Consider the following 144,179-nt stretch of genomic DNA (forward strand, 5'->3'; position numbering starts at 1 on the left):
CAGCGACTACACAAGTCAAATCATGAGCAATAGGACCAGAACCTTAGAGAATCCACATACGTAGATATAAGAGTCACCCAGGTTGCTGGTGGAGAGGAAAAGTATCAGTTGTCAACATCTGGGGGAATGTCCAGTAGCAACCAGAACAGGAAAAAGTAGCCCAAGCAGGTGGCCCATGCTTTGGGAGCATTGTCCTGGAAGACAGTGCATCAGAGTGGCAGAAGAGAAATAGAGATCCATATCCTGGTTCAAAGATTCAAGAGAAAACGAGCAGTATTTGCTTAAGGGTTGTTTGAAGTGGTGTCTTCAAGGGAAAATCAGGTTTCAGCTTAAAGAAACCCGGGAGTTTGGGGCATGATTCCAAGAGTTACCAAGAAGGGCAGACAGAAGAGGGGAGGAGTAGGATTGGGAGAGGGAGGATAGGCTCAGCACTGTGTTGGCAGGACCCGAAGTCATGAGGAAAAGACTTTGAGGGCTGGAGGCTCCCCTGGGGTAAAAGCACATGGAGTTACAACTGCAACACCAGAAGCATGGCAAGGAAAAGTGTCAGGCATTACCTGACTGACCATAGGCAAAGCTTCAACTTAACCCCTCCGCTTTAACCTCTCCTCCCTTTATCTAGGGTGAATGGTTAGCAGTGGGCAAAGCTACAGACTGTTTTGAAAACAGTAATAGGAGCTATTACTTACCAAACACCAATTGTATGCCAGGTTAACTCTGCAGTAGCAATTCACTTAATCATGACTGCAGGGCTACAACCTACCCCCTTTTTACAGATGATCAAACTGAAGCCTAGAGAGTTGAGGTTACTTGGCCAAAATCATGGCCACGGCCAGGATTTCGAACCAGGTGTATCTGGCATCAAAGTTCTAATCTTCCTTTACTCTGTTCATTGATGGCAAAAATTTTATACATAAGCTTCACAATCGTGAAGTGTTCATTTTTAAAAGTGGATTGACCTAAGGTGAACAAACTCTTCTTGCAGACTTACTAGACTGAGCAGAAGACGTTCTAGTTCAGAGGTACATTAAAAATAAAATGGAAGCCACGCATCTTTGGATAAGCAACAGGGCAGATTCTGAAGGTAACAAGAATTCGTAGCTCACAGGAATAAGTTCTTTGCATGAAGTCAGACAGTGGGGAAGAAAATGGCAAATAATTGAACCTAAAATTTCCTCTCAGAAATTAAAATACAAGGGTGTCTGGCTGGCTAAGTTGGTAGAGTGTGCAGCTCTCAATCTTGGGGTTGTAGGTTCAAGCCCCAAGTTGGGTGTGAAGTTTACTCAAAAAGAAAATTAAAAAAAAAAAAAGAAAGAAAGAAAGAAATGAGAATACAAGCAACAATACCTTAGGAGGGGAGCTCCAATAATAGTCCAGACTTTGTCAGATCAAAGGTGACTCTTCTTTAGGGACTCATTCGCAAGGACGTAGATCTGTTCTAGCAGGAGATGTGACATCCCTTATGAAACTGACAGTTACAACTGCAAAAAAACATTCCTTCAAAACATACTGCCATGGAGAAAGGGAACAATGACACCTGTGTTGGGCCCTTCATATATATTTGATTTAATCTACAAACCCATTCCAAGATAGACAGTGTTAACTTCATTTACAGTTGGGGGAAACTAACGAACTTGTTTGAAGCCACAAAAGGCCAAATTTGAACCCATATCTATCTGCCCCTCCTACCTATCCACACTAAGTTGCCTCTTTTCACTGGAATGCATTACTGATTTATTTTAACTCCTTGCTTCTCTTTGATTCTCCCTTGCCTCTCAGCAATGCAATATCCTGTTCCCACCCCCATGGTTTCCCAAACTTTCCTTCATGAACACAGAAAATATCTACCACATCTCTCTTAAACAGAAAGACCCACAACTCATTATGAGATTTTGTTATAAAACATTTAATGTTAACCTACAATACAATGTAAACTTTTATGAAAAAAATTTAAAGTACACTAGATTTCTTCAGTAAATTATCACATAACTATTCAGGCGCAGTACAAGTTGGGGCACTGCATCCTTTATGGATGGATTTCCTGTTGCTGCGTTCCTCACAAGTCCTAAAAAAGCCAGTTGTAAAGTGGAGCTCCTTGTTCAAGCACCAGATAATACTCCCCTGATTTTGCATTCTGGGGTTATCACTCCTTCCCACAGTCATTTTCTGCAACTTTTTCCTTGGCCTTGGCACCATTAGCAATTTTCATAAAGACTGCTCAGTTGAAGATTATAGGTTCTTCTTCTTTTTTTTTTTTTTTAAGAGATAAATATTCTCCTCTGGCCATTTTTTATCCAACCATCATAGTGGAAGCAAGCAAGGACAAAGTATTTGCCGCAGGAAATTCTGTAGAAGTGGAAGAAAAGACCAGAGAGGCCCCACTGAGGCTGCAAAAATTCAACCGACTCCAATTGGAGGTCTTTGCTTGGTGATTTCCCATGGTTATTCAGCTGAATCTACTTCAGTTTGGGGCGTGCAGAACAAAACTTGAAACAGGTGTCTTCGTTAGGTTGACGACTTGCTGTCTGAACAGCTGAAATAACCAAAGGTGATTTGGAAATGAGCAACTGCTTGCAGATCATCAGCTTCTCAGTATTTTCTCCCTTGCAGGTCCCATTGAGTTCTCCGAGGTCCTTGGGAGTAACATACAGATTGTACTGACTTGAAGTGATAAAATGTGCATCCTTCATGGGGGAGGAAGGGAGATGGCACCAGGCAGCAGCCCTAGGGTCAGCAAGGAGACAGGAATGGGGTCTGAGCAAAGCAGGCCTGTTTCAACATGGACTAGGAAGGAACATGTGCTTCAGATAAAACTTCTTGAAACCTAAAGTAAATGAGTAGGCAATCCCAAGAGCTGTACCGACATAGACTTTTTCTTAATATTCTGGCATCTGACCTCCTTCACTGAACAAGTTTTGAAAGGGCAAGAGGCATAAAGTGCACACTGTAGAATAAGATGCAGACTGAATTAAGGAAAAAGATTTACAACTTTCCAAGGAAGCATAAGCAAGACAGTACACCCAACCTAGAGAAGGCCCATAATACCCTCCTCTCCTGTGTAAGGCTAGGGAAACAGCTATGAATTTGACAGGGAGTGAGGCTCTGAGTTAAGTGGAAAAATTCCTCTTTGCATGGTTGTCAGCAGGAAGCAGACGTCACATAAAGCTAAGTGGAGAATATGGTTTATCCTGGTATTCACTCCAGATACATTTTATACCAACAGACAGTGATCTTCTACTCATCTGGCCCTGGGGCAGCTAGGAGCAGAATTAAGTTTTCCTATAGATGGTGTTCTAGACACCTGTGCCAAGGCCACTGGGAAATTCCCAGGCTCCCCACCCTGTCCCATGGTGTTTATCCCAACCACTGAGGGTTGCAGAAAATAGAAGCCACATCACTGCTACCTATGAGAGTGGCCCTTAGATTTTAGGTAAGCAAGAGAGAAAGCCTTTGGAGACTGCAAATCTACCAAGTTATGCTTTATTTTGATATGAACCCCCAGCCTCACAGCATGCTAGGAACTACAGTTACTTTGGTAGCTTGCTGTGTTACAAGTCTGCACCAGTCTAGCTGTAGAACACTTTGGAATATTTGCCAGCTCATGCTGGCATCTATTAATACATGGCCTAACCCATGTACCCATTACTAGAAACTCAACCACAGAAGAGACATCCAGAGGTTAAAAAACCCTATTACTTAAACAGAGCAATAGAGGGAGAGGATTAAAAACTGCCTCCAGCAAGTGGCTACATTAGAAACTAAAATGTGCCTTCCAACAACTTGGAAGTTCAGGAGTTTGGTCTTGGCTCCCCTCAAAGTCTCTAGTTCTAACCTTAAACCACCATCATCATCATCACCACCACCACCACGACCACCACACTCCCACTGAGACAGGCAGGGCACTCTCATGGGGTTCTGCTGGTTCTACCATAGGCCCTGCTAGTCCTTTGGGAAGGCACCAAGCTTGGCAATTCAGGAAAGCTCAGGGATGGGCACGAAGAGCATGCATGTGTCAGAAGAGGAATGAAGAGCTGCTATCCTTTGGTTCAGATCCCATAATAACCACCTGGTACAGATTCCAAGGGAAAGCTGCAGTCATGTGTATAGGTGAGTATACACGGGAGTTCACACCACACGTATGGGTATATCTGTCTATACATAGCCTTTGCAGGGCAATGAATCCAGATTTCCTCCCCAATACTCCAAGTGGGGCGCACAGGTGGCAAGAAAGGACAGCAAGAGTTGGACCAAAAAGAACAACCTCTCTGGGAATGTGAGAGGGACAATGGCAGAAATAAGCACAAACCAGCCCAGGGCACCTTTATTATACTCTTGTGGGCTAAGGAGCCCAGGGCATGAACTCATAGGTTTAAGAATTGGCTCTTTATCAAATGAAGGAAAAAAAAAAAAAAAAAACCAACAAACACCTACGTCAGCCTCATTCCTTTGGTCATTACAAAGCAACAGAAAACATTTAAAAGTTATTCATAAATGGTGGGAAGTTCAAGGAACATCTCTGTTCTGTGCCTTCTCTTCCCTCTCTTCTCTGGTGGTGGGAGAAGCAAGTCCTCAAGAGATGCTGCAGTAGCTGGTTGATGGGGAGGTTTTTTCACTTTTATTTTCCATAAAAGCAAGAATGAATGACAACTAGTGAGAATGTCCCCTTCCCCAGCTGGGACAATGACTGGGTTGGAGGTGAAGAGTCTCCTTCTGTTGGAAGGTGCGTGGTGCAGAGGCAGTAGGGAAGGGTGGGCTTGCCGGCGGGAACATTCATTGCTGACCTCGCGCGCACACACAGGTGGTGACTCTTTTAGGCAGCATGGTTTCTGATCCTTCCTTAGGATGCAGCAGTCTTTTAAAAAAAAATATCGTATTATAATAATAATAATATGAATTTCTCTCTCTTGTTTTTTTGTTTTTGTTTTTCCATTTCTTTTAGGGATTAGGGTAGGAGGGGAGAGGGAAAAAAATGTCATTCATCTGTAAGGTCCTGAACAAAGAGAACCTCTGTGTGGCTGAGTCCGGCCTCCTGCAGCGTGGGGGGGTTGGGCCACTCCTCTGAAGGGATGCAGGGCAGCACCCGCCGGGGAAAGTTGGCTTCAATCTGAAACTTTTCTGGGCTTTCTTTCAAGGAGAATAAGAAGTCGTGGATTACCTGCAGATCATACAGGAAAAGGGTGGTGAGAAAGACAAAGACAGACAACACAACTATGAAATCAAATATCCCTAGCTCTCTCCAGGATGACTCTGAGATATGAAGTAATCACATTACAGTGGAATTCTATTGTGAGGTCCTTCCATTTCACACAGCAAATACGTAGGGCAGTTCTTTGAAGAGATTACACAGCCAATGCCAGTCCTACTTCTGAACTGATTCATGTGTTTTTTTTTGTTTTTTGACAACTTGTTTGCTATAAAGCTAAAAATTTTTTACTTAGAAATAATCAGAGGGGTGCCTGGGTGACTCAGTCAGTTAAGCGTATGACTCTTGATTTCAGCTCAGGTCACGAGATCAAGCCCTGCATTGGGCTTTGTGCTGACAGCGTGGAGCCTGCTTGGGGTTCTCTCTCTCCCTCTCTCTCTCTGTCCCTCCCCTGAGCACGCTTCTTGCTCTCAGAATAAATAAATAAGCTTAAAAAAACATAGGCGCCTAGGTGGCTCAGTCGGTTAAAAGTCCAACATTGGCTCAGGTCACAATCTCACAGTTCGCGGGTTCGAGCCCTGCATCCTGCTCTGCGCTAACAGCACAGAGCCTGCTTCAGATCCTCTGTCTCCCTCTCTGCCCCCTGCTGCTGTGCGCGCGCACTCTCACGTGCTCTCTCTCAAAAGTAAACATTAAGAAAAAAATCAGAGAGTTACAGAAACAGAAGTACAGAACTTTTTTCTTTGAACCAGTTGAGAGCGAACTGCCAACCTGACATCCCATCACTCCCAAAATACTTGTGCATGTCTTATACATAGGACAATCTCCTACATAACCATAATATAGCCCTCAAAAAAAAAAAAGCCAAGATATTAACTGGCACATTATTGTTGTAACATAATATATATTTATTATTAAAGTTTTCAAGTTTTGCTAGTTGTCTTTAATAGCAAAACGCATCAAGTTTAGGATTATGTGTTCCATTTCATCATCACATCTTCTAAGCCTCCTCCTCTAGTCTGGAACAAATCCTCAATCTTTCCTTGACTTTCATAACCTTTCACTTTTTAAAGATAACTGGTCACTTATTTTGCAGAATGTTTTCTCAATTTGTTTGCCTGATGTTTACTCATGATTAGATTCTAGATGTGTTCTTTGGAGGGCGTGTTACAGAGATGCTGCTGCGTTCTACTAAATGCATCCTACGCAGTTGGAGCACAATTCCAATCTGCCCCAGTGCCTATAATGTGCACTTTGATCACTTCATTAAGGTGGTGATTGCCTCTCCACTGTCCAAATTCTTCTTCTCTTTGTAATTAAAGAAATTCTGTGGGGAGGTACTTTGAAACTATAGACATAGTGTTCCTCAAACTTTCAACTTATTTATACTAACACAGAGTCATGATTTCCTACTTTAATAGGTTATAATATTCCTTTTAATGTTCAAATTGTTCTAGATGGAGTCAGAAGGAGTCCAATCAAGATGGCTTCTGTGTCTTTATGGCAAGTCTCATCATTTTTTGAATAATTCCTTGCCTTCTGGCACAGGGTATTCCAGGCTGATCTTGTGTTTTCCTGCCCCAGCTCTGGAATCAGACATTTCTCCAAGGAGCCCTGGTTCTTCTTAATGGACAATGGTACTTAAAAGCCACGATCCAGGTGTTAGGTATGTTCATTGCTATTGGGGTGTTTCTGCTCCCAAGCACTCTCTGTGTAAAAAACTAGAGAATATGTGAATATACATACATACATTGAAATCTATATTTCTCTCTATATATGTACACAGAAAACCAGGAGTTTGCTTCCCCCTCCTCATCCAGTTCTGGCTTTAACACCCCACCCCACCACAGGCTACTCAGGCTCTGACTTCTGTGCACTCCTGTCCCCACATGTGGACACTCTCTTAATTTGGTCAAGATCTGACACACTCCATGTGGACCTGTCCTCTGTGAGAATGCCCTCCTCACCCTGCTCTGACTCTGATAAAACAAAAGTAAATTCTTCATGAGAAGTAAGGTGACATCAAGAAAACTCAAATTACTAAAACCTAAAATGTGAGGTACCTATGGAATAAGCCACCTTTATCATCCCCAGTCTCTGGATGCCACACATTAAGAACAGGCACACTGGATCCACTCTGTGGCGCACTTTATCTAGCATGCTACTTCTACCAAAAATGTCTAAAGGATGTGTTGTGGAGGGCACTGCTAACCTCTTTCTTTCAGGTCAATCCCAAAGATCAGGAACACAACATTCAAGGTACCCTTACTATTTTGAGGGAAGTTACATCTCATAAGTTTGTTCCCTTCTGTGTGAAGCAGTCCTTTCTTCATGTGTTTTAAACTGACCTCTTTAGAGCTTTTAAGAGGCTGCATACTTCATACGTAACATACATACTCTAGAATTTAAGGAGTAAATCCATGCTCTTCTCTAAATCCACTCATGATTTTATAAACTCCTCATATTTTAATCTATCAATCTCGATCTTTACAGTTCTTGTCTCTCTGCAATTTCCATTAACCCTCACTCTCTTTTTATCTTGAGGTGCATCAGACATGTACCAAATATTACTGTTATGAACCCAACATGGGCTTGAGAAGGGTGAAACAATATTTTGTTTCCTTTTCAATCTGGTTTGACAATACTTAATCTGGTACAAAATGGGCATTTTCTGTTTACCACTAACAATGGACATCACCTCCAGAGGTCACTTTTAGTTCTAACAGATAGAAAAATGAATCCTGAGTATAATTTGGATTCTAATAAGTATTTAACAGAAAGTCAGCTGCCACTTTTCTGCCCACTCATGAGACCTGGAGATTTTTCTATAGTTTATCCTTTTTTATCTTAGCATTTTACTATTATCAATAGCTGAGCTTCGTGCAAATGAAGTGTTTCACTGAGCATTCACTCTTTGAGATTATTTACAAAGGGCAAAGCTCGCAGGAAGACCCAAGTCTGCAAGAGCACAAAAACACTATAAATCATTACTCGGTTATATGTTAAAAACTCCATGAATGTTAAAGGCCCATACCACCACCACACTTCTCCTTTACACTTCTTTCCCATCTCTGAGTCTTGTCCCCACCTGTGACCAAGTATTTCTCTCAGTCTGAGGTTTTTGTTGTTGTTTTTTTTTTTTTAAATAACTTTTACTGAGCACCTATTTAAGAGTCTTTAAGGATTCAATAGTTAACAAATGGGTTGGTTCCCCTTCTACCAGAAGCCTATTCTGTTCCACAATTCTAACAGATTTTCCTCCAAAACTCTCAAGAGAGTTAATTTTTGTTAGTTTTTCACATACATAATGCGAGTTTGAGGAGTAGAAGCTCCACAGGGTTCAGGTGTACTATGATGTGAAAGTGAGCATGGTGACAAGCCAAAATCCATATGCGAACCATTGTTAGGAAACACATCAGGGGAAGGGAATGAACATTTAGTGACCACCTACTACATGGTATGTAGTATGTGAGGCTCATTCATATTATCCCAATTTAAAAATCAAAAGTTAGCGATGTGAGCACCTTCCCTCAATATAAATAAATGCATGAATGAGAGATAACAGGAAAATGAGAGAGCTGCTCACTTTTCTTTCGCCAGGATTCCTCCCAACTTTTTATCCTGCATTAGCAGAGTCTTACATTCCCTACTAGTCATAAGCTCCGTGAATTCCAGAACCATGTCTCACTCATCTGTATAATCCTTAGAGTGTCTAGAACAGTGACTGAGGTATCTTTAGTTTAAAGTTATCGGAGGGCAGACTATACTTCATTTAACCGAGGAGGTATCTGAGGCCCTGTAAAATATTCTGCAACTTGTCCAACGTTCTTTACTTAAACAGGAGAAATAATAAATATGCTACCCAGGCTCACTTGACTACAATGCATCCTCATTACTATTACATAGTTTATTCTTGACTACTTCGAGTGATCAAGGAAATGGCAGAATCTACTGTAGTTGGTAAATCTGGAAAGGCAACATACCAACTCTCAATATAAACAGAAACTTCCTTTTGGTTATAAATACCAAAACCAACAGTTAGCATTTGAGTGCTTACTAAGAGCCAGGCACAATGTTGAGCCCTTTACGTATGAACTTAATCCTAACAACAATCCTATTAGAGAGTACCTAGTATTATACCCATTTCATAGATGAAGAAATTCAATCAAGGAAGTACACTGACCAAGAAAACACATCTCTAATCTTAGAAGCATGAAAATGTGATCCTCATTCTGTGAGACTCTAAGAGTCTCTGCTCTTAACGATTTCCCTACAGAATGACAAACACTATTTACCTTTAGATACCAAATATACAAGGCAGCCCCACAATGTGAGGTTCCTGTGGACTAAATGGACAGGAATGGAAAGTGACAACTGCATGCAAACTGTACATGCATTTATATTCAGATGTGTAAGGTCAGTGGAGATAGAGTGAGGGGTTCTAGTGGGATTCTGAAGCCAATGTGAGCCAAGCAGCGTGGAAGAGCCTCCCACCTCAAATATACAAGTCTTTTGTGGAGCTTCTTGGTAAGGTACACTTTTTTCTTGGCAGAGATCAAACACGATGAAAGAAAACCATAATAGCTGCTTTGAGCTGGCAGCTAGAACTGAAGGAACCCAATGGTTCATTGCACTCTTCTCTCTGTACACCCCTTCCTTCCCTGTTCATCAGCCCAGCAGATATGCCAACAACACTCTCAAGACTCCTTAAAAGCTTCCAAATCTATAGCCCAGATCCTACACACACTTTACACAACTTAGGCTGTCCTTACTGTTAGAGACTGTGAGAAGTGGAATCGTCTCTCTACTCGAGAATCATTGGGTAATTTGAAAATGATCTTGACACTCTCAGGGTCATCAGGGGAAGGCTCCGGGGGCAGGCACTCCAACTTCCTTTCCTTTTCCTCTTGTAAATTCTGTATAGACACAAAGCAAAATTGAGGCTATGGCTCCAATAGGGAAAACAGAAAACAGCAATACCATCACCACGTAGGTTTACTGTGAGGCCAGAAGAAAAATTAATGACTAATCTCTAAAACAAACTTCTTGGGAAAAGTCAGAAACACCCAAATTCAAAGTAGGATTGTATCACATGTATTATTTATTAACTATGTTAGGGCATCTATCTATCCAAAAAAAGGCTTAAAAAATGGCTAAAAGGGGTGGCTGGGTGGCTCAGTCGGTTAAGCGTCCGACTTCGGCTCAGGTCATGATCTCACGGTTCGTGAGTTCGAGCCCCGCGTCAGGCTCTGTGCTGACAGCTCAGAGCTTGGAGCCTGCTTCACATTCTGTGTCTCCCTCTCTCTCTGCCCCTTCCGTGTTCATGCTCTGTCTCTCTCTGTCTCAAAAATAAATAAACATTAAAAAAAAATTAAAAAAAAAAATGGCTAAAAGACACTGGCTATAATCAAGTGGCAATACATGATGAAAGAAGATCACGAATGAAATGCCAAATTAGCTAACACTGGTGCTAAAAAAATAAAAACTGCTGTGAATTAACAGCATTTTGACTGCTTGTTATCCATTTATGCTTACTTTTCATGGAAGAGAGTTGTTTTGCCTTTTACTCACTATTGTTTCTGTTTTAATAAACAAAAAAATTTTTTAAAACTACTTTTTGTGAAAATGCAGTAAATATAAAAATGACAACGAGTGGGTAGCTGGCTAGCTCAATCAGTAGAGCATGCAACTCTTGATCATGAGTTCAAGCCCCACAATGCATGTAGAACTTAACTTACTTTAATAAAATGGCAAGGAGAATTAAAACACCCACAAATCCCATCATCTTCTAGTTTTTTTCCTTTCACACTTAAGGCCACTTTGGGAATCACAAGGAGTAAAGACAGGTTCATTACCCGCCGACGTCTCTCCTCTGCCAACTTTTGTTGTTGTACTTCCTCTTCCTTCCTCCGTTTCCGTTCCCGCTCCTCCCGTTTCTTTCTTTCTTTCTCCTGGTCAGCCCTCAGAGAGGCCAGGTAGGCCTCATCCTGCTGTTGTCTCAGCACCTGGGTCTGGTTTCGTTCTTCCCTGTGGCCAAATCATAAGCACAGAAGGAAAAGAGCAATCTGTTTTTTTCTTATATTTTCTTATATTTCTTATATTGAAATTTTTGGGGGGTAAAAAGGTGACAATCTTGGTAGATGAGTATTTCATACTACCATAAAGGATTCCAAAGCACAGCATGGCAGAATCTGAACAAGCCATCTTTTCCCCAGTTTAATTTGGCAAAAAAAGAACTGGCAAGCTTTTCAACTTCACAATTAAAACTATTCTGTTCCTCAATTCTAACGAATCAAACAGTATTATTGTTGAAAAGCAATCATCAAGATCATGTTTTACAAGTAATACCCTTTTGAGTTACTGCATTTTTGTATATACTGCTTTCATAAAACCAAAAACCACATCCGTGGATCTCGTAAGACTCAGAAAATGGAGAAATATCTTTGTTCAGAATTCTACTAAGAGAAAATATTGTAACGTTCTGGTGTATTTTCTATTTTCTCTCCCCAAAATTGTATATGTACGTATACATAGGAGTGAAAGAGAGAGAGAGAGAGAGAGAGAGAGAGAGAGAGAGAGAGAGAGTCTATAAAATTATAAGAAAATATACCAGAATATTAAAAGTTGTGGTAGGATTATGGGTGATTTTAAATTTCTTTTTTGTGCTTTTCTGTATTTTCAAAATTTTCTACAATTAACGTATAATACTTCTGTAATGGAGGGAAGGGTTTTAACAATTCCATGTATTTTATGTTTAAGTTCCTTATATCATGGTTCAGCTATTTTAAATGACATGACATATATATTCCTGAGCCCAGACTCTTGTCTTTATTTGGATTCACATCTCCAGGAACAGATGATCTGATGGGAGAATTATTTAGGTCAAAGTACATAAGTATTTTAACACTAAATAGACAAGGTTTTCAAAGTTGCTTAAGACAGAGAAGTCAGGATCTATGGAGCCCTGGGTCAGCCACCCAAATTTACAGCTGGTTTCTGCTTGTTTCAGAGAGGAACTCCTCTGTACCTTTCAAGGCGTTCTGACACCAGGTAAGTCTGGTTTGCATCCATGATAAACGTTAACTGGTTAATAAGGTCATCGGGCTGAATGAGGCCTTCTAGCCGTCCCACCACAGTCATCCTCCGATCCTTCAGCATAATCATGGCCAGGAATGGATAGGTGTTCTCTCGTAAAGCCTGTGACACTGACACAAAGAAAAGCCAACAGATTAAGGGCAGCCCTCGGGAAGAACCAGATCAGCTCTTAGACTTTCCACCATGAGCAAGAGAGAACTGTTTTAATTCCACCTGGGAAAGAAAGGAGGTGTCATTTATTCTCTGCATACCTTTTTTTCCTCCTAGTTTCTTAACCTTTGTTGTTGGTATATTTTCGTGTCCCTATTTCCAGGTAATTTGATTAGAATAGGACAGACTTTTGTGGTGGGGTGGTTGTCATGATGATGCTAGGGAAGACTGCAGAGGTCAAGGACAGTGTCTTTTCGATAGGTAGGAAGGGATCTATAAAGAATCTGGCTACTGCTGAGCATAATTTTTCTCTATGTTGGGTATCAAGCCTAAAGCAAATAAGACTGCAAATCTCAGTTTTATACTACTGGTGATCAACTCCTATCATCGTCTCTGCCTTTTCTTCCTCTTATTCAATCCCTTCCTTACTCCTTTTTTCATGTCTCCCTACCTTGCCCTCCATTAAAAGAGCTAGTTTTTCTGTTCCAAAGGAGTTTAGAAAGTTGGTCTTCCAAATAACCAATATTTTACCATAACAGAGTTTTACTTATGTTTTTCTTATGGTTTGAAAGAGATTTTATAAGCATCTGTAAAAAAATATCCTTAGACTCTTTCTATTCACTACCCCCACCCCAGAGCCATATTAGAACGGCAAAACGCACCCTGTAGGAATTTATCAGAGGTATAAATACCAGTTAGGGGTAAAGAGTCAGATTCTAAAATGTAGGCAAAACATCTTTGATTCACTGTGCTAGGATCTACTAGCACAGTGCCTGGTCCACTAGCATATACTCAAAAGCTGCCAAACAGAAGCAACAGTAAAGTAACTGTATGTTTCTTCACTGGATACCTTTATATGCTATACTGACTTCTAAAAATACTTATCTCCATCTCCAGGTAAGAGTTACTGTCAACAAAGATCTGAACTTTCTGAATCCCTATCAGTACTCAAGATACTCAAACAACTAATTCATTGTATAAGAAGCTCTGTTAAAACTGCTGCTGCTGAGAGTAAACTCCTCACTAAAAAGCCATTTAGATTAAAAGCAAGTTTCTGCACAGGACTGGGTGTTTTTAAAACTAAAACAGGCCCTGGAGCACCTGGGTGGCTCAATTAAGCAGTTAAGTGTTCAACTTCAGCTCAGGTCATGATCTCAAGGTTTGTGAGTTCAACTCCCGCGTCAGGATCTCTGCTGTCAGTGCAGAGTCTGCTTAGGATCCTCTGTCTCCTTCTCTCTCTGGCCCGCCCCTGCTCACGCACGTGCTCGCTCTCTCTCAAAACTAAACAAGAAGACATTTTAAATAAATAAATAAATAAATAAACAAACAAACAAACAAACAAACAAACAAACAGGCCCTGGCAATGGTTACTTGTAAATAAAAGGCTAAGAGTCTGAGAGACGGAGCTTGCTAACTGTATGATCTTTGGTCAGTGGCTTAAACTCTCTGTTTCCTAAACCATAGATAATACAACCCCCATATCTCAGGATTACTGAGAGGATTAAATAAGATAATGTATACTAGCATTATGTCTACCACAGAATAATCATGCAATAAATGGCATGTTTTTCCAGATTATTCTAAAGATAGCTCAACAATCTCAATGAGGAAAAAGAAAGACAACTTACCCCTGTATCCCTCAGGTTTATTTGTGGAGCATGCCCAGAAGAGCATCCTAGTGTTTATTAGGGAAATAACTTCAGGTGCACAGAGTGTGTTGCTGAGGAGAGGGATGAAAAGGACATGAGAAGAACCTGCTTACTACAAAATATCAGCAAAAAACCACAAAAAAACCCACAAAAAAACAAAACAAAAAAACCAATCAATCCACTTACCGACAGAACTCATCAGAGTCCTGGTGATCATCTCCATGAAGATAAACCAAAAGAAAGCGAAGTTCTCGCTTGGCATCATTAAGTGCCTATAGGAGACAGAAGACCACCAATTATTATGATGACTGTGTCTTGAGCTTTTAATTAGGCTAAGGGAACAAAAGGAGAATGAGGAAAAATGGTGAACAAGAAATCAGATTCCTGGGCTCCTACCTTCACACCCCTGGCAATTTTCCCCCTACAGAAAGTCCACGCTAACAAGCTTTAATGAAAAGGTTTTAGTGTTGTTAGGATTTAAACTGTATTAGGCACATGACAGTAGACAGGCTGACAAAGAAAAGTCCCAACAAATCACAGAAGTCAGCTGTTCCCACAGTCTAAAGGAAGATAAAAACAGAAGAATCTGACCACGTGAAAAGGGAGGTGAGAATTTTGCCACTTTACAGCTACAACATCTCTGTACATAAAAAATACTGCAAAGGTGAGACTGATCCCAGGCCACATACCAAGCAGGCACGAGAGATTGGGGGACCCAAATGCATTCTAAAGAGCACAGGATTTAAAAGATCTTCAAAGACAAGGCTAATGTCCAAGATTCCTGTGTATGCTTTTTCATTTGCTTAATCCTGAGCACATGACAATTCAGTAAAGATTTCCTGAATGACCAATGGTGATCTATCCTCAGGATCATAGCAAAGAGGGTGCAGGAGAGGTACCCATCTCATTCACATCTGCATTTCCAGCATTGAGCACACTGCCTGGGCATATAGTAGGTGCTTAATGCTTGTTGAGTAGGGTAGTAGTAGAGCCCCTGAGGAGACTATAGAGAAAAAGCCGATATGGGAGACTCAAAGCAGGAAGTACGAGAAAAGTATTTTTCTCTTTCACCAGATAGATTCAGGAATTCTGGAGGCTGCAGAATAGAACCACTGTTTGGGCTATGTTCACAGTGTTAGTTCTACATTTTTCTCTGGTAAACTAGAGATATGCCTAACACCCATAGAAGTCTTAATTTTCACCCCCTGAGAGATAACAGTCAAAGGTCTGTGTGGCTTGGGTTGAAAGAGATGTGCTGCCTTGAGGCTATGCTCTATGCCCTTGTTCAATTCTGTGAGGGATCAAAGATAACTTGGGCTTTGCCTTCAAGGGGATTATTGTCTGCTATAGGAGATAAAACACAAATATAAGCAACCATAATATAAGGAAAAATGTGAAAATGCTATAAGTTCCAAAAAAACTATGATAGCACCATAAGAAAGATTACTATTTTAGACTGCAAGGTAGGCCAGGGTAGGGCACATCAATCAGAAAGGATATAAGAAAGGAGTGATATGATCTAGCTGAAGGATGGGCAAGCTTCCATTTACCAAAAATGTGAGGAAGGCATTCCAGGTGGAGGGAAAAACAAAAGCAAAGGCACAGAGGTAAAAAGTACAGAGTATGTACAGGAAATGGTTTAGCTGGAACCTAGGGTATGCGGAAACAAGTTATATAGGAAAGACCTCCAAAGGAGGTTTGAATTAGATCAAGTAGGGTTGGCTTTTTTTTTTTCTATAAGCAGTGAAGAGGTATTTAAGGTTCTTGAGTAAAAGAATGACATGATCAGTGCTGGGCTATGCTTTCCTTTGTGGATATAACCATATCAATAAATTGGCATCTATATGGTTCGTGGCACTGACCTGGCTGTACGTTCCCTGGTAGAAGACAGGGTGTGCCCTCCCATATTTCTCTTCAAAAGAGTGCATAAATGAAACAATGTCCCCAACGGGGTCAGTGACCCGGCTGCGAGGGTCAGGCCGTATAAAACGAAGAGCAAACCTGGGGAGGAAGGAATAAATATCACATGAATCGGCTTACTGTAGTGCATATGGAGTGGGCCAGTTTGTAAAGATTCCTACAACAGAGCCAGAGGCATGGCAGCAAAAGGAGGTGAAGGGTTTGTGAGTGGACCATCAAACCCGAGAGTATAGTCTGGCTCAAAAGGTGCAAAGCAGCAAGTGTTGTTCCATTGCCTGTTCAAGACGAATGCAAACTGCTAGGATTATAAATTCCAACACTGGTCTAAATAAATCCTGCATGCTTTTTGCAGAAAAATTCAGGACTAGAAAAATTGGGAAAGGAAGACACAGTCCAAAAAGATCACAGGTCAGGCTGTGCCCCCAGATTTTCTAGAATGGCACTGTCTAATAAGGTAGCCACATGTAGCTATCTAAATTTAAAGTTAACTAAATGAAATACAATTTAAAATTCAGCTCTTCGGTCTCGCCACATTAAGTACTCAGTAGTCATACGTGGTTAGGTGGCTTCCACACTGGACAGTACAGATACAGAACGTTTCCATTATCACAGAAAGTTCCATTATCACAGAAAGCAGCAGTTCTACTGCTCTAGAAAAGAGCGCTGTCTCTTTCTTGTTGTCCTACTTGCCTCTTCCTTTCCTTTCTGTCATCCTGGGATTTTGAATTTTTAGTGCATACTCCCAAGCCATTCAAATTATGGTCAGGCTTCAAACCCGAACTTGTGCTCATGATTTACTTGCTTTTCAAGGGGTCAAGTAAAATCCTGCTTAATGATTTATGGTTGATGGCATCCATGAAGGAAGTTTATAAAACTGATCTAGAGTACACTGATAGATTTGGCACCTGGCAGCGATTGTCAAGTTAAAGGTGATACCACACATCTGTTTCTAAAGAGCCTATCTTATCATAATTATATAGCACCATTTATTTAGCCTTTGGGTTTCCACAGAAGGCAATGGACACAGTTCTGATAAGTCAATGTGCTACATAACATTAAACAAGTTGCTTGGATGATACAGTTGCATTAAAATTAGTCACACATGCCATGCATATTTTTTCCCAAGAAAAGCAAACAATATTCACAGATTTTCAGCACAGAAAAGGCGACTAAACTATGACACTTTCCTTACCCAATCTTGAGCCAATTCCTTAGCCCCTCAAATTCCCCATGTGTATACAATTTCACTTGGAATTTCTCCTGAGTAATCAAATCAAATTCACTTACACAAACATTCCAGAGCAAATTAAAAACAAATGTAAGAAGTTGTATATATGTAAGGGAGTGGTTAAAAATCTTTTAAAAGATTGATGTTTTGATAACTTTCTCTGAAATTAAGTATTTAGGACTATCTTATTAAGTTTTCAAATTTTGATGAATGAATGGATAAAGGCTGTAACTTTTTTAACTGTAATATATTCTCATGGCCTACATAATTCAGGACGATCAGCTTTTTTTAAAAAAGATCTCAATTCAGTCTGTTATGATTTTAACGGTTTATATGTGTCCATTCTCAAATAAAACAGGATGCAAAGAGTACCAACTGATTAACTGATAACCAATAAGAACTTTGCTAAAGCAAAAGGAAGCCATTAAGCAGGCAGACTCCTAAAGCACCAAGTAGTCTTATCTGATCCTTGCACTTCTACACCTGCTGGGTCCTCATCTCCAGCCTCTGCTCCCTAGATCAAGGCAAAGCTATTCCATGCATCAGGGGAAGCACAGGTTGCCCTGTATGCAAGGCCCAGATCACATATTCCAGCTCCATTGGTTGGCCTAAATGCCCATAAAACATTTTAGTAGTTCCCCATAAAGCCTAGGTGTGGGTTCATTTACTACTTAGTTATAGACCAGATGCCCCACGACTAATGCCAGAAACTTGGGCTCCTTTGACATTTTGTAGGCCTGGCCCCTCTCTGTCTTCCAGTACTGAGCTCTCTGAATGGCACATGAAGGAAGTGAGAAGAAAAGTGAAAGTGTAAAGCAAGGGGGTATATATATGGAAGGGTGCCAGTGCCGGCAACCAATGAGCTGTCAGGACAGAGGGGAATGTACAGGAGTGTCCAGAGAGGTAAAAGTGTTGTGGGAGATGTAGAGAAAAATGGGTAATCTAAGAGCAAGAACATTTTTTGGGATTATGAATAGTCAGATATAGTTAGATGGTTTAGGGTAAAAGTTACAAGGGGTGTGAAGCTGGTAGATAATGGTGGTTAGAAAGAAAAGGGTGTGAAGATTCACTAGGGAATGTAAAGGTGACAAACATGGTGGGAAGAGGGAGGATAATGATAAACATAGGTAGACTGATCTTGAGAAAGATAGGCAAGACTACTTTACAGGGTTACTTTAAAACAGTTCCATTTCACAACATCTGTTATGTCTGAACAATTTAAAATATTGTCATACTACAGTATTAGAGTGTTCTGAAAGAGTATTCAATCTGATGATCAATTGGCAAGTCAAAACTGACAAAGCATAAACCTTACTATTCTGGTCTATGTTTCAGCTCCAAAGTCTACCCTATTTCTACTAACATATAAATACAAATGTACATACCTAAATATATCAAGTATTGTGTAATAGGTAAACCGGAATGGAAGCATTATCAAGTAATAACCCCATCCAAGCAGCCCCTGAAATTCCAAAAACAAAGTTAGACACCATTCTCTCAATCTCTAATACTCCGCAGATGGCTAGTTCAAATTTTCACTCTTTTTTTGTTCTTTTGCATGATTCCTCCACTGCAATACAGTTCCCTCTTCCTGGTCACATCATCCTTCTTAAAGACTTATTGCCTTTCATCTCATTTCATCTAATACTATCATATTTTTATTTTATCACATAGTTTTTGTATTAAATCTGCTTCAGTGCTTCAATTCTGCAACTATTTATATTGTCAAATTTAATTACAAGTTTGCCTCCCTAAATCATAAGTATTCATTCTTTCCTTTTTAAATTTTTTTTAACGTTTTTATTTATTTTTGAGACAGAGAGAGACAGAGCATGAACGGGGGAGGGGCAGAGAGAGAGGGAGACACAGAATCGGAAGCAGGCCAGGCTCTGAGCCATCAGCCCAGAGCCCAACGCAGGGCTCGAACTCACGGACCGTGAGATCGTGACCTGAGCTGAAGTCAGATGCTTAACCGACTGAGCCACCCAGGTGCCCCAATTCTTTCCTTTTCAAATTTATACATTAAAATATGGTATACAGAAATAACAATAACCACAATTACTACTTTGGACATTTGTATATAAATGAGAAATAATTACATAAACCACAATTATAAATCTTCATATGACCGTTAATCTTAGTAATAATATTAATTATAATTTTAGCAATGTTGATTATTGCTGTTATTATTAACTATGTAGGGGCTCTATCATTTACAAAACATTTCTTATATGTCACATTGTGTTAACCTGAGACTTTCCCTGTGTCTATGGCCAGGGAGCTCTGGAGCCCCATGGCTGACATAAGAGTCCCAAAATAATGGCAGAAACATTAGACATATACAGAATTTCTTGAGTCATGTAACTGCTCTAGGAACTTATTTTCTTCCACTTCAGAATACCCCAAAGCAACTACTTAGAAACTCCATTTTTGAAATGTTGTCAAGTATTCCACAAAATAAGTATGATGGGGCGCCTGGTTGGCTCAGTCGGTAGAGCGTGTGACTCTTGATCTCAGGGTTCTGGGTTTGAGCCCAATGGTCAGTGTGGAGACTGCTTAAAAACAAAGTCTTACAGGGGTGCCTGGGTGGCGCAGTCGGTTAAGCGTCCGACTTCAGCCAGGTCACGATCTTGCGGTCTGTGAGTTCGAGCCCCGTGTCAGGCTCTGGGCTGATGGCTCAGAGCCTGGAGCCTGTTTCTGATTCTTTGTCTCCCTCTCTCTCTGCCCTTCCCCCGTTCATGCTCTGTCTCTCTCTGTCCCAAAAATAAATAAACGTTGAAAAAAAAAAAACAAAAAAAAAAACCAAAGTCTTACAGTGTGATAACGGAGTAAATTCTAACTGCTGCAAAGTTAAAGTGAGTGCTTTCTTGGAATTCTAAATCCAAGTGTAAGAGTTTGAGTGTAATTCCAAGAGTAAGAAAGAGAAACTCTAAAAAGTTCTCTAGAGTTCATCATCACTATACATATCTGACTTTCCTAATTAGACTAAGAACAATTTGAAGGGGGAGGACTGGCTCTTATTCATATCTGGATCCCCAACAGCAAAATACCTGGTACACCGGAGCATTCTTAAATGAACCACTTATCACCTCCCTGCTACTAGCCCTTCAAGATGAATTTTAAAGATATGGCTAAGGCTCCCACAAAGATTCCAAGTAACTTCCCTAGAAGTAGCTTACAATTAAGTAAAATGAAGCAACAAAGAATCCAGTAAACATTTTAACTTAAAATGGAAAGATTTAAGGGTGCCTGGCTCAGGTGCTAGAGCATACAACTCTTGATCTCATGGTTGTGAGTTCGAGCCCCACGCAAGGTGTAGAGATTACTTAAAAAATAAAATATTTTTTTTTAAAAGTGATAAATCTATTGAACATGCAGCCAACATTTTCAGACATGTAAATAAAATTGTGTACTCAAATAAGGTGCACAAACTTCAAATAACTAACAAAGAGCCAAAAATAAAATTAAAAAAAAAAAAAAAGATAGTTACTGTATCAATTCATTGAAGAATCAAGTGAAGATGATAAACCCAACATATCTACCAAGAAGCCAGATCTACCTAATAGGTTTACATTCTGAATATTTCCTTTGCTCCTATCATACAGAGATCAACATAACCTAGTGAATGGACTTATGAAACAAACAAGGGGGAAATTCCAGCTATAAAATAACTTGCCCTTGGTTGTGGTCTTGAGACAACATAGCTGTAGATCCTGTGGTCAGCTGTATTAACTTGCAAGGGTCGGGATGGAGGTGGGTTGAAAACACTTGGTACACCCTCTTGTTCATTCAATCGGTCCTGTACAGCAGCCTGAGAAGAAAAAAAGAGCAGCAAGAGTTTCAGTGTTGCTCAAATCAACCTAAAAGTAACACCATTGCTTGGTACTTCAAAACAGGTTATATGATGAGTATATCTTCATAGACCTTTAACTTGTTTTGCTGGGAGGCAATGTGTGGTGATGGCTCCAGAATTCACAGTAGAGGAGTCCAAGAAATTTATCTGAAAGCTCCATTTGTGCAGTAAACACAACTGCTTTTATTCAGATGGTATGTATTATTTAGAGTGGCTGGGATCCAAGGTGCTTCACTGTGTGAAGGAAAGCCATCCACAGAGAATACAATGTAGGAAGTGCCCCTAGAGCGGTCTGATGGAGCAACTCTGATGAGCAGTGTTTGGCGGAGGGCTTGGCTTTGGAACAGAAACTTAGGTCTGAATCTTAGCTCCACCACTCACAATAGTCACTTGGCTTATGAGCCTCAGTTTCCTCATATGCAAAAAGGAGGAACAGTATTTCTCAGGGTGAATTTGAAAATTTAGTAAGATGTACATACATAAAGATCCTAATATAATCCTGACAGAGGATATTCAGTAAAACGCCTTATTCTCTTATTAACTCTGCCCCAGAAAATGGATACTTGTCCCAGTGTAGTAAAAAATTTCACTGTGTCCAAAAAAAGATCTGGTATTTGGCTCTGGATTCTGGGAGATAATCTATACCTGATAGGGTAGACTGCCACCCCAGAAAGGTCAACCATGGGGTTTAGGGTGGGGACTGTGGGTAATGCAGTATCAGTTGACCTGGAGACTGAGTTCAATCATAGGTAATCAATCAAAAACAATTAGACTGTGTAAATAAGACCCAATGAAAACTCTGGACACTGAGGCTGAGGTAAGCTTCCCTGACTGGCAATACTTCATGCATAATGTCACAAATCTTTGCCAGAAGGATAATGCATTCTGACTGCATGAAAGAGGAATACTGAAGCTTTGTGCTTAGAACTCAACATTCTGCCTTATAGATCTCTTCCTTTAGCTGATTTTAATCTATACCCTTTCCCTACAATAAATCGTAACCATGAGTATAATAGCTTTTAGTTAACTCTTCTAGTGAATTATCAAACCTGAGAGTGGTTTTGGGAAACTACAGTTGCTGTAAGAAGTGAGGACTTGAGGGGCGCCTGGGTGGCGCAGTCGGTTAAGCGTCCGACTTCAGCCAGGTCACAATCTCGTGGTCCGTGAGTTCGAGCCCCGCATCAGGCTCTGGGCTGATGGTTCAGAGCCTGGAGCCTGTTTCCGATTCTGTGTCTCCCTCTCTCTCTGCCCCTCCCCCATTCATGCTCTGTCTCTCTCTGTCCCAAAAATAAATAAACGTTGAAAAAAAAAAAAAAAAGAAATGAGGACTTGAGTGTTCTCTCACCGTGATAGTTGGCTTTAAATTTTGCAGTGTGGCTAACGCCAGGCAGTTCTCTAAGTTTTCATATTTTCAAGTATAAAGGCACAATTCGATGTGGAAAGAACAGTCTATCAACAAATGATGCTGGGACAACTGGACGCTAACATGCAAAAGAATGAACTTGAACCCTTAAATCATATTATATACACAAATTAACTCAAAACACATCAAAGACGTAAATGTAAGAGCTGAAATTATAAAATTCTTAAAAGAAGACATAGGTGAAAATCTTCATGACCGTGGATTAGGCAATTGTTCCTTAGATATGATGGTAAAAGCACAAACAACAAAAGAAAAACATTAGATAAACTGGGACTTCCATCAAAACTGAAAACGTTTGGGGCACCTGGTTGGCTCAGTTGGAAAAGCATGTTGACTCTTCAACTCAGGGCTGGGAGTTCAAGCTCCACATTGGGCATGGAGCTTACTTTAAAAACAAAACAACAAAAAAACTGAAAACTTTTGTGCATCAAAGGACACTACCAAAAGAGTCAAAAGGCAACCCACAGAATAGGAGAAAAGATTTACAAATCATATATCTGATAAGAGTGTAGCATCTAGAATATATTAAGAACCCTTACAACTCATCATCAAAAAGACAATAACCCAATTTAAAAATGGGCAAAAGACTTGAATAGATGCTCTCCAAAGATGATTTACAAACAACCAACAAACGCGTGAAAAGATACTCTATCATCATTAGCCATTAGAAAAATGCAAACCAAAACCACAAGATACTACTTCACACCCACTAAAAGGCTATCATGTGAAAGACAGATATTGGGGTGCCTGGATGGCTCAGTCAGTTAAGCGTCCGACTTCGGCTCAGGTCGTGATCTCACAGTTCGTGAGTTCAAGCCCCGCAATGGGCTCTGTGCTGACAGCTCAGAGCCTGGAGACTGCTTCGAATTCTGTGTCTCCCTCTCTCTGTTCCTCCCCCACTCATGCTCTGTCTCTCTCTCCCTCCTTCAAAAATAAATAAAAACATTAAAAAAATAAAATTTTAAAAGACAGATATTAACAAATGTTGGTGACATGTGGAGAAATTGGACCCCTTATACACTACTACTGGAATGTAAAATAGTGTAGCCTCTTTGGAAAGAGTCTGGCAGTTCTTCAAAAGGTTAAACATAGAGTTGTCATAGGAGCCAGCAATTCTACTCCTAGCTATACACCCAAGAGACATGAAAACATACATCTCCACAAAAACTTGCACACTAACGTTCCCTGCAACATTACTGATAATAGATTAAAGTGGGAACAGTCCAAGCGTTTATCAACTAATGAATGAAGATACTGTGGTATATTCATACAAAGGAATATGATTTGACAATAAAAAGGAATGAAGTACTGATACACACCATGACGTGGATAAATCTTGAAAACATAATGCTAAGTGAAATAAGCCAGATACAAAAGGACAAATACTGTCTGATGCCTCTTACATCAGGTATCTAAAATAGTCAAATTTTATAAAGATAAAATGTGGAATTGTGGTTACCAGAGGCAGGGAAAGGAGATAATGGGAAATAATCGTTTAATGGGTACAGAGTTTCAATTTGGGAAGATGAAAAAATTCTGAAAACAGATAGTGGTAATGGCTGCACAATAATGTACTTAATGCAACAAAATTGTAATCTTAAAATGATTAAAATGGTAAACTTTTGCAATCCCTATCAATATAACACCAGCATTCTTCAAAGAACTAAAACAATTCTAAAATTTGTATGGATCCAGAAAAACCCTGAATAGGCAAAGCAATCTTGAAAATGAAAACCGAAGCTGGATGCGTCACAATGTCTCACTTCAAGATGTATTACAAAGCTGTGATCATCAAGACAGTATGGTACTGGCACAAAAACAGACACTCAGATCAACGGAACACAATACAGAACACAGAAATAGATCCACAAACGTATGGCCAACGAATCTTTGACAAACCAGGAAGGAATATCCAATGGAAGAAAGACAGACTCTTCAGCAAGTGGTGCTGGGAAAACTGGACAGCAACATGCAGAAAAATGAACCTAGACTACTTTCTTACAACATACACAAAAATAAACTCAAAATGGATAAAAGCTCTAAATGTAAGATAGGAAGCCATGAAAACCCTAGAGGAGAAAGCAGGCAAAAACTTCTTTGACCTCGGCTGCAGCAACTTCATACTCAACACCTCTCCAGAGGCAAGGGAAACAAACGCAAAAATGAACTATTGGGACCTTATCAAAATAAAAAGTGTCTGCACAGCAAAGAAAACAATCAGCAAAACTAAAAAGCAATCGACAGAATGGGAAAAGATATTTGCAAATGACCTGTCAGATAAAGGGTTAGTATCCAAAATCTATAAAGAACTTCTCAAACTCAACACCCAAAAAACCAAATAATCCAGTGAAGAAACTGGCCAAAGAAATGAAGAGACACTTCTCCAAAGAAGACATCCAGATGGCCAACTGACACATGAAATGATGCTCAACATCACTCATCATCAGGGAAATACAAATCAAAACCACAATGAGATACCACCTCACACCTGTCAAAATGGCTAACATTAATAACTCAGGCAACAAACAGATGTTGGCGAGGGTGCGGAGAAAGAGGATCTCTTTGCAACTGCTGGTAGGAATGCAAAATGGTGCAGCCACTCTGGAAAACAGTATGGGGGTTCCTCAAAAAATTAAAAATAGAACTACCCTATGACCCAGCAACTGCACTACTGGGTATTTACCCAAGAGATACAGATGCACTGTTTTGAAGGGGCACATACACCCCAATGTTTATAGCAGTGCTATCGGCAATAGCCAAAGTATGGAAAGAGCCCAAATGTCCATCAAAAGATGAATGGATAAAGATGTGGTGTGTGTGTGTATGGAGTATACACGGCAATCAATGGAGTATTACACGGCAATCAAAAAGAATGAAATCTTGCCATTTGCAACTACGTGGATGGAAATGGAGGGTATTATGCTAAGGGAAATTAGTCAGAAAAGACAAATATCATATGACTTCACTCATATGAGGACTTTTAGATACAAAACAGATGAACATAAGGGAAGCAAAAAGAATATAAAAACAGGGAGGGGGACAAAACATAAGAGACTCTTAAATATAGAAAACAAGCAGAGGGTTGCTGGAGGGATTGTGGGAGGAGGGGATGGGTAAGGGGCATTAAGGAATCTACTCCTGAAATCACTGTTGCACTATATGCTAACCAACTTGGATATAAATTAAACAATAAACTTAAAAAAAAAGGTAAACTTTTATGTTATATACATTTTACCACAATACAAAAAAAGGCATGCAGTACGGATACATGCTACAACATGAATGAATCTTGACAATATTATCTTAAGTAAAAGAAGCCAGTCACAAAAGACCACATACTATGATTCCATTCATATGGAAGTACAGAAAAGGGAAATCTATAAATGGAAAAGTAGATGAGTAGTTGCTTAGGAGCAGGGAGGGATAGAAGCAGCAGGGTAATAGCTAAAGGGCATGGGTTATTTTACGGGGGCGGGGAGGGGTTCTCAATATTTTAAAACATTTTTGGGAAAATATTTTAAAACTGATGGGGGTAATGGATGCGCAAAAATGTGAATATACTAAAAGCTACTGAATTTCACATTTGAAATGCGTGAACTGTTTGGTATGTGAATTACATATCAATAATAAAGCTGTTAATTTAAAACCCACAACTAACAGCAATTATTGTCAATTATAAATTAGAATTTGCGAACTTATATCTGCCACTGTAAACCTGCCAATTTCCTAATACCTCTTAAAAGCTTTTCTGATGAGTTTGGTGGTGCTTTTAACACATGAAATTATGTATATGGTAAAATGCAACAACATTTGGAAGATCTGTATTAATTCAGTGAACAATATTTTCCAAATAATGAATGTTTGAAGTAATGAAATCAAGCTACAGTCAAAAATCCTCACAAAGTGCAAGACACATCAACCACTTTTCAGCAGGACCTTGGGAGGGGAGTGACAAAGAAAGCACGAGGCCCAGGACAGCAAAGGAGAGACCAGATGTAGTCTTAACACTGATATGAGTCAAGTTAACTGCGAAGTCAACTGCCATGGTGGGAGGATACTCAAGCAGTCCTATGGAGCATTTCACATGCCAAGGAACTGAGAGCCTCGTGTCAACCACCAGCACTACCTTGCTAGATGCGTAAACTGGTGCTCGTGGTTTGGCTTTCTAGAGAAGACAACAATACTTAGAGAAGTAATGGGAGGAGAAAGCAGGTGGCCGACACGAGATAGCTCATCTGATAGCTGCTGCCGCCAGTTCCATTTCTGACTCATGATGGCCTTTAAGGAACATTTTATTTTTGGGAAACAGATATGGGGGAAGTTCAACATGTGAAAGGACTAAACATATAACTTAAGAAAAAGATGACTGGGGCGCCTGGGTGGCTCAGTCGGTTAAGCGTCCGACTTCAGCTCAGGTCATGATCTCAGAGTCTGTGAGTTCAAGCCCCGCATCGGGCTATGTGCTGACAGCTCAGAGCCTGGAGCCTGCTTCAGATTCTGTGTCTCCCTCACTCTCTGCCCCTCCCCTGCTCATGCTCTGTCTCAAAAATAAATAACATTAAAAAAAAAAGAAAGAAAGAAAAAGATGACTGGATCCAGCATCCTGAAGCCCACCTATCCCCAAATATTCTCTCCAAGTCAGGCTCAAGGCACAAAGCCAAAGAGGGGCTAGAGGAGTAGCCAGGGGGCTTCAAGGATGCCGGGGGAGGTAATGAACTGACTAGATCTTAAAAGTTTTCATCACAAGAATAAAGTCTGTAACTATGTATGTTGACAGATAGTAACCAGACTTACTGTGGTGATTATTTTGCAATATATAAAAATAATCATTATGTTGTGCAACTGAAACTAATAACATTACATGTCAATTATACTTCAATAAAAAACATTTTTTTAAGTTTATTGCGAGAGAGAGAGGATGAGAGAAGCAGAGAGAGAGAGGGAGACAGAGAATCCCAAGCAGCCATCCAGGTGCACCAAGAAAAAACTTTTTTAATTAAAACAAATAAAAATTAAGACTAGACCTCAAAAAAAGAACTGAAGAAAAGTGATGCCTCTCAGAAAATTGTGTGTGAAAGCGTCTACTAACTACATTAAAAAGACCATTCGTAGCGTGGCCTGGATGGCTCAGCCAGTTAAGCGTCTGACTCTTGACTTCAGCTCAGGTCATAATCTCACATTTGGTGAGCCACATTTCTTGATAAACACCTAGCTGTCAACAGTGGTTACTTCTCAGAAAGAAGGAATAGAAAGGAGGTGGGGGGTTGGATAGGGATGAAATGTAAGCAACATCGAGCCCCACATATTGGGCTCTGCACTGACAGTGTGGAGCCTGCTTGGGATACTCTTACTCCCTCTCTCTCTGCCCCTTCCCTGCTTGCACAGGTGTGCGTGCATGTGTGTTCTCTCTAAAAATAAACTTAAAAAAAAAAAAAAAAGACCATAAGAAACTAAAAAAAAAAAAAGTGCAAGACAGATCAATAGATTTCAACGTAAAAGAATGAAAAGTTCCTTGGTATGGTTTCAAATTCCATATTACAACTAACCTTTAAGAAACTTATCACACTATCAAAGAACATCCATGGTTATCTGAAAAGGCTGTTGAAATACTCTTCCCATTTCCAACTATATCTTATGTGAAACTGGATGTTCCTCATATACTTCAAAACTACACATCATGGAGTGCCTTGGGTGGCTCAATCGGTTAAGCGGTCCACTCTTGATTTTAGTTCAGATCATGATGGTTCATGAGTTTGAGCCTGTAACAGGCTCCCCTTGACAGCACGGAGCCTGCTTAGAATTTTCTCTCCCTCTCTCTCAAAATAAATAAGCTTAAAAAAAATTTTTTTAATTTAAAAATAAAATTATGTATCACAAGAGATCAGAGGCAGAAGCAGGTAAGAAAATCTAGTTTTTTTTCTTTATTTTTTACTTATTTTTAATGTTTGTTTATTTTTGAGACAGAGTGCAAGTGGGGGAGGGGCAGAGAGAGAGGGACACACAGAATCTGAAGCAGGCTCCAGGATCTGAGCTGTCAGCACAGAGCTCAAACCCACAGACCATGAGATCATGACCTGAGCCAAAGTTGGATGCTCGACTGACTGGGCCACCCAAGCGTCACAGTTTTTTTCTCTATTAAGCCAAACATTAAAGAGATTTGCAAAAATTTATGTTAACATGTAATGAGTTTGTTATTTTTAAGATGAACTAAAAAATTTTTGTTTTAATTTGTAATATGTTAATATATCAACTGATATAACCCATATATAAAAAGAAGCTCTATGGAGGTTCCCAATAATTTTTTTTTTAAGTTTACTTATTTTGAAAGAGAGAGTCACAGAGAGAGCACGTGCACAAGTGGGGGTGGGGCACAGAGGGAGAACAGAGGATGGAGACGGGCTCTGTGCTGACAGCAGAGAGCCTGATGTGGGGCTCAAACTCACTAACTATGAGATCATGACCTGAGCCCAAGTCAGACACTTGACTGACTGAGCCACCTAGGTGTCCTGATTCCCAATAATTCTTTTTTTTTTTCATGTTTATTTATTTTTGGAAGTCATTTATTTATTTTTGAAAGTCAGAGAGACCATGAGCGGGGGAGGGGCAGAGATAGAGGAAGACACAGAATCTAAAGAAGGCTCCAGCCTCTGAGCTGTCAGCACAGAGCCCAATGCAGGGCTCGAACCCATGAACCGCGAGATCCTGACCTGAGCCGAAGTTGGATGTTTAACCAACTGAGCCACCCAGGCACCCCCAGGTTCCCAATAATTCTTAAGTATAAAGAGTGACACCACAAAGTCTGAGAACCTCTGGTTTATTTCAGGGAAAATATACATAGAGTTTTAGGCATAAAAGTATGTGGAAACAAATAAAAAATTGTTAATATCACTATGTTGGAGATTTAGGACTAAAAGATTGCAGTAGGAAAGTGATCTGAATGGGATTTTTTTTTTTCATATTTCATCTTAGGCTTTAAACTTTTTAAAACTAGATTTTAATATAGTTCATGTATTATTTTTATGAGTTACCAAAACAGATTTAAGTGAAAAAAGCTGTAAAGGTGGCATAATCCCACCTGTGTAACAAGAAAATTATACTTCAATTTATGTAGTCATCTAAATGCATATAAAAAGTCTGAAAGGTGGGTGGGGCATTTGGTGGTTCAGTCAGTTAAGTGTATGACTTTGGCTTAGGTCATGATCTCACAGTTTGTCGGTTCAAGCCCCACATCAGAATCTGTGCTGACAGCTCAGAGCCTGGAGCCTGCTTCAGATCCTGTCTCTCCCTATCTCTCTCTGCCCTTCCCCAACTTGCGTGCACACGTGTGCATGCACGCTCTCTCTCCAGTATATAAAAACATTAAAAAAAACTTAGAAAGTCTGAAAGGCTATACACTAAAACTTAACACCAGCTATCTAAGAAGTGGTGGAATTAAGGGAGAACACTTACTTCCTTTTTTATTGATTTTTTTTTTTTTTACAGCTTTAATTCTTTACGTTTTTTGGAATTCTTTGTGTGGGTATGCACATGTGCAGTTATTTTTGCAAAAAGCTTCTAATATTTTGATAAGTTGTTTCCTATTAAAAGATAGTTGACATTATACCAGGTAACTGAAAATCAATAAAGAAAAGCAGTGGGGTGGCTGGGTGGCTCAGATGGTTGAGCATCCAACTCTTGGTTTTGGCTCAGGTCATAATCTCATGGTTCGTGGGTTCAAGCCCCAGGTCAGGCTCTTCACTGTCAGTGCAGACTGCTTAAGATCCTCTGTCTCCCTCTCTCTCTGCTTCCCCTATTCCCCAAAATAAATAAATATTAAAAAAAAATAAAGAAAAGCAGGGGCGGGGCGCCTGGGTGGCGCAGTCGGTTAAGCGTCCGACTTCAGCCAGGTCACGATCTCACGGTCCGGGAGTTCGAGCCCTGCGTCAGGCTCTGGGCTGATGGCTCAGAGCCTGGAGCCTGTTTCCGATTCTGTGTCTCCCTCTCTCTCTGCCCCTCCCCCGTTCATGCTCTGTCTCTCTCTGTCGCAAAAATAAACGTTGAAAAAAAAAATTAAAAAAAAAAAAAAGCAGGGGCAACAGTATTAATACATCAAAGTAGAATTTAAAACAAAAAGCATCATCTGATATTAAAAGATATTATAAAAAAGCTCTAACAGCCACTTGTCTTTCTGTGTCAAATAAAGTAGTCAAACTATACAAGAGTAAGGAAGTATTTCCCCGAAAATAGACATAAAATGTATTAATGCTTTTTATCTGCACCATGGACTGCCCTTTCACAGCATGTACAAAAAATAAGCATTTCTTTGATATATTTGTTTTTAACACTGGAAAAGCATATACATATATTTCCAGCACATATAAGAAGGTCCGGAAGGACATACATTAAAACATCAAACGTGGTTATCTTAAGTGTGATTATCAAGAACTTTCATTTTCAATTTTATCAACTCTTGCGTTTCAAATTCTGGGAAGACATGTATTATTTTTATAATTAGAAAAAAAAATCATCAGTAAGAAATAAAGAAATCTATGAAACCACATTCAAGTTCATCATGTCCAGTAGTCTCATTAAGTAAACAGAAAAGAAATAGCAAATTTTAATTATACATGTAATCAGCTTGACTGAATACAGACACGAACCTTTATCCAATAAAAACCCACATTCCTTGATAAACATCTAGTTGCCAACAGTGGTTACTTCTCAGAAAGAAGGAATAGAAAGGTAGGGGGTTGGACAGGGATGACATGTAAGTAACTTACACGGGGTTTAAGTTTATCCATATTTGTTTCAAAGAAATTTTAAACAAGTAATGCAAAATGTCTGGCTTTCAGGAGCTGGATGGAAGGTACATGGTTGTTCCCCTTATCTCTGTATTTTCTCTAAGTTTAAAACATTTAATTAAAAAAATATATTTCATAATGTTAATGGAACATTATTAAGCTGTAAGGACCTCGGGGCGCCTGGGTGGCTCAGTCGGTTGAGCGTCCGACTTTGGCTCAGGTCATGATCTTGCGGCTCTGTGTTGGACTGTGTGCTGACAGCTCGGAGCCTGGAGCCTGCTTCGGATTCTGTGTCGCCCTCTCTCTCTGCCCCTTTCCCGCTCATGCTCTGTCTCTCTGTCTCTCTCAAAAAATAAACGTTAAAAAAAAACTTTAAAAAAAAAAAAAAAAAAAGCTGTAAGGACCTCAATAAATACCTACATGAAATAAAATGAAAGACTGATATGAAAAGGTAAACAAAAAACAAAAGAACAAGCTACTACAAACTCCAAATATGTTCCTAAATAACCCTTGGGTCAAAGAAGAAAATCAAAACTTTAACAATGTATTTTCTTCTGAAAATTCAGAGCCTTCAATGCAAGGAAGAATACAAATAAATTAACCAAGCTATAAAAATCAAATGCTAAGAAAAAGAATATGAATCTACAAAAGGGTGAACAGATTTTTCTTAAAAAAATAAAAAAGAAAGAAGAAAATAAGAACTGATAAACACAAGAGCTTTTTATAAACCGAACACATTAAAATAAACCAGTCTCCAGCAAGTCTCATTTTTAAAAAAGAAAATATAATAAAAACAATGAGAGGATAATAGAACAGATACAAAAGAGAGTAGAAAACATGCTACTTTGTATAGCCTATGCTAAAAACCTTGGAAATATCTAAGAAAAAAGCATCTCCTAGGAAAGCTCATCAAGAAACATGTAATGTAGCTAAGAGGTGCCTGGATGGCTCAGTTGGTTAAACATTCAACTCTTGATTTTGGCTCAGGTAATGATCTCACAGTTCATGGGATCAAGCCCCAAGTCAGGCTTCACACTGACAGCATCAAGATTCTCTCCCTCTCACTCTCCCCTTCCCCGCTCACTCTCTCAAAAATAAGGAAACTTAAAAAATAAATAAATAAATAAAAAGATGTAACAAAGAAATTGTGAATGATGGGAAAACATGAAAAAGTTAATAGAGAACTGGCAGAAACACAGTTTCAAGTGCTTTCTTTCAAATCTGCGCTATATATATACCCTTCTCAATTCATTTTATCAAGCCCGTGATCTAATAAAGCCACCTTATGCTTGAAATAAAAATCTAACAAGGAGATAGCACAAAATTATCATACAGATCATCATTTCCTCTGCCTAAAATGCAGAAAATCCCCCCAAGATTTTCACATTCATCATCCCTTTTCATTATTTGGGTGTCAGCTCAAATACAACCTCCTCAGAAATGCCTTTCTTTACCATCCTATTTATTTTTTAAAATTTTATTTATTTTTGAGAGAGAGAGAGCAAGCAGGGTAAGGGCAGAGAAAGGACAGAGGATCTAAAGCAGGCTCTGCACTGACAGCAGAAAGCCTAATGTGGAGCCTGAATTAATGAACCGTAAGATCATGACCTGAGCCAAAGTCGGGGGCTCAACCAACCGAGCTACCCAGCTGTCCCTTCACCACCTTATTTAAAATAACTTCCCAGATCTTGTTACATTTTGTACACTCATCTTATTCACAGCATTTATTACAAATTGAAATTATCTAGAATTTCATGGGAGTAGGCTATTAGTCTTGTTCTCTGGTATAATTCCAGGGCTTAAAAGTTTGTTGAATAACTAAATATAACTTAGGAATACATTTTCAGAAATCTAGCACCCAATTCAAATAACATACTATAATTAAAACACAGTAATCTCACCAGACATCATATGAATATACTAAGGTTGGAAGACAATCAGCAGATATTTATCGAGAGTCTATGATGTGCTGGGATCAGTTTTAGATGCTCTTAGGAAGACAGCAGTTAACAAAACCAAATATATATATTTCTACTTGCATGGAGCTTAAATTCTAGTGATTTGTCTCCAAACAACAACTAACATCACACTCAATAATAAAACATCAGAGGCATTATAGGGTGGACAAGATGTTTGCTATTACCATTATTAACTGACATTGTTAGGACGTTCTAGCAATTCAGTGATCAAGTAAAAGTAACAAAAGATCTATATACTGAAAAAAATCATTGAATTGCAGATGATACAACTACCTAGAAAATCCAAAAAAATAAACTACGAAATATGTAATAAGAAAGTTCACATTAAGGTATCTGGTTACAAACCAAATATATAAAAACCAACTTTTTCCAAAGAGCCACTGAGAAAAAAATAAGAGGGAGGGACACTACACAGAAGGATCTGGTCACCATCTTTTATAAAATTTTATAATAAAGCTTTGATCATAATTTTTATCTTCCCCACAAATCTTTTTAAGATTAAAGAATTGTAAATTAAAAAAAATTTTCTATAAAAAGAAAGGATTTCTGTTGTGGAAAAATACATGTCTTTGGTTCACTATCAAACCAGGGGGAAAAAATAGGCTCAGAATGAATCATACTATACCTCTATGTTCCAGTTATGCTGTTCCAAGGTATGGCGACATTGATCCATAGATTCTATGCCAGTCAGATCCTGAAAAGAAGGAAAAACCAAAAAGTTACTTAGGGAAAAATCATCAGTAAATATGTAGATATTTTTACCCCTAATACTTATGAATGTTGTGGGGAAACTACACTGAAAAGTACTGAAGGTAAATGCTCCAGTATGGTAAAAACTTCACTGTTCAGAATTTATCCAGTCTGTTATAGCAGGTATTACTGCCATAGAACAAAAACATGGAGTTTCTTACCCTTTAAAACCTCAAGGCTTTCAATTAAGATGATTATTGATTAAAATCAATTTCTCCTCTCAAACTGAAGTTTAAAAACTTAAAGATTCTGGGGCACCTGGGTAGTTCAGTAGGTTAGGCGCCCAACTTCAGCTCATGTCATGATTTCACGGTTCGTGGGTTCAAGTCTCACGTGGGGCTCTGTGCTGACAGCTCAGAGCCTGGAGTCTGCTTCAGATTCTCTATCTCCTCTCTCTGCCTTTCCCCTGCTCATTCTCACTCTCTCAAAAATACACGTTAAAAAAAATATATAAAGATTTCTTCAACCACTAGGTCTAGAAAAATATGTTGAATATTGTTAATGTTCAACAAAAATTCTGTTAATATATAATAATAAAAATAATACAAGTTTCCTGCAAAATACCATCCCCTTTTTTTTAGATTTTTTACTATTTTTGAGAGAGACAGAGACAGAGTGCAAGCAGGGGAGGGACAGAGAGAGAGGGAGACACAGAAACCAAAGTAGGCTCCAGGCTCTGAGCTGTCAGCACAGAGCCCCATGCGGGGCTTGAACTTATGAGCCGTGAGATCATGACCTGAGCGGAAGTTGGATGCTTAACTGAATGAGTCACCCAGGCACCCCAAATGTCATTTTACCTACTGTCATATAACCTACCTTATAATACAAACTGTGTGTAAACTATTTTCTTTTAATTAAAAAAAAATTGAGAGAGAGCACACATGAGTGGGGGTGGGGCACAAAGGGAGAGAGAGAATCCCAAGCAGGCTCCACATTGCCAGCACAGAGTCCGAGGCAGGGCTTGATCCCATGAACTGAGAGATCATGACCTGAGCCGAGGTCAAGAGTCAGACGCTTAACTGAGCCACCCAGGTGCCCCAAAACATTTTATTAAAAAAAGTCTGTTGGGGCACCTGGGTGGCTCAGTCAGTTGGGCGTCCAACTTTGGCTCAGGTCATGATCTCACAGTGCGTGAGTTTGAGCCCCGCACTGGGCTCTGTGCTGACAGCTTAGAGCCTGGAGCCTGCTTCAAATTCTGTGTCTCCCTTTCTCTCTGTTCCTCCCCCACTCATGCTCTCTCTCTCCATCAAAAATAAATAAAAAACATTAAAAAAAATTTTTTTTTAATAAAAAAAGTTTGTTACTCATGTTTCCCTATGAAAGGTATTTCCCCTACCCTCTTCTCCTTGGACTATTCTCAGGTTTCACTTTGTTTCTTCTCTGGCTCCTCTTCTACCCCTCTTAAATGGAATTTCCCTATGGATGTGTCCCTGGTTTTTGTCTCCTATACCTCCCTCCCTGGCAATCTCATATATATATATATATATATATATATATATATATATATATATACACATACATATATATATATGTATATATATATATTTAAGAGAGAGTGAGTGGGAGAGAGGGGCAGAAGGAAGGAGGGAGGGAGGGAGGAAGAGAGGGAGGGAGGTTGGGGGGGGGGGGGGAGAGAGAGAGAGAGAGAGAGAGAGAGAGAATATTTTAGGATCCATGCTCAGTGGGGAGTCCAACATGGGGCTCAATCTCAGGACCCGAGCTGAAATCAAGTCGGACACTTAACTGACTGAGCCACCCAGATGCCCTGGCAATGTCATTTAATCCTTAGACTTCAACCACCCTTTCTACTCAGATGACTCCTAAACAATTTCTGGGCCTGCCACCTCTTCTGAAGTTTAGCAGCACATTTCCAATAGCCTATTCAACATTTTCACCCACATGTGGCATCAGTACCTCAAATGCATCATTTAAAACCACTACATATGTTAATGACACTATCACCCTCCAAAATATATAGGCAAAGATGACATCTGGAACCTCAGCTTCATTTTTGAGTATTCTATTCCCTTGAATTCCACGCTTCATCAGCAATAAGGTTCTGGCCATTTTCTATACACATCTGTAACCACATTTCCCTTCTCACAGCCAGCATCTTTAATCAACACTTCAAGTGAACTGTCAAAATAATTTTTCTCTCTCCTTCTAACTATTCTTCCTATCATGTATATGTGTGTGCATGCATGTATGTGTATCACTCCTTGGCTCAAAACTTTTCAGTTGATTGGATAATACATTCCAAAATCTTTAGCTTAACATTCAAGTACTCCTATAATGTGGCCCCAGCCTCTCTTTCTAGATTATTTGCTAACTGTTTCCCTTTTGGTGTCCAATACTTAATAAATCTAACAGTTCATATGTACATCTAATGACCAGAATTTCCACAAAGCTAAATCCTAGACTTTTTTTTGAGGACTAATACAAAAGCCAAATCCATCCATCCATCCTTTCATGTAACAAATGTCTATTGTTACTGTCTATTCTGTGTGTTATTTACTACATCCAAGAGATACGGAGATGATACAGTCTCTATCCTCAAGAAATTTCTCCTAACAACCAGCAAGCAACAGAAGACAGACATTGATCTCAATCTCACAAAAATGTGGTAACATGCACTTCTGAATCAGGAGCCTAAGGTTCTTACATTGATTCTGACCCCATAACCATGGACCAGACACATTTTAACTCTTTAGGATTTAATTCTAAAAGATTTTAGCTCCCTTTATGTGCACCATGAAGGACTTAGTTTGGGCTGGTTGCCCTTTCCAGAGCTTAAAAACAAACAAACAAACAAACAAACAAACAAACACCTAGAAGTCTGGATTAGTTAGGTATGCAATTATTTATTTTTATTAAAAAAAATTTTTTTTAAGTTTCTTTAGTTGAGAGAGAAACAGATCAAGCAGGGGAGGGGCAGAGAGAGAGGTAAAGAGAATCCCAAGTAGATTCTGCACTGTTAGCACAGAGCCTGATGAGGGAGCCTGAACTCAAATTGTCAGTTCATGACCTGAGCCGAAATCAAGAGTCAGAAGCATGGGCTCCTGGGTGGCTCACTCAGTTAAGCGTCAGACTTTGGCTTAACTTAGGTCATGATGTCCTGGTTCCGGGGTTTGAGCCCTGCCCTGGGCTCTGTGCTGACAGCTCAGAGCCTGGAGCCTGCTTCAGATTCTGTTTCCATCTCTCTCTGCTCCTCCCCTGCACGTGCTCTCTCTCCCTCTCAAAAATAAACGTTAAAAAAAAAAAAAAGTCATGCTTAACTGACTGAGGCACCCCTGAAAATTTTCAATGTTTGTTTATTTTTGAGAGAGAGAGAGAGAGACAGAATGCAAGCCAGGGAGGGGCAGAGAGAGAGGGAGACAGAATCCGAAGTAGGCTCCAGGCTCTGAGCTGTCAGCACAGAGCCTAATGCAGGGCTTGAATCCACAAATTGCAAGGTCATGACTTGAGCCACAGTCTGATGCTCAACCAACTGAGCCACCCAGGCACCCCAAAATTGTTTACTTTTTAAAAGTCCCACAACAAATTTTGATTTTTTTTAATGTTTAAAGTACCATGGGGCACCTGGGTGGCACAGTTGGTTAAGCTTGGTCCAAGTCTTGATTTTGGCTCAGGTCATGAACTCACAATTTGAGTTCATGTGAGGTTGAGCATGGAGCCTATTTGGGATTCTCTCTTCCTCTCTGTCCCTTTCCCCCACTCACGTGCTCTCTCTCTCAAAAAAAATTTAAAAAATAACTTAAGACTAAGAAAATAATAAAATACTGTGCCAATTTCAAAACTGAAACTGAAAAGCTCTATTGAGTACCACTGGCTTTGACAGCTCTGACAGTAAGGACTTTAGTTCCTGACCATTCTAGGCCTCTGACCAATTTGGCTACTGCCTTCTGGCTTATAATAGGCACCTTCTTAACTTCCAATTTCCTCACAGCCTTCTGCAGAAGACTGCGATGTCCAGGGTTCCCTCCTCTTCTGTACATATTCTCTTTAAGAATTAGACTCTACTTCTGCCTTCTTCTCAGGGTGTAATGGCCACTCAATCTTTAAAAACTAAAATTGTTTTCTCTCTTATGTACCTATTATTTTCTACTTTCTACCATGATTATTTATACTCATTCTATTGCCTTATCAGAGGATACAGGCTCCTTGAGAGCACTGTCTGTGATTCATCTATATATAATGCTCCCCTGTACTTAGCACACAACACAGTAAGGACTTTATAAGTTATAGAAAAAGTTAGTATAAATTAAACCGACCCTTTTTGTATAAGCTTTAATAACTGTTGCTATAAATTGAAACCTTTAGACATTTTCACCAGATCTCAACTATTAAAACCCTGGGGCTTTAAAATCCCAAACGTTCTGACTACATGTTAAGCTGGCTGTTAAAAACACAAATTTGCAGAACCTTCCTGAAAATTAAGAAGTCAGAGATGGAAAAAAAAAATTTTTTTTTTAAAGCTCCTGAGCTGATTCTAATGCACAGCCAGACTGGGAAATTCACGGTATTGCACAATTCTACGTAGAACCAGAGACTATATTATGTCATTTATTAACTTAAAAAAATTTTTTTTAATGTTTATTTTTGAGAGACAGAGAGACAGAGAGCAAATGAGGGGAGGGGCAGAGAGAGAAAGAGAAACAGAATCTGAAGCACACGCTAGGCTTCGCACTGTCAGCACAGAGCCTGACATGGGGCTTGAACCCAGGAACTATGAGATGACATGAGCCAAAGTTGGCCCCTTAACAGACTGAGCCACCAAGGTGCACCACTTATTAACTTTTTAACAAAGGAGTTAGAAACATTGCAGGAGAGAACAGAGTAACTGCACATCTTCAATACTGAAACACTTAACCTAATTTACAAGCAAAACTCTTTTGTAAGTGGTGAATCAGGGTAAACTGGATGCCCAAGTGAACAAGCCTGCTTTCAATCACTACTGTTGAGTATTGGAAACATGCACTAGGACTAAGCAATGCTAGACACACCTAGGACAGGTGTAATTTATTCATCTAGCAACAGATGTTCACCAATCCAGTATTCTAGAAATCCAGATACAAATATAATACCTGGTCTCATTCAGTTTACATCCTACTGGAGGCAGACTTACCAAAGCAAACCACACACACAGAGCAAATAAATGAACAAAATTTTAGGGTAGGGTATTCCTTTGGAATAGGTGTTCAAGGAAGGCCTCTACAAGGAGCAAACATTTCAGCAGAAAGCTGATGAAAGATTAGGGCCCAGCCATGGAAAAATATGCGGGGAAAGTTATCCTAGGCAGCAGGACAACAAATGTAAAAACTCTGAGACAAATGGATATATGACATTATGCATTTGTCAAAACCCAGAGAACTTTATGGCAGAGTGAATCTTAATGCATATAAACTTAAAAAAATTGTTTAAAAGGTCAGAAGATCCTAGGATGGAATACAGTCTGTGACAAAAGAATTTAATTGTATTATAAATATATAAAACAACCTCTTTGAAGAGGGTGGAGGGGAGAGTTGCTGACCTAACTGTGGAAATGAGTGGGGTCTGAAAGGCTAAAGGCAAAAGAAACCGCACGTAAGTGCAATCTCTAGCTGATAAAGTTGTTTGCCATGGGGTATGAGTTCTGAAGCCACTAAATCTATATACATATACTGGAACTGAAAAATTAAGTAAACAGATGTGGGGTGGGGGGAAACAGTTTTCTCTGTGTTGAGGTGGTAAGTTACAGATAACCAAGGGGAGAAGGCTAGAATGATCCATGTGGTAATGGATTAGAGTTGGGAGACATCTGAATCAACTCATGTTTAGCTTAATATAGAATGGTTACAGAGAGAAGCAGATAACTGAGTATATACACATGTATGTCCTTGTTCCATCAGCTGAGAGGGCCTAGAGGCAACAACACACATTCCAGTAAGTAGCAAGCACACATAATGCTCAGAGTTTGGTTGCTAATACTATTCTCCAAAAAAAGGAACCAGGCTCCTTAGAGAAAGAGAGGATCTTAGGACTGGGGCAGGAAATATATAGGATGACCTCAGAGAATTTCATACTCCCAAGAAGTAAGGAAGTGCTCAAAAGAACCCCACGATGATGGGGGTATATAAAGAGATACAGGAATCAACCCAAATAGCTCCCAGTGGCCAAAGATGATACAATTTGAGTAACAAAATAAAGTAGTAGATTATAATCCTGAATACAAATTAAATATCCACGAGTCCATATAAATACATAATTGAATAAATAAATGGGGGAGAGTAGACAAACAACCTACGCAGAACAACTCCAAATAATTGTGTGGATACTATCCCTTCAAGGAGGTGGAACATAATTCTCTACTCAAGTGTGAGCTGTGTGCAATAACTTCTTTCCAAAGAGTATAGTATGGAAAAGAACGGGAAAACATTAACTTTATAGTGGAGAAACCCAACAGACACTACCTCAACCAGGCGATCAAGGTCAATGGTGATAATTCCTGTTGACAGTATGCATCCTTGATAAGATGTAATAAAAAAGCATTTTACCTTTGTGTTCTTCCTTCAAAAAATCCATAACCCTAGCCTAATCATGAAAAAAACATCAGGCAAATCCTAATCGAGGGACATTCTACAAAATACCTGACCAGTACTCCCGAAAACTCTCAAGGTCATCAAAAACAAGGAAAGTCTAAGAAGCTGTGGCAGCCAAGAGGAGCCCAAGCAATTTGGCTACTAAGTGTAATGTGGTATCCTAGATGGGATCCTGGAACAGAAACACATTAGGGGGCACCTGGGTGGCTCAGTCAGTTAAGCAATACACTCTTGGTTTTGGCTCAGGTCATGATCTTGCGACTCTGGTTTCAGGGGTTCGAGTCCTATATCAGGCCCTGCACTGGCAGCACAGAAGTCTGCTTGGGATATTTTCTCTCTCTCTCTCTCTCTCTCTCTCTCTCTCTCTCTCTCTCTCTCTCCCCCTCCCTCCCTCCCTCCCTCCCTCCCTCCCTCCCTGACTTGTGCTGTATCTGTCTCTCCCAAATTTAATAAATGAACTTAAAGAAAAAAAAAACTTTAAGAAAACATCAAAAACTAAGGAAATCAGACTGAAGTATGAACTTTAGTTGATAATAACATATCAGTGTTGGTTCAATAAGTGTAACAAAGGCATGAAATAATAATGTAAGAATGTTGATAAGGAACACCCAGTGCAGAAAATATGGGAAGTTGTGTACTATTTTTAAAACTTTTCTGTAAATCTAAGTAGAAAGTTTACTTGAAAATGTTTAAAAAACAAAAGTAGGGGACACTTCTGAGACAGAATGAACTTATCAAGTTAGCAGATAATGTCTGAGAAGTAGGCAAGGAAGAGAACATTCATCCAGGGCGGTGCTTCTCAGCCTAACTTGCATATCAGAAGTACCTGAAAGGAATCTACAGATGCCTAGACCTCTACCCCAAGCAATTTAATCACTCTCTGAAAATGTAACTTAGGCATAAATTTTTTCCTAGGGGAGTGAGAACTTTCAGGTGATTCTACTGTACAGGGTTGAGAATCACCAATGAAGAGCTTTAATTCTAAATTCAATGGGAGTGTCATTCTGTCTGTGAGAAGCATTAATTGCAGAGGGCATGAAAGAGAACAAGACACCAGCTAGGAGACTATACAGATGTCTGTGAGAAAGAGAATGGTAGTTTACGATGGTAGCAGTGAAGAGGGAAAGAAGAGGACAGATTTAGGGTATATTGTTAAAGCTAGAGCCAAAAGGACTGAATGATAAATATGTGGGGGTGGAAGAGAAATACTAAGATGAACCCAAGCTTCAGTGGAGGGATGATAGTGTTATTTACTAAGAATGAGGAAAACCGTTGATATAATTTTGTACATCTTTTTGAGAATCATTTACTTCTGGTAAAGCAAAGTGTTTAAAAAAAGATTAGGGGAAAAAGTAGAAACACACTGCCAAAGATGAATGCACTCTATGCTTAGATGTATCATATAGGAATGGACCGCCTGATCGCAATGCCAGCCAGCAAGATGGATAGTGATCTATCCAAAGGGTCAAACGCAAAACATGAGGAACTCACTTGCCACCCACTGTCTGAAAACAGTTGCACTCATAGCCTGGATAGGGTTGGCTACCTTTTCTCAGTTTCATATTTTTTTCTAAACCTAGGATAAATTAGGCAAAGAAAGTTTAAATACTAGAGAAAGATGGGAAAAAGGGAGGTTTCCCTGTGGTCCCAATCACTACCAATACAACTGGTTTACATTTTAGTATTTCCTTGTAATTCATTGCACTGCAAGAAAAGGATCTGGGATTTTGATTCAACCTCCATTCAAACATTTTAATTATAGATGGAACTGGTTAATGGGCGTTGCTTCTCTTTTCTAAACTGTAAGCATCTTGAGAAGAATCCATTTACTTTTGCTTTCTGATCTTCGTAGGACTCTTCTGGTGTTGTCTTTCCTGACTTGGGAACCAGTCCCTCCACTGCTCCCTTTCCACTAATCAGCCCTGCCTCCCACATCACTGCTAACAATCACCGGTTGAGGAGTTTTCTATATTTTCTCTTCTCTGTGAGACATCTCTCTCCTAGATACACAAAATTTTGAGCACTCCTACTTATTTTATCAAGTACTCTCTTATATATTACTCTTCATAACCATTTTAACGGTTATATAATATTGTAATTGGCCAAAACAATTTACATACAGATGTTACAATTGCTTCTGACTTCCCACTATTAAAACAGCACTTTGATGAATATTTCTGTTACAACGTTTCTCTGTATTCAGAATTTCCCCCTTTAGGATCCAATCAAAATTATGAGCCAAGGAGTATGCATAATTTTTCAAGTTCCTGATACATATTGCCAAAATCTACTTCGGAAGGACTATTTCAATTTAGGGCTGGTTTCAATGTGAGTCAAAAGCTAAGTATGTCTCGAGCCAGTATTCATTCTCATTTCAGTGCCAAAGTGAGTTGTGCAAAGCCAGCTTTGTTCGAACAAAGAATATGGAAGTTTTGGCTGGAGACACTGCATTAGCTTTGTTACCAATTCTTTCGCAGCAATAACATGTTTGGCTACCGGCACTTATGGAAGATAGGTGAAACAGAGAAGTTAAAGAAATGATGGATTTAATAACCTTAGTCACTGGTTTCCAGTTCCTTCTAAATTAATTTCTTTAGAATTCAACAGGTTCTAATTCTTTTCATTTTTAAACTTATTTATTATTTATTTATTTATTTATTTATTTAGTAGGCTTCACACCCAGTGTGGGGCTTGAACTCACAACCCTGAGATCAAGACTTGAGCTGAGATCAAGAGTCAGATGTCCAACCAACTGAGCTACCCAGGCGCCCCTATAATTCTCTTTTAAAAGGAACTTTTTCTTTATTTTTTTTTAAGGCACTCTCTATGCCCAATGTGGGGCTCAAACTCATGACCCTGGGATCAAGAGTCAGTCTCCACTGACTAAGCCAGCCAAGGGCCCCTCTTTTTTAACCCTGCACTCCAAGGAACTTTTTTCTAATGTTTATTTTTACGAGGAAGCACGTGTGTGTAAATGTGGGAAGGGCAGAGAGGGGGAGAGAGGACTGAAGAGGGCTCTGTGCTAACAACAGATAGCCCGTTGTGGGGCTCAAATTCATGAACCTCGACATCATGACCTGAGCTGAAGTCAGATGCTTTACGCAGGTGCCTCAGGAACTTCTTTTTAAACACTATATGTTAACTGTAACGGAATTTAAGATTTTCATTAAAAAAATTTTTTTTAAACATTTGCACATAGTGCAAGCTGGGGAGGGGCAGAGAAAGGGAGACACAGAATCCAAAGCAGGCTCCAGGCTCTGAGCTGTCAGCACAGAGCCTGACACAGGGCTCGAATTCATGAACTGTGAGATCATGACCTGAGCCAAAGTTGGCTGCTGAACGGACTGAACCACCCTGGTGCTCTGAATTTAAAATGTTTAAAAAGTAACTTTCTTTTTTAAAAAAATTTTTTAACGTTTATTCATTTTTTGAGAGACAGAGAGAGACAGAACATGAGCAGAGGAGGGGCAGAAAGAGAGAGGGAGTCACAGAATCTGAAGCAGGCCCCAAGCTCTAAGCTGTCAGCACAGAGCCCCATGCGGGCCTCAAACTCACAAGCTGTGAGATCATGATCTGAGCTGAAGTCAAACGCTCAACCGACTGAGCCACCCAGGTGCCCCAAAAGGAACTTTCTTTTGAGAAGAGAACTGCATCCCAAAGACACAGTGCAGTGCCTTAGCAAACAGTTAATAAACTGTGGAAACTGTCTGAACAAATAAATGAATGAATCCTGTTCTTACACCAATAATCAACTTTTATCTCTCTAGTTTTTTGTTTTGTTTTTTTTTTTTTTAAGATTTTATTTTCAAGCAACCTCTACACCCAATGCAGGGCTTGAACTCACAATGCCGAGATCAAGAGTCACATGCTCCCCCAACTGAGCCAGCCAGGCACCCCATCTCTCTCTAGCTTTTAAATACTGTTCCTCTCATTATCACTTACTCCTACTTTGTGTCAGGATGCTAGCCACCTTTACTTCATCTTCCTCAACAATCCTGAGATAGATATTGCCACCATACCCATCATGAGTTGAGAATACGAAGACTCTTTGAAAAAAATTATGTGGGGGCGCCTGGGTGGCTCACTTGGTTGGGCGTCTGACTTAGGCTCAGGTCTTGATCTCACAGTTCGTGAGTTCGAGCCCTGCATCAGGCTCTGTGCTGACAACTCAGAGTCTGGAGCCTGCTGCAGATTGTGTCTCCCTCTCTCTGCCCCTCCCCTGCTTGTGCTCTCTCTCTCTCTGCCTCCGAAAAATAAACATTAAAAATTTTTTTTCTTAATGTTTAAAAAAAAAATTATGTGGAAGCATTCCCACACTAAGGCAGGTATACCATAAGTACTCAAAGGTTAGCTAAATCTGCTAACCTTTATTTCCTAGTTGGCTTGCTTTCCAGTACTCCAGTTTACATTAAGATCTACTAACATCTGAGGTGACTTGAGATGGCATTGGACAAAATAGCTGCTGTGGCTATAAAGATTAATTTTAGTACCTGGATATTAACATTGGGACCTTCTCCCTCTAATCTCCCAGGGCCACTGTCTAATGTCAAAGCTGTTACAAATCCCCTCCTGGGTAGGTCCATCCGGGTCTGTCTTATTGAGATATCCCTTGCTCCAAGATGATCTTTCCCTCCTTCCTCCTCCCCTCAAAGCTAACTCCCCTTCTATTAATTGCTCTCCTAAGGATTTAGGATAATGCTACATTTAGTTACAGCTATTTACACAACAGTATAATTGACTTGTAGCATTAGTAAGAGAAAGGCAGTATGTATCTCTAGGGCAAAAAATATCCCGAACTCCAATCAATCTCTAACTAGTAAGATGCATAGAGGAAATTGGAGGAAAGTGTGCAAACTATTTCTATATCCTTCTCCTATTCCATCTTTGGTCTAACTTCCTCCTCTCCCAAGTCAGAAGACAACAAACAGGATGTCAACACCACCTGGCAACTCACTTCTGAAATACTGTGATCCTTGACTTAACTTTTAAGTATGATTCAAGGAAGGTATCACAAACAATAGATGATGTAGTGTTTTAACTAGATGTCTCATTCAACTATTTGGATAGGGATTAGGTAACACTCAAGATCACCCAAGTGTAATCACTGGAGTGCTTTCCTAAGAAGTGTTTCTCTTCCCACACCTCATCTGTTTATACTAACACTGTAGGAGGTTGATGTGAAATCTCAGCTGAAATTTAAGTGCTCTCTTTCCTCAACAAGATATTAGCCAACCAGCTCCAACAGTACATTAAAAAAAATTATTCACCACGACCAAGCGGGATTTATACCTGGGATGCAGGGCTGGTTCAATATCCACAAAACAATTAACGTGATTCATCACATCAATAAAAGAAAGGACAAGAACCATATGATCTTCTCAATAGATGCAGAGAAAGCATTTGACAAAATACAGCATCCTTTCTTGATAAAAACCCTCAAGAAAGTAGGGATAGAAGGAGCATACCTCAAGATCATAAAAACCATATATGAATGACCCAACGCTAATATCATCCTCAGTGGTGAAAACTGAGAGCTTTCTCCCTAAGGTCAGGAACAAGACAGGGATGTCCACTCTCACCACTGTTATTCAACATAGTATTGGAAGTCTTAGCCTCTGCAATCAGGCAACACAAAGAAATGAAAGGCATCCAAATCGGCCAGGAGGAGGTCAAACTTTCACTCTTTGCAGATGACATGACACTCTATATGGAAAACCCAAAAGATTCCACCTAAAAACTGCTAGAATTGATTCATGAATTCAGCAAAGTTGCAGGATACAAAATCAAGGCACAGAAATTGGTTGCATTCCTATACACCAACAATGAAGCAACAGAAAGAGAAATCAAGGTTTCAATCCCATTTACAGTTGCACAAAAAACCATAAAATACCTAGGAATAAATCTAACCAAAGAGGTGAAAAATCGATACACTGAAAATTGCAGAAAGCTTATGAAAGAAATTAAAGAAGACACAAAAAAATGGAAAAAGATTCCATGCTCCTGGATGGGAAGAACAAAAATTGTTACAATGTCCATACTACCCAAAGCAATCTACATATTCAATGCAATCCCTATCAAAATAACACCATCATTCTTCACAGAGCTAGAACAAAGAATCCTAAGATTTGTACAGAACCAGAAAAGACCCCAAATAGCCAAAGCGATCTTGAAAGAGAAAACCAAAGCAGGAGGCATCACAATCCCAGACTTCAAGCTATTCTACAAAGCTGTAATCATCAAGACAGTAATGGGACTGGCACAAGAACAGACACTCAGATCAACAGAACACAATACAGGACACAGAAATGGACCCACAAATGTATGGCCAACTAATCTTTGACAAAGCAGGAAAGAATATCCAATGGAATAAAGACAGTCTCTTCAGCAAGTGGTGCTGGGAAAACTGGACAGTGACAGGCAGAAGAATGAACCTGGACCACTTTATGACACCATACACAAAAATAAACTCAAAATGGATGAAAGACCTCAATGTAAGACAGAAACCCTTCAAAATCTTTGAGGAGAAAGCAGGCAAAACCTCTCTGATCTTGCCCGCAGCAACTTCTCACTCAACACGTCTCCGGGGGCAAGGGAAACAAAAGCAAAAATGAACTACTGGGACTTCATCAAAATAAAAAGTTTCTGCACAGCGAAGGAAACAATCAGCAAAACTAAAAGGCAACTGACAGAATGGGAGAAGATATTTGCAAATGACATATCAGCTAAAGGGTTAATATCCAAAATCTATAAAGAATTTCTCAAACTCAACACCCAAAAAACAAACAATCCAGTGAAGAAATGGGCAAAAGACATGAATAGACACTTCTCCAAAGAAGACATCCAGATGGCCAAGTGACACATGAAAAAATGCTCAACATCACTCATCATCAGGGAAATACAAATCAAAACCACAATGAGATACCACCTTACACCCGTCAGAATGGCTAACTAACAACTCAGGCAACAACAGATGTTGGCGAGGATGCGGAGAAAGAGGATCTCTCTTTTTTTTTTTTTTTAATTTTTAACATTTATTTATTTTTGAGAGACAGAGAGAGGCAGAGCAGGAGTGGAGGAGGGGCAGAGAGAGAGAGAGAGAGAGAGGGAGACACAGAATCCGAAGCAGACTCCAGTCTCTGAGCTGTCAGCACAGAGCCCGATGCGGGGCTCGAACTCACGGACCGTGAGATCATGACCTGGGCCGAAGTTGGACACTCAACCGACTGAGCCACCCAGGTGCCCCAATCTCTTTTGCATTGTTGGTGGCAATGCAAGCTGGTGCAGCCACTCTGGAAAACAGTATGGGGGTTCCTCAAAAAACTAAAAATAGAACTACCCTACAACCCAGCAGTTGTACTACTAGGCATTTATCCATGGGATACAGATGTGCTGTTTTGAAGGGACACATGCACCCCCATGTTTATAGCAGCGCTATCAACAATAGCCAAAGTATGGAAAGAGCCCAAATGTCCATCGATGGATGAATGGATAAAGAAGATGTGGTATATATATACAATGGAGTATTACTCTGCAATCAAAAAGAATGAAATCTTGCCATTTGCAACTACGTGGCTGGAACTGGAGGGTATTATGCTAAGTGAAATTAGGCAGAGAAAGACAAAAATCATATGACTTCACTCACATGAGGATTTTAAGAGACAAAACAGATGAACATAAGGGAAGGGAAACAAAAATAATATAAAAACAGGGTAGGGGGCAAAACAGATGGGACTCCTAAAAATGGAGAACTGAGGGTTACTGGAGGGGTTGTGGGAGGGAGGATGGGCTAAATGGGTAAGGGGCACTAAGGAATCTACTGCTGAAATCATTGTTGCACTATATACTAATTTGGATGTAAATTTTAAAAAAGAAAAAAAAATTAAAAAGAAAAAAAGAAATGTAAGTGCTCTCTAAATTCCAATTGGATTGTTAGCTCTAGCTTGTTTGGGATAGATTATTTATTTGTTTAAAAATTTTTTAATGTTTTATTTTATTTTTGAGAGAGAGCGAGAGAGCTTGAGTGGGGGAGGGGTAGAGAGAGAGGGAGACACAGAATCTGAAGCAGGGCTCAAACCCACAAAATGCGAGATTGTGACCTGAGCAGAAGTCGGATGCTCAACTGAGCCCCGAGGTGTTCCTTTTTTTTTTTTTTTTAATTTTATTTGTTTATTTTGAGACAGAGAGCACAAGTGGGGGAGGAACAAGAGAGAGACAGGGGAGCACAAGAGACAGAGAGAGAGGGAGGGAGGGAGGGAGGGGGAGAGAGAGAGAGAGAGAGGGAGGGAGGAGAGGGAGGGAGAGAGAGGGAGAGAGAGAGAATCCCAAGCAGGCTCTGCACTGTCTGCTCAGAGCCCGATGTGGGGCGCGAACTCAGAAACCATGAGATCAAGATCATGACCTGAGCCAAAATCAAGAGTCAGATGCTTAACCGACTAAGCCACCCAGGCACCCCTGAATATTTTAACTTGTTTTCAGTTATTCCCAGAGAGAAACTTGGCAAAAACCAGGGATCTTTGTTCCCTCCTTCCTACTACACAGATACCTTTGCTTTATGCAGTAATAATACGCCTTCTCTGGTAGCAGCAGGAGAAATGGAATTTGAAGTCCCTTCACACCCAGCAATCACTCTCACCCAGCCTCTGATCTATACCTGAAACTCTTATACTCAAATCTTTATTATTCACAATTATTAAGCTCCCAAATTAAATAACAGCAGCTTCCATTTACTAAGCACCTACTACTATGTAACAAGCACTGTAAGTAATAAAGCCTTCATTTTCCCCACTGAGAAAGCCAAGGATTCAAAAGGATAGGTAACCTAAGAATATCCTTGTCTAGGAATAACAACAAATGGAGGAGCTGAGACTGAAACCTAGAATAACTACATCCAAAGTCCAGGCTGCTTCCTATGCCACAATGCCTCCCATTTTTATTTGATTAATTCATACTATAAAACAAATTTTCAGGGGCACCTGGGTGGCTCACTCGGGTAAGTGTCCAACTCTTGATTCTGGGTCAGGTCATGATCTCTTGATCATGAGTTCAAGCCCCATGTTAGGTTCTGGGCAGACAGCACAGAGCCTACTTGCAATTCTCTCTTCCTCTCTCTGCCCCTACCCTGCTGGCGCTCTGTTTCTCTCAAGATAAACTTAAAATAAATAAATAAATAAACAAATAAACAAAAAAAAAACAAGCTTTCAATAAATCCTCAATTCAGAAAATTTCAGCAAAAGTTTTGAGAATGTCTGGAATGCTTTAAGTTTATTGATTGGGAGAGAGAACGCAAGCAGGAGAGGGGCAGAGAGACAGAGACAGAGACAGAGAGAGAGAGAGAGAGAGAAAGAGAGAACCCAAGCAGGCTCCAAACTGTCAGCATGGAGCCCAAGGTGGGGCTCCATCTCCCGAACTGCAAGATCATGACCTGAGCCAAAATCAAGAATTGGATGCTCAACCAACAGAGCCAACCAGGCACCCCTAAAACCTGTTTTGTTTTTGATTTTAGAGAGAGAGGCAGAGTCACACCAACTGAGCAAGCTAAGTGTCCCTGGTCACTTCTTTCTTAATTATACTTATTGGTAGCTAAATATCAGCCCATAGATGTATATAAAAGTGTTCTCATTTATGGGTAGTGTCAACAATTTATTGGTATAGTTTTGCTCTACAAACAAAGGGTTTGATGTCAAATAAGCCTGGAAACGTTACACACCAAAATCCCCTTTTTGGGTATTCCCAATATATCTTTTAAATTTCTTGCTTTTAGGTAAAAAGAAAATTTAACTTCACAACTCCACAAAGGGAAAGATCTATTTTAGAAGAACACTATTAATATCCAATGAAGAGCTTTCCTGTAGAACTGGCTTGGGAATCACAGATTAGAAGCCACCACTGGATGTCAAACTAAATGGTCCGTGTAAATCAAGAGATAATCCTACCCCCTAAACAGATTCTTAAATATTTGAGAACTGACTGGACACAATGACAGTACACAGGATGCTTTATGTGCAAATATTTGAATCTACATTAAAGTACCATTTGGATGAATGTTTCCAAAAAACAATCAATAGTCTTAATCCAAGCAATTAAGAGTAGGCAGAATAAGCAGTTGACCTTTGTTGGAAAGTTAGAGGATACCAACATCTTCAATAACCCTTCACTCTAATTCTACCACTAACTAGCTTGGTGACTTTAGGCATCTTTCTGAGATTCAGTTTCCTTATTTGTAAAACGTAAATAAAAAATGATTAACTCATTGGGTTGGAAAGATTAAGTATACAATACTCAATTCAGCTATTATAAGGAAACATGAAGAAAACATTAAAAATGCAAATGTCGTAAAACTTAGTTTCATGTGGACAAGTAAAAGACATTTGTACATCAAATGAGATTATTGTGTGGATTTTTTTTCCTTTCATTCTGTTAAGGTGGTATATTACACTTGAACCATTGTTGCATTCCAGGAACAAATCCCACTCAGTCATGGCATATAATCCTTTTAACATGCTGCTAAATTCAGGGGCACCTGGGTGGCTCAGTCAGTTGAGCATCTGACTCTTGATTTCAGCTCAGGTCATGATTTCACGATTCCTGGGATCAAGCCCCACAGCAATCTCTGTGCTGACAGTGCAGCCTGCTTGGGATTCTCTCTCTGCCTCTCTTCTGCTTGCGCTCTCTCACTCCCAAAATAAATAAATAAACTTAAAAAAAAATGCTTGCTAATTTCAGTTTGCTGGTATTTTGTTGAAGATTTTTGCATTAATGTTCATAAAGAATAATGGACTCTAGTCTTGTGTCTTTCTTTGCTGGCTTTGGTAACAAGTTAATTCTGGCCTCAGAATCAGTAAAATGTTCCCTCTTTTTCAATTTTTTGGAAAAATTTGAGAAAAATTGGAATTGGTTCTTTATACAGTTGATAGAATTCACCAGTGAAGCCATCAGGTCCAAGGCTTTTCTTTGTCAGGAGTTTTTTTTATTATAGATTCAATCTCCTTACTAGTTATAGATATATTCAGATTTTCTATTTCTTTGTGATTTAGTCCCCAGGAGATCTTATGTTTCTAGGAATTTGTCCACCTCATCTAGGTTACCCAATTTGTTGGCACACAACTGTTCATAATACTTTTATCAATTTTATTTCTGTAGGGTTGGTAATAATGTCTCCATTTTCATTTCTGATTTTAGTAACTTGGATCTTTTTTTTCTTAGTCCACTGAGCTAAAAGTTTGTAAATATTCTTGATCTTTTCAAAAGAACCAACTTTTGAGGGCGTCTGGGTGGCACAGTTGGTTAAGCATCTGACTTTGACTCAGGTCATGATCTCACAGTCTGTGAGTTCAAGCCTGGGATCAGGCTCTGTGCTGACAGTTCAGAGTCCGGAGCCTGCTTTGGATTCTCTCTCTCTCTCTCTCTCTCTCTCTCTCTCTCTCTCCCTCTCCCTCTCCCTCTCCCTCTCCTCCCCCACTCATGCTCTGGGTCTCTCTCTCAAAAATAAACAAACATGAAAAATTTTTTAAAAAAGGGGGTGCCTGGGTGGCTCAGTTGGTTGGGTGTCTGACTTCGGCTCAGGTCATGATCTCACCGACCATGGGTTCAAGCCCCACATTGGGCTCTGTGCTGACAGCTCGGAGACTGGAGCATGCTTCAGATTCTGTGTCTCCCTCTTTCTCTGCCGCTCCCCTGCTCAAGCTCTGTTTCTGTCTCTCTCAAAGATAAATAAACATTAAAAAAAAATTTTTTTTATTAAAAAAAAAAGAACCAACTTTTGATTTCACTGATTTTCTCTATTGTTTTTCTATTCTCTATTTCATTTATCCAGGCTCTAGTCCTTATCATTTCCTTTCTTCTGCTAGCTCTGGGTTTAGTTTGTTCCTTTTCAATTCTCTAAGTTATAAAGTTAGGTTGTTGATTTGAGAGCTTTCTTGTTTTTTTAGTGTATAGCTAAAAACTCTCCCCATCAGCACCTCTTGCTGTATCCCTAAGTTTTGGTATGTTGTGTGTTTATTTTCATTTGTCTCTATGTATTTTCTAATTCCCCTTGTGATCACTTCTTTGATCTACTGGTTAAGAGTGTGTTGTTTACACAAATTTGTGAACTTTCATTTTACTGGTTATTTTTCTAACTTCACCCAGTTGTGGTTGGAGAAGATACTCTGTACGATATATATAATTTTAAGTCTACTGGGACATAACTTACATATAGAAAACCCTAAAGATTCCCCTCCCACCCACACAAAAAAACCTGTTAGAACTATCAAATGAATTCAACAAAGTAGCAGGACATAAAATCAATACACAGATTTCAGTTGTATTTCTTTACACTACAATGAGCAATCTAAAAAGGAAATTAAGAAATAATTATATTTACAATAATATTAAAAAGAATAAAATATTAGAAATTTACTTAACCAAGGAGGTGAGAGACTTGTACAATGAAAACTATACAATGCTGGTGAAAGAAATTTAAAAAGATTTACATAAATGAACAGACATTAAGTTCATGGATTGGAAGACAATAGTGTTCAAATGTCAATACAGGGGTGCCTGGGTGGCTCAGTTGGTTAAGCATCCAACTCTTGATTTTGGCTCAAGTCATGATCTCACAGTCGTTGAGATCAAGCCCCAAGTTGGGCTCCACAATGACTGTGAAGCCTGCCTAAGATTCTCTCCTGCTCTCCTGACCTTCCCCTGTGCACTTTCCCTCTCTCTAAAAAAGTCAACACTACTAAAGTGATCTACAGATTTAAAGAAATACCTACTAAAATTCCAATGACTTTCTTTTTTGGTGGCAGAAATAGAAAAACCAATCCTAAAATTTACATGGAATCTCAAGGGACCCCAAAGAGCCAAAAGTCTTGGGGGAAAAAAAAAAAAGGAACAAAATTAGAGGATTCTCATCTCCTGATTTCAAAAGCTACAATAATCAAAACAGTGTGGTACTGGCACAGAGACAGACATATAGAGAGCCCAGAATTAAAACCTTACATGTGTGGCCAAATAATTTTTTAATAGTGATTTTATTTATTTATTCATTGTAAATGTTTATTTTTGAGAAGGGGAGAAAGAGAGAAGGAGAGCTTAAGTGGGGAGGGGTAGAAAGAGGAGGGGGACAGAGGATCCAAAGCAGGCTCAGCTCTGACAGCAGGGAGCCCAATGCAGGGCTCAATCTCATGAGCCGTGAAATCATGATCCAAGCCAAAGTTGGGATGCTCAACCAACTGAGCCACCCAGGCGTCCCAATAAAGATTTTATTTTTAAGTAATCTCTATACCCAATGTGGGGCTCAAATTCACAATCCCAAGATCAAGAGGATCAAGAGTTGCATCTTCTACCCATTGAGCCAGCCAGGCACTCTTGGTCAGATGATTTCTGACATGGGTGCCAAGACCATTCAGTGAGGAAAGAACAGTCTTTTCAACAAATGGTACTGGAATACTGGATATCTGCATGCAAAAGAATGAAGCTGTACCCTTAACTCCGAAGATGAAGATGTATTTATATCTGTCTCCAGTTCCTGACACACAGCTCCTAAAACTCTTGTAAGTTCCGAAATGATAAGAGTACTAGCAACATCTTCCATTCTAATGTTTGGTCTTTGACCCTGGTTCCTGGCAGAGATCCTAAATCCCATGGAATTTCCTGGATGACAGCAGCATCTTTTGTTCTAACGAGGTGATCTCAGTGGGCTCTTGGATTGGTGCTGCTCACCACACAGACCAAGCCATGATTAGAAGCTTGAAATTTTCAACCCCACTCCCCATTCTCCAAGATAAGAGAGTGAAGCTGGAAATGGAATGAACAATTCATCATGCCTACATGATGAGCCTCTATAAAAACCTCAACAGAATGAGGTTCAGAGAGCTTCTGAGTTGGTGAACACATTAACACATTGGGAAGGCAATATATCCCAACTCTACAGACACAGAGCTCCTCAACTTAGGACCCTTCCAGACCTTGCCCTATGTATCTCTTCATCTGGCTAATCTTCTGTATCCTTTATTATATCCTTTGTAAGAAACCAGTAAATGAAAGTGTTTCCCGGAGTTCTGAGTACCATTCTAACATATTATTAAACCCAAAGAGGAGATCATGGGAACCCCAATTATAGCTAGTCAGTATAGGTGACAGTCTGGGAGACTTGTGATTGGCATCTTAAAAGGGGCAGTCTTGTGGGACTGAGTCATTAACTTGTAGGATCTGATGCTAATTCCAGGTAGATAGTGTCAGAATTGAATTGAACTGAATCTAGAATTGCTTGATATCTGGAAACTCCATACATCTGATGTTAGAAGTGTGGTAAGTGTGGTAACAGTGTGAGAATTAAGAAGAAACACAGGAGTGTGTTTTCCTCTCTCATTTACCCAACACCAAATACAAAAATTAACTCAAAATAGATCCAAGACCTAAAATGAAATTCTTATAGAAAACAGGATGAAAGCTTCCCAACACTGGATTTGAAAATGATTTCTTGGATATGATACCAAAGACACAGATAGACAAACTGGACTTCATAAAAAAGTTAAAAATTTGTGCATCAAAAGATATTACTGATAGAGGCAACACACACAATGGGTAGAAATATTTGCAAATCATGTATTTAATAAGGGATGATATCCAGAATAAACAGAGAATTCTTAAAACTCAACAAAAAAACAACCTGATTCAAAAATGGGCAAAAAACTTGAACAGACATTTCTCAAAAAAGATATGCAAGTGACCAATAAACACACAAAAAAACATCAACATCAAAATGCAAATCAAAACTATGAGCTTCACACCTAACTTCACACCTAACAGGATGGGTGCTATTAAAAAACCAGAGGGGCACCTGGGTGGCTCAGCAGGTAAAGCATCCAACTTCAGCTCAGGTCATGATGTCACAGTTGAGTTTAAGTCCCACGTCAGGCACTGTGCTCATAGGCCAGAGCCTGCTTTGGACCCTCTGTTTGCCCCTCTCTCTCTTTCAAAAATAAATAAATATTAAAAAAAAAAACAAAAACAGAAAATAACAAGTGCTGGTGAGGATAGAAATTAGAACCCTTGTGCACTGTTAGTGGTAATGTAAAATGGTAAAAACCACTGTGGAAAACAGCATGTGTTCCTCAAAAAATTTAAATTATCATATGATACAGCAATTCCATTTCTGGGTATACACCAAAATAACAGAAAGCATAGTCTCGAAGAGATACTTGTACACTCATGTTCACAGCAACATTATTCAGAGTAACTAAAAGGTGGAAATAATCCAAGCGTCCATTGACAGATGAGTGGATAAGTAAAATGTGGCATATACATTCAATGTAATATTATTAAGCCTTCCAAAGGAAGGAAATCCTGCAATATCCTACATCATGGATGAACTCTGAATACACTACACTAAGGGAAACAGACAGTCACAAAAAGACAAATACTGTATGGTTCTACTTATATGAAGTATCTGGAGTAGTCAAACTCATACAGACAGAACCACGGTTGCCCGAAGCTACAGGAAGGGGAAAAAAAGGGGAGTTACTGTTTAATGGATACAGCAGTCCCCTCTTATTTGTGGTTTTCAGTTACCGGTAGTCAACTGCCATCTGGAAGCAAATGATCTTCCTTTTGATGTGTCTGTCATCAGAAGGTTAACAGTAGTCTAATGAAACATCACAATGCCTACATCATTCACCTCACTTCATCTCATCACATACACACTTTATCATCTCACATCATTGTAAGAGTACAGTATAGTAAGATATTTTGAAAGAGATCACATTCACAAAACTTTTATTATAACATAGTTATAACTGTTCTACTTTATTTTATTAATCTCTTATGTTCCTAATTTATAAATTAAATTTTACTACAGGTATGTACATACAGGAAAAAATAGTATATAAATTTGGTGCTACCTGCAGTTTCAGGTATCCCCTGGGGTCTTGGAATGTATTCCTCATGAATAAGAGGATATACAGTAGTTTATATAGTTACTGTATAGTTTCAGTTTTACAAGATAAAAAGATTTATGGAAAAGGATACTGGTGATGGATATGCAATACTATATTATATATTATAAATTTGCCATATATTATAAATTTATTTAAGATAGTAAATTTTATGTGTATTTTGCCACAATAAAAATGGGGGATAAAAAGACATTTGTAAAGTGTTGTGAGATGAGCTTGAATTTGTTTAAAAGGTTCTGAAGTACTGTCATCAGATTACTTTATTTTCTGGAAAAAAATAAATTACTTTTCAATAAATTCTTATTCTATGATGTATTCTTTAACACGATTCCACTTAAAAACAAACAAAAAACAATTTGGCCTTATTCAACCTTTCCGAAAGTGCATGCATTACTCAGAAGCAAGCAGAAAAGTTGGTTAGGGAGATGTGAGGGTATTATTTTTCTCTTCACAAGAAACATTACAAGGCATCAAACTTGACCAATCCTCCAAAAGTCATCTGAGAGTCTGGCCTTCCCTGTTTCCTCCCCATGCTCTGGTCGACAAAATCTGCCACTATGCAAATGTTTCAAAATAGCTTGAAATCACATTTCTAGAACTTGCCATGCATAAAATGTGTGTGTATGTACAAATAATCCAATGTCAAGTCACAAAATGTTAATTTATCACTTCAATTTCAAAACACAGAATGTTCTAAGATTTAGATACAACTCTTAAGCACCTATGAGCCAAGCACTATAATATGTGCTTTGTACTGATTCTTACAACCTTGTACAGTTAGAAATATTAGAGTCACGCTGCAGATAATGGAAACTAAGGCCCAGGATTAACTGTCATACAGATCTCAAATGGCCAACCTCCTAATATGGAGCTCTTTCCCCTATACCATGCTGCATAGATGAGAATGTGGATAACTGGATTTTTTGTTTTCCCATTTCTCCTAAAAACTGGGATGCTTAATGCTGTTGGGAAATACTTTAACAAAGAGAAAAAAAACAAACATCAAGAACTACAACAGGGGCAATTGTGTGACTCAGTCAGTTGAGCATCCAACTCAGTTTCAGCTCACATCATGATTCAGCTCATGGTTCATAGGTTCAAGCCCTGAAATGGGCTCTGCGCTGATAGCTTGGGGCCTGCTTGCGATTCTCTCTCCCTGTCTCTCTGCACCCCCTCCTCAAAATAAACTTAAAAAAAAAAAAAAGAGCTACAACAAAAACCCTCTGATTAAGAGAGATTTCTGGTGAATCACTCAATTCATTCAACAAATATTAATTCAACATCTATCATGCATCAAGTACATCAAAGAAATCACAGTCCCAATCCCCAATAACTTTGTGGAGTAAAAAGACACATACATAACTGTATAATTATGACAATGACCATACACCAGTGGTAAACAAATCCTGAAGTCTTTCAGGGGCCTCAGGGAAGATACAAAGTTCTGAGCTGAAAATTAGCAGAAGAAAGTATTTGAGGACAAGGGGGGATTATATATAGAGGCACAGAAGCATGAGAAAGAATGTTACATTAAGGGAACTAGAAAGTCCAGAAAGTATTAATGGAATAGAAAGGGAAGGGATATGGGGCACCTGGCTGGCTCAGTTCATACACATGCAACTAGAGCATACAACTCTTGATCTCGGGGTTGTAGGTTCAAGCCCCACTTCGGGTGTAGAGATTACTTAAAAATAAAATATTTAAAAAAAGAGGGAGTGAGGTAGAATTATGGGATTGGACACTGAAGTACGGTTCAGATCATGAGATGCAAAGATTTCATGCAGTTCTAATCAATGCAAAGCAAATAAATTTTAAGAGAGTGACATGAAATGTTTGTTAGAAAGATTATTCTGGGGAGCGCCTGGGTGGCTCAGTTGGTTAAGCGACCCACTTAGGCTCAGGTCATGATCTCATGGTTTGTGAGTTCAAGGCCCGTCCCCCCCCAAGGCCCATCCTCCCCGCCCCCGTCGGGCTCTGTGCTGACAGCTCAGAGCCTGGAGCCTGCTTTCGGGTACTATGTCTCCCTTTCTCTCTGACCCTCGCCTACTCGAGCTCTGTTTCTCTCTCTCTCAAAAATAAATAAAGATTAAAAAAAAGAAGGGGGGGACGCCTGGGTGGCTCAGTCGGTTGGGTGTCCGACTTTGGCTCAGGTCATGATCTCACGGTCCGGGAGTTCGAGCCCCGCGTCGGGCTCTGTGCTATCAGTTCGAAGCCTGGAGCCTGCTTCGGATTCTGTGTCTCCCTCTCTCTCTGCCCCTCCCCCACTCACGCTCTGTCTCTATCAAATAAATGAATAAACGTTAAAAAAATTTTTTAAAAAAAAAAAGAAAAGATAGATTATTCTGGAAAAACTAGGGAAGCTGAAATTGAAGAGGAGAGAGACTTGAAATTAAGGCCACCAGTATAACGTTACTGAAATAGTCCAAAAGAAAAATAAAGTGTTAAACTAGGGGAGAGGCAAGGCAGATAGAGTAGAGGGTTAAGAGGAGTGGATATTTTGTGGGACTTTTTTTTTAGTACTTCATTCCTTTTATTTATTTATTTTTTCTGAAGCATAGCGGACAATGTTACGTTAGTTTGTGTGTAACATAGTGATTCAGTAAGTCTATACATTATCCTATGCTCACAAGTGTAGCTACCATCCATCACCATACAACTATACAACATACACTATACAACACTGTTACAATTCTAATGACTATATTCCCTATGCTGTACCTTTCATCCTCATATTTCTTTAACTCCAAAAGGAACTTACAAACACTAAAATACTTAAAAAAATTCTCCAGATATTTAGCATAAAGAGATTTTTCTCTTCAAAATATATCCCAAGACAGAAAATTTTTGAAATTTCTTTGGTGGGAAAAACCAAAGCCAACAAGCACCTCAGTGATTACAATAATTCCTGCTATTGGGGCGCCTGGGTGGCGCAGTCGGTTGAGCGTCCGACTTCAGCCAGGTCACGATCTCGCGGTCCGTGAGTTCGAGCCCCGCGTCGGGCTCTGTGCTGATGGCTCAGAGCCTGGAGCCTGTTTCCGATTCTGTGTCTCCCTCTCTCTCTGCCCCTCCCCCGTTCATGCTCTGTCTCTCTCTGTCCCAAAAATAAATAAACGTTGAAAAAAAAAATAAAAAATAAAAATAAAAAAAAAATAATTTCTGCTATTTATCACTTCTCACACACACTGTGGTTTAAAAACACACATACACAACTGGAAGCAGTTAACAACACACCTTCAATTTTATTACTTTACTATATTTTGCTGTTCATTTTAAGCAAAAATATTGGAGAAATGACAAGAGCTCCTGAATGTGCGAAATGACTCTCAAATGGCCAAAAGAATACTGACAACATTAATCTTTATCAATATCCCCCTCAAAGATTTTCTTCCAAAAGAATATCTGCAGTATAGGTAATCCTCCATTCAGAGTAATATGATTTTATACTACTCTGCCAATAACACTAATATTCCTCAAATCACTTAGAGGAGTGCACAAACACTGATGCCCAGCCCATTCTGAAGAAATAACCCCAAACTTGAACACTTGAACCAACCTGTTCACAAATACCTGCACTTGTCACATAAAGATGTACTTAAAAAAAAAAAAAAAAAAGAGCCAGGAGGCACTAAAGCAGTTTGTCAAAAAGCTTCCAAGAAGATTTAACTGTGTTCTTGTACAGGAAGATTCAACATAAAGATGTCAATCACACCCCCCCATATTCATTTATGAACTTAATAAAATTTGAGTTTTGAAAAGTTGATTATAAGGTTCTTCAGGAAAAGCAAATAAGCAAGAAAATCTGGGAAAACCCTGAAAAAAAAACAATGAGGGACACTAGCCCTCCAGATTAAAATATATTATAAGCCTCTGTATTATGAGTAGTACTGGCACATGTAAGACCAATGGAAAAAAGAAAATCCAGAAACAACACACCCAACTACATATAAAAATTTAGTACCGATAAAGGCAGCATCTCAAACAGTAAGGAAAAATAGTTTAAAAAAAATTTTTTTAACATTTATTTATTTTTGAGAGACAGAGAGAGAAAGAACACAAGCAGGGCAGAGGCAGAGAGAGGGAGACACAGAATCCGAAGCAGGCTCCAGGCTCCAAGCTGTAAGCACAGAGCCTGATGTGGGGCTTGAACTCACAAACCATGAGATCATGACCTGAGCTGAAGTCGGACGCTTAACCGACTGAGCCACCCAGGCAATGCAGGAAAAATAGTTTTTAAAAAAAATAGACATTATTGGGGCACCTAGGTGGCTCAGCTGGTTGAGCGTCTGATGCTTGATTTCAGTTTAGGTCATGATCTCATGGTTCATGGGAATGAGCCCTGCACTGGGCTCCACGCTAAGTGTGGAGTCTGCCTACAAATCTCTCACCCTCTGCCCTTACCCCCCACCCCCCACTAAAATTAAACCAACAAATGAACAAAAATAAACATGTTTCAGGGGTGCCTGGGTGGCTCAGTTGGTTCAGCATCCCACTCTCGATTTTGGCTCAGGTCATGAACTCACAGTTCATGGGACTGAACCCTGTGGCAGGCTCCACACTGACAGCGTGGGGCCTGCTTGGGATTCTTTCTTTCCTCTCTCTGCCTCTTTTTTGCTCCACGTGCACACCCTCTCCTCAAAATAAATGAATAACTTAAAAAAAAAAAAAGACATTATTTCTTAGAACAGTTCCGGGTTTACAGAAATATTGAAAGTACAGCCCTTCCCCTCAAAAAACCTTCTGTATGGCAATAAAACACCATATGCAAAGGAAAGACCTAGGAATAATATTTACAAGTTATTTCATGGACAAAGGTTAACATTCCTAATATATAGTTTTTAAAAATAGAGAAGGGGCAGGGACACCTAAGTGGCTCAGTCAGTTAAGTGTCCGACTCTGGCTCAGGTCATGCTCTGGCTTGTGGGTTCGAGCCCGGTGACGGGTTCTGTGCTGACCACTTACTCAGAGCCTGGAGCCTGCTTCAAATTCTGTGTTTCCTTCTCTCTCTGCCTCTCCCCCACTTGCACTCTGTCTCACTCTGTCTCTCAAAAAAAAAAATAAATGTAAAATAAAAATTTTTTTTATAAAAAAAATAAGAGATGGGCGCCTGGGTGGCTTAGTCGGTTAAGCGGCTGACTTTGGCTCAGATTACGATCTCACAGTTTGTGAGTTTGAGCCCTACACTGGACTCTGTACTGACAGTTCAGAGCCTGGAGCCTGCTTCAGATTCTGTGTCTCCCTCTCTCTCTGCCCCTCCCCCGCTCACGTTCTGTCTCTCTCTCTCAAAAGTAAACACATCATAAATACATCAATAGAAATAAATAGAGAATAAAAAGAACAAACTAACAGAAAATTAAATTAAAACTATACTGAGTTTGCCTCATACACTGTTAGTAGGAGCACAAAATGGTCCAATCTTCATGGAGGAAAATTTGGCAATATCTAACAGTTACATATGCATATACATAAGCATTTAACCCTCTGACCCAGAAATCTTTCGAGGAATCTATCCCAGAGACACACTAGCAAAAAATAAAGTCATGAATAAGGCTAGTTACTGCCCTACTATTTGTAACAGTAAAAGATGAGAAATAACCCAGATGTCCATCAACAATGAGCTATCCATACAATAGAGCTAGCACACAGCTATGAATGAAAGAGAAAAAATTCCCTATAATGCTATGCAAGACTATCAGGAGGTATTAGATATAAAAATAAGATAGAAAAAAGTTTGTATATTACTGTTTATCTTTTTTAAAAGGGGGAGCAATATATATACATATATATATACACGTATATATATATACACACACACAGTACATTAAACAATGGAAAGATAAAGTTTTTAAAAGATTTTAAGTTTATCCTTCCTCTCTCTGCTCCTCTCCTGCTCATGTTCTCTTTCTTAAAAAAAAAAAAAAAAAATTAAAAAAAATTTTTAAGTTTATCTGTAGCAGAAAGGAACAAAGTATAAGAAAGGAACAGAAGTTCAATTTCTTTATAAAACATATTCATAAATATATCTATGTTTACATCATATATTTATAATATATATTCATAACTATTTCCAAGACAATTTTTTTTTTTTTTTTTTTAAGCAGCAGCAAGGGTGCCTGGGTGGCTCAGTCAGTTAAGTGTCTGACTCTTCAAAACAAAACAAAAAACATCCAACTTGATTTCAGCTCAGGTCACGATCTCAGTTTAAGTGCGAGCCCCACATCGGGCTCCACACGGTGTGGAGACTGCCTGGGATTCTCTCTCCCTCCCTCCCTCTCTCTCTGCCCCTCCCCTGGTCATGCTCACACTCTCTCAAAATAAATAAATAAACTTAAAAAAACTTTTTTTAATTAAAAAAAAAATGAAAAGCAGCAGCAATCCCTAAACATTAGAAGCTAAAATCAAATAAATGTACCTAGTTGGTGGCATAACAATATAAACTATCCCAAATGACTTTAAAATACTAAACTGACAATACATCCTGTAAAAACAGGGACTTAGGGGCGCCTGGGTGGCGCAGTCGGTTGAGCGTCCGACTTCAGCCAGGTCACGATCTCGGGGTCCGTGAGTTCGAGTCCCGCATCGGGCTCTGGGCTGATGGCTCAGAGCCTGGAGCCTGTTTCCGATTCTGTGTCTCCCTCTCTCTCTGCCCCTCCCCCGTTCATGCTCTGTCTCTCTCTGTCCCAAAAATACATAAACGTTGAAAAAAAAATTAAAAAAACAAAACAAAACAGGGACTTAAATTATTTTACATAATCATATTGTTGTTGCTAGTATGAGTATTGCTATTTTGAGAAAGTTAAGTGCTGATTATGTCATAAAGCAAAGGAATAATCATGTTGTCTCATTAAGATGTTTCTGGCATGAAGAAAGAAGAGAGGTAAGGTGTAGGGCTGAATTTGAATTGGTAGCCCTCAATCTGATCTAGAAATATCAAATTGTTTTATTATGAAATAAATAAATACAAATATATTTGTGTGTCTGTGTATATATGTATTCTTAGTTTTGTCAACTAAAAAGTTCTAGACCAACCCAATAGCAATAAGCAATCATAACTCTAAGACCTATAGCATCTAAATATTATTTCTTCCCCACCAAAAATGAGCTTTTTTAGAGAACTGGCTAATTCTAGATCTAGGCATAAATTCTAAAACCTACTCAAGATGAGTTTGAAACATCTTATGTCAGAAAGCCAAACAACTATCAAAAATTACTGGGACCATGGCAATAAGACAAAATTACTTAGGAACAAAAATACGAGGCTCTTACAAACTCAAAAGGAAAATCTCTTCTGTGTCTCTGAAAAAATAAATTGTGTAAATATTAGGATTTAGAAAAAGTCATCAGGGGATGTCTGAGTGGCTCAGTCAGTTGAGTGTCCAACTCTTGATTTGGGCTCGGGTCAAGATCCCAGGGCAGGTGGGATAGAGCCCAAGCCATGATCCCAGGATGGGGGGGCTCAAGTGGGGAAGCCTGCTTGGGTTATATTCTTTCTCTCTCTTTCTGCCCCTCTCCCCTGATTGAATTCCCTCTTAAAAAAAAAAAAAAAGTCATCAGGAATCAAACTAAAGAAACTCACAATTGTCAAAGATGGCACAATCTGAGCCTCAATAAGCACAATGGCAATAAGTTACAATACATTAAATATATTTAAACTCAAGAGTTCATACCAATACTCAATTTTTTAAAAACCTCACTGGTTACTTTTGGAGGATGCTAGGAAATCAACTCATTATTTAAAAACTACTAAATAACTGAAAGCATCAAATGCTTATCCTGACTTTACATATACTATATAACTCAGTGTAACTAAACAGATGAGGGAATATATCTTTATACAGGAATCCCTATTAATAAATAAAGAAGAAATGAGAGAATTAGAATGTCTTCATTTTGTATGTCAAAAGGCTAAGTAAAAGCTAATGAAATATATTAATATTAAGCTTGTGGAAAATGTGTTTAAGGATACTAACACTGGTCCCAACCTGTCTGTGGTTTGGGGTTGTTATCTGTCTTATAAAGCAAAGTAGAGGGTCTGTCTTCTGGGAATACAAAGTCATCTTCTCCTCTGAAAAAGCCTCCTACACAGTTGGCTTTGGCATCTTCTGGGAACAGGGAGGCAAACTAAGGCCTCATAAGTCTGGGTTTTCAGCCAAGGTAGAGAGAGAAGACAGTGCTCATAACCAGAAAGTCCAGGGCTGGATGGATGTAGTACCTCCAGGACTCATTACCATTAACCCAGCCTGGGCTTTATGATAGTCATAGAAGGGGATTCATTGACAATAAAATAATAAGTTCCAAGAAAAAGGATATTAACACTGTAAGCTAATTTTGAATTTTTTTAAGTTTATTCATTTATTCCGAGAGAAAAGAGAGAGAGAGAGCAGGTACATGTGAGGGCAGGACAGAGAGAGGGAGAGAAAGAATCCCAAGCAGGCTCCTCGCTAACATTAAGGACTCAAGGCTCGAATCCAAGAACAGCAAGATCATGACCTGAGCCAAAACCAAGATCTGGACGCTCAACCAACTGAGCCACCCAGGTGCCCCTAAATTTGAATTTTTAAGTGAAGAAATGCTACAAAGTTTTATTGTCAACACTTTTAATTCTCAAATCGCAGGTTTAATTCTGTACATTTGAATAATATAAGACAAGCCTTCTGTATGTAAAATCTTTTCTATATCCTCTTTGAAAGGACCTTTACTCCTTCAAGTATATTTTGGGTTACTTGGCAAGTGTTTCTTATCTACTAACTTCCAAGTTTTAAAAGGGACAACAGTTTTGCAAACTCTCAAGTCCACCCTTTATTAAATACTCCCCAGAAAAATAAACAGAAATAGAAGAGAACATGTGAAAAATTGAACATTCTCCAGGATTGGGTGGAAGCCTGCCCCTTTTATGTCCTGGGATAGGACAGAACATGATCAGAGCCCATTTGGGCTGGGAGAGGTTTGGGCAGTTAGAAAGGAGCTCTCCCTCCTCTGAGTGCTGAGGGTGTGCTGGCCACTGTAAGACTGAAGTCACTGGCTGGCATTGACCCTGAGCCTTGGGACTACTTTTCCAGCTTCTGGAGGTGATGTGTGGCACTGAGGGGCCTGGGTCCACACAGTACCTATGCATCAGGCATTTTACATGCATTGTCTCATTTAATCCTTTTAAGAACTCAAAATACCCTTTCACGATAAGAACTTAAACTAGGAACAGAAGGGAGCTTCCTCACACTAATAAAGTACATGTGAAAAAAACTCACAGCTAAAATGATAATGTGAAAGACAATGCTTTCCCCTTAAGATAAAGAACAAGAAGATAAGAATGTCTGCTCTAGGGGCGTCTGGGTGGCTCAGTCGGTTGGGTGTCTGACTCGTTTTCGGCTCAGGTCATGATCTCACAGTTGGTGGGTTTAAGCCCCACATCAGGCTCTGTGCTGATGGTGCAGAGCCTGCTTGGGATTCTTTCTCTCTGGCTCTCTCTGCCCCTCCCACACACTCTCTCTCTTAAAATAAACTAAAAATAATAATAATAATAATAATAATAATAATAATAATAATAAAGAATGTCTGCTCTTGTCACTTATATTCAACATTTTACAGGGAAATTAAGCAAGAAAAAAAAGGGGGGGGCATCCAGACTGTAAAGAAAGAAGTAAACCTTTTTTCACAGATAATATGATCTTGTATATAAGAAATCCCAAGAAATCTACAAAAAAAAAAAAAATAGAATAATGAGTTCAATAAGGTTGCAGGATACAAGATCAACATATAAAAATCAATTCTACTTCTATACACTAGCAATGAACAATCTAAAAATAAAACAGTTCCTTTCACAGAACCATCAAAAACAGTAAAATATTTAGGAATAAATTTAACAAAAAAAGTGCAAGACTTGTACACAAAAAACTATAAAACATCACTGAGAAAGACTAAAGAAAAAAAAAAAAGACTCCCCATGGTCATGGATTAGAAGACTTAAGGGGCACCTGGGTGGCTCAGTCGGTTAAGCCTCCGACTTCAAGTCAGGTCATGATCTCATGGCTGGTGAGTCTGAGCCCCATGTTGGGCTCTGTGTTGACAACTCAAGAGTCTGGAGCATGTTTCAGATTCTGCCTCCATCTCTCTCTGCCCCTCCCCCTGTCTCTCTCTCAAATACACGCTGTCTCTCTCTCAAATACAAACATTTTTTTAAAGCCTTAATTTTTTTTAAGATGGCAATAATCTCCATATTTATCTACAGACTAAACAGCAATCCCTATCAAAATTCAGCTGCCTTTTTTTTTTTTTTTTGCAGAAATTGACAAGGTGATTCTAACAATTTGGAAATTAAAGAGACCCAGAACAGCCAAAATAAATCTGAAAAAGAACAAAGTTGGAGGACTCACATTTCCTAATTTCGTACTTACAACTACAACAGTCAAGACAGTGTGGTACTAGCATAAGAATACAGATCAAAGGAGTAGAAATGAAAGTCCATAAATAAATCTGTAAGTATGGCTGACTGATTTTTCAACAGGGGTTCCAAGGTCATTCAACAGGAAAAGAATAGTCTTTTAAATAAATGGTGCCAGAAAAACTGAACACCCACATGCAACAGAATGAAATAGAACCCTTACCTCACATCTGTTAACTAAAAACAGATCAGACCTTATATATGTAAGACACCAAAAGATACAGATAGGACACCAAACAGACAAGCAACAAAAGGTAAAACAAATAAATCAGGTTCCATCAAAATTTAAAACTTCAATAAACACCATCAAGAAAGTGAAGACAACCCACAGAATGGAGAGTATTTTTGCCAATGATATATCTGATAAAAGACTTGTATCAGAATATGTAAAGAACTCTTACAACCCAAAAGCCATGTAACCCAATTTAAAAAACGGGCAAAGAATCTGAATAGATATTTCTCCAAGACGACTGACATATGACCAATACGCACATGAAAAATGCTCATCATGTTAGTCATTAGGGAAATGCAAATCAAAATAACGAGATACTACTTCACACTTAGCAAGATGGCTACAAAGATGGATGATTAACAAATGTTAGTGAGGGGGCGCCTGGGTGGCTCTTTCTGTTGAGCGTCCGACCTCGGCTCAGGCCATGATCTCACGGCTCATGAGTTCAAGCCCCACATTGGGCTCTGTGCTGACAGCTCAGCTCTGTGCTGACAGCTCGGAGCCTGGAGCCTGCTCCAGATTCTGTGTCTCCCTCTCTCTCTGCCCCTAACCCACTCGCGTTCTGTCTCTCTCTCAAAAATGAATATACACATTAAAAAAAAATTTTTTAATAAAAAAATAAAAAAGAAAAAACAAATGCTAGTGAGGATGTGGAGAAACTGGAACCCTCACACAATACTGGTGAGGAAAATGGTGTAGCTGCTTAGGAAAAACTGTTTGGCAATTTCTCAAAAAGTTAAACAGAGTTACCATGTGACCCAGATATTCTACTATTAGGAGAAATGAAAACATGTCCACACAAATATTTGTATATATTCATAGCAGCATTAGCAGTAATAGCTAAAATGTAGAAGCAAGCCAAATGCCCATTGAATGCATAAACAAATGTAGTTTATTCACACAATGGACTATTATTCAGCCATAAAAAGGAATGAAGTACCAATACAGGCCACAACACTGATGAACCTTGTGACTGCTAATGGGCACAGGTTTCTTTTGGGGATGATAAAAATGTTGTAAATAGTGGTAATGGTTGCACAACTCTGTAAATTTACTAATTGTGTATTTTAAAAGGGTTAATTTATGGTATGTGAATTATAGCTTAATAAAACTGTTATAAAACAAAAAGATCCCAAAAGACCAAACTAGAAAACTATTTTTAGTTTCTATAATCATTTTAGTAATGATCATAAAACATTAAGAAATTAGATAAAAGATCCAAAATCTTAAGATAAATGTACAGAATTCAATAGCATTTCTATTAGTAACCATTTAAAAATAAAGAAATGTTCTATTCATAAGGGACCAAAACTATAAAATACCTAGGAATAAATTTAATAAGGAACATATAAAATTTATTTTATTTTTTTAAATATGAAATTTATTGTCAAATTGGTTTCCATACAACACCCAGTGCTCATCCCAACAGGTGCCCTCCTCAATACCCATCACCACCCTCCCCTCCCTCCCACCCCCCATCAACCCTCAGTTTGTTCTCAGTTTTTAAGAGTCTCTTATGTTTTGGCTCCCTCCCTCTCTAACCTTGTTTTGTTTTTGTTTTTTTTTTTTTTTCCTTCCCGTCCCCCATGGTCTTCTGTTAAGTTTCTCAGGATCCACCTAAGAGTGAAAACATATGGTATCTGTCTTTCTTTGTATGACTTACTTCACTTAGGATAACACTCTCCAGTTCCATTCACGTTGCTACAAAAGGCCATATTTCATTCTTTCTCATTGCCACGTAGTATTCCATTGTGTATATAAACCACACTTTCTTTATCCATTCATCAGTTGATGGACATTTAGGCTCTTTCCATAATTTGGCTATTGTTGAGAGTGCTGCTATAAACATTGGGGTACAAGTGCCCCTATGCATCAGCACTCCTGTATCCCTTGGATAAATTCCTAGCAGTGCTATTGTTGGGTCATAGGGTAGGTCTATTTTTAATTTTTTGAGGAACCTCCACACTGTTTTCCAGAGTGGCTGCACCAGTTTGCATTCCCACCAACAGTGCAAGAGGGTTCCTGTTTCTCCATATCCTCTCCAGCATCTATAGTCTCCTGATTTGTTCATAAGGAACATATAAAATTTAGATAAAGAAAGTTACAAAAAATATTTTATTTTTAAGTTTACTTATTTATTTGGGGGGGAAGGGGGTAGAGAATCCCAAGCAGGTTCTGCACTATTAGCACAGAGCCCAATGCGTGGCTTGATCTCACAAACTGTGAGATCATGACCTGAGCCGAGATCAAGAGCCAGACCCTTAACCAACTGAGCCACCCAGGCACCCCACAAAAAATATTTTAAAGGATATGTGATACATCTGAATAAAGAGATGTACATGTTCCTGAATGTCAACCAGTCCCAAATTAATATACATATATTATGCATTTCCAATAATCCCACAACTGCACAAAACGATTTTTAATTATTTTTGTATATATCATCTATAATCATATACATTTTTGTATGTAAAATCATTTTTGTATACAAAAAAGCTTGCAAACACCACCAATAATTTTTTAAAAAATAGGGAAGGAGTCCTATCTTTCAGATATTAAAACTTAATATAAAGCCTATTGTTATTAATTCAGTAGTGGTACCAGCAGACAGGTTGGTGAAACAGAATACAGTATGATAAAAAGGACTGGGGGAAGGGATGGATTATTCAGCTAACCTATAATCTCTTCTAGAAGAAAGTGAGCAATTTAACAAATGAAAGTGAAAAGATAACAAAATCAGAGATAAAGGATAGATATCATGAAAAATATTTGCTATACATATACATGACCAATATCCCTTTTTATATAAAGAACTACAAATCAATAATAAAATGTGAAATAATCCAACAGCAAATGAACAAAGGATAGACAGGCAATTTACACATTAACTGTAAATAGCCATTAGAAGCTTAATCAGGAGTTTATGGAACAATGGAATTCAATAGTAAAATAAGCACTTTTATTCTGCAACCAACTTGGCCAGAAAGCAAACTCCCCATACCTGGAGACACCTGCTAGCTCTTAAAAAAATAGAGGCTCATAAGCCAGTTCTTGTCTCCAATGTTCCTTATTCTTCCTTATTAGAAATAGGTTAAAACAAGTGTTTGCATTAGCTATTCAAACTTGACTGAAAAACAAAACCAAAAATTACAAACACCACTACCACTACAAATGCAAATTAAAACGAGAAGCTTAAAAATTTTAACTGAATCCACAAAACTTCCAAAAGATACTATCCAGTGCTGGCAGTGGTGTGGGGAAACAGGTCCTCTCACATCCTCTTGGTCAGAGTGTGAACTGCCAAAACTCCCTAGAAAATAATCTACCGATAGCTATTAAAATGTACAAAGTACGTTTTGACCGAGTAACACATTTTTAGGATTCTGTTCTACAGAAATAAAAGCCCTACTATATCAGCAACATCCCTTACATCCATAACTACATCTCTGACCACTTCCTTCACCTTCATGTTCTCACTGAAACTTGGCTTTTCTCTGAAGATACTTCTTCCTCTGAAGCCTTCTCTCTCCCATTTTCTCTCTCATATCTGTAGGCATGGAAGTGAGATGCCTACATTTACTCATTCCCACTTTTGGAGATTCTTCTCTTTCTCCTTAAAAAGTCCACTTTTGGGGTGCCTGGGTGGCTCAGTTGGTTAAGTGACCAACTCTTTATTTCAGCTCAGGTCATGATCTCATGGTTTGGGAGTTCGAGCCTCATGTCAGGCTCTGTGCTGACAGCGTGGAACCTGCCTGGGATTCAGTCTCCCTTTCTCTCAGCCTCTGCCTCTTTCTCTCTCTCTCTCTCAATAAATAACTTTTAAAAAGTCCACTTTTATGTAGAAGAGGTTAAGAGAATTATCATGAGTGATGATGTCCTGAATTAGAATCATAGTTTTGACTTGCTTTGCTGTGTTTGCTTTCTTAAAACTACCACATAGCGGGGCACCTGGGTGGCTCAGTCGGTTAAGCGGCCGACTTTGGACCAGGTCATGATCTCGCGGTCCGTGAGTTCGAGCCCCGCGTCGGGCTCTGTGCTGACAGCTCAGAGCCTGGAGCCTGTTTCAGATTCTGTGTCTCCCTCTCTCTGACCCTCCCCCGTTCATGCTCTGTCTCTCTCTGTCTCAAAAATAAATAAACGCTAAAAAACAAAACAAAACAAAACAAAACTACCACATAGCAATTGTTATTGGCCCTATTCATTTACCTATAGTTGAAAACAAATCAACACTTAGGGCTGGAGAGGCAGTGCCAGGTGGTAGGAAAGAAGAGAAAGAATCCAGAATTCTAGATTCAAATCTAAGCTTGTCACTAACCTTAGGTAAATTACCTACAGATCTTAGTTTACTCACCAAAACCAGAACCTACACCATTTATTTTTTGAAAGGAATCAATGACACAATGAATCTAGAGCACTCTGGATAGAGTATGATAGACCCCAGAACAACATGGATGGTGGGGGACCAAGCTCTATGCAGTTGAAAATCGAGACCTTTGGACTCCCCTAAATTTAACTACTAATAGCCTACTGTTGAAAAGAAACCTTATTGATAGCACAGCTGATTAACACATATTTTGTAGGTTTATATGCATTATATACTATATTCTTACAATAAAGTAAGCTAGGGGAAAGCAAATGTTATTAAGAAAATGATAGAAAATACATTTACAATACTGTACTGTATTTATTACAAATAATCCACTTATAAGGTCAAATCCATGTTGTTCAAGAGTCAATTGTAAATGCTCAATAAATGTTTAAGTGACATTACTAACAAAAACACCTTCAAATCTCAAATTTTCTTATGTATTCTTGCTCTACAGATAATCTAAACAGTTTCAGGGCTTTAAATATTATCTACATGTAGATGATTTCCTAATTTGTATTGCTAGCCTAGATCATTCTCTTGCACTAAGTACTAATATATCCAGTTAGACATCTTCACTTAGATGTCTAATACAAACCTCAAACTTTACATAACCAAAACTGAGGTACTGAACTCGCCCCACACCCAAATGTGCTCCTCCCATAGCCTTCCTTATCCCAGTTAATGACTCTTCCATTTCTAGTTACTTAGGTCAAAAATCTGAGATATCCTTAATTTCTCCCTCTCTTACTTAATATACAATCCCTTAGAAAATCATCCATTTTACCTTCAAAATATATTCCGAATCCAATTACTCCTCATGACTTCCTACTTCATCCTGGTCCAAGCTGTTATGCATCACTGCAAAAATCTAACTGGTCTCCTTACTCCTCCCTTCTTTTTTAAAATTTTTTTTAATGTTTTTATTTATTTTTGAAGGAGAGAGAGACAGAGCATAAGTGGGGGAGAAACAGAGAGAGAGGGAGACACGGAATCCGAAGCAGGCTCCTGGCTCTGAACTGTCAGCACAGAGCCTGATGCAGGGCTCAAACCCATGAACTGTGAGGTCATGACCTGAGCCGAAGTCGGACGCCTAACCGACTGAGCCACCCAGGCACCCCATTACTCCTCCCTTCTCTTCCTTCAGGGTAACCTCAAGAAAACAGCTAGGGTAACCCTAATAAATCATAAATCCTGTCGTCACTACCTCTCATGCCTCACAAATCCTCTCATGTCTACCCAACTTGCTTCAGAGTTAAAGCCAAAATCCTTACAGTAGCCTCAAGGCCATCTGTGAACTAGCCCTGCCTTCAACTCTCTGACCCTAACTCCTATGATTTTCTTTCTTCTTTTTTATTTTTTTAGAGAGATAGCACACAAGTGGGGAGAGGGCTAGAGGGGAAGGGAGGGAAGGAAAGAGGGGAAGAGAGAGAGAGAATACCCTAAACAGACCCCATGCTCAGCACAGTGTCTGATGCCATGAGCCTGGGATCACGACCTGAGCTGAAATCGACAGCCAGACGTTCAACTGAGCCACCTAGGCACCCCTCTCCTACTACTTTCTTCTTCCTTCTCTCAGCCACACTAGCCTCCTGGCCATTCCTGGACAAGGTCTCTTGAGGCCATGCCTTAGGACTCTTGTATGCCCTATTCCCTCTATCTGGAATCCAAATCCACATTTGTTTAGTACTTCCTCCAGATTTTCACACAATTAACACACTCCCAGTGAGGTCATCCTTTGATAATTTTTTTTTTTAATTTGTTTTAATGTTTATTTATTATTGAGAGACAGAGAGGCACAGAGTGTGAGCAGGGGAGGGGACAAAGAGAGGGAGAGACACAGAATCCGAAGCAGGCTCCAGGCTCTGAGCTATAAGCACAGAACCTGACTCGGGGCTCGAACTCACAAACTGTGAGATCATGACCTGAGCCGAAGTCGGTCGCCTAACCAACTGAACCACCCAGGTGCCCCGATAATCCTATTTAAAATTAAAACCCGGGGCACCTGGGTGGTTCATTTGGTTAAGCATCAGACTCTTGATACAGGCTCAGGAGTGATCTAAAGGTTGAGATCGTGCTGTGCTGAGTGTGGAGCCTGCCTATTCTCTCCCTCTTCTTCTGCCCCCCCATCTCAAAATAAATAAACTTAAAAAAATTAAATTAAATGCCCTCCTCAAAATTCCCTATTTATTTCCCTCCACAGCATTTACAGCCACCTAACATATTATATATTTAATTTGCTTTAACTCTTCTGTCTCCTCAACTAGAATGTGAGCTCCACAAGGGTAGGAATTATATTTAATTGTTGTATCCTGTGCCTAGATATTTAATCTAATTATATTTAACTGTTGTATACGTGCCTAGAACTATACTAATAAAAGTTGATTGAGAATTTTATATACAAGGATATTCACTGTAGCATTAGTTGTATGAAACCAACCTGACTGTCCCCCAATGTTTTAAAACCCACAAAGTATAGGGGCACCTGGGTGGCTCAGTCGGTTGGGCATCCGAATTCAGCTCAGGTCATGATGTCACACTCTGTAAGTTCGAGCCCCGCATCAGGCTCTGTGCTGACAGCTCAGAGCCTGGAGCCTGCTTCAGATTCTGTGTCTCCCCCTCTCTCTGCCCCTCCCCTGCTCATGCTCTGTCTCAAAAATAAAGACATTAAAAAAAAATTTTTTTTAAACCCACAAAGTATTAACCTTAATAATGTTTAACATTCAAGTGCTTAATATTTGCTTTAGATATATTAACATTTAATTACTGAAATAACCCCTATGAGGTAATACAGTAAGGGCATAGAGAAGGAAACTAAGGCAGAAAGGTTAAGTAATTTGCCCAAGATCACAAAGCTACTACCTGGAGAAGCAGGATTCAAATTCAGATTGTCTTACTTCACAGCCAGTCTTCATGACAACCTACTATGCTGTGCTGACTTTCAAAATTATAATACGATCCTACCTCTATTAAGACAAAGACAGCAGACTCTCTTAACCAACGAGAATAGGTCACTTAAGGGTGGCTCAGTCGGTTAAGCGTCCAATTCGGTTAAGCGTCCAATTCGGCTCAGGTCATGATCTCACAGTTTGTGGATTCAAGCCCCACACCCAGCCCTGTGCTGACAGCTTGGAGCCTGGAACCTGCTTCAGATTCTGTGTCTCCCTCTCTCTCTGTCCCTCCCCTACTCATGCTGTTTCTATCTCTCTCAAAAAATAAACATTAAAAAAATTTTTAAGTCATTTAAAGTGGGGAATAAAAATATTCCACACATTATTTTATTTCATTTAAAACATAAAGCACACACATTCATGCAGCAATCTTTTGACGAAAGCCTACCCTTTTCTTTAGGAAATGGGTCCACTGGGGTGCCAGGATGGCTCAGTCGGTTATGCAGCCAGCTTCAGCTCAGGTCATGATCTCATGGTTCGTGGGTTTGAGCCCCACATCCGGCTCTGTGCTGACAGCTCAGAGCCTGGAACCTGCTTCAGATTCTGTGTCTCCCTCTCTCTCTGCCCCTCCTCTGCTCGTGTTCTGTCTCTATCTCTCAAAAATAAACGTTTGAAAACAAAAAAGGGAAATGGGTCCACTGGCATTCTTTGGAGTCTTTCTAGCATAAATCATATCCATAGACACGGATTTAATTTCTTGGAGTGCAAGAACTCCAAACACTTGCCAAGCAGAAAGGGCACAATACTGAATCTCAGTGATTTTTCCCAGTTATCTTTATACCTGTTTTGCCCTCACCTAACTGAACAGCTGTTTTTCAGCAACTTGACCCTATAGACCTTCCCCAAAGCATTTAATTGTCAGATAAAGTTTTCAGATAAAAACTCTTGCACTGATATTTTATTGGTTTCTATATCATATTTTTATGACAAATATAACCAGCACACAATGGTACGCAAGCAAACACAACTGTTAAGAGTACAACTCAACTGATGAAAGCAGAAATACTTGGGACATATTACAGAGAACATATTAGGAAATGGAAGCCATCTGTTCCAACTAAACAGTCAAGGGTAAGTTAGCGTATACATTAAGCATGTATATCAGTATATGGAGAAGAAAAAAGTATACAAAGACACACAACAAACTGGGAATGAGGAGGGGGAATGAGATGAGATTTAATTACCCTTTTAAACAATTTTACATTGCTGACTTGCAAAAAGTATGCACTATTTGGGAGATTTTTTTAAAGTAAAAAACAAAAATCCATGTGAATTGGGGAACAGTATCCCTATTTTATAGATGAGGAAAGATTTAAAAAAGTAGGAACATGCCCTACATCACAGAACTCATTAGAAGCTAAACTGAACAGCTAGTTCAGGTTTGCCCAAGTTTCCAAGCTCATGGCTTTCCTACAATACCAAATTCCCTGGCAAAAAGTTCAAACAGCTCACTCTATGATTTTTTATTATTTTTTTTATTTAAAAAAAATTTTTTTTCAACGTTTATTTATTTTTGGGACAGAGAGAGACAGAGCATGAACGGGCGAGGGGCAGAGAGAGAGGGAGACACAGAATCGGAAGCAGGCTCCAGGCTCCGAGCCATCAGCCCAGAGCCGGACACGGGGCTCGAACTCCCGGACCGCGAGATCGTGACCTGGCTGAAGTCGGACGCTTAACCGACTGCGCCACCCAGGCGCCCCACTCTATGATTTTTTAAAAATACATTAACAAAGAGTATCATATTACTCTTTTTCCTTTAGGTAATAAAGAGTCAGATGAAGCCAATGAGAGATTTTCAAAATGAATTATAAGCTTGATTCTACAGCCCAGAGTTCAGGCTTAACTTTCTATAATTTAAAAGAACAAAGATCAACTCTACTATTCATTTAAAAGGACAGAAACTTCTTATTCCTGTACAAAAGCAGAAAAGGATAATTTCTTCTTCCACTGGCCATGCATATAGCTCCTTTAATCCCTTCTCTCTGTCCAGGTCATCTTTCTCCAGGTGTTCAAACAGCAACCTAGAAGCAGTAAACCAAGGCACTAGAGGAGTCTGTTATATTTGGAATCTGTCCAGGTCATCTTTCTCCAGGTGTTCAAACAGGAACCTAGAAGCAGTAAACCAAGGCACTAGAGGAGTCTGTTATATTTGGAAATTTAGGGAAGTGGATTTCAATACCAGTAACCTTATCCATACCTGCATTAACTCTTAAAAAAAAAAAAAAAAATTTAATGTTTATTTTATTTTTGAGAGAGAGAGACACACACACACACAGAGCATGAGCAGAATCTGAAGCAGTCTCCAGGCTGTCAGCACAGAGCCCGACGCTGGGCTCGAACTCACGAACCATGAGATCATGACCTGAGCCGGAAGCGCTTAACCAAACAAGCCACGCAGGTGCCCCTGCATTAACTCTTCTTAAAACCTATTCTCTTCCATTTGGAACAGCTTGAAACAAATGTGTGCTTTATTCATAGTCAATTGGCTCCAAAATAAACAGGAGAAAAGGATAACTAGAAAAATCTAAGAAAACATCAAACAGACTCAGAAGCATGATAAATACACCCGAGGGAGTTCAGTCAAAACACATGCATGTCACAAAAAAAGTGAAATAGAGGAAACCTAAGATTTCTAAAATATTTTACTTTTGCTAATTTCAATATATCAAATGAAACAACATACTGAGAACTAGTTCCCAGCAGTACCACCCTTTTCTGTCCTAACACCTATGGATATTCCAAGCACACGCTCCATACTGTTAGTGAAGCAAACCTGAAACCTAGTATTAGCCCATTCTCTAGTTGAAAAAACCTGTGATGGCTCCCTATGTATACAGATTAAAATTTAATTCTGCACAGCTTTGAAAGGCCTCCAAAATCTGGCTCTAATTCACCTTTCCAATCTTATTTTTCACTTCCAGATTTCTAAATCCATCACAGCAACACTCCACACTATTCCATCTTCATGCATTGCTCAAGCCATTTCCTCAGCTTTGAGCATCTTTCTGCCTACCACCTGTTGAAATTCTATTCCTCCTTCAAAATTAGCAAAGTACAGTGGAAAGAGCCCAGCCTTGCAGTCCAGACCCAGACCAGTTAGATTTCTAATTCCATCTCCACTATTTAATAGCTTAATGAACTTAAGCAAATACTTCAATAGATGTGTTTCCTCACCGAGGAGCAGCCATATCACCTATGGCACTTTACAAGAAATAAGCACAATAGTTATAAACTATCTCGCACCATGCCTAAGGCATAATAAATACAAAAAATGCTTAACTACTAAGTCATCCTCCTCTCTTCTCTCCCTCCCACCTCCATCAATGTTCCTAACCTTCCCCTAATTCCCACAGCACTTTGTTTATGCCATATTGCACTATGAGCACTAATATACTGCAGGATACTCATTGTTCATGTATGTGTATATATACGTATATGTATATGTGAGTGTGTATATGTGTATATATACACACACACACAGCTCCTCCAATAGGTTATACAAAAGGTGGTAACGGGTATGGATTTCTAAATTCCCATTTACAAAACGAATGGGGGTTAATTCCTTACAGAGTTATTAAGAGATTTTAAAAAGTTAAGGTATGTTAAATACCTAGTATAATGCTTGGCACCTAGTTAAGTTTCAAAGAATGTTTAATGGCAATTGAATGATGAACCTGATCCAGGAACTGTTTAAGGAACACATAAATGCAAAATGCATTTGCCTTAGTAAATCCAATTTCATAAAGCAATCTTTTTTTTTTTTTTTTTTTTTTTTTTTAAGTAAGTTCTACACCCAACATGGGGCTTGAACTCATGACCCTGAGATCAGGAATTGCAGGTTCTACTGACTGGGCCAGTCAGGGACCCCTCATAAAGTAATTTTAATATAGCTTTAATCTACTACTCACCTCTTACTGATTTAAATGTCCAGTGAAGACAAAATGGAGGTACCTATGTACTTTACCTCAGAAATACTACCACATATTCATGTCTTGCCACTATGAGACTAAGTACATCATGACATATAACTCAAATCACCTCATAACACTTAATCCGGGAGCTTACCCCTAAAGCGTTGTAAGGGATAAGTTACATGGTTACCTTCCTACCCTCTACTAGGAAGAGGAAGCTGGTTGTCTGATGTTTATTCATTCTAATTTATATTGTCCTCAATTTCTTTACTCAAATCTCCAATCAAATGTCAACTATTTGGGTTTTTTTAATTTTTTTTTTTTAACGTTTATTTATCTTTGAGACAGAGAGAGACAGAGCATGAACAGGGGAGGGGCAGAGAGAGAGGGAGACACAGAATCTGAAACAGGCTCCAGGCTCTGAGCTGTCAGCACAGAGCCGGACGCGGGGCTAGAACTCACAGACCGTGAGATTATGACCTGAGCCGAAGTCGGACGCTTTACCGACCAAGCCACCCAGGCGCCCCAAATGTCAACTATTTCTACGATAGTAGTTTTCCATTATACACTTCCAACCCACTGCTCAATTTAAAGAAAACCCATCTCAAAATTAATTATAGTGAAATCTAATCAAAGAAATTACAAAAAAGTAGTAACTTTTTTTTTTTTTTAAAGACTTACTATCACAGCATTTGCATTCCACTCTCGGCTGTACACAGGTGGTACAGCACACAAGAGATCAGAAACGGTTTTGGAAAGAGGGATCTGGCTTTAAATCTGACACCACCACTTACTGGCTGTGTAACCGAAGTATGTTACTTCTTAAGCCCCATGGCTCATCTGCGATGCAGGGATTGTTAACAGCATGAATCTCACAAGGTTGTTGTCTTAAATGAGATCATGCATGCTATGCATGTGTTTAGCACAGTACTTACATCATGAGTACTCAATAAATGGTATTTGAACTAGCTGTGCATAAGCACTAAGGTTCTTGGTAAATATTGCTGAATTAATGAATGTTTAACCCATTTTCTATTCGAGAATAAGTGTACCACTAACTTTAATTCTATCCTAAGTTAAATAATGATTAATAGGAGCAATACCATTTAGCAACATTTCAGCTTACAAAGCCCTTCATATATCCATAAACTCATTTGATCTCCACAACATCCGTAGGGGGTAGACATTTTTAAGAGAAGTATTTTAGAAACAAGGAAACTGATATCCATTATAATGGTAATAAAGAGACAAGGTTACCCACCCAGATTCTCCAGGTCAGAGACAAGTGCTTAGTGCCAAAAGTTCTTAACACGACAACCACTAAAAGGAGGCAGATTTCTGCAAATTACCACCCACCTCAAGCACAGTCAATAACCGGAGTCCAGGAATAAGCCCAGGGTAATAAACCAAGTCAGAAGCCACTGATGACACTTACAATGTTGCATTGTTTCCTTACGTGGTGTCCTCCCACACCTTTAGGGCACGGGGGCCAGGTCTGCCCCCTCCCCCACCAGAGCGCCCAGTACAGGACCAGGCACCCAAGAGGCCATCAATAAATATTTGCAGAAATAGCATGGGATGCTGGTAGGTTTTCCAGAGACCCGAAACGAGGCCAACTCCTTGGTGGGGATTAAGCATCTCGGTAGGTCTAGAGTCGATGGGCGGAGAAGGTCCGACGGGTAGCCGGACTGGGAAAGATAGTTGAGGACAGGTGCCGCTAAGGGAAACCAGGGAAGCTGACCCGCTGAAGGGAGAGGAGAGGGCCGCAGCCCTGGCTGGAAGGCCGGGGACCGACAGAGGTTCGGGGCCGGGAGCAGCAGGGCAGTTGGCGTCTGGGGGGAGGGGGCCGCCGCTGGTCTGAGAAGAATCTCGGGCCCAATCTGAGGTTTCTGGGCTCCTCTAGGGGCCCATTCCCCAGCCCGTGGCGGCATGTGCTGCACCGAGTACTCGCTGCTACCTGAAACTGCAGCAGCTTCTCTGTCTGCTCCTGGGTTAGATCCCGCTCCTCAGGCGCCGCCATTTTGCCGCCGCCTCTACGCTTCTGACCCGTCCGCACCGTCACCCGCCGGAAGTGACCTCAGTAGCAACCACGTCCGCTCTGAACGGGCCGCCGGCGCGCAACTGCGCCTGCGCCTACTGGCGCAGCGTGAGAGTACCCGTGGTGACAGTTCCTGCCGTCAGAGGGCGCCACTCTCGGGCCAATACCGAACGCTTCCGGAAATTGCCGAGGGACTGTCGGTACCAGTCGCCCTTACGATTTAGGCGGCGAACAGACCTGTCAAACGGAGACCCAAAGACTTCTGAATAGATCGCAAAGAGCCGAGAGGTACCGAGTGCTCCTCGAGAAGCTGCGGAAATTCCCGAACGCCAGTTGGCTGATTTCGCCTGCTTCTTAACCATCTTCCCACAGTCTCCAATATTCCTGAATATTTTTTAGGAGATTGTGCCGTTCGGAAATATCGGCTGTTTGATGTCTGATTGCTTCCTTTACATTTCCAAAAGCTCCTGAACATCTCTCGGGAGATTCCAAAAGTCTCTGGAATAGAGTGGTTGGGTATTTTCTGAAGCCGACTTGAGCTGGAAGTTGGGAAAAACCTCAGCCACGTGAAAATCGTGGCTTCAAATTCGCTTCCTAGGATTGTTTGGATTTGACTACCTGGGTCTTTGTTAATGGCGCTATCGCCAACCAGATGGCGACTCTGCTACCTGTCTCAGGCCCACTGGCCTGTCTTCCCTGTGATGAACAGAGGGAAGATCCTGGACTGGGATCGGGATACTTGAGCTTGGGATCTAGGGCCCACCTGGCAAAGTGCTGGACGTCCTTGGGCAAACCACCTCCCTTCTGGGCTCCATTCTGCCATTGGTGGAATGAGGTTCTCCCAAAGCCACTGACACAGCGCCTCAGCTCATTCTCCTTGGAGGCCGTCCCTCACCCTTTCCACTGTCTTATTTCTACTCTCCAATATCTGACTTCTTCACTTGCCTTGCCCCTTCAAACTGCCACCTCTCTTTAGGCCTCTCTCTTTCATTTCCACCTTTTTCCTCCTGCCATCTGCCTCTGTTCACTCTCCAGAAGGCAGAGGGGTCTGGGTCTGGTGTATGCTTTTCCACAGACTACCTGTGTGCCTAGGAAGTCACTCTACCTCACTGTGGAATCCCACGCCTACACACTTCTCAGAGTTGATCAGGCAAAACAGGACAGGAGGTGCTTTCAAAGCTGAAGTTCTGTGAGGAGTACTTTAAGGGACAGAAGGGCTCTATGTACTTCTTTCAAACCTGTATCTTGTAGATCTTAACCAGGTCTACACAAACTGCCTAATAATACTTTGGAATTTTTCTTAGACCTTTAGGGTAAATTTGGAAACAGACAGATGTGACTTAACATCAACCCAAAGCTCAAAGGAGACCTGGTATTATTCAACATCTCCTATAATGTTGGATCCAGCCAGACCAGATGAGGGATTGCAAAATCATACGCTCTCCAGAGTTGTTGCGAAATTCTGACTTAAAATATAGTCCTTCAACAGACAAACTTTGTAGTTATATTAAACACCATTGAATGTTCTTCACTTCTTTTAAAAAAAACCCATATATATATATATGTATATATATATATATATATATATATATATATACACACACATATATACATACACTTCTTGATCTACCTTTCTGTTTTCTTTGAATTAAGACATGGTTACAAGAAATGTTTTACTTTTTTTTTTAACTCCACCAGTAAGAATTTGCCTCAGTGTAGGGAATACAATATGGCAAGCTGGAGAGTCCATTCCCTGTCCTAAGGTGGTTTCTGCTTTTTAGTTGTAGCTGATGGTTTCCATGTAAGGCCAGTATTGCTAGAACTTGCCATTTCTTTTTATAGGTAATACCTTTATTTTATTTTTTTTAGGTAAGCTCTACACCCAACTAGGTAGGGGCTTGAACTCATGACCATGAGAACTAGAGTCACATGCTCTGATTATTGAGCCTGTCTGTCCCCCAAGAGCTTACCATTTTTAAAAGAGCACCTACAAATTTGGAGCTGCATATGAAATCTCCCCATTTTAAAAAGGTAATAACTTACTCAGATTTTAAGAAAACTACCATGTCAACTATAATTGCAAGCCACATTCCAGCCTATGAACTGCCATTCTGCCCCTCTGACCTAGATAGAATCCTGATGGTCTCTGTTTGCCATGGGAGAACGTGGCCTTGGAAGAAACCTAAGATTTTTTTGATAAGTTCAAGGGGAAAAGTATGGAAAGTGTAATTAATTAATGGCTTGTCCTCTCCTTTAAGAACAGTTTTTTCCCCCTGAACTTTATTCTTTTAGAGCAGTGCTGTCCAATCAAAATATAATGTGAGCCACATGTGTAATTTGAAATACTTTATTAGCCATATTTAACACAAGTGAAATTATTTTTAGTAATGTATTTAAGCCAGTACATGCAAAATATTCCTTTTTTTTTGTATTAAGTCTGCAAAATCTGATGTGTATTTTACACTAACCCCACATCTCTATTTGCACTGGTCACATTTCAAGTATTCAGTTGCCACATGTGGATAGTGACTACTGTATTGGATAGTGAAGTTTTAGAACATTCTAAAGATCTTTTTAATAGATTTATTAATTATATTAGTCTACAGATTTTTAGGAATTCACCCAACAAATATTTATTGAGTGCTTATTCTGATCCAGACTCTGGACTGGATGCTACAATGATAAAGAGGGCGTGGCTACTGCCCTCTAAGAACACACAGTTTATTGGTAAAGTAAACAAATTTCATCACTCTTGGGAAGGATGTGTGTGTGTAGGCATGTGTGTGTGTGTGTATGGGTGTGATAGGTCTTTGAATCCCAGTTCTATGCCTATAACATACTAGGATTTGTGACTGAGAGCTATTTTAGAGAATTTAATGAATATATTTGTTTCTCTAATACTAATAATAGGGCTTTGTTTATGCCTTACCATTTTGTTCCTGATAAAGGACAACATCTGTCCTGCCAAGTCATGGAAATCCTAGAACAAGCCTTCAATTTCTGAGTGCCTGGAACATAACATATTTTCTATCACATATTTGGGGACACAGCATCTTGATTGCTGAGTAAAGCAGACCATTGATGTCAGCAACAGTTTTTTGTTTGTTTGGCCTCCTGCCCCACCAAATTAATGAGAAAGGTAAAACCTGCTCCCAGGCTTCTACTAGGAGTATTTGGACTGACAAAACAAATCAGGCTTGAAGGCAAAGTTTTGGCTTACATAAGTCACCAAGCACATCTCATGCTCTTCAGGGAGGCCTGAGTACAAACTGATGCCACCATTAACTGTGTGACTTTGGCAAGTTAACCTCCCTAAACCTCAGTTTGCTTATCACTCAGCTGTAAACAAATAGTCCTTACCTCATCAGGTCATGGCAAGGATTAATTCAAAGGGGACATGTAAAGTCTATGACCTAATCATATCTACCTTGCATACTTGACAAGAGGATGGGATGGAATAATGGATTAAGAAAAGGCTTTGCCAAGGCACCCAAGTGGCTTAGTCACTTAAGCATCTGTCTCTTGATATCACCTCTGGTCTTGATCTTGGGGTCATGAGTTCAACCTCCATGTTGGGCTCCACTTTGGGTGTAAAGCCTACAAAATAAATTAATAAAAAATTTAAAAAATAAGGAAAGGCTTTTGTCAACGCTGAAGTTCTTTGCAGAAGTTAGCACTGTAGATTGATTCAACATGTGTTTGTTACTGTCTTACAGTTGTTAGTTCTTGGGATGACCTAACATCAGTAATCTCCTAGTCTAGCAAGAAATTAACTGCAATATCAAGTAGAAAGTGACAGAGACCCAAAAGTATGTAGTTGGTGGTAGACTGCATCAATGACATAGGTCCCCATCTTATCTCTCACCTGGGTCACTGTAATTACCTAGTAACTGGTCTCCTTGATTTTACTCTTATCCCTCTCCAATTCAGTCTCATCACAGTTGCCAGAAAATCTTTTTTAAAAACTAAATCAGATCCTAACATTACCCAACTCAAAACCCGCTATTGGCTTCCCATTGTCCTTGGAATGGAATCCAAACTCCTTAATGTAGCCTACAAGGCCCTACCCAACTGGCCCCTACTGGTTCTCTGACCTCATTACTGGGAACTCATTACTTTCAAACCTCCACTTCATTATTCTCATTTATACCTCAGGGACTTTGCATTTGCAGTGCCCTCTGCCTGGAACACTCTCCTTGGGTCCTTATGTGGCTGGCCCCTTTTGACATTTAGATCTCAGTACATGTGTGCTATATCCTCAATGAAGACCTAAACATATTATGTTTTCTTCAAAGCACTTATCACTAGATGCTGTTATCTTGTTTACCTGTTTATTTTTGTATTTCCCTACTCTGCGTTCCATGAGGATAACAGAGGCCAAGTTGGCTTCAGCCACCAATCAGTCCTCAGTGATGAGAACTGTGCTGGGCACGAAGTACAGGGTCTGTAAATATTTGGCCCAGGCCACATCCTTAGAGCAGGGCCTAATGGACTGGGGTGGGGGTGGGAGGTTTGTGAGAGTAAAGCCATGGAAACGAAATGGGAAATTAAGCTACCGCCTGTAGGATATAGAGGGGTGATCTTTAATTAGAGCATCTCAAATCAAAAGATACAAGAAGGACCACATCAGTTTTGGGTGATGGGGGAAAAGAGTGCTGATGACAGGCGATCTTTAAAGCAGAGATATTTTATTGCTCATTTTAAAGCCCCATGCCCATAAAAAATTACATGATTTGTGAACTGCGAATGAGTTCAAACAACACCTCAGTTGGCAGAATGGGAAAGGGAGGAAAAGCAGGACACCTATTTACAGATGGTTCAAATAACCCAGATGCATTTAAATTGTCCCCACAATCTTAGGCTCTGATTCAGAAAGGAAGAGCATGTTTCTCAGAGGACAGAGTGTGGGTTCCACTGAACCGGGTGCTGCAGTTACCATCTGGACACCTTGGGGTCCTGATGGCTGTGAACTTAAGAGATGGTGGAGCTACCATACTGGCCAGGTAACGCCTCTGATTACAATGAGGGGCCAGTGTTGCTGTTACACACAATGGAGGCAGGAGGAGTATGTCCAGTGCCCAGGGGATTCACTAGAACATCTCATGGTAGGTACTTCCATACCCAGTGATACTAGAAAGTAAGCAATTGTAACAGCTACAATTTGACAAGGGAAAGGCACGTAAAGGCTCAGACCCTTCAGAAATGAAAGTCTGGGTTAGTCCACTGGAGAGCAATCCGGCCAGCTGAAGTATAAGCCAAGAGTGAGGGAATCTAGAATGAGTAATGGAGGAAAAAGATGCTATGATTATCACTTACAGGCTTGAGACCAGCTGCAGCTTCAGAGAACTGTAGCTTATCTCCCTAACGTACTTGCCTTCAGTCTTTACAGAGACTCTGGCTGTAAAAGAGGGACTTTTGTAAGTGATTGGATTTGCACCATCTTGGAAGGAGTGAAGGCATTTTGTCCCCACAATGGCAGAGAACCCATATTATAGTATGGGACTGGACATGATGAGGGGAAGGAGCAGCACTGACCAGTACAAGGAGGGTTACTGTGTCGAACTTCATAGGTTTTACCTCAGAACTTTGAACTCTCATCTATCTCCAAGGCTCTTGGCCTTTTGTTTCTCTTTAGCCACTTCTGTGGTGACCAACGCTATGTGGATTCTATCTAGCCAACACCCTGGTGACCATCTTACTCAGACACAATCCCACAGCACCTCACCTCACACATGCACCACAAGCGTCCTGCCTCCTATCCAAAGCCTAGTGAAGCATGAAACACCATAGGCCAGCACAATGCCCATACATGCATAACTCAGAAGTGCAAAGGAATGGAGCAAAACCCTGACAAATAAGACATGGGATCCACCAAATAAAAGTCCATTTCCGGGGACCCTGGGTGGCTCAGTTGGTTAAGCGTCCACATTCAGCTCAGGTCATGATCTTGCGGTTCATGAGTTCAAGCCCTGCGTCAGGCTCTGTTCTAACAGCTCAGAATCTGGATCCTGCTTTGGATTCTGTGTCTCCCTCTCTCTCTGTTCCTCCCCCACTTGCACTCTGTCTCGCTGTCTCTCTCTCTCTCTCTCTCTCAAAAATAAAGAATAAAAAAAAAAATTTTAAGGCCCATTTCCTGCCCTATATTGAGCTATTCTGAGACGCAATCGTTCATATGCTTTCTCTGAGGAGAAACCCCATGAATGGAACAACACACTTGCTACCAAGCAGCAGCCAGGCCCTTGTATTTGCCCTTCATCTTTCCCTGCCCCACTCCCCTGTTCTGTCATGCCGTGTTCCCTGGGATTGCACTGCCTGGTAAAGTACAAACAAGTAAGCTTTTGATTCAGGGAGGCCATGTTTTCTATGCAACCTGGGCTATGAGACTATGTATCAAGTTGGTGGCTCAACTACAGAGAAAAGAACAATTTCAAGTGAATTTATTTATTTTTTATTTTTTTATTTTTTAAATTTTTTTCTCAACGTTTATTTATTTTTGGGACAGAGAGTGACAGAGCATGAATGGGGGAGGGGCAGAGAGAGAGGGAGACACAGAATCGGAAACAGGCTCCAGGCTCTGAGCCATCAGCCCAGAGCCTGACGCGGGGCTCGAACTCCCGGACCGCGAGATCGTGACCTGGCTGAAGTCGGACGCTCAACCGACTGCGCCACCCAGGCGCCCCCTTTTTTTTTTTTTTTAATTTTTTTTTCAACGTTTATTTATTTTTGGGACAGAGAGAGACAGAGCATGAACGGGGGAGGGGCAGAGAGAGAGGGAGTCAAGTGAATTTAAATCACAGTAATTTGCCTATATATTCCTTATAGGTTGGGTTCTAAGAACAGAAAGAATAGTGAAGAAACCTTAAATGATACTCAGTAATTATAGTGTCGATAATAATATATTTTTTAAGATTTTATTTTTTTAAGTAATCTCTACACCCAGCATGGGGCTCAAACTCACAACCCTAAGATCAAGAACTGCATGCTCTACCAAATGAGATAGCGAGGCACCCCTCAGTAATAATATTGATGTTATTATTTAAAAGATTTTTCAGTGAAAGGGAAAATACATCTAAATTAGAAGAGATTAAGAGAAAATATTAAATTTGAATTAGAAATTATTTGGGGTGCCTGGATGGCTCAGTAGGTAGAGTGTGCGACTCTTGATCTCAGAGTTGTGGGTTGGAGCACATTGGGTGCAGAGATTACTTAAAAATAAAATCTTCAGAAGTACCTGGGTGGCTCAGTCAGTTAAGCATCCAAATCTTGATTTTGGCTCAGGTCATGATCTTGTGGTTCATGAGTTCGAGCCCCACATCGGGCTCTGCACTGACAGTGAAGAACCTGCTTGAAATCCCCCCCCCGCCTCTCTCTCCCCTGTACTCTCTCTCTCTTTCTCAAAATAAATAAATAAACTTAAAAAAGAAAAAAATAAAATCTTTAGGGGCACCTGGCTGGCTCAGTTGTTTGAACATCCAGTTCTTGATTTCAGCTCGGGTCATGATCCCAAGATCGTGGGATTGAGCCCCACATTGGGCTCCGTGCTGAGCATGGAGCCTGCTTAAGATTCTCTTTCATTCTTTCCTTCTGCCCCTCTCCCTCCCTCTCTCTCTCTCTCTCAAAAAAAAAATTAAATTAAATAAATAAAATCTTAAAAAAAAGAAATATTAGTAAGAACACAATGCATTTTTCTCTTTAAAAAAGAAAATGTATTTCCTAGTTCTATTGACCAAAGAGGTCTATAAGAAGTACTTAACTACTGACGGGCCCAGACAATGGTTTCTGCATATTATTTCCCACTAGAAGTTTGTAGAACCCTTTGAAGAAATGACTGATTCAAGTCTGGGACAGGAAATTTACAGAATGAGCCAGGAATACCTTGCTGTACCAAAAAGCAAAGAAGGTATCAAATTATTACAAGGGCCCAAAGATGGGAAAATTTAAGCATCAAAAAGTCCAGGTGTCAGATATGTTTATTATCTTTATTGTCTTGAGGGTTTCTTAAATGAACACACATGTCAAAATTTATCAACTTGGAAACTTTACATATGTGAAGTTTATTGCATGTCAATCATACCTAAATAAAGGTATCTACTTAAAAAGTATAATGCCTACAATAAGTTGGAACACATCAAATATCTATAAATACAGGAATTCATTGTGATCCCTCCCCCCCAAAAATAAGCAACCAACCCAACAACAACAGCAACTCACAATCAAATAGCTCATTAATCATTTTTGGAGACTGTCAGCATATCAACTCATTTTTTTTTTCTGAAAGCTGGCAATTAAGAGAAGTAATCAAGCATTTACTTGTCCTCTATGAACTCTACCTCTAGGTAACCAAACTGATAATGAGTGAAAGTTCTTTAAAAATTTTCAGCTAATGACAAAATTTTCCAGGTGAAAATTTCCACCTTACACCTGTCATAATAGCTAAAATAAAAAAAAAATACACACCAACAAGAAATACAAGTGTTGGTGAGAATGTGGAGAAAAAAGAACTCTCTTGCACTGTTGGTGGGAATCCAACCTGGTGCATCCACTGTGGAAAATAGTATGCAGTTTCCTCAAAAAGTTAAAAATAAAACTATCCTACAATCCAGTTGCTGCTGTTGTTGGGTTGTTTTTTGTTGTGGGGTTTTTTTTGGGTATCATAATGAACCCCTATATTTATACATATTCAATATGCTTCAATTCATTGTAGGCATTATACTTTTTAAGTACATACCTTTATTTAGGTATAATTGACATGCACTAAACTTCACATGTGTAAACCCAGTAATCACACTGCTGGGTGTCTACCTTCAAAATACAAAAACATTAATTCAAAGTGATACATACATCCCTATGTTTATAGCAGCATTATTTACAATAGCCAAATTATGGAAGCAGCCCAAGTGTCCATCGGCAGATGAATGGATAAAGAAGATGTGGCATATATATATGCCATTATATATGCATATATATACTCAGTCATAAAATGGAATATTACTCAGCTATAAAAAAGAGTGAAATCTTGTCATGTGCAATGACATGGATGCATCTAGACAGTGTAATGCTAAGCAAAATAAGTCAGTCAGAGAAAGACACCACATGATTCCACTCCTATGTGGAATTTAAGAAACAAAACAAACGAGCAAAGGGAAAAAAGAGAGAGCGGGAGAGACAAACCAAGAAATAGACTCTCAACTATAGAGAACAAACGGATGGTTACCAGAGGGGAGGTGGGTGGGGGGATGGGTAAAAGAGATGAGGGGGGCGGGCGCCTGGGTGGCTCAATCGGTTAAGCATCCTACTTCAGCTCAGGTCACGATCTCGCGGTCCGCGTCGGGCTCTGGGCTGATGGCTCAGAGCCTGGAGCCTGCTTCCGATTCTGTGTCTCCCTCTCTCTCTGCCCCTCCCCCGTTCATGCTGTGTCTCTCTCTGTCTCAAAAATAAATAAAACGTTAAAAAAAGAGGTTAGAATGGGAGAGAGCCAAAGCATAAGAGACTGTTAAAAACTGAGAACAAACTGAGGGTTGATGGGGGGTGGGAGGGAGGAGAGGGTGGGTGATGGGTATTGAGGAGGGCACCTTTTGGGATGAGCACTGGGTGTTGTATGGAAACCAATTTGTCAATAAATTTCATAAAAAAAAATAAAATAAATAAATAAAACGTTAAAAAAAATTAAAAAAAAAAGAGATGACAGGGTTTAAAGAGTGTACACATCATGATGAGCACTGGGTGAGGTATGGAATTGTTGAATCACTATATTACACACGTGAAACTAATCCAACGCTGTATGTTAACTACATTGGAATTAAAATAAAAACTTAATAAAAATTTTCCAGCTAGTACAGAGATACCGAGAGAAATAAGACTGCCACAATTTTTAAACCTCAAATAAAATAATTGACTTAGATGAAGATCACAAAGGTTGCTAAAACCTGGGGTGAAAAGCTGATCTGGAACTTTATTATTGATGGATCAGGCTGACAACACCTAAATCTGCTGATCAATTTTTTTTTAACGTTTATTTGTTATTGAGAGAGAGACACACACACACAGATCATGAGCAGGGGAGAGGCCGAGAGATGGAGAGACACAGAATCTGAAGCAGGCTCCAGGCTCTGAGATGTCAGCACAGGGCCCGACGTGGGGCTCAAACCCACAAACTGTGAGCCCATGGCTTGAGACGAAGTCGGACACTTAACGGACTGAGCCACCCAGGCGCCCCAATTTTAATGTCACTAAGGGCAACTAAACATGACATGATGCAAGTGAATTTCCCAACATTATATATGAAATAGCCTTAAAAAAAAATTCATGGCGAATCTGATCAAGCCTCTAAATCAGGGTTTCAACTTGGGCATTAGTGACATTTTAAGTTGGATAATTCTATTTTTGTGAAGGCTGTTCTGTGCATTGTAAGATGTCTAGCACATTCCTGGCTTCTACCCATGATGTTAGTAGCACCTATGCAAGTTGTGACAATAAGAAAGGTCTCTGGATATTGCCATATGGTCCCTCGGTTGGGGGGAGTGGAAATTGACCTCAGTTGAAGTGGGACTATATTTGGGGGCAGTAAAGAAGCTGAAAGTCAGGAGAATAAGAAAGGCAGTTGCAAATCTTAGAGAAGAAAATGTCAACTCAGTGCTCAGGTATAAGGAGAGAGTTCCAGCACAGGCAGATGCTTTAGTTGGACATCCCTGCAGCCTTCATGTGGCCTTTGAGGGCCTGAATTTTCTAGGCAGAAACAGACAATTCAGAAACAAAGACAGATGCCATAGGAAAATTGTGAAATTCCAAGATCAGCAACTGTGGTGGAAAAATTCACCTACTCTGCCCCCCTGGGATCCTGTGCCCCATCTAGCACCAGCCAGGATGCCCCAAGGGTGCCAGGATCTCAGAATGCTCTCTCCATCTTTGGGAATGTGTGTTTCATTGTCAACCAAAAGTCTTCCACTAACCCCTTTGGAGAAGAAAACTTTGCTCAAAAAAATGTCTCTGTCTAGTTTCAGCAACTCCATTAACTCCCACAGAAGCACATCCTCTAATGACAATTAACTCTTCCTTTAATAAGCAATGATATTAATCCTCTATGGACACATTTGTTTTTTTCTTTAAAAAAAAAGACTTAAGGGGCGCCTGGGTGGCTCAGTCGGTTAAGCAGCCGACTTCGGCTCAGGTCATGATCTCTCGGTCCGTGAGTTTGAGCCCCGCATCGGGCTCTGTGCTGACAGCTCAGAGCCTGGAGCCTGTTTCAGATTCTGTGTCTCCTTCTCTCCGACCCTCCCCCATTCATGCTTTGTCTCTCTCTGTCTCAAAAATAAATAAACGTTAAAAAAAATTTTTTTTAATTAAAAAAAAAGACTTAAGAGATGTCTACTTTTCTACACTGACCATGAAGGAGTATTAGGATTCAAAATTACTCTCCCACTGTAAATAACTTGAAAACTGGACAAAATATGTGCTAGCATTGTTTTTAGATATTGACAAGAGTGCACAGAACTGTGATCCCTGGAAGAAGAGAAACAAACAAGTTAAGCCCTATGATTTTCACACTTTCTACCTAAAGGAATTTCTAAACTGCTGAGTAGGAAAGGGGAACTCAAACAGAGCCCGTTGGTCTCAAGAGTCAAGGGGACAGAGATAAGAGTTTGGAGAGGTTGAAGTAGCTAGGATTTATAGGGCACAGTACTGGAAAGGAGGGAGATAAGTAGAGAAAGTATTCCAGAAATATGCAGAGAAGTTGGCTTTGAATCTTTAGCTAAATAACAATCTGCTGTGATGATGTGATCTTCTATGTAAAAAACCCTAGAGTTACACACACACACACACACACACACACACACACACACTGTTAGAACTAATAAATGAATTCAACAAAGTAGCAGGATACAAAGTCAACACACAAGTTTCAGTTGTATTTCTTTACACTAACAATGAACAATCTGAAAAAGATATTAAGAAAACAGTTCCATTTATAATAGCATCAAAAAGAATAAAATACGTGGGAATTAACTTAACCAAGAAAGTGAAAGACTTGTACAATGAAAAATACAAAACATTGCTGGGGCGCCTGGGTGTCTCAGTTGGTTAAGCATCCAACTCTTGATTTAAGCTCAGGTCATGATCTCAAGGCTTCGTGGGATATTTGCTGATATTAATATTGTTAAAATTTTTTAAAATTTTGAGAGAGACCGAAACAGCCTGAGTGGGGCAGGGGCAGAGAGAGAGAATCCCAAGCAGGCTCTGTGCTGCCAGCACAGAACCCTACGCGGGGCTCGAACTCAGGAAACCTCGAGATCATGACCTGGGCTGAAACCAAGCGTCGGACACTTAACTGACTGAGCCACCACCTCACGCTGATTTGAAGCCTGGTAACTTGGGCCCAATTTACAGGGCACTAAGTATATAATTGGAAAAGGAAAGAGTGAAGGTGCCTCATTTCAAAACTGAATTCCAAGATCTAAGTCAGACAAAATCAACCCACATTTCTGCTAAGGGTTTATTCAAAGAGGTGAACTACTGCTGTCTGGCAGCTAGCCAGCCAAGTTGGCCTATTGCCCTGGGTACTGAACACAGCTTTGTTTCTGGATTTAGGGTCAGGCTTATTTTCCAATTGTTAGGCACAACTGTGAGTGCGTGGGAGACTGTGGACTCCAAGGTGCCTTTGCCAGGTAGCCAAGCCATTTAAACCAGTGAATCCATGTTCACCTAGTCCTTCCACCTTTGCCTCATCTCTGCAGGTGCTCTACAGGTTTGCACTAATTCACAGCTCTCCACCTTCCTCCTTCTCTCTCCGGGGTGACCGGACAACTCCTGGTGGTCATTGCTTCCCAGGAGAAGTGAGGATAAAGTTGGAAAAACTCAACCAGATCTAGAGCAGAGTGCCAAAACACAGTTGGGGGAGGCTTCAGCGAGCCAGAAAGGGAAAATCACTTTAAACATAAAGTCACATTTAATGGATGGCGAAAGATACCAGGCAAGCACTGATCATAAGCAAGCTGGAATGGCTATATTAATATCAGACCAAACAGATTTCAGAATAAGGAGTATTACCAACAACAAGAAAGATCTTATCATCACAGTAAACGATTAAATTTACGAGAAGATCTTACAATCCGAACTGTATATGTACCTAATAACTGTCTCAAAATACTGAGAAAGCAAAAATTGGTAGAACTGAAAGGAGGAAAAGACAAATCCACAATTACCGTTGGCCATTCCTTCTCTCTCAGTAATCAATAGAACAACTATAAAGCAAATCAGTAGGGATACAGAAGACAAACACTACTCACCACCTTGACTTAAATAATATAAAATACTGCACCTCAAAAGTGCAGAATACATATTTTTTTAAAGCACACATGATAGACTCTATGCTGGGTCATAAAACAAGCCTCATAAAACCTCAAATTATTAAAATTATGTAAAATATATGCACTGTAAAGCTCTCAAGTATTTGTAAATTAAACAACACACTTCTTTTTTTTTTTTTCAACGTTTATTTATTTTTGGGACAGAGAGAGACGGAGCATGAACGGGGGAGGGGCAGAGAGAGAGGGAGACACAGAATCAGAAACAGGCTCCAGGCTCTGAGCCATCAGCCCAGAGCCTGACACGGGGCTCGAACCCACGGACCGCGAGATCATGACCTGGCTGAAGTCGGACGCTTAACCGACTGCGCCACCCAGGCGCCCCAACAACACACTTCTAAATGACTAAGTCAAAGAAAAATTCATCATGGAAATTAAAACTTACTTTCACTTAAATTAAAATTAAAATATTTCAATTAAAATACATATATCTAAGTTTGTGAGATGCACCTGCAGTTTGACAGTTTTAGCATTCATGTTTGAGTCTACGATCCATTTCAAGATAGTTTACGTGTGCAATGTGAGATGAGGATTGAAGTTCATTTTTTTCTATATGATATCCACTTGTTCAAGTTTTATAGGTCACCAATAAGAAAACAGTCCAGAGGCGCCTGGGTTGCTCAGTCAGTTAAGCAACTGACTTCAGGTCATGATCTCGCATTCCGTGGGTTTGAGTCTCGTGTCGTGCTCTGTGCTGCCAGCTCAGAGCCTGGAGTCAGCTTCGGATTCTGTGTCTCCCTCTCTCTCTGCTCCTCCCCCACTCGCACTCTGTCTCTCTCTCAAAAATAAATAAACATTAAAAAAAATAATAAGCCATTTCTAGGGATGCTTGGATGGCTCAATTGGTTAAACATACAACTCTTGATTTTAGCTTAGGTCACGATCTCACAGTTCGTGAGTTCAGGCTCCTCATCGGGCTCCACACTGACAGTGCGGAGCCTGCTTGGGATTCTCTCTCTCCTTCTCTCTCTGCCTCTCCCATGCTCCCTCTCTCTCTCAGAATAAATAAACTTAAAAAATATTTATTTAAAAAAAAAAGAGGGGTGCCTGGGTGGCTCAGTCGGTTAAGCGTCCGACTTCAGCTCAGGTCATGATCTCACGGTCCATGAGTTCGAGCCCGGCGTCGGGCTCTGGGCTGATGGCTCAGAGCCTGGAGCCTGCTTCCGGTTCTGTGTCTCCCTCTCTCTCTGCCCCTCCCCCGTTCATGCTCTGTCTCTCTCTGTTTCAAAAATAAATAAACGTTAAAAAAAAAAAAAAAAAAAGAAGCCATCTCAACAAGTACTCCTGGTACCTTTGAGTGGAAGATGAAGAAACCAAGATTTGTGTGCCAGGTTTGATCATCATAATGGCTACAATTTCTTCTCCTCCTCCACCTTCATCTTTATCTTCTTTTTTACACAACCACAGAACTATTATAACATCAAAAAAGTTTCTCCCCAAATTCCTCAATGTCAGCTGTTTGCTAGTGGGTATTCAAATTTTCCCAGTTGTCCCATGAGTATCTTTTCATTGTGAGTTTGCTCACTTAGGATCCAAACAAGGTCAACACATTGCAAATATGTACAGCACATGTACAAATGTGGAGGTGATAACAAAGTACAATAATGAAATTTTAATTGTTTAACGTAGTAAATGCCACGGGGCCCACCCCCCAGACTCAATACTTATCAGCATTTGGCCAAACTTGTTTCATCCACACCCCTTCCACTGTCCTGTGCTTTAATTCTTTTAAAGCAAAGTTCACATGTCTTATCAATCCATCCATAAGTACTTCTCTAAAAGAGAAGGAATTCTTTTCTCTCTTTCAATAGAACCACAATATGGTTATTACAGCTTAAAAAATTTAACAATATCAATATCAGCAAATATCCAGTCAATAGTCAAATTTTCATGATTGCCTTATAAATTTTTTTGCAGTTGGCTTGTTAGAATCAGGATCCAAACAATGCCTCCACATTGCATTTATTTATGCTTAAGTCTGTTTGAAAAATCAATTTTATGAGGTCAAATTTATAATTGATAAAGTACATCCGGGTTAAGTGTACAACTCCCTGAGTTTTGACAGATATGTATACCTATGTAACTACCAGCACACTCCAGATATGAAACATACCCGTTACCCTAAAAAATGCTCTTGTGCCCCTTCTCAGTCAATTTACAACCCCTTGCCCAGGCAGCTACTGCTTTCTGTTACCACAGATTACTTTAAAAAAAAAATAGATTTATTTATTTTTGGCAGAGCGCAGGTAGGGGAGGTGGATTTTTGGACGCTCAACTGACTGAGCCACACAGGCACTCCAAAATTTGCATAGTCTTAATATACCTATCCACAGGATCTTTATTAATTATAAAAGGAAAAATAGTTTTGCAGTGGAGAAACCTGACAGATACTACCTTAACCAAATGATCAATGTTAATATCACCAGTACCTGGACAAAAGCACATAATGTGCTTCCTGATATGATGCACTGAGAAGTCAGCATCACATCCACACTAATCCTGCCAAAAATGTTGAAGCTGACTCTAACCATGAAGAAACATAAGACAACTCAAGTTGAAGGACCAAATAGCTGGCTAGTAATCTTCAAGACATCAATGTCATGAAAGGCAAAGAGAGGAACTGTTCCAGATTAAAATAGATCAAACAGGTAACAATGCAATGCATAATCTGAGATTTTTCTTTTCCTCTATTATCGAGGCATTTGGTAAAATCTAAGTTATGTCAATTAGATAATGGTATTATATCAATATTAATATCTAGATTTTTATAATTATAATGTGGTTATGTAAATAGATGTCCTTATTTTTAGGAAAACAACGAAATATTTAGGGACAAAGGGTGCATCAGCTCTGCGATTTACTCTCCAATAGTAGGGGGAAGCAAAAAGGATAAAGGCAATGTGATGAAATGTTATCATTTGGGGAATCTTGATGAGAGGCAGGTGGGAATTATTTACAACTTTCCGTAAGTCTGAAATTATGTCAACCTAAAAAGTTGGAAAAAGGGGGGGAAAAAGCCTTGAAAGTCAAACCAACCAATCCAAACAAAACAAAAAAGAAATTATTCGTGGGAATGTAAAATTCTGCAACTGCTATGGAAACCATTATGGCAGTTCCTTAAAAAATTAAAATCGGGGTACCTGGCTGGCTCAGTCAGCAGAGGATGTGATTCTTGATCTATTCTTATGTTCACTTGAAAATTTCTCTTAAAAAAAGTTTTAAGAATTTCTCCACTTTAGACTTCATAAATTGAAATTTAGATTCTGTGAGATTGCCTCATATGTTTACTCAACTTTATTGATTTCTTTTGACTTTTATTGAGTTTCACAATTGAGTGGAGGATGAGAAAAGTAGGGCTGTCTTAAAAAGTCTACAAAGATGTGCATGGGGGCATCAAGGTACCGGGAATCTCCAGCACATAAAAATGCTACATGGTTCAAAATATGACTTTAGTAATGATTTTTGGGACGCTTGTTTGGCTCAGTAGGTTAAGCGTCTGTTTTCAGCTCAGGTCATGATCTCACAGTTCATGGGACCGAGCCCCAGGGTGCTTGGGATTCTCTCTCTCCCTCTCTCTCTGCCCCTCCTCCCCGCTCTCAAAATACATAAACTTTTTTTTAAGAAGGAAAGGGAAAATAGTCTTAAAAATAATGATTTAAAAAAAATTTTTTTTCAACGTTTATTTATTTTTGCGACAGAGAGAGACAGAGCATGAACGGGGGAGGGGCAGAGAGAGAGGGAGACACAGAATCCGAAACAGGCTCCAGGCTCTGAGCCATCAGCCCAGAGCCTGACGCGGGGCTCGAACTCCCGGACCGCGAGATCGTGACCTGGCTGAAGTCGGACGCTTAACCGACTGTGCCACCCAGGCGCCCCAAAAATAATGATTTTTAATATTAATGTAGAACAAGGAAGGGTAAGGTACAAGATTATTCTGTTGCAGAATAATCTAGACCAGTAACTTGTGTAACTGTAAGCATGGAGCTAAAGGCTGCTGGAGGCTAAATTAGGAGGGTCAAGAAGGAAGGAGGAAGCTCTGCATTGGATTTTGCACATGAATATGCTATATAGTGTTGCCTACATTACTGACTGAGGTCTCTAGGAATCAAATAAGAATAGCCTGCTGAGGTCACAACAGACACAATGTTCATAGCTCTTCTCTAGCCACAAAACCTGCAGTGGACATTTATGGCTGGTTTGTTAAACTAGCAAACTTTCTAGGTCTTCACAGCACCTGAGCCTGGGGTTAGAGGAACAAGAGACATATGACGGCAGAGTAGTGTGCTTGGATTGGGTTGTGCAGGAACTTAAGTTTTTTTCTTTTTTACACTCCTTATAAACAACTATATTCTCATTATATGATTGAGGCCTACATCGAAATATTACTGAGCGAGAGAGAAATTCCCCTTCACCCTAACTCTGCTTCTACTCGCCACCCATTAGGGAACCACTACTCACAGTTTAGGGCGCTTCTTTTCTTTCTCTTTTCCAGTTCATAGTTGACTTTCAAGTGTCAAATCAGAAAGAGAAAAATCCCAATGTCCAAATCTGATGGTGGTTCTCTGAGTCTCCCAGGGAGAGTTTTAAAGGTGTTTATATGTTTAATGTTTAAATGTCAGAGCACCTCACATGTGATGCTGTGATGGGCCATTTATCATCGATTGGCCTCATAGACTGTAATCTCTCCTTGGCCAAAGCTGGCTTTTTCTGCCACATTTTGGTGCCCTGGTGCTTGGCCAAGTGCTGGCAGGGAGGAGGCAGAGACTGTTTATTGAGGGTGGAGGGTTGGACCAGTGGCAGGACGCCTGGATAAATTAGGTCTGCCGTTCTTAGGCAGTTTCACACTTAAGGGACATTTAAGGGACCCAGCCTGTAAAGTAGAGGCCCAGTCAGGTAACCCAAACTCTGGCAGTCTGGGCTGAAGCTGCCTTAAATGAAGAGAGATGCCTAAGATATGTACTTTAGCAACAAGGCTTAGTGGGGAATGCTCTGGACTTGCAGGAAGGATGCAAGAGGCGGTGGGACGTAGGGTCTACCTCTCCAAGCCTCCTTTTCCTCCTCTTATAGAGCGGGACTCTCATAATAATGGGATTCATAATATCTGCCCAGTTTAGGCGAAGAATCCGCAGAATCCGCAGAATGACTCAGGAGGAAGGTCTGCGCAGCCACTACCCACCCGCCCCCCGCCCCGGTACTCCCCAGGCCGGGGTTGCCTGCCTGAGATGGATAAATAGGTCTTTCTCAGACCAGTTCATACTGAAGAACATTTAAGGGGCCAGGTCCCTAAGTAGGGGCCCAGCCGGGCGACGCAAACTCTGGCGGTCGGAGCTGTTCATACCCCGGCCGCTTTGCCCGGTCCGCTTGCCTCTAGACCGGCCGGGCGCTGTGCCTCGTCTTGGTGTCCCCGCAAAGAGCAATGCCAGCCGGGAGCGGGAGCGCTGCCGGGGCCTCCTGGCCCCTGGGGCTGCGCCACCGTCCTGCTGCCGCCCTCCTGTGGCCGCTGCGAGGCGACCTCCGGCCGCGCTGCGGGCCCCCTCCCACGGCCGGTGACATCACCGCATTCCCGTCCCGGCTCCTCCCGCCTGCAGCTGCAGTGACAGGCGAGCCGGGCCCGGTGGCGGAGAGGAAGTGCGGGGCCGCCGCGCCGCGCCGAGCCAGTCCCAGCCGAGGCCGGCTCCCGGGCGGCTCGGGTGACAGTGTCGCGGCCGCCGGGCGCAGCGCCGGGCACGCGCCGGGCAGAGCCGAGCGCCAGGCGGACGCTTCAGCAGAGACGCGGGGAAAATGGCTGATGACTTTGGCTTCTTCTCGTCGTCGGAGAGCGGGGCGCCCGAGGCGGCGGAGGAGGACCCGGCGGCTGCCTTCCTGGCCCAGCAGGAGAGTGAGATCGCGGGCATAGAGAATGACGAGGGTTTCGGGGCACCTGCCGGCAGCCATGCTGCCCTCTCCCAGCTGGGACCTGCGAGTGGGGGTGAGTCAGTACAGGGGCCTGGGAACTGGGGGCTCCTGGGGCTCGCACCCGGATACCTGGCCGCGCAGACCCGGCCTCGGGGCCCTGCGGTGGAGAGAAAAGGGCCTGCTGTGGCCAGCCAGGAGCAGGCCTAGGGCTGAGAGGGACCTGGTAGATACGGGGAGGAATCTTGTTGGATTCTGAGGCCCTGCCTGGCGTCTGTGGACCTGGTGGCTCCACGGACAGGAATTTGTCATGACATTTCATCCCAGGGCCAGCTCCACCACTGCCTGGCTCTGGAATCCAACATAACCTGGCCCTGAGAGTCTCTTCTGAACCTCCCCCCTTGGCTGGTTGTCCCAGACTCCCAGCTAAGCCCTGCAGGTGTGGGCAGAACCACAGACCTCCCAGCTCCTCAGTCCTAGCTCTTGCCTACAGCTGGCAAAAGCAGAGGACGCTCAGTGCACCAAGAACTCACAAACCTCTCCTGGGGACCACCTGCCATCCTGCAGCCACTGGGTTAGCCACTTTACTTACATTTAGTCATTTCCTATGCATTATTAAACCCATTTCAGAGATGGCAAAACTGAGGCTCAAAAGGTACACTACTGAAACAACTAGTAAGTGGCAGTGAGGATTTAAACCTGTTTCTGTCAGACTCTAAGCCCTCTCCACCTGACCACACTGTCTTCCATATGCCTGGCTCTGAGTTAGACACCAAGGTGGGGGTAGGGGCACAAAGGGCTTCAGTCAGATGTGGTGCTAGCCTCCTGGGGGTTTCTAACTGTCTATTAATGGTTTTCCATGGTGGTCCAGGGCTACTGTGGTTAGCTTTAGAATCAGGGTCCAGGTCTGGTCCCTTTGATAGCGTGTTTATCAATGATACTCCTGTTCTGGTTCTGGCTGGAAAGAACAGTTTCTTAAAATATTTAGCTAAAAAGTAGATACCTTCATGGGTGCCTCCAAAACAGCCTGTGCTTCTTGTTAATGTTTTCATTTTGGTTGGGGTTTATGGGCCTGTTGGAATTAGTGGTAGCTTACATAATTTAAAAAAAATGTTCCTTATCGTCGTATTTGTTTTTATTCAACCTTTACTGAGTGCCTACTGTGTGCCAGGACCACTGGGGATATAGAAATGAATAGGACAGTTTCTGTGGCTGTAGGAGCTTGAAGCATCTCAGTACCCCATTGATAAAAGAAATGAAACAAGCCTTTTGTAACATCTAAGAAACTGGAGGCCCAGAGAGCCTGAGTGTCTTGCCCAAAGTCTCACAGCCATGAGTGACAGATCTGAGACTTGATCCTAACCCTCCCAACTTTGGGCCCCACACTCTTTCAAATGATGTGGCCATCACCCTAGGAGGTAATGGGATGGAGGGGTGGCTTTGTGACCCAACCAGGCCAAGAGTGGAGTCTTCTCCAACAGCAGCTCCTAGCACCTCATCATGGATGCTCACACATTCCAGGGAACTCCTAGGAAATGCCTGCCTATAGTCATGCACCAGTATTCATTAGTCCACACCTCCTTGAAACCACCAGTTTTTTCAATCTGGCTTGGCCTGCGGGAGGCCCTGCTGAGAAGAGCTGTTATCAGAACCCTCTGAGAGAGAAGGGCAGGTAGAAACTAGGCTAAGGACAGCCAGAGGCGTCTGGGAGTTGAGCAGGTTGTGGCCTATCCCAGGACAGTGGGGCTCCAGGGGCTTACAGCCTGGATGAGAGGTTCCCTTTGTGGCAGGAGTGGGGTACAGATTGACCCCAGACTGGAGGTAGCAGGGAGAAAAGCAGAGACATGGCCCTCTGAAAGCCTTCCAGACTCATACTTGCTGAAGCTGCAAATGTTCAGCTGCCCTCCTAAGTGGGACCTGAAGATCAGGGAGGTAATATGGGATGATGGCTCAGTAGGTGGCCAGACTGCATGGAGATGATCTGACCTTCCTAGGCTTAGATGGTGCTGAGCAAGTAATCTTTCCTAACCAGCGATAGTGCCAGAAGCCAGGATAGGATGGAGAAAAAGTGCCTTGGCCTGTTGGGAGCTGGAGGAAGCTGGCTTCCGGAGCTGCCACCAATCAACACTTCTGTGGCTGTTCTCTTAGATGTTGCCACTGTGCTGACTGCCCTGCCGTTGGACTCCCTGTTACCCCTGGGGAAAGAGGTATCCGATATAGGCCTGCACCTCAGCCACATTGAGCCTCTCCTCTGGGGCTGGATCTGTGGCCAGCCTGAGCAATGGACACTTTGTTTCCATTCATCAGCCTTGGGTAGGGCCCCAGAAGGTTTACATTTTCACACCCAGATTTCTGAGCCCTGGCCTGGCTCTGCCCCTGACTTGCCCAGTCAGTTCCTGGCAAGCCTGTTTCCCCTGCTGGGCCTCAGTAAGCTCCCAGGAATGTTCTGGACCCTGTCTGCCCTTGTTCCAAAAGGGGTCAGGAATCTGAGGGAAGCAACACCCACAGGGTTATCTGTGGGACTCATATCTGCTGCGCTTCTAGTCTGCAGGCCTCTGACTATGGACGTATGATTATAAATGTGCAATAATCAGAAAGCATTGTGGGAACAGATACTCAATTCTGTGTGTGGGTGTGTGTGGATTCTCGAAGAGCCTGAAATTTCATCTCCAGAGGAGCAGTCAGGGGACTGAGAAACTGAGGCAGAGACTTTTGAAAGGCCAAGGGAGGCACAAGGACTGTGGACCAGGGACCTGAGACTGGTCTGGTCAGAGTGGGGTGGGGCCTCCAGAAAGGCCAAGTGTACAGACTGACATAATCATGAATGTACCCTGATAGCATTAGGCCCTGGTAGAGGAGATGTCCCAGGAGAAGCCCCTTCACAGAAGATGCTGCCACTAAAACTCCATCAGCTCCCTGCTGACCGAGGGATGAGGCCACCTATATAGGAGAAGCCCTAGCTGAATGGGTAGGAATGACAGCTGACATAGTTGGTCAGAAGCAATCACTGTTTGAAAATAGTCAATTATAATGTATATCAACCAGGGATTATTTCCATAAGATTAAGTATCCCACCTTTCAGTCCCCAGGCTGAAGTCACTGTGGTTCCTGCTTACAGCTCTATCTGGCTGGTAAAGGGGTACTTGTCTGTCTGTGGGAAGCTGGTGTGGCCTCCTGTGGCTCTTTGGCAGGAGGTATCACAGTTTCTGAGATGCCTTAGGCAGACCTTGCAGGTAGCAATTCACCTTCCATTTAGCCGGCACTTGCTGCTCAACTGTTCACCCATTCTGTGCAGGAACCCTTAGGAGCTGAACACGATACAGAGACTGCCTTGAGAAGGGAGTGCATGACCCTTGGAAGGTCACAAATAACTGCATAAGAGTGTGGGGGATGCTATACAATATTCTGCGATATCCCAGTGCTGGAACCTTCCATCAGTGTCTAGGGAAGTAGGGGAAGTGATAGAGGGCTTCCCAAAGGAGGTGACCTGTGAGCTGGGCCTTGGAGAATGGCTCCAGAGAGCATTCTTTAGAGAGAGAAGCAGGAAGAAAGGCATGGGGTGCAGACTGCTGTGTTTGGAGAAGGAGGAAACCAGAATAGGTTTTGTGAGAGGGACTGGTGGGAAGTGAGGCAGGGAAGTAAGTGGGCAGGGCCAGAGTGTAGAGGTTCTCACGTACTATGGTCTGAGGTCTGACGTACTCATTCAACAAATATTTATTGAGCCTCTAGTATGTGCCAGGCACGGTTTTATTTTATTTTATTTATTCTTATTTATTATATTTTTTAGTGTTTATTTATTTTTGAGACAGAGACAGAACCTGAGCGAGGGAGGGGCAGAGAGAGAGGGAGACATAGATTCTGAAGCAAGCTTCAGACTCAGAGCTGTCAGTACAGAGCCCGATGCGGGGCTTGAACTCACAAACCCGCGAGATCATGACCTGAGCCGAAGTTGGATGCTTAACCGACCGAGTCACCCAGGCGCCCCGCCACGCACTGTGTTAGATGCTGGGCCCCAGCAGGGGACAAAACAAAGTCCCTGCCCTCACGAGGGTCCATTCAAGTGGGGAAGGTGCATAATAGGCACATGCACAAAAAAGCCCATCAGGCTGAGGGGTAAGTAGAGAAATACTGCAGGGGCAGGAGGGAGCGGTGCCAGAGGGGTAAATGTCCGGGGTGGTCAGGGAAGGCCTCTAATAAGACAACATTTGGGCAGAGGCTGAAGAGAGAGTAAGGGAACAGCCTGTGTGGCTATGGGTAGGAAGCCCTTCCAGGCAGAGGGAACAGTCCCAAAGGCAGGAGCAGGCCCTACGGGCCACTGCAGTTCATGAGAGGTGGATATTTTTCTGGTTTGTTTTTATTATATTTTTAATCAGAAGAGTGACATAGGTAAGTGTATGCTTTACAAAACATCAACCCTGGCAGATGGTTTGAAAGAGGGTTGGGAGAGTGTGCCACTGGAGTCAGGGAGGCCTGTGAGTGGACAAAAGCCATCCATTCTTTTTCTGATATGTTTTATTCGTGTTTATTTAACACACATCTCTGAACTCTTACTGTGCCCACCTCTGGAGAAGACAGTGGGGAGGAGAAAGGACACAAGTATGGCCCTCTAGGTGTTTGCCACTAACAAGGCAGATAGAGCGGACAGGGGGCAGAGGGCAGAGGGCAAATTTGAGGGTCACTGTTGCAGCAAAAGCCACAGGAATTTGTGGCTTTGTGTCAGGGAAAAGGGACCGGGAGGAGTCATTGTTGAGGGCAAAAGAAAATCCTTTTGGGAGGAGCGGAAGGAGGAAAAATAGGCCAGGTGCTGCCTGGTGGGGGCTGCAGTTCCTGCTCTTCCAGGTGGAGCAGTTGCTCAAGGCATCGCAGGGACAGGCAGGGACGCGCTGGGCCCCTCTTCCTTAGCTCTCACAGACACCGCCCTGAGCCTACAGCACCTATATCTCCTCACCAGGCACAGGCTCCACAGGCAATCAGGCCATTCCTAGCCATGGCCGAGGGTGAAGTAATCTCAGGTAGGTGAGGGGCTATTACTGGCTGGGTGGCTCTTGGCAATCATAAGCCTCTCTGGGCCTCAGTTTGAGTACCTGTAAAATGGGTTGATAACGTCATCACAAAGTTGTGGTGACAATTAAATGTGATAACGGCTGTGAGAAGGATTTGTGAACAGTCATGGATGGAGCCCAACTTATTTATGCATCCAGTATGTCTACGTGGGGAGGGGGTGTTAATACACACATGGGCATAGGCAGAGGATGGCTCAGGGAGCTAATGTAGAACCATTCTGTGCTTGCTTTAAGCTGAGCTATGAATAATACCATTTCTTTGTTCTCTTTCTAGCTGGTTCTGAGGACATGGGGACCACCATCAATGGAGATGTGTTTCAGGTAAGCAAGACTCTGTGTTAGTCGTGGTAGGGACCAACAGCCTGGGTCTCAAAAACTTATGGCCCCATCATCAGAAGGATTAAGGCTGCAAGTTATTCTGGTCATTATGTCTGATGCATTGGGATGGGGAATATAGATGAGGGTTTTGACATGTTTTCTTTCTTTCTTTCTCCCTTCCTTCCTTCCTTCCTTCCTTCCTTCCTTCCTTCCTTCCTTTCTTCCTTCCTTCCTTCCTTCCTCCCTTCCTCCCTTCCCCCCTTCCCATTGTGTAGGGGAAGGGAGTGAAGAATAAGAACCACTAGAGACAGGGATTGATGGTGCATGGCCTCAGGTTGCCCATGGTGATGTCCATCAGGGAGAGAGAGATAAAGTGGCCCACAGTGGCACAGATGCACACTGGGCCCTGCACACATGTGTACCATGGGTGGGAGGCTGAACTGACCATCTCTAACATGTCTGAGCATTTTAAGTGGGCAGATCTTTGATCCACTGATTCTACTTCTTAGAATTTTCCCTAAGGAGGGGTGCCTGGGTGGCTCAGTCAGTTAAGCATCTGACTTTGGCTCAGGTCATGATCTCATGGTCTGTGGGTTCGAGCCCCATGTCGGGCTCTGTGCTGACGGCTCAGACCCTGGAGCCTGTTTCAGATTCTGTGTCTCCCTGTCTCTCTGCCCCTCTCCCGCTCACACTCTGCCTCTCTCTCTCTCAAAAAATAAATAAACATTAAAAAAATAAAAAAAAAATTTCCCTAAGGAAAAAATTGGACAAGGACTCCCATACTCCCAGATGTTTGCACGATTATTTATTTTTTTAATGTTTATTTATTTTTTGAAAGAGAAAGACAGAGAACAGAGACAGAGACAGAGCATGAGAGAGGGAGGGGCAGAGAAGGAGGAAGACACAGAATCCAACACAGAGCCCAACATGGGGTTTGAACCCACGAACTGTGAGATCATGACCTGAGCCAAAGTCAGATGCTTAACTGACTGAGCTACCCAGGCGCCCCTGCAGGACTGTTTATAAGAGCAGACAAACTATATGGTGAGCATAGCATAACATATACATAAGTTGAATTCCTAAATTGTACACCTGAAACGAATGTAACATTGTATGTCAACTACACTCAAATAAAAGGTTAAAAAAAAAAAAACAAAAAAACAAACTGGAAACAACCTAAGTGTCCAGCATCAAAGGACTGAGTAGGTAAACTGGAAAACCGTGCTGTTGTTTAAAAGAGCAATCAGAGCTTTCTGTATTGACATGAAAAGAGGCCCACAATATATTAAGTGGAAAAGCCCATTGCAGAATAATATGCACAGTATGGTCCAGGTTTTTATTGTAGAAATCTGTTTGCACAGAATATCTGAAAGGATGTGTACCAACTGTTAACAATGCTTAACAGTGGTTAGCCCCAAGGTTGAGATAAGAAAAAGGCTTTCACTTTCACTGGATTGTTTTAAAATTCCTCATAGTAGTCTTATAACACACACACACACACACACACACACACACACACACACACCACCTTTTTCTAGTTAGACTGCCCTCTGTACTTGCCTACTGCCTCCCCTCATTTGTACACAAGTCGGTTTAAGAGTCCATAGACTGGGAGAACTTGGACCACAAATGGCATCCCCAGGACCCCCACAGTTGCAACAGTCCCTCCCCACCCATGCTTAGTTGAGGTAAAGTCTTTGCTGGATGAGGCTTAATTCTCACTGGCTGGGTCAAAGAGCCTTGACCCCTGGGGCTGCAGCTTCAGGATCTCCTGAGCCCCACCCTATTGAAGAGCTGGCCTCCCAAATCCTCAGTGGGGAATAAACAATACTTTCTTATGTAAGAGGGATGGGCTGGTACCTTACACAAGGAACCTAGCCAAGTCCCATTTCTGGAAAATTACTCAACTATCGGCGAGCTAGAAAAGTCAGGCTCTAGGACTTTAGGAACTTTGTGTCCCTTCCGGCCTGAGAGCTCCAAGTAAGCAGCATTTATTCCTGTACAGTTTGGTAGGTCATAGAGTTCAGGCAGCCCCTGTCCTGGGCACACTTAAAAGGACTTCACTTGACCCAAAAAGTCTGTGTCCTAAAGTGGACCTGGAGCTGGAGATATACTTAGGACCACAGAAATACTTAGAACACTATGAACAAGATAATTGTCCCTTTCGGGGTGCCTGGGTGGCTCAGTCGGTTAAGCGTCTGACTTTGGCTCAGGTCATGATCTTGCGGTCCATGAGTTCGAGCCCCGCGACAGGCTCTGTGCTGACAGCTCAGAGCCTGGAGCCTGCTTCGGATTCTGTGTCTCCCTCTCTCTCTGCCCCTCCCCCACTCACACTCTGTCTCTCTCCTTCAAAAATAAATAAACATTGGGGCGCCTGGGTGGCGCAGTCGGTTAAGCATCCGACTTCAGCCAGGTCACGATGAGTTCGAGCCCCGCGTCAGGCTCTGGGCTGATGGCTCGGAGCCTGGAGCCTGTTTCCGATTCTGTGTCTCCCTCTCTCTCTGCCCCTCCCCCGTTCATGCTCTGTCTCTCTCTGTCCCAAAAATAAATAAACGTTGAAAAAAATTATAAATAAATAAATAAATAAACATTAAAATTTTATTTTTTTTTAAATAAAGAAATGCCAATGCTTAGGGGCACCTGGGTAGGTCATTCAGTTAAGCGTCTGACTTTGGCTCAGGTCATGATCTCACAGTTTGTGGGTTCGAGCCCTGCATTGGGTTCTGTGCTGACAGCTCAGAGCCTGGAGCCTGCTTCAGATTCTGTGTCTCCCTCTCACTCTGCCCCTCCCCCACTCATGCTCTGTCTCTCAAAAATAAATAAACATTGAAAGAAAATTAAATTTAATTTAAAAAGAAGATAATTTTCCCTTTCTATAGGTTAGGATCTTGAGGTCTTCTCCTTTCCTGGCCCCCCAGACTTACTTTCTATTCCCCACAGGGAACCCCGGGGCTCCTTCCCTGTCTCAATGGGAACTCTTATTCTCACTGCTAATAATCCAGGTGTGTTTATGTGTAAATCATTTCACTCCATGCCATTCTAGAACCATTACGGGGAGGGGAGGGGTCATGGAGGAGATGAGTCACTCAGGAACCTAGTGGCAAAACTGTTCTCCTAGATCTCCTGCCCCGATCTGGTGCCCTTTGTCCCACCCCCTTGTGCTGGAACTGGCTGGCTGCAGCCCCCGAATCTTAGGTAGAAAGCCCATGCATACTTTTTTAGGATTGAGCATAGACCAGGGTCTGGTTTGTGCTGTGGAAGGAGGACGGGGGGAAGCCTTGCTTGTACATGCCCAACACTGTCAAGTGTCCTGGGCAGAGCTTTCTTACTGCATTTCTTATTCTTTCCTGGCAGCCTCCGGACCACAAGGGGGTCCAGCTATAAACCTGGTCTTCAAGGCATAAGGATAAGTCTGCCCACACCTATTCCAGTTCCATCTAGCACCGCCAGGGACAGGATAGAAGGCCCCTGCAGGACTCCCCCCTCCTGCACAAACTCTCTCTCCCCCCACTCACTGCCATCATCCCCCTTTGAGCTACTTAGAGGAATCAACGGCTCAGCTTAGCTTAGCTTTAGATGGACAATCCCAAAGACGGATATGCTTCATCCTCCTGACGGTCTCCAGAGTCACAGCACATCCTCGGCTAGCCTGACCCAGGGAGGCTCTCATGGTGATGTCCAGCAAAGAGGTCTCTCAGGAGAGGGGCGCTGGCAACTGGACCAAGATAAGCCTGGCCCTGACTGTGGCTTCCTGCTTTTTGGTCCTGGCCATTCCTGCCCCCTTCTCTGTTAAGCTTGGGGGTGCTCAGAGCATTCCTACAGCCACTGGGGAGCCCACCTGAGCTGCCAGCCTGCAGCTGACCCGATTTCCTCTCTGGGACACTCAAGTGGTTAAAGAGGAGCCCTGCTGTGGCCCCCAACCTTGCTGCTCACTGGCAGGGGTTGGGAAAATAAGTCCACAGAGCAGCCAGAGAAGAGGAGCCAGTAAACGACTTCCCAGGACTCAGTGTGCTGGCAGCACTGTGGTGCTCTTCCTGGACATGGTGCAACATGGGCCGGCATGCACAGGGCATGCTGGGCCCCAGCAGTGAGCCACACAGCCCTGCTGGCCCCCATACATGCACATCCTCTCCAGGTTACAAGGGGCCCACGGCAGTTATCCCATGTGGGCCCTGCTTCACACTCCGAGTGGGATGTCGCCACTCCCATTTATTATCTATTTATATTTTTAAGAAAGTTTATTTATTTTGAGAGAGAGTGTGTGTGTGCATGCGAGCAGAGGGGGGGCAGAGAAGGAAGGAGAGAGAGAGAATCCCAAACAGGCTCCACGCTGTCAATGCAGAGCCCAATGCGGGGCTTGGACCTGTGAACCATGAGATCATGACCTGAGGTAAGATCGAGAGTCGGATGTTTAACCGACTGAGCCACCCAGGTGCCCTTCGGGGTGACGTTTGTAAAGGCAAATCGACCAGCTGTTGTCCTCTTCAAAGAAGCTCGCTTGTAATGGAGGACAGAGACCCGGAGAGGAGTGATGCTAGTGCAGGATGGTAAGGCTCAGATACAGGGGTGGTATGAAGAGCTAGGAATCCAAGGGGCACCTGGGTGGCTCAGTCGGTTAAGCGTCTGACTTTGGTTCAGATCATGATCTCAAGGTTCCTGAGTTCGGGCCTCCATCAGGCTCTGTGCTGACAGCTCAGAGCCTGGAGCTTGCTTCGGATTCTGTGTCTCCTTCTCTCTCTGCCCCTCTCCTGCTCACTCTCTGTCTCTGTCTCTCTCAAAAAATAATTTTTAAAAATCTAAAAAAAAAAAAGCGAGGAATTTGAGTTCTTAACAGTGTGTCAGGCATTCACCCAAGAGCTTTACATGTAAGCTCATTTCATCCTCCCGACACCCCTATGATGTAGGTTCTGTCATTATTCCCACTTTACAGACCAAGGGGAGGACGCACCGAGAGGTTTAATAGCTTGCTCTAGTTAGACAGCTGGGAAGAGCTGGGACTTGAACCAGGCCAGGTGCTGCACTGAATCAGGGAGTACAATAGGGAGGGGATGCTGGAAGTGGGTTTCCAGGCTGCCCGGGGGCATGTGGCGGTCTTGGCTGATAGGAAAGTGTGTGCAAAGTACAGAGGGTGAGGCAGTCTGTGTGGGCCTTGCCCAGAGCCTGGGCCTGCTGCAGAGAGGTGTGTGGGTATGAGAGAGATGGGGGATGGGCCGGGGGGGGGGGTCACTTGGAGGAGTGGGCATAGTCTCTAATCTTGGGCAAGTAGACTTATCTGAGAGACCGAGTAAGCGTGTCACAAATCACGTGACACAGAAGTGACTTTGGTCCCTGCTGCTACGTGGCCAGTAAGTTCACACCCAGGAATTCAGTTGGAATCTCAGCTCCACCAGTTCCCAGCTGGGTGACCCTGGGACTCTAGAGCTAGAATTTCTCTACCTATAAAACACCGATCATAAAATCCGTCGTGTAGTGTTGTAAAGATCAAAGAGAACTGTTTAATTGTGATTCTCTGTAAGTTTTAAAGCACTATAACCTGGGAATCTTAATTTTAGGGCAGGTTTTATGGAGATGGTGGGCCTGAAGGACACCAGTGTTACACAATTCCTGCTCAAGAGACCCTTCTCCAGCCCACACCCCCCACCCTTTCTCCTCCCATGCCTGGCAGCATCAATGTACCCAGAGTTTCCCAAAGGCACTGGCCCCACAAGGTCCTTAATGCTGTTGGCTCTGGTCTGAAATGACCTTTCCATGTCTCTTCCCATCCTGCTATACCCCCAGGCTAAAATGGCTGTGTCCTCTCTTGACCCCTCTCTTTATCTGACCTGTGTTATAGTGCATAGCCCAGCCATGGTCCTCATTTGTGAGGGACTCTCCATGCCAGACTCCCTAAGGGAATGGGTTGTCTTACTCATCCCTGTCCCCAAGCCCAAGCATATGATAATTCATTCAATGGATGTTCTAGAAATCCTGCAGCGGGCCTTCCCTGTTTTAGGTACTCTACAGAGGTAGGCTTGGGACTCACTTACTTGATTGGGGCAGCTGGGAGAGAGATTGTAAACACATAAACAAACAAGTCATTTCAGATAGCAAGTAGTGCCATGAGGACAATGAAACCCGGCACCTGAATAAACACATATACACAAAAGTAACTGCAGTTGTCTGCAGATGGGACATTCTAGAAGATTGGGCAGGAGGCCTGGCGGCCTGGCCTCGGGACAGTCTTGTTCCAAAGGGGGCAGGGTGGGGCTCACTCAGCATTAGTGATCAACTTGTGTTCTCCAGATTAGGGCCCTTGGGTGTGGTGAGAGACTGTCTAAATTGAAGTGTAATGCTGTGCTGGAAAGAGGAATAGGGCAGTGTTCCAACTGTCCCACCCAAGGCTGGGCCTGAGCCCAGGGAGGTGCCAGGCTACATACCCTGCTCTGGGCCTGCCCTTCCCTCTCCCCCCAGACAGCTGGAGACTGCAGCCCTCCTGTTCCCCGCTGTGTGCTCCTTCACCCTGGCTGCCCACACCCCTTTGGGCAAGCGTTTACCCAGCACTTCCTCTGATCTGGGCACATCAGGCTCCAGGGATATTTATCCATGCAGCCACTGCTTATTGAGCACTGATGTGTGCCAAGGACAGTGGGGAGCACTCCTGGACAGAGGGCGCCCCAGACACTGTCTTGTGGGGAGAAGACATTAAACACCAAAGTTCCTGACAGTTTTGATGAGTGCTTGAAGGAAGAGCACAGGGAGCGATGGAAGGATGGAATAGGGAACCAGAGGCTATAAATAAGGTCCAGCTTTGCCCACCAGGACCTCCTGGTTCAGCGGGGAGACTCTTGTGCAGAAGGTGAAGGCCGTGATAGAGCACAGAGAAGAAGGGGTGTGAAATCTGCCAAGGGGGTGGATATCCCAGAGCTGGTGACTTCAGAGCTGGAAACTCGTGGGATGGAACAAGATTTCATCAGCTGGAGAAGGGAGGGGAGACAATTGCAGCTAACGCAGGAGACAGAGGCGGGGCTGCAGGAGTGTGTGGGGTGTGTGAAGACTGGAATGTGTAGGACCAGCAGAGTGCCAGAGGAGGAGGCAGGAGATGGGGCTGGACTGGAAAAGGTTTCTGGCTTTGCGAGACCAGAGGGGAACCACATCCTTGCTGGGCTGAGCTCTCAGCCCCAGCACTTGGGAGTCCCTAGCTCGGGCAGGCAGCACAGGGAAGTGGGCAGAGCCCTGGCCTGGGAGTCAGAAGCCTGGATGCCTGCCACTACAGCATGCCATCTTTCCTGGCCTCAATTTCCTCCCCTATAAAATGAGAATGAATAATTATGATAATTATGATAATTCTACCATTCATTGAGCCATCACCCCATGCCAGGCACTCTTCTTCTTCTTCTTCTTCTTCTTTTAAGTTTATTTATTTATTTTGAGAGAGACAGAGAGAGTGCAAGTGAGGGAGGGGCAGAGAGAGAAGAAGAGCGGGGGAATCCCAAGCAGGCTCGGCACAGTCAGTGCGCAGAGCCCAATGCAGGGCTCGAACCCGCAAAACCATGAGATCATGACCTGAACTGAGATCAAGAGTCAGGCACTCAACTGACTGAGCCACCCAGGCGCTCCCAGGCACTCTTCTAAATGTCTTACAAATACTGTCACGTCAAATGCTCACAACAGCTCTTAGAAGTAGTTTTATTATTATTCTCATTTTCAGATGAAAAAACAGGCCCAGCAAGGCTTATACCACTGTGCAGTCTTAGCCATGGCCATCCTGCCTATCCCAGCACTGCCTGTTCACTTAGCAGATGCTAATTGAGTATCTTCTGTGTGTCAGGCACTGTGCTGGGCACAGAGGACAGGGTGATGAGCAGGCTAGGCAAGGACCCTACTGTCACGAAGGTGACATTCTGATGGAGAAGGCAGACAATGGACAAGCAAACAAAAAGTGAGATTTTTTTCAGACTGTGTAAGTGCTAGTGGGTGAATAAGATTGTAATAGAGAGAGACTTTAGTAATAGTAACACAAGGGACTCACTGTGCCAAGAAGTGTTCAAAATCTTTTCCATTTTTTAATATATATTCTTAAAATATTTACTGATTTGAGAGAGAGAGAAAGAGAGGGCAAACGCAGGGGAGGGGCAGAAAGAGAGGGAGAGAGAGAATCCCAAGCAGGCTCCACACTGTTTTCTTAGAGCCTGATGCAAGGCTTGATCTCACGAACCATGAGTTCATGACCTGAGCCGAAATCAAGAGTTGGACACTCAATCGATTGAGCCACCTAGGTTCCTCCGAATCCTTTACATGTTAAAACTGATTTCAACCTTACATCAGTGTTAAGGTGGATAGTCTTACTGAGCCTGCTTCATGATGAGGAAAGTGAGGCACAGGGAGGCTGAGTGACTTTCCCAGGGTCCCCCAGTGGGAAGATTGCTGGCAAAGGGCACAGCAAGTATAGAGGCAGGGTCTAGTCATAGTCACCAGAGGCAGCAGGTGGGAGATTGTTGGGGACTGCTGGGAAATCCAGATGCAGGGGGTGTCTTGGCAGTCAGGCAGCAGAGACAAAGGGGCAGGTGCACGAGCTGTGCACGCTGCTGTGTATTTGTGCCCTAGGAGGCTAACGGTCCAGCAGACGGCTATGCGGCGATTGCCCAGGCTGACAGACTGACTCAGGAACCTGAGAGCATCCGCAAGTGGAGAGAGGAGCAGAGGAAACGGCTGCAGGAGCTGGGTAAGGGCCAGGCTGAGGTTCGGAGCAGCTCCAGCTGGGTTGACTGTGGGATATGGTGGGGGGTGGGGAATCCTTAGGATAGAGGACCCCCTTCCCCCTGCACTGCCTTAATATGGGTATTAGGTGAGGTTGGGCCCTGAGGCTGCCTGCCAAGGCCAAGGGGAGAAGCAGCCAGGGCAGCTGTGCTCTCACATTCTTACAAGAAAGCTGCCACTTATTCTCCTGTTGGGATCGCAGATGCTGCCTCCAAGGTGACAGAACAGGAGTGGCGGGAGAAAGCCAAAAAGGACCTGGAGGAGTGGAACCAGCGCCAGAGTGAGCAAGTTGAGAAGAACAAGATCAACAACCGGTGAGAGGAGCTATGGGGACATGAGGGCAGCTATAGAAATTTGAGGAGGCCGTGGGGATCTGAGGGGACTATGGGGACATGAGGGGACTGTGGGGACATAAGGGGGCTGTGGAGACATGAGGGGACTGTGGAGACATGAAGGGACTGTGGGGACACGGGTCTGTGAGGACACGAGGGGACTATGGGTACATGAGGGGACTGTGGGGAGATGAGGGGGCTGTGAGGACACGAGGGGGCTGTGGGGACACGAGGGGGCTGTGAGGACCTGAGGGGACTGTGGGGACACGAGGGCGCTGTGGGGACACAAGGGGGCTGTGAGGACATGAGGGGGCTGTGGGGACATGAGAGGATTTATGGAGACAGGAGGGAGCTGTGGGGACATGAAGCCAGCCACGCGGACAGTGAGACAAGTTATGGGATGGGAACTGTCTTGAGGATGGCGATTTAGTGGCAAGAACATAGAGGAAGTAGAAGCAGAAACCTTCAGGGCTGCTTCCTCAGCTGCTTGTGGAGTTCAGAGTCCTTCAGAGGTGGTACACTGTTGAACTGTCATCTTAACACAACAGAGAGAAGCAAGTTCTGCAGTCAGCAGAAGAGGTCCCAGGACCCTGGCATGGGAGCCAGACTGTCCGGGGCCCAGCAGTTAGCGTCACAGGGAGCACAGGCCTGGCTGGGAGTGAAGAACCAACCTGGGTAGAGGATTTTACTGCCTGTAGAAATGGCAACACTTCAACCCAGAGAGGCTAAAGAATAAAAGGAAGTTAGTGGCTCGTGTAACTGAAAAGGCTGGGGTGGGACTCCAGGTACACTAGGCTCAGGGGCTCAGACAAAGTGGACTGGTGCTCACTTTTACTGTCTCTCCATGCGGCATTCCCCTCTTGTCCTGGGATGGGGCAGAAAGATGGCCACCAGAAGCTCCGGGCTTCTGCCATTCTCTTGGCAACTTCAGTGAAAATAGCATCTTGCTCCCAATAGCTCAGCTGAAATCCTCAACCTGACCCTCATTGGTTTGGTGTAGGTCCTGTGCCCATTCCAAGCCCAGTGACTGTGCCGGGGGAGGGACCCTGATAGTCCAGCGATAGTGTGCATGAGGTCAGTCTCACCCAAACCACAGGAACTGAAGTGGGGCCAGCCTGATCCTGCAAAAGACAATCAGGGGCCCTTCCTGGAAGGGGCGGATGGATGCTGGGCAGGCAGGCAGTGGATGCCCACCAGAGGGTACCTGCATGGACATGGTCTCAGACCACTTCTGAGACTCTGGCCAGCAGCTCTGCCTTTGAGGCTGTGTCCTTCAAGGTACTTGGCCTGCCCAGAAAGGAAAGGCTGGCTCTGGGAAGCTGCCGCACTTCTGTTCAAGAAGCTGCTGCACGCCAGGCTCTGGGTTGGGCCCTGGGGAAACAGAGCTGAGGACCCCGTCGGTATCCTGGAAGAGCTCAGAGGAGACAAGCACACATGTGCAGGTGAACTCAACAGTAGAGCTCTCTGCAAGAAGGCCATGGAAGCAAGGGCTGTGGGTGGAGGAGAGACCTCTGTGTCTGAGGACCTGGGCTTGGGAGGATGACTAGAAGTTCATTAGGGAAAAGAGGGCAACGTTGGGGGAGGGTATTCTAGATCAGGGAACAGCATAGTATGAAAGAAAGGATGTTGTGTCTCAGGCACCGGGGAGTCAGGGAGTGGTAGGAGGGAAGACAGGAAGGAGGGGTCACGGGTGGAGGGCCTCCAATAACAGGGCTGGATAGACGGGGTGGTGAGGAGCCACCGAAGATTTGTGAACAGGACAAGTAATACGACCGGCGCAGTTTTAAAAGAGGCACTCAGGCCGGTGGAGGATCCCTGCTCTCTCTGGGTTGTGGATAGTTGCCAAGCATTACAGAACTGTGCTTCCTAACACGCTCCAACTGGAGGTACTAACGCTGTCTCCCTTTCTCTTTAACCCTCTGCCTGTCTGTCTTGCCATCTGTCTTCCCCCACCTAACCCTTCTCTCTCAAGGATCGCTGACAAAGCATTCTACCAGCAGCCAGATGCTGATATCATCGGCTATGTGTACGTGTCTTCTTTGCTCCTCTGTCAGGGACCGGGAGAGGGCGAGGGACCCCTTGTGGGGCTGGCACGGTTTCTTGAGTCTCCTGCTTGTGGGGTATAAATGAGGTGGGGGTGGCAATGACCAGAGCAGGTGGCACTCCAGGGCTAGTGCAGGCACAGACCTTCTCCTCTATCCCTGCGGCAAATGTTTATTGAGTATCTATTCTGCCTGGAGGCAGCTTTGCTAAATCTGAGCAGAGAAAGAATGCACGGGCCATCCCAGCGGGGACAGGCAAATGGTGGGAGGGGCAAATGCAAACAGTCAAACTCCCTCCCTCTGAGAGGCCTCTTAGGGCTGGGAGGTGGGGTGGAGTCTTTTGTTGAACCAAACAAGGACTGTCAGAAGCATAAAGAAGAGATGCTCCCAGGAACACTCCCATTCTCTCCTCCTGCCCCCAAGTGCACTGCTCCTCCTCAAAAGTTCGGCCCAAGTTTGGCGACCAGACCCTGCCTAGACCACCCAGGGCCCCTCTCACATGTTCCCCTTTGGAGTCTAGTTAGGACTGTGATTAATCTAGACCTGAGATGGCAGAGGCTTCCTCTCATGTCACCCCCAAATGATTGGTAGTGACAGCCTGGAAGATGTGTTGGGGATGTTGAAGCTGAAGGAGAAGCAGTGATGAATGTGTGATGTCTGCCACGTGCGCGTGTGCCAGTATTTGCTGTTCCTCACTCTGGGTTCACCCTCGGCAGGCCTCTGATGCTGTCTGGGCTAACACTTCTCTCACAGAGCACAGGACCCACCTGAGAAACAACCTGTTTTTCAGCCAGTTTTTACTGGGACTCGCCCAGTGCCAGTCTCTGTTCGAACAGGAATAAGGCACAGCCTGTCCCCCCAAGTTGCTCATGGTCAGGAGGGTGTTGTCATAAGGGCGGTATGGAAGGGCACACTGAGCTCCAGGAGCCACCGTCTGCTGGGGGAGCGGCTTCAGAGATGCGGGACCTTCAGTATGAGAAGGAAGGGATGTGCTAGAAGAGAACAAGGGCAGCCTCCATGAGTGGAGTGCTGGGGCTGTGGGGATGGATGGGTGGGAGCTGAGGATGGGAGGTCAGCTTGGGGCTAGTTGCAAAATGCCTGTTGTGCCAGATCTATAAGCTGGGACTTGATCCTAAAAGCAGGATCCACAGGTTTCAAACAGAAGAGTGGGATGACAGGGGCATGGGTGCTGGGGAATATATGACAAGTGGTTGAGCGTTCTTTTTGCGCTTGAGGAAATAGCGCCCAGGGGGGTCCTGAAGAGAGGAAGAGTCTAGATCAGTGTTTCTCAGACTTTTCTGTGCCTGTGAATCACTGATGGATCTGTTGGAGGGAGATTCCAATTCAGTAGGACTGAGGTGAGGCCATGATTCTGCATTTCTAACAAGCCCCATGGTGATGCCAATGCTGCTGGACCATGCACCACACTTTGAACAGCAAGGTTAGAGGAGAGCCTCTTGACCTAGAAGGGACAGCTCCTAAGACAGCACGCCTCCGCCCCACTGGTCATCCAACCTCATATAGCCTTTTTCCAAGCCTGCACACACTCACCACTTTGTTAGATTCTCAGGCCAGTGAGACAGATCAGCAAGGTGGAGGCTGATTCTCACTTTATAGGTAAGGAAATATGTACATGAAAGGAAAGGAAGATCACTAGGGAGGGGCCATGTCACCTAATCCAGGGCCAGCTCATTCTTAGCACAGCCTGTAGGCATCACCTAAGAGCTCCCTGCCTGACATGTGCAGAACTGATCCTGCTTGAGATACAGAAGGGGCCATGAGGGGAATGGGGATTTTCAGGGACCCTTGCTGGCCAAATAAGACATAGACCCAGCCCTCTCCACTGGAGATCAGTTATTGTCCTTTTCTTAGATTCCCACATTTGGGTTTTGCCCACTGCACTGTATTTACTGTACTTTGTTTCTCCACTGTTCCTTAATCAGTGGCTTCTAGAACTGTCCATCAGAATTTCTGATGAAGAAACCACCAGTTTTCATCCTAACTTGATTCCAACCAAAAGCAAAGACTCCAATGGAGTATTCCCCAGGCTGTGGTTCCATGGAGATAAGTCATTCTGGGCTAAAAAGAGCTCTATAGTCAAATATGCTTGGAATGTGGTAGATTCTATCTGCATCTTATACTCCACCTTAGAGGTTCAGGATAAACATCAGTACATTCAAGGCTTTGAAAGTCTCGCTTTTAAGATCCTCTTTAACTAAATTTTCTATGTGTATTTGACCAGAATGCTTTTCTGGGGGAATACTTATTGGGTCCATAGAACATAGAGGCAATGCTGAACCAGTTAGTAAGGTGGTTAGTCAATGTCCTACCTCTGTCAAGGTTTTGGAAATGTTTAAAATAGCTGAGGTACTACACTAGTGCCTCCAAAGTTCTTTAGTTGGGATTCCCAACAACTTTTATTTTATTTTATTTTATTTTATTTTATTTTTATTTTATTTTATTTTGAGAGAGAATGAGTGAGTAGGGGAGAGGCAGAGAGGCAGGGAGAGAAAGAATCCCAAGCAGTCTCCGCACTGTCAGCACAAAGCCTGATGCAGGGCTCCAACTCACGAACTGGGAGATCATGACCTGAGCTGAAATCAAGAGTCAGACGCTTAACTGACTGAGCCACTCAGGCGCCCCAGTTGGGAACTCTTGCTGAGGACGTGAGGCCTGCACTCAGACCTGAATGAAAAGAAGCTACAAGCCACGAGCAGGTATAGGGGAAAGCATTCCAGGAAGAGGTGACAGTCAAGTACAAAGGCCCTGAGGCAGGACCAAAGTAGGCTTCCTTTGATGCCAAGGCTGTTTCTGGGGACCTGAGGGCATAGGACACAGGGCTAACTCTGGACAGAGGACCCAAGAGTAGGCTGGGCAAAGCAGCTTACTCAATGGGAGCAGAGCATCACTGATTCAGGGGAAAGACAGACAGCAATGAAATCTCTGTCTTTTCTCCACCTGCAGGGCATCTGAGGAGGCTTTCGTGAAGGAATCCAAGGAGGAGACCCCAGGCACAGAATGGGAGAAGGTGGCTCAGCTGTGTGATTTCAACCCCAAGAGCAGCAAGCAGTGCAAAGACGTGTCCCGCCTGCGCTCAGTGCTCATGTCCCTGAAGCAGACGCCGCTGTCCCGCTAGGTGCCTGTTACAAGCATGGCCACAAAGCATGGGCTGGGCCTGGGCACAGGAGGAGCAGCTGCTTCAGCCAGGGGGGGCAGCACCTCCAGCAGCTGCTACACACAGCCTATTCCGTTCCTCCCCATCTCCCGGGGCTGGGAAGGGAACCCTCACCCCTCTCACCCCATTTCCTCCTAGCCCTGTGGCCCAGCCCTTCACACCTCCTCTCAGTCCACAAAATTGTGACTGTCCCTCCTGACGTATTTTTTTTTCTTGGCTTAAAGGGTGTGTTGTTAACTCTTTTTACACTTATTTATTATCATTCTCATTTCTCCGGAAGCCATAACTGGTGTCAGGGCTCAGTTTGTGCTTAGAACTTTCCCAGCTTCATGGCCTTGAGACAAGGTGAGGCTATTCCCCCAGAACCCCTCCCAGCTGGAAGTGGGTGTCCCAACTTGTATATGTCTGCTGCCTCCCTCTCCAGGAGGAAAGACAACCTCTAATGGAATGCTTTTGCAACCTTGATCCTTGCTGATTCTTGAACAAGCCTGTGAGATAGGGATTCTCTTATTGTCTTGATATAGCCATGGACACCAAGGCTCCCAGAAAGTAAGAAGCTTCAAGTGGGAGGGAAGAAGCAAGACCAGAAGTTCCCGGTGGTAGCTCCCTCTAAACCTGGGTGAGAGGCTGGTGAAGGTGGCTGCTGCCAGACTCTTTTCTTGGGTTTGGCCAGTACCCTCTAGATGGGGAAGGCTCACTGCTCTCTCTCCTTCAGCTGTGCCCCTCTATAGATCTAGGATAATCAGTGACCATACATTCTTCCTCTTCAGCCGAGGTTGCAAACAAGCTATGCTTAAGCCATTGTGACCTGCGCAATGTTTAAAAAGATTTGAGTAACTACCAACTGTATTAGTTTCCTAGAGTTGCCATTACAAAGTACTGCAGCGTCTGGCTTAGAACACACATTTATTGTCTCACCATTCTGGATGTCCAAAGTCCAAAATCAAGGTGTCAGCAGGGCCATGGTCCATCGGAAGGCACTAGGGAAGGATCTGTGCAGGCTTCTCTCCCAGCTTCTGGCAGCCTCAGGTATTCTTCGACTTGTAGGTGCATCACTACAGCCCTGAGTTCATCTTCGTATCATCTATGCATTGTCTTTCTGTCCAAATTTCTCCTTTCATAACAATGTCAATCAGAATGGATTAAGGCCTACTGCAATGACCTCAGTTCAACTTAATTATCAGTAAAGACCCTATTTCCAAATAAGATCACATTCTGAGATACGGGGTTAGGACTTCAACATATCTTTTTTAGGGGAACACAATACCACCAACCACTAAAAATAGTGGCCTTCATCTTTAAAAGTGCCACAGTCCTCACTACTCCACATTGATTCCTTGAATCTTGAGGCAAGGGTCACCACAACATATAGCTTTAAATTTATAATCTCTGCCTTACAACTGAGAGACCATGATGGGAACAAGAAACTTAGTAGGCCCTAGTCATACATTCCTCCATTTTGCAATTTAGATTGTGTTATGGGGCTCAAAAAGTGGGTATGTCTTCTATACTCCCTCTTTTCCCTTCCGGTAGCTTGCAGATGGTGATGAAATTGAAGTCATACATGTTAGGAACTTGGGTCCAAATCAACAGGTTGGATCTGACCACAGTCCAGGAATACTTGTGTGAGATTTTACATGAATGCAAAACTCATAGGTTGCCTCTCTTCTAGAGTTTGCTCAGGTCCCCAGCCTACTTTCTTCCTTAAGCCTGAAACAGTAGGTACACAAACCAGTGACAAGCTTTGTGACTATGTTCTTACCACTCTACCAGGCTACTTCTCTGAACCTCAGTTTCCTTTTCTGTAAGATGCATCAAGAATCAAGCCGGGATGGTATAGATCAGTGGAGCCCTAGGTGCTCTCAGGTGAGAGTGGGGTGAGGAGTAAAGTGGAGAGCAGAGCCCTCTGCCTTGGACAGGGACACAGCTGTTGGCCTAGTCTGAAGGAAGGTTTTCTGTTGTAAGTTTGAAAATTGACAGAAAGATCAGTTTTTTTCAAATAACATCACTCTAAGGAATCTCTACTTTTAGCAAGTTCCTCAGGTGATCGTTACCAGGAAAGTTCAGGAACGATTAAACTATTAAGATTTCTAAGGGCCCCTGCAGTCCTTAGACAATTTTGTCCTAAAACCAAAGACCAAAAACTTTGGAGGGTTAGAAGGAATGAATTCACCAAACTACAAGTGGATCAATTTATTAAGTAGGAGGTGGAGAAAGTGAGGCACAAATAGAAGTATGCAACACCCAAACTGAACCGAATCTGAGATTCCTGAAAAAACATGTGTCGGTCACACAATTGGCCACTTCCTCCGACTTGTCAGGGAAGATGAGGGAATAAGTCAGGTGACAGGACAGGTGGTTGCTCCTGGGGCTGGGAATGATCTCTGCGGAACTTTCAAGGCCAAGTCTCAGGCTCAGGATCGAGACCTCATAGCAGATGCAGCCAGACCCAGCAAGATGGCTGCGACCGTGAAGCCCTGGGCAGCGATCCGGGTGCGCATCATGAGCTGAGAGCGGTGGCTCTGACCCCGGTGGAAGCAGTAGAGGCCGTAGGTTAGGGCGGCCGCCGTGCCCAGGCAGCCTGAGGAAGGGACAAAGCAAGTACGGAGTGGCAGGTTTCGACCCCGTGGGCCTCTCCCCGCTTTGGATCCCCTACCAGAGGGTGGAGAGCTCAGAAGAGAGACCGAGGGAAGGCGGGTGGAGCCGAGTGGGAGGCTTTGGTCGAGGTAGGGTCCTCCTAGTTATAGGGCTCGCCCCACCTCAGCGCCCCCCAATCCCGCCCAGCTCCAATCAGATTCACCCCTCACCGCCCGGCCACTTCGCCACAACTCTGGTCCACTCTCACTCAGGTCCCCCTTGGCTTTCCTGGTCCTCTCCTAATTCATTCCCTCAGACATCACTATCCTCTCGGTCTACGGTTCCTACAACACCTGCTTACCTATGGGTACCATCGGGTTCTCGCGGGTCTTGCGAAGGAATTTTTCCTTGAAGCTTTCTGGAGTGCTGTAGACACTGGGGCTAAACCCCTCAATGACCGGGGGCTGTGATGGCTCAAAGGGTGCCTCCGGAGTCACAGGGCCAGGAACCGCCATGTCCCCGCGACAGCTGTAGGAGAAAATAGGGACGCTAAACCCCGCCTCCTGATGAGGTCATGAAAAGGGCGGGGGAAAGGACTTTGCTGAGCATTGTACGCAGGCGCTAACCGCTCATTGCATTCTGGGAGTCGTGGTAAACTGCACGATATCGCTAAGGGGAGAACTACGTTTCCCAAAAAGCCTGCACAGCCCTGGCGCGCATATGCCGGAAATAGTCTGCTGCACGAGGTGCTGCGAGTGAGAGAAGCCCAGTTGTAGTTGCCAGTGCCGTGGTCACTGCAATGCCCAAGGCCAAGGGGAAGACCAGGAGACAGAAGTTCGGTTACAATGTTAACCGAAAGCGTCTGAACCGAAATGCTCGACGGAAAGCAGCGCCGCGGATCGAGTGGTGAGGGGCCCGGGGTTTAGGAGGCGGGGGACCTCTGGTGAGACGGCCTGCGAGATGACGGTTCCGTGATCTCTCTCTTTGCCCGTAGCTCCCACATCCGACATGCCTGGGACCACGCTAAATCCGTGCGGCAGAACCTGGCCGAGATGGGATTGGCTATGGACCCCAACAAGGCTGTGCCCCTTCGTAAGAGAAAGGTACTCACATGGCAGAGTCTCGGCCCTTGACCCCTGCTTCCCGCCGTACTTGCTGGGTTTCAGAACTTCATCCTGTCTATTCCCACGCTCACGCTTTTCTGGGTTTGCGACCTTCCCACAGCCAACTCGGGCAGCCTGCACTGACTGTGGATGAACGTCTCTTTACCGCTACGCTCAGACTCCTCAGTACACGTTGGACCAGGGTTGGAGCTTCCCCCTTTTCTTCTCCATTCATTTTTCCCTCCGAAATTAACCTGTTTGGGTCCCTCGTCATCTCAGGGGTGTTTTCCAGAACTTATCTTTTTCTGCCCTTAACTTTCCTAGTAAGGGCTCCCCCAGATTTGGGGATCTTTACTTCCTCTTCCTTACACCTTCCCTAGTCATCCTGGTCTGAGGCTCCCTTCTTAGTTTCTCCCAAATAGGTCTTTTTCTGGACCACCCTTTCAAAAATGGCACACTTTTTTACCCAGTAGTTTCTTCCCTGCTTTAATTCATAGCACTTGTAAACACTTGATATTTTATATATTTGTTTATTGTCTGTGCCTCTTTACCCCAGCATAATCTCCTTGGAGACAATTTTGTGTTTTGTTCACTATTAAACCTCCAGTGGTTCTTAGGATGTGACTAGTGCTCAATAGTTAACCTAATGAATGGGCTTGCTGATTGGACTTGTCCCATTGCTTTTATTTTTTTTTTATGAATATAAATTTTTATGAATTTAAATTTTTTATGAATATAAAAAATTTGTGTGAATATAATTGTCAAATTGGGTCAAATACAACACCCATTGCTCATCCCAACAAGTGCCCTCTTCAATGCCCATCACCCATTTTCCCTATCCCTCACCTCCCCATCCTCTTAGTTTGTTCTCTGTATTTAATAGTCTCTTGTGGCTTGTCTCCCTTCCTCTGTTTGTATCTACTTTTTTCCCCCTTCCCTTCTCCCATGGTCTTCTGTTCAATTTCTCAAGATCCACATATACATGAAAACATAAGATATCTGTCCTTCTCTGACTGACTTATTTCACTCAGCATAATAATACCTTCCAGTTCCATCCACATTGCTGCAAATGGCACGATTTCATTCTTTCTCATTGCCAACTAGTATTCCATTGAATATATAAACCACATCTTCTTTATCCATTCATCAGTTGATGAACATTTAGGCTCTTTTCATAATTTGGCTATTGTTGAAAGTGCTGCTATAAACATTGGGGTACATGTGCCCCTATGCATCAGCACTCCTGTGTCCCTTGGGTAAATTCCTAGCAGTGCTATTGCTGGGTCATAGGTTAGCTCTATTTTTAATTTTTTGAGGAACCTCCACACTGTTTCCAGAGCGGCTGCACCAGTTTGCATTCCCACCAACAGTGCAAGAGGGTTCCTGTTTTCCCACATCCTCACCAGCGTCTGTAGTTTCCCGATTTGTTCATTTTAGCCACTCTGACCGGTGTGAGGTGGTATCTCACTGTGGCTTTGATTTGTATTTCCCTGATGCTGAGTGACGTTGAGCATCTTTTCATGTGTCTGTTGACCATCTGGATGTCTTCTTTGGAAAAGTGTCTATTCATGTCTTCTGCCCATTTCTTCACTGGATTATTTGGTTTTTGGGTGTTGAGTTTGGTAAGTTCTTCATAGATACTAGCCCTTTGTCCGATGTCATTTGCAAATATCTTTCCCCATTCCATCGGTTGTCTTTTAGTTATGTTGGTTGTTTCCTTTGCAGTGCAGAAGCGCTTTATCGTTATGAGGTCCCAATAGTTCATTTTTGCTTTTAACTCCCTTGCCTTTGGAAATGTGTCGAGTAAGAAATTGCTGCGGCTGAGGTCAAAGAGGTTGTTGGCCTGCTTTCTCCTCCAGGGTTTTGATGGTTTCCTGTCTCACATTTAGGTCTATTTTGAGTTTATTTTTGTGTATGGTGTAAAGAAGGTGGTCTAGTTTCATTCTTCTGCATGTTGCTGTCCAGTTCTCCCAGCAACATTTGCTAAAGAGACTGTCTTTTTTCCACTGGATGCTCTTTCCTGCTTTGTCAAACATTAGTTGGCCATACATTTGTGGGTCCAATTCTGGGTTCTCTGTTCTATTCCATTGGTCTATGTGGCTGTTTTTGTGCCAATACCATACTGTCTTGATTACAGCTTTGTAGTAGAGGCTAAAGTCTGGGATTATGATGCCTCCTGCTTTGGTTTTTCTTCAATATTACTTGGGCTGTATGGGGTCTTTTGTGGTTCCATACAAATTTTAGGATTGTTTGTTCTAGCTTTGAGAAGAATGCCAGCGCAATTTTGATTGGGATTGCATTGAATGTGTAGATTGCTTTGGGTAGTATTGACATTTTAACAATATTTATTCCTCCAATCCATGAGCATGGAATGTTTTTCCATTTCTTTGTGTCTTCTTCAATTTCCTTCATAAGCTTTCTTTAGTTTTCAGCATATAGGTCTTTTACATCTTTGGTTAGGTTTATTCCGAGGTATTTTATGGTTCTTTGTCCCATTGCTTTTAGACAGGTTTCTTTTTATTCCTTCATGCCAGAGTAAAATGGCACTACTGTTTCTTGATCAAATAAATGTGAGGCTATTGCTAAGCACTGTCAGGTTGCTCGTCTTCATAGAAAAGAAGTCTTCTAAAAAAAAAAAAAGTCATCTGCTCCTCAGTGTAAATTATGAAGAGCTTTCATATGCATTGTTTCACTTGATTAGCACAGATGAGGTGAGGTAGGCAAAGGATATTATGCTGATTTTATAGATAGGCACAGAAAGATTAATTGCTTGCTTGAATCCCTTTTGGGAACCATAAAGCCTCTGGGGCAATGGTTCTCTCTGTCATTTCTTCCTGCCTGAACTTGTGTAGGGATTTTTGTGGGTAGTGCAGTTGTGTGAGGAGGGCAGGAACCTCTAGAATTTTCCCTCATCTGGGATCCTTCCTTTGTATACTGGTCTCACAACTTCTGTTCTCTTCAGGTGAAGGCCATGGACATTGATGTAGAGGAAAGGCCTAAGGAGCTTGTGCGAAAACCCTATGTGCTAAATGGTGAGTGCTGGTCACATTCCTCTAGGTCACTATCCTGCACAGTCAGGGCTAAAAAGGGCCTCAGATGTCTTCATTTTACAGATGGAGAAACTGAGGTTCAGAGGGAAGAAGGGAACTGGTCCAGGGTTCACAAAGTTAATACTGCGTCCCTAACTGGGACATTTTCAGTCTACTTACTAAACTCCAGTGTGTGAAGTGAGGTCAGAGATGTTCAGGGAGGATGTAGCCAGGTGCCTTAAGAAAATAGAAAAGAAACCATTAAGTCTTAGGCACATGTTCAGCTTGTCATGAATTTAAGGACAAACAGATTTTTATAGAGATTCCACCATCTCATTTAATCTTTTCATTGACAAGTCAATTTCATGTATATTAAGCCTATAGAGGCTGAATATTAAAATAGAGCAGAGTAAAATCTGCAGGGAAGCAGGTATACTCTGAAATTCTCCACCCATCCTTTTTTTTTACCTGTCCAAGATTTTTAACAGTTCTCCTGAAGGTAAAAGTGTTTTATGAGACTGATGCGCTACCTACTGTGCTAACGAGGCACCTTTAAGGTAAAAGGGTTTTAAATGGCCAGACATTACATAGAGAATTCTTGAGTTCCTATTATTAGTTCATCAGTGATTCTCATAAGAATTAGTACACAGGATTGCATAAATAAAACCAGGTGTACTTATTGTAGTCAGAGTCAATCTTAAAAAGTTTTACTTCTCATTCTCTAAAAAATTTTTTTTAATTATGGTAAAAAAACATACTACATAAAGTTTACCATCTTAATCATTTTTCATTGTGTAGCTCAGTAATGTTAAGTATATTTATGTTGTCATGTAGCAGATCTCCAGAACTTTTTCATCTTCAAAACTGAAACTCTACCCATTAAACAACTAATCCCCTTGTTCCTGTCTCCCCACCCCGACCTTGCCCCTGGCAACCAAGTCAAAGATATTCTTGACCATAAGCAATTTAGCATTTAACCCTTGAATAACATTTGACCACCTTCTTTCTGTGAGCTATTTTTCACATTGAGAAATGGGGAGTGTTTGCCTAACGATTTTATTTTTTTTTTAAGTTTTTAAATTTATTTTGAAAGAAAGGAGAGGGAATCAGCAGGGGAGGGACTGAGAGAATGGGGGACAGAGGATCTGAAGTGGGTTCTGTGCTGACAGCAGCAAGCCCAATGCCAGGCTTGAACTCATGAACCATGAGGCCATGACTTGAGCCCAAGTCGGATGCCTAACCGACATGAGCCACCCAGGCCCCCCTGCTTAGCTGTTTTAAAAGCAAAGCCACAATTGCCTCCACAGCTTGGCTTTTTACCTTACATACAGCAGTGAGGTTCCAGTGAGACCCAGCCTCAGGCCCTGGTTCCTGCGGCGTTAGTTCTCATTCACACCTTTCCATTTCACATTATTGTTGTAACACTTAAAGAAAAGAAATTCTTAGGAAATTTTAGAGATGGAAGGGAGTCCCAACCTCTGGTAGGCAATGTATCTTCATTTCTGTCCCCACGACCTGGTACTAAGTAGAGATTATTAGTTTGGTACCTGTCTCTTACCAAGCTTAGACCCAAAGAGATAAGACTTGCCTTTTAGGTAGTTGTAAAACTGATAGATGGTTGTGTCATAGGCACAGCCTGAGATCCAAGGGGCTGAAGAGTACCGAATTGGGGATGAAGAGGCAAAGCCCATCTGATGGCCATGGTTTGGGATTAGGTGAAAGAATGACTGGGCAACCAAAAAGTACAGGAGGCAAAACCTCTTTTCCTGTTTCTTGGCTTCTCTCACCCCAGACCTGGAGGCAGAAGCCAGCCTCCCAGAAAAGAAAGGAAATACGCTGTCCCGAGACCTCATTGACTATGTACGTTACATGGTGGAGAATCATGGCGAGGACTATAAGGTGAGTGGTTTGGGCCCCACGAGAAGAACCACTTGAGTCTGTTGGGAAGGTACCCTGGACAATTTGGGGTCTGATCTTCTTGACTCTTGCCCGAGACTGAGTTGAAACAAAGAAAGGAAAGAGAGACTTTAGGAAATTGATCTCATTGACAGATGCTTATAGCTGGGATAGACTGACTGGCCTGTGATTCATATCCCACTCACAGATATGCTGTTTTGTTTGCATGGTATTTTTAAAGAACTTGAACTAGTTGCTATTTTAATTATGGGGGGTTTCAAATAAAAATTCACGTTTTTGACTTCTCTTAAAAATTGAAAAATCTGGCTGCACTGGACTCCGGTGCCCAAGTGGGATCAGTGGCTGTGGATGGAACATTAGCTATTCCTCTGGCCCTAGCCCCTGCCTGGTCCCCGAGGGCATTTGCACCCATTTCCCCACATATACCATGGTTTTTGAGGTGAGGAACCTGAACCTCGGGGATATGAGGTGGCTTGCCCAACTCAGGCAGAACTAGGGGTTGAACTGTGCCTGTCCAGCCCTCCTCAAGTGGCCCTTCTCCTTTCTTAGGCTATGGCTCGGGATGAGAAGAATTACTATCAAGATACCCCGAAACAGATTCGGAATAAGATCAACGTCTATAAGCGTTTTTACCCAGTGGAGTGGCAAGCCTTCATTGATTCTTTGCAGAAGAATAAGATGGAAGTTGAGTGAGTGGCTTATGCCTGCCCCAGGCTGAGGCCTCCTCCTGGACCAAAGAAACTGGAAGCCAGGGTTTAAGGCAAGAAGGGGCATGTGGCTAGATGAGGCTGGCCAAACCCCATGGAATCAAAAGGTCACACACGCACGCACACACGCACATACACGCTCCCCTCTCTGGGGAAGGAACAGTCTCCATGAGGTTTCTTAGGGCCCTGGGAAGAGCCAGAACCTAATGTTTTCAGAGTGGGTGGTTTGTTTACATATAATATGTACATAATAAAATAAGGCTATTTTATTTCTCTGACGGTTATGTGTTTCCCCTCCCAGCCAAGCCCTGGGACTGCCCCTGTGAAAACCAACTCAATCAGGGCAGAGGCCGTCCAGCCCGTTGTGTGCCACATTGCCACGCCCTCTTAGGTGTGGCCTCCCTCCTCTTCTCACTTGTTCAGTTCCATTGCTCTGCCTTGGTTTTCTGCACAGCATTAACCCTTCCACAGAAGCCTGCCAGCAACCCTGGACTGCTCAGAGGGGTCTGTCTTGCCAACACTAGCCCCACTCCGAGGCTGGAGGTTGGCAGACTGGTTGTCCATGGCCCTACCCTGTGGTTTGATGGCCAGAGGGCAGGTAGCTGCACTGCTGCCTCCTTGTGACTGGTCTTCACTGCATCTTCAGATTGCTTGCCCTGAAAGGAACCCAGGGCCCCCAAATCTGCTTTCTGAGACTGGGGGACTGCTGAATACCACTCTACTGTGTGCCAAGCACTGGGCTGCACACTGTGTGGCCAGTCTCTGGGGCAGGCCTAATTTGGTCATGTGAGGTGATGACTCAGAACAGGATCACAGGCATGTTGTGGGGTGGGCACTGGGCATTTTCTGGTCTTTGTACTTTATCTTCAGCTGTTATATTATAATTTTTTTAATGTTTTATTTATTTTTGAGAGAGTGCAAGTGGGGGAGGGACAGAGGGAGGGGGCACTGTAGAGAGACGGGGCCTAAAGGTGCAGTGACGAGAGAATTACGAAGCAGGGGGCTAAGACTCTCCAGGAGCCCGAAGCACCAGTCCCCTGGCTCAAGCCTCTTTTATTTTTGCAATTTGTCTGATGACAGCAAGCACGTACAACATAGTATTTGGCATCTTGACAGGCCATGCACCTGCAGTGTATTCCATACTGGGTCATGAGTACGTCTGGCACCAGACAAAACATTCTTATCCCTGGCCTGGTGCCGGTATGATGTCCCTTCTGGAGAGGACGTGCAGTCCCGGCAGCTTTCAGTTCCTGCTGCTCCGTCCCTTTCCTTCAGGACATTCTCACGGTGCCTCCAGCTTCTTGTTCTCCAACATCTCCCCCTTTTTGTTTGTATACAACGGACTGTAGGAGGACATTGTATAACCTGAGGTGTCCGTCGGTACATTGACAAGCTCGTTGTCCCCGGTACCAGACTGCACATGCAAGGATAAATACGCTGCATATTAATACAAACAGAATAGCAGTAGAGAAATTAAAAATACTAATACGCTCTTTAGGGTTTAATTTCCCCAATCCCTCTGATATACTTTCTAAGATCTTAGAACTGGATAACATGTCCAGATTTGTTTTGAAAGTCTCACATATTTCTGCTTGCAGATGGTCCATCAGACGCATTTCTGGAGAATATTGCCATGGTTGAGACATGTGAATCAGCAGCCACAGGCCAGTGCACGCTCTAAGTAAATACAGGCTTTTGGATGACATATTAAAGGGTATAGAATTGTTAAGACAGGTGTGTAATGAGCAGTTAACACAAGTTATAAGGGTCTCAGAATCATTCCAAACTATCCGTCCTTTCAGTAGTATGTATGGCAAACGGACACAAGCCCGTATGTACTGGGTACTATTGACCGTGAAGGATAAAGTAGAAATATTGCTGGAGCTGTTTTTATAATATGTGCCCTTCCAGGTATGTAAAGGGTGGAGGGCAGCAGTTAATTTCCCTATATGCTTCTGTAACAGTGATTGTAAATGACTGGGTGCGGAAATTCCCCCACCATGCCAAACGATCGAACCATTAGCAGTGGTGCTGATAGTTTGATTATGAACACACCATCGTAGATTTTGTAACGAATTTTTAAGGCAAGCTGAGCCCATAGGGCTTTAATGAATGATGCTTCCATAGGAAGCATTTAAAAGAACTCACCCTATTTCCCTTCTATATAGGTCCCAAGTCACACATCTGTCATTCTGACAATGTGTGAGTAGCATAAGATAGAAGCATTGGAGGAGTGTCATTAATTGTAAGGTTGGAGTCAATCAGAGAATGGGCTGATAGTAAGAAAATATGTTTGTGTTGGGTCCCATTTTTAATAATAAATAGTCATACTTGAGGCTTACTCTTGAGGCAGTGTTGCCCGTAACCAAAACATAAGGAGGACACTCGGTCCCTATAGTGTAATTATCCATAACAGGACCTTCTTCATTTGGCCTATGTGGTCCTCTGCTGTCAAATGGCCCAGGTGTCCATTCTGTGTCATTTGTATATACCGGCACGGGGGAGTCATACCAATTTATGCCCTGATTGAGAGGTGGATGAGGGATATAAGCCCAGTAAGTATAGTTATCAGCGTTTACTGTAGTAGTGATAACCGCAAGCATCGCAAGGAAAAGGTGAGCAGGAGTTTGCGGGCTGCGAGTCTGCATCAGTATTTTTCAGCATTGTGTGTCAACCTCTTAACTTGTCCCCAGCTAGGAGGCTGAGCGGTCCTAGTGCGCCTGAGGAGAGGGCATGGCGCATTAGGCACAAATTATCAGTTTCCCGATGGACATTCTGTGAAACTCTTTGACTGGTGGGATTATGTCTAACCAAGGTCACTTGGATTGGCTTATTCCTGGGTTTCAACCGGCTACTGGGTAACCACTGGTAGCCTTGATCCATAGAGACATAAGCATATCCTTTGCCCCACACAACAACCTCTCCCTTTTCCCAGTGTCCCTTCTCATCTTTCCAATATACCGGCTGATGAACAGGGGTGACCTTTTGCTTGTGCCAGTGTACCTTAGCAGCAGGACATGTATGGGGTACTTGCATGTCCAAGAAATTTAAAGTATATAAGGCACGATGTAATTGTTCCCGTGGCGTAGTCTAAGTCCTTCTTCTCCCCCTTTTTGTTTAATTAACATGTTTTTAAGTACCCGATGAGTGTGTTCTATGATCCCTTGATCTTGAGGGTTACAGGGAATGCCAGTAAGATGAATAATTTGTTGTGCTGCAAAGCAGCGGGCTACCTTATGAGATATGTATGCAGGGTCATTATCACTTTTAATGTATAGCCTTTTTTCCTGTACATGCTGTGGCCCAGATATATCCGGAGAAGGTATCCGCAGTAACATGTACATAAGAGAGCTTACCAAAAGCAGGAATATGGGTAACATCAGATTGCCAAGTTTCATTTGCCCGTAGTCTATGAGGATTCACTCGAGAAGTATATGGAGCCACAGTGAGGGGCTTGCAAGAAGGACAGGCACTAACGATGTCTTTTGACTCAGCATGTGTTATAGTGTGTCTATGGGCAAGTCCTCGAGCATTAGTATGGTGAAGCATATGCTCCTGTTGTGTCATCTGTAAAGTGCCTTGTAATAAGTCATCAGCAGTGGAATTTCCTAAGGCTAATGGGCCAGGAAGGTTAGAATGACTGCAAGTATGAGTGATATATAAAGGGTGTTGCCTATGCCGTGTGTATTAATTCTTGTAAATGCAAAAACAGATAATGTAATTCATTTTGTGAAACAATATGTGCAGTTTCAATATTTAGGACTATGAACCATACATATTGTGAATCTGTCACAACATTGAGGGAAGCAGGTACAAGATGCAACAATTCTGTAACGGCTGCTAGTTCAACTTTTTGGGTAGGGCTGTTAAGGTTGGGATCACGGCTAATGTTTGGAAAAGATAAGGTATAAGTCGGATTCCCAAAGCAGGTCACAACCAATTTATATCTCCTAGTAACTTCTGGAAATCATTTAAAGTTTTCAAATTATCTCGGTGAATCTGTACTTTTTGGGGAATGATGGTTACCTTGTGAATTTTTACACCAAGATAAAGGAAGGGATCTTGGTTTTGCACCTTTTCTTCTCCTATTATTAGGCCGTATTTGGGCCTAATAATAAAGATAAAGATCTTCTACTTGTGTAGGCGTTTGAATATCAGTCATGTAATGGTTAATCAATGCTTGCGGGAACTGAATACGCAATTGTGAAAGCAGCTGATTAACAAAATTCTGACACATAGTAGGGCTATTAAGCATACCTTGTGGAAGCACTTTCCATTGATAGCATTGCACAGGAGCCATATGATTGTATGAAGGTACAGAAAAAGCAAATTTTTCTCTATCATCTGGCTGTAGTAGAATTGTGAAAAAAACAATCTTTCAAATCTACAATTAATGACCAGTTCTGACGAATCATAGTAGGGGATGGGAGCCTAGGTTGCAAAGGTTCCATACTCGTTTACCTTCCTTAAGTCAGTCAACATTCTCCATTTCCCAGATTTTTTCTTTATCACAAACACAGGAGAATTCCATAGACTGGTGGACATATCTATATGACCTGCATCCAATTGTTCTTGCACTAATTGCTCTAAAGCCTCTAATTTCTCTTTTGGAAGGGGCCACTGATCCACCCACACTGGGACAGTTGTTGACCATTTTAATGGTAAGGCATAATGTTCTTTAGAAACAGTGGCCCTAACACTAAATTTGAATTCTGTGCAGGATATCCCCGTCCCATATAAGGAGGCTGCATTTTGGCAGTAATTGGCTCCGTACACCCATTTTCTTGTCGTCCAAGCCCTTCTAATGGATTTTAACTCATTTTTGGACATAATATTGGTTGCATCAGGAGAAACATAAGGAATATTAACATATGCTCTTCATTGACTTAATAGATCTCTTCCCCACAGATTAATGGCTCTATCAGTAATATAAGGCTGGATAGTAGCAGCCTGGCCTTCAGGCCCTTTACACAGAAAAATTTCAATGCTCTGTTGGATATCAGTCAGTAGCTTTTCCTACACCCGTGAAGACTGCGGATACAAGTCAAAGTGGCCAATTCTCAGGCCAGAACTTAGAAGCAATGATGGTGACATCAGCTCCTGAATCTACCAGGCCAGTAAACTATTTTCTGTTCATTTGTAAGGTCAGCTCAGGCCTTGTGTCCTTTAGAAATGTTTGCCGAAGTACCCTGTTTGCCGGTAGATCCAAACCCTCCCTGTCGTTCTATTGGCGTGGAATTCAAAGCAATGTAAGGCAACAACAATAGTTGAGCAATGTGATCTCGTGCCAAGACACGATAAAGAACAGAAGTACTAATCATTACTAAAATTTCATCCTTAAAATCAGCATCTATAATTCCTAAGTGGACATGAACTCCCTTGGACATAAGACTACTTCATCCAATAAGGCCAACGGACCCTGAAGGAAAAGGGTCATAAATCCCGTTTTAAGCATATAAATTCCCATAGAAGTCTTGAGGTCCAGAGAATCTGGAGCAGGAATATCTAATGCAGCGCTCCCTCGTGTGGCATGGAGGAGGTCATGGACAGATTTGCTTGATGAGTCCCGCTGCTCACAGGATAACAACGTGGAATCTGATTCCCCATGTTGTTTACATTCGGGCCCTGGGGAGGGCCTGTTATCCCGTTTCCCTGACCGACTGAGGTGGCAGGGGAGCTCCATTCTTAAGGAATTTAGATCTACATCGATGTGCGTAGTAATAGCCTTTATTGCTTGGTGGGGGGGAGCATTAGTATTTCGTTTTGGTGGCCAAGGTGGATCACGGGAATTGTTACGACTCGGCTGTCGACAATCCCTTTTATTTATTTATTTTTTTTATGACAATCCCTTGTATAATGTCCCAATTTGCCAAAGCGAAAACACTTGGACTGTTTGTAAGGTCCAGTGCCTTGAATAGCCACTGCCAGTAACCCCATTTTATAGATCTCTGAGCCAATGTCTTGACAGGCCTTTAAATAATCGGTTAAATTAACACCTCCTTGAACCTTCACTGGGCATAAAGCTTGTTGGCATTCCTTACTAGCATTATCAAAAGCCAGCAGCTGTAAGAGGAGATCGCGTAAACCCGCCTGAGAAACAGTTTTTGTAATAACAACCTTTAGTCGAGCGACGAAATCTACATAGGGCTCATTAGAACTCTTTAACTTGAACACAAGAGGGTGTAGCCCGTCCTGGGGTAGCTCTTTTCTCCCAGGCATTAAGGCAGCACAATCTGACCTGTGACACTGCATGATCGTTGTACTGAAGCCGAACCTGTAGGCCAAACCCTTGTCCAGCCCGGTAAGTTGTTCTATGGTAATGGGCACAGGAGGATTCACGGCGGCATCACGCCAGGTCTGTATCTGTGTCTTTATCCCACCAAGTTCTAAATTGCAAAAATTTAGAAGCACTTAGGACAGTGCGACCTAGGACCTCCCAGTCCCACGGAATGAGTCGCTCTGAATTTGCTAAACCAGACACCAATCCCAACATACAAGGAGAATTAACACATACTGCATGCAAACCTGTTTCAAATCCTTAATTACCTTAAAACTTAAAGGAACATGATCAAATTGTTGCCCTCCCTGAGGATATTGCTGATTAGGAGGAATTTGGCTAGTGTTGACAGGATAAATTGCAGGCATACTAGCCATTAATTCGGTGTCCCCCCCCAGCCTTAGCTTGTTGAAGCATCTGCATCATGGAGGAAACAGGAACTGTGGTGCTCTGAGCGAACGTATCAAAAAATGGGTTTTTTGAATAAGTGGAACAGTTAGTTTCCTTAAAAGGATTGACTGGCTCAGGACCATGGGGTATTGCGGGATGCAGGGGTGCAGAGGCTGGAGCTGTGACTATCTCTGGGCCGTTAACCCATGATTCCGTAGGTTTCCATTCCTCCCGTGGTGGAGGTTGGGGCTCGGGTTCGTCGTTATCTGCAAGCTCATGATCACATTCAGCCAGTGAAAGGTTGTGAGGACCAGTGCCCCCTCCTCCCAATTCTGACTGCAAGGGTTGTAAAGCCAGGGAAGTTAAATTACACAAAGACCATATGGAGAAAGGGATGGCTTCCCCTTGTTGATGAGTGAGGGGCAAAGCATGTAAAGCCAAATTCCATTGTTTCTCATTCAAAGCATTTTTTTTTTGCCAGAGGGCGTAAACCAATAACAATGTTTCTTTACTAAATAAGACAAATCTTCAAATGGGGAACATTTCACTTTTACCACTGAGCTCTTTAATGAAGTCTGCAAGAGCTGAATATATGAGTCCTAACTAGATGAGGTGGCATTCCCCATACTTACCTGCAGAAATCCCAAAGGATGAGCTTCCTGGCTCCAAATTTCCCTTTGGTTCCCTTGGCACTTCTTCAGCAGTGCTGCACACTTCCTCCCTCAGGTCCCTGTTTAGAGAGACGGGGCCTAAAGGTGCAGTGACGAGAGAATTATGAAGCAGGGGGCTAAGACTCTCCAGGAGCCCGAAGCACCAGTCCCCTGGCTCAAGCCTCTTATTTTTGCAATTTGTCTGATGACAGCAAGCACGTACAACATAGTATTTGGCATCTTGACAGGCCATGCACCTGCAGTGTATTCCATACTGGGTCATGAGTACGTCTGGCGCCAGATAAAACATTCTTATCCCTGGCCTGGTGCCAGTATGATGTCCTTCTGGAGAGAATGTGCAGTCCCAGTGGCTTTCAGTTCCTTGCTGCTCCATCCCTTTCCTTCAGGACATTCTCATGGTGCCTTGGGCTTCTTGTTCTTCAACAGGGGACAGAAGATCTGAAGCGGGCTATGCGCTGAAAGCAGCAAGCCTGATGTGAGGCTCGAACTCATGAACTACAAGATCATGACCTGAGCTGAAGTCAGATGCTCAACGAACTGAGCCACCCAGGTGCCCCTGTCTTCAGCTATTATAATTTTAAAACCCTCTTATTCCTAATGTTTCTCCTAGAAGTGCCCCTAAAATCTGGTTCTTACTGCTCTTAAAAAGGACTTGGTATTTTTATATAAATCACTTCATGTAAAACCCTGTAAGGTGTGTGGCTTTATCCTTTTACAGGTAAGGAAACAGGCTTGAGTGGTCAGTGTGAAGTTTGAAGTCAATTCTGTCCGACAGCTAAGCCTGGGCTTTCACTTGCTATCCTTCCATTTGAAGGCAGCCTGGAAACTGAAGAGGTTCCCAGAAACCCCTCCTAGAGGACCCAGCCAGTTTAGACCCCAGCAGTGACTGGTCACTGTAAGCAGTGTTCACACAGCCTTTGGAATCTAGTCTGCAGCAGAGCTCATGAGGACTTTTGTTGTTTGGCTTCATCATGCCCTCCACAGCATTCCATATTCAGACCTTTGATGGCTGTCCCCTTGTTTCTTTACCCAATTCGTGCCAATTTTAGGAAGCCTTTCCTACCACTGTGCCCCACCCCCAGGCTGTGTAAGTGTCCTATTGTCCCTACGCCCCAGACTTCCTGTAGCAATAAAGATCAGTCATAAATGCCTTTTAATCTGCTTGACTTCTGCCTCCAGACTGGGCTGGAGTGTGGACACCTTATCTGGGAATCCAGAGCCCAGCCCAAGGCAGGTGCTAGGGGAATGCTCCATTCTGATCTCTGGAATGGAGGCAGTTAGACATCCTTTGCTCCTGTTTCCACACCCCGGCTCCAGCCCATCAGCTAGAACTCCCAAGGAATGTCAACCAGGCTTGGATACCTCCCAGAAGATACTGAGCTGTGGGTTGAAGGGTCAGAGGACTGGGACTTGCTGTTGACCAGTGATTGTGTCACAGGTAGTATTCTGGGACCACCCTCCATAGCTGCCCCTCACTGGAGCTATAAGCACCCAGCATGTACTCCTCAAAATCAGAATTCAAATGAAACCACAACTGAGTTTTTGGCATTTATTGTGTGGCTCAAACTGCTGCCGGTGCTCTTTAATGCAGATTGTCCTTGGCAACCCTGCAGGTCTGGGTTCATAGGGCTTGGGCTGGGACAGCAAAGCCTCTTCCAGATCTTTGACGGCAATTCTCCCTATGTACCTCATGGGCCCACCTCGCAGAGGCAGCAGATGAGGAAAAGGTGGAGGTTCTTTACTAGAAAGGACTTCGGGGATGTGTGAGTCAACAAACAAGACAGGCAGACTAAGACTATTCCCAGGTCTGAGGTGTGGGCAGGTGCTCGAGGATGAATACCACCGGTGAGTTTCAGCAGCTAGTTCAAAGTGCTGGCAATTGCTACTAAACTAGCATAAGAACAAATGTTTTCTAAAGTCAAGTGGAAACATTTTTTGGAGAATCTAGTGTTTCATTCAGGCAGACGGGGAAGAGTCCTCAGATTCTCATCAGCACCTCTCTGTAGGACTGGGAGGGCTGTGATGGACTGATTTCACCATCCCACCCCATCCTTACAGCTGGATGCCAGTGTGTCAGCGCAAGCTTACAACCCACATCTGGGCACCAAGAGGTACCAGAGGAGGCTTCTTGGGATAGGCAGCCAGTCCAAGGTGGTGGTCTCAGTAGTCTCAGGAACCTAATTTTGCTCAGGCCATCCACATGACCAAGCTTTCAGCCAAGTTGGCCTCTCCTGAGGGTTGGCAGCAGGTCAGAGAATGGAAAACCAGAAGCCACATTGCATTAAGTAATTCTTAAAAACAGAAGCCCTTAGGGCCAGGGTGAATGATGAGGCATAGGTTCAACAGGCAAGCAGAAGCAGAGGCTTCCCTTTGATGTGGAGTGCCCATCTGTTCTCTCAGACCCAGAGCCTTCCTACCTTCCAGCTGCCTTTGTTAGGACAGCTGCTGACATTTGACCTCTAACCCACGCTCAGGTAGGTTGGGAGCTGTAGTGTTGGGGCAGTGGGGTGGAGTGGGGTGGGGGCAGTGTCACCCAGGCTAGCTCAGAAAACTTTGAGATGAACTCCAGATAATGGCTGGGTCCCAGGAGCAGGTGATCTGGGCTTGTGAATCAGAAAGTCACATTCGGGAGCAACTGGGCAAGAGCACCACAGGCCAGGCATGTAGCTGTTCGTAAGAGAGCCCCACTCCTCGACTTCATCTGGTCTAATCCTGGCAGAAACCAGAGCAGATAAGCACTGTTGGCACTCTGCCTGGAGGATAGGCCAACGACCCTACCAGAGCACAGCTGTCAGCCACAAATGTGATGAGGCACACTCACAGGCCAAGAGAACATCTATATTCTGCACAAGTATCAGAGGGGTGGTACTCTGGACCTTCAGCGCCCCCCGGTGGTGTCTCTTCTGGTGTACCACTGGGACCTGTCTGTTCTGGGAGTGGTCTTCAAAAGTTGCTCAAGTAGATATAGTTAGTTAAACTCTTTATTCAAGTTCACTGCCCTCACTGGAGACTTTGAAAATTGTATTACATAATGATACTCATTAGACCAAAGGCAGATCTTAATTAGAAAAGGATCCCCTACAACACTGCTGGTTCCAAAGGTAAATGTCAAGCACTGGAGAACCAGGAGTTCAAAGAACAGAGAAGTAGTTTTATAATCTTTCAATGTCAAAATGAAAATTTGTCGAAAAAGTTTCAAAGGCTACTCTTTAAAAGCCAAGTCATTCCTTAAATATTTTAAGTAAAAGCAAACAAATCTCTTTCTTCTGCGAACATTAATCAGGATTTCAAATAACAGTGATTCTGTTGATATACCTACAGCCCAAGAGCATGGTAGGCCACTGTTCCAGTAATCACACTTCTGGATTTGGGGGGTTCCCTCCCCACCCTCCCTCCCTGTGCCTTTTCTCACATAGGCCACAGCATGGAACTGAAGCACACGGAGTAAATGTCAAATGAAATGAAGGCACATAATCTGTATTCTCAATTAAAAAGCAAACGGAGTTGGATATGACCTCTAAAAAAAAAAGTCCATTTGTGGCTACTGATTACTCAGTGGCCCCTGACAGACAAAAGGCTCCTTCTTTTGCCTGCACTAAAGAGAAGTGTCAATAGTGACAAACTGGCTGGTCACCGGAAACAGGAGAACCCTGGAGTGTGCACTGGAGAAAACCCAGAAATTCTGTCCAACTTTGCTTTAGCTCAGGAATCAGCAGGTCCAGAAAGGCTGAGTGAGGTACCCAAAGTACCCCTGTTGGCTGATCTGCTAATTCCCATTTCTTTTTGCCTGGATTTACATGATTCAAATTTCCTCTCCTAGAGTCACCATCTACACAGAAGGAGGTGTGTCCTTTTGACTTATCAGGCCAGGTGGTGGAGTTTAAGTTCATGTGGATTAATGTGAAGTATGATACTGCATACGGCTGTAAATGATAGGGGGAAGCTAGAGCTTTGTCTCCACTGACATGTGGAGGTTATCACATTGCCTCACAATTCCAGCTATTTTCCTCAAAGACACAAGTTTTCCATGACAGTCATCTGGGGTTCTGATAACAGCACCTAGAAACAGAACCTAAAACTTTGGCCTGTTCCTTTTATAAATAAATAAATAATTAAAACGCAGTTCTGAGGCCAACACCCAGCTCCAGTTGACAGTTGTCTCCCCAGGGACATGGGTTCCTCCCCCAGACTTCTGTAAACATGGGCATTGGCACAGTTAGTGCAAGAGCAGCAGCTTGTGTGTCCAGATTAGGGGGAAAAAAGCCTTTAGTTTTTTTGATTGGGGGTGAATACCACTTGGTCCTATAGTCTGGCAGGCAGGCCTTGGCTTGCAGAAGCAGGAGGTTTCAGAAAGCTTGCTAGGATCTCCAGGTTCGTTCTAGCACTTCTTACCTTCATGGCTGGAAAATGTATTTCCAAGTCAGAAAAAAAAAAAAACAAAACCCCATGGAAATCACCTCTCTTTAAAAATGATGGCCCCAAGGCCAGAGAGGCAGAGATAGCACAAGGCCATGACCCAGCTGGGCAGAACTGGGGCTGCAGGACATCGTAGGCCTTGGAGCCACGGCTCACTGTGTACCGCCCAGAACCTGCCTGCATGAGAGGGGCGTGAAGTCTGCAGGAGGGAATGGTTCAGACTGGGAGTACTTCTGACACTATACTGGTTCTCAGTCACCACAACCTGCAGTGGTGAGAACTGAGCCCACTGAGCACCTTGCTTTACACATCAGAGAAGGAGGGTGCAGGCCTTCACTGGTGACAATTGGATCCACTTCCAGCCTGGAGTGAGCCAGACACTATGCTCTTCCACTGTCTGCCCCACCTGCCTCCCCACTTCAGCCTCACGGCCTCACCAGGAAGGCCTCTGTGTGGTTCTTGGCCTTGCTCAGGCCCTGTTCTGGAGCATGGGAGGAGAGAAGGGAAGAGTTGCCACACAGCTCCCGCCTCAGGCACAGGCTGGCAATAGAGAAGCAGGAGTGGCAGAACGGGGGTCTCCAGGGTTGGGTGCGTGAGCAGGTGGGGGCCAGCCTAGGAGAGAAGCTCCAAGAGCAGTCTCCAGATATGCACGGTGCCGGGGTCTTCAAAGCCAGGTCCTGCAGGGGCGATGCTGGCTGCCAAGAGGAACACCTCCCGCTGGCTATCGACAGCCTGCAGGCCCAGTTCCTGCTGCAGCTCCACCATGCTCATGGCCTCACTCAGGTCCTGGGAGGAGATGGAGAGGCTAGTTGGAACAGAGCTGACAGTTTCCCAGCACCCATGCTGTCATCCATGGAAAGAACTGTTTGGCTACCCGGGGAACGCTGGGTCCTAAGTTCCCAGAAGTGGCCTCTGGGCCCCTTTGTCTAAACTCTTTTCCGTCTTTCCTTGGTACCAACCTCTTTTCATACCATCACCAGCCAATGTGGTAAGAGATGGCACTTCCTTTAAGCCAGGCATTGTAAGAGGTGCTTAGACTTATTTGATTCTCACAGTCTGCACTGAACTGCTGAGGAAATGGACTCAGGGAGGTGAAGGTATTTAGCTAAGGACACAGTGACAAAGCCAGGTTGGGCTGATAACCAAGGCTATACCCCTTACAGGAATCCTAGCTCAGTTTCCTAAACTCAGTAGTGGGGAGATCTTATACTAGGATCATTTCCAGACAAGGGCCTTATCTGCCCCAGACTCCTAGACACTGGCTGAGGAAAAAAGAAGCCACTGCAGAGCATGGCTGGTGAGGGTACATTTTAATTTCAGCCCTGGCCCCAAATTAAAATAATTCTTGGAGAATTCATGGGACCTTAGGTGTTGTCTCCTGTAGGTTCTATATTGCCATAAATTATGAGTAGAATGATGATATAATTCATCATCCAAACCAGGGTACTTCTGAGACTCAAAGTGGGCACTATTAATAATTATACCAGAACAACAGGCATAAATGGGGACCATCCCAGGAAAATCAGGACATATGGGCATATTTAGAAATGATTGTCAAGTATTTCCTGACAGGCAAGGGAAACTGGGATCAAAGACGTACAGCTTCTCTTCAAGACAGGTTGGGAACATGTGCCACAGTTCTCAGGGACATGGGCCAGGCCACAGGAAAAATCACAGAACTCTGTACCGTGGCAAAGCTTAACTTGGTAGGTACTGAGAAGGGCAGCTTAGGTCTGGCCAAAGGCCCAGGAGAGGTATAGTGTGGTTAAGAAGGATCTTTGAGGAAGATCTGAGTTCAAGTCCTGCCTTTACCACATACCAGCTGTAACTCTGGGCATTGAGGGATAATAACAAGGCCAATCATAGGGTTTTGCAGGATTTAAGTGAGGTCATGATTGTCAGGTGGTTAGCCTGGCACACTGTAGGCACACTTATAATATTGTCATTTCAATCGGCTCAACTTACTACTTCCCAGCTTCACCTCTCAGATCTAGAGCTGGAAGTTACAAGGATATGGCAATGCAGAAAAGGCACAAGTTTTGGATTTAGACATCCCAGTTCCACTATTTTCAAAGTGTACAGCCTTGGGGAGATTAAAAAACCTCAAGCTTCAGATTCCCAATTTGTAAAATGGGAATAGTATCCCATACCTAGTAGGGTCAATTAGAAGCATAATATGAAATGCTCTTCAAAACCATACCTGACTGACATGTAGTGGATGCTTAATCATTATTTTTCTCATTTCTCCAGGATGGTAGGTGGCAGGGAGACAAAGAGGAAGGCAGATAGAGGACGAGGGTCAGGGATGAGGAAAAAGCACAGGATGAAAAGCACGGGACAGAATCTCAGCCAAGTGCTCCGGGTCATGGACTTGGGCCTGAATCTCTCTCCTGTGCTCCCTGCCCCTGCCCAGGGATCAGTGGATCAAGCCCAACTGGCCTAAGCCAGCCTCCCATGGCTCTCACCTGCTTGTTGGCCACGACGACGACAGGCAGGTCAGGGTCCTTGTCCAGCAGCTTGTGCAGTTCCTGCCGGGCCCAAGGCAGCCGCAGCCGGTCAGCCGAGTCCACCAGGAACACCAGCACGTCTACTTCATTCACAAACTCCTTCCAGTAGAAGCGTAGGTTCTGACTGCCACCGACTGAGGAGAGGCCAGGGGCCAGCTCAGAGCCTCCCCAGGCCCCAGCTCTGTACATACAGCCTCAAGACCACCCCTCTTCTGGCTTCCCAAGGCTCCATCAGCCAGGGGCAAGGAAAAGACAACCTGTTCTGGAGCCAATCAGACCTGGTTAGCTCGGGCTCTGACAGCTAGGGCTCCCTGGGCAAGTCACTGCCTTCAAGCAGCAGCATTCTCCTCCTCACTGAACTTACCTACTAATAGGTTGTGGCAAAACCCAAGGTACCACACGCAATGCACCTTTCACAGGGCTGGCCTACAAGGTGCTCATTAAATAGTACTCTCTAGTTCTTTTTCCTGGGCTGCTTCCTGCCAATTCCTAGCTTCCTCCCTGGCCAGTAATGGTGTGGTCAGAAGCCAGGACTCCCTGCCCAGCCTGTGCACAGCCATTCTCCCTTCAGTGTCTCTTGTTCAGTCTGGCCACCCCATTTTCTTTCCTTGCAAACACCACACTCAGTCCTACCACCACATGGCTGCCCACACAGTACCCTGGGTTGCCTTCTTATTCCTTTCTGTCCCTTTGCACAGTCCCCATTAGTCACACCACATCCTAGTGTTGCTGAATATATTTCTGATACTTGTGGACTCTATGCTCTTTGAGAGTTAGAGCTGTTTACATCTGGATCCCCCCCAAAGCCCTCAGCACAATGCCTGGCACATAGCAGGCACTCAACAAGTATTTACTGAGTGCTTACTAGGTGCCAAGCACTGATCTGGGTGCTGGGGATACAGAGGTGAGCAAGGCAGACAGGGCCCTGCTCTCAAGGAGCTCCCTCTGTAACCAAGACGGACACAGCAGTAACACATAAGCACATTTCAGAAGGGAAGGAAATCAAATAGAAAAAGTGAAAATGGCTGAGGGTGGCTTTGGTTTGGGTCATCTGGGAAGGTCTCCCCGAGGAAGCAGCATATGAGCTGAGTCTGGACTAATGAAAAGGAGCTAGCTAAGGGAAGAGGCAGAGAAAAGCATTACAAGCAGAAGGAAGAGCAAGAACACTGTGTTTGAGAAACAGAAGGCAGCCAGGATGGCTGAGGGAGGGAGGAAGAAGCCACAACCATTAAGGTTGGCCAGGGCTTGAA

At 42.6% G+C, this 144,179-nt stretch overlaps 5 protein-coding genes across 7 annotated transcripts in view; 2 read left to right on the top strand and 3 right to left on the bottom strand.

Annotated features, from left to right (window-relative positions):
• Nucleotides 1–1,885: 1,885 nt before the first annotated feature.
• On the bottom strand, nucleotides 1,886–80,459 carry FAF2 (Fas associated factor family member 2). Of its 2 annotated transcripts, XR_006299845.1 has the most exons (12): nucleotides 80,336–80,459; nucleotides 33,846–33,914; nucleotides 20,862–20,996; nucleotides 18,571–18,647; nucleotides 15,900–16,038; nucleotides 14,224–14,309; nucleotides 14,017–14,108; nucleotides 12,171–12,348; nucleotides 10,999–11,170; nucleotides 9,916–10,059; nucleotides 6,680–6,864; nucleotides 5,051–5,155 (listed from the first exon to the last, which is right to left on the bottom strand). XR_006299845.1 is itself a non-coding variant. In XM_043597372.1 (11 exons), the coding sequence occupies exons 1-11, from the start codon at nucleotides 80,396–80,398 to the stop codon at nucleotides 4,973–4,975; spliced, it is 1,338 nt and encodes a 445-aa protein (XP_043453307.1). In that variant the 5' UTR covers nucleotides 80,399–80,459; the 3' UTR covers nucleotides 1,886–4,972. The 2 variants fall into 2 exon arrangements, 1 of the variants encoding a protein (XP_043453307.1); XM_043597372.1 differs by lacking the exon at nucleotides 6,680–6,864 and having other exon boundaries at nucleotides 1,886–5,155.
• Nucleotides 80,460–99,333: 18,874 nt separating this feature from the next.
• Nucleotides 99,334–119,572, top strand: CLTB (clathrin light chain B). 2 transcript variants are annotated; one of them, XM_043597678.1, is made up of 6 exons: nucleotides 99,353–99,745; nucleotides 105,007–105,053; nucleotides 113,634–113,751; nucleotides 113,989–114,100; nucleotides 116,091–116,144; nucleotides 119,125–119,572. In XM_043597678.1, exons 1-6 carry the CDS (start codon nucleotides 99,559–99,561, stop codon nucleotides 119,294–119,296), a joined length of 690 nt encoding a protein of 229 aa, XP_043453613.1. In that variant the 5' UTR covers nucleotides 99,353–99,558; the 3' UTR covers nucleotides 119,297–119,572. The 2 variants fall into 2 exon arrangements, with proteins under 2 accessions (XP_043453705.1, XP_043453613.1); XM_043597770.1 differs by lacking the exon at nucleotides 116,091–116,144 and having other exon boundaries at nucleotides 99,334–99,745.
• A 1,941-nt stretch (nucleotides 119,573–121,513) lies between these two features.
• On the bottom strand, nucleotides 121,514–122,427 carry HIGD2A (HIG1 hypoxia inducible domain family member 2A). Its single transcript, XM_043598027.1, has 2 exons — nucleotides 122,274–122,427; nucleotides 121,514–121,916 (listed from the first exon to the last, which is right to left on the bottom strand). Exons 1-2 carry the CDS (start codon nucleotides 122,425–122,427, stop codon nucleotides 121,750–121,752), a joined length of 321 nt encoding a protein of 106 aa, XP_043453962.1. The 3' UTR covers nucleotides 121,514–121,749.
• A 44-nt stretch (nucleotides 122,428–122,471) lies between these two features.
• Nucleotides 122,472–128,937, top strand: NOP16 (NOP16 nucleolar protein). Its single transcript, XM_043597898.1, has 5 exons — nucleotides 122,472–122,818; nucleotides 122,907–123,015; nucleotides 125,978–126,047; nucleotides 127,837–127,943; nucleotides 128,511–128,937. The coding sequence occupies exons 1-5, from the start codon at nucleotides 122,712–122,714 to the stop codon at nucleotides 128,652–128,654; spliced, it is 537 nt and encodes a 178-aa protein (XP_043453833.1). The 5' UTR covers nucleotides 122,472–122,711; the 3' UTR covers nucleotides 128,655–128,937.
• A 10,032-nt stretch (nucleotides 128,938–138,969) lies between these two features.
• Nucleotides 138,970–144,179, bottom strand: part of ARL10 (ADP ribosylation factor like GTPase 10) — a 9,137-nt gene continuing 3,927 nt past the window's right edge. Inside the window, exons 3-4 of the mRNA XM_043597545.1 lie at nucleotides 142,888–143,063; nucleotides 138,970–141,208 (exon numbers count right to left, since the gene is read on the bottom strand). Coding sequence (XP_043453480.1) covers nucleotides 141,035–141,208; nucleotides 142,888–143,063 — 350 coding nt within the window. The 3' untranslated portion in view covers nucleotides 138,970–141,034. The remainder of the gene's footprint in view (nucleotides 141,209–142,887; nucleotides 143,064–144,179) is intronic.

The sequence above is a fragment of the Prionailurus bengalensis genome, chromosome A1 (genome assembly GCF_016509475.1).
Source record: "Prionailurus bengalensis isolate Pbe53 chromosome A1, Fcat_Pben_1.1_paternal_pri, whole genome shotgun sequence".
NCBI classification, from domain to species: domain Eukaryota; kingdom Metazoa; phylum Chordata; class Mammalia; order Carnivora; family Felidae; genus Prionailurus; species Prionailurus bengalensis.

Excerpts from the sequence above, each read along its gene's own strand:
- FAF2 (XM_043597372.1), bottom strand. The coding sequence starts at position 80,398 with ATGGCGGCGCCTGAGGAGCGGGATCTAACCCAGGAGCAGACAGAGAAG. Across the intron at positions 18,648-20,861 it reads TCTCAAGACCACAACCAAGG|GGGCTGCTTGGATGGGGTTA; the intron begins GCAAGTTATTTT and ends TTGGAATTTCAG. Across the intron at positions 5,156-9,915 it reads ACTTCTCACAGTCTCTAACA|GTAATCCACGACTTCTTATT; the intron begins GTAAGGACAGCC and ends TATGATCTGCAG.
- CLTB (XM_043597678.1), top strand. The coding sequence starts at position 99,559 with ATGGCTGATGACTTTGGCTTCTTCTCGTCGTCGGAGAGCGGGGCGCCC. Across the intron at positions 99,746-105,006 it reads GCTGGGACCTGCGAGTGGGG|CTGGTTCTGAGGACATGGGG; the intron begins GTGAGTCAGTAC and ends TTCTCTTTCTAG. Across the intron at positions 114,101-116,090 it reads AAGAACAAGATCAACAACCG|GATCGCTGACAAAGCATTCT; the intron begins GTGAGAGGAGCT and ends TTCTCTCTCAAG.
- HIGD2A (XM_043598027.1), bottom strand. The coding sequence starts at position 122,427 with ATGGCGGTTCCTGGCCCTGTGACTCCGGAGGCACCCTTTGAGCCATCA. Across the intron at positions 121,917-122,273 it reads GAACCCGATGGTACCCATAG|GCTGCCTGGGCACGGCGGCC; the intron begins GTAAGCAGGTGT and ends TCCCTTCCTCAG.
- NOP16 (XM_043597898.1), top strand. The coding sequence starts at position 122,712 with ATGCCCAAGGCCAAGGGGAAGACCAGGAGACAGAAGTTCGGTTACAAT. Across the intron at positions 122,819-122,906 it reads GCAGCGCCGCGGATCGAGTG|CTCCCACATCCGACATGCCT; the intron begins GTGAGGGGCCCG and ends CTTTGCCCGTAG. Across the intron at positions 127,944-128,510 it reads ATCATGGCGAGGACTATAAG|GCTATGGCTCGGGATGAGAA; the intron begins GTGAGTGGTTTG and ends CTCCTTTCTTAG.